This window comes from Mus caroli, unplaced genomic scaffold (genome assembly GCF_978045245.1).
Source record: "Mus caroli unplaced genomic scaffold, Mus_caroli_1 scaffold_2, whole genome shotgun sequence".
NCBI lineage: Eukaryota > Metazoa > Chordata > Mammalia > Rodentia > Muridae > Mus > Mus caroli.
The window spans coordinates 77,915,855-78,037,750 of NW_028227257.1; the positions used below are offsets into that span (position 1 = coordinate 77,915,855).

Here is a 121,896-nt window from a genome sequence, read left to right on the forward strand (position 1 = left end):
ACTTGCTACAGATAAAGTGCCAGTCAGATGGGCAGGCTGATCTGAGTGATATTGGTCTCTCTTTTAGTACATATGCTACTGTAGTGAGAACACTAGACAAGTCTTTTTTCAGCTAACCTTGTACTTGATCTATGTATGGTTCCAGAAACAAGGATAAAGTTTGTACTTCTGTTTGAGAAAAAAGGCACCCCCGCACCAAGGCCGGACTGGCTATCATCATTACCAAGACTGTCCTGGAAAAAATAGCCAATACAAACCTCTAATGGAGGATTATTCCTTAAAAGATCATCAACTATCTGATGGCAGTATGCTTCCAATGGTCCTTTCCTGTTATGGAAAAGGAAAGGTTTGTCTTCATAGGGAAAGATGCCTATTTTGTTCATTGAATCTTTTTTCTTACACTGCTCCAATCAATACTATCATTTGGGGCTATATGGACAAAATTACCTAGTCTCCTGCTGTTTTATGCCTCACTGGCTGTAATTTGTCATTTTGTAACAACAACAGAAGCATGGTACAGGGCTCAAGGCTAAAGAATTTTCTAGTGTGCTCTCATTCAGAAGGAGCTGTCTGGAAGCACTGCTGTATAACCAATACCCCCAAAACTTAGAATTTTAACACAATAGTCAGTATCTGCAGGTTTCTGTGAGCCAGGTGTCTGAACATGGCTCCACTGAGAACTTTTACTTAGGATCTTCCACAAGGCCTCTAGCTAGACATTGGCCAAGGCTACAAACATCTCAAGACTTGTCTCCCAGGAATAACTACTCCCACTCATATGGCTATTGGCAGAAGATGACAGCTTTTTGCCATGCAGATCTCCCCTGAGAGCAACTCACAACAAAGCAGTCGGATTCCATGAGAGCAAGCAAACAAAAGAGTGAAAGAAAACAAACAAGACACAACTTTTCTTTAGCCCAGACACAGACAGAGACATCAGCTCATTGTGCCATGTGCTATTCATTAACATCAAGTCACTAGGTCTAGCACATATTCAAGGGGAAAGAATACACAGAACCAAGAATGTCTGGAAGCAGGGTCATTGGGAGCTATTATAACTCTAGAAACAACAGTAAGATGATCTACTGAAGCATCAGGTTAGCTACACTTCTATCCAGAAGGCAGCAGCCTGTGAGGGCAGAGTGCTATTCTGGAGTATGCAGAATATGGTTAGAAGTACTGTGTCCACCATGCAGAGAAGAAATAGTTCTAAAAAAGTTAGTAGAGGTAATAGTACCCACATATATACACCTCACTAGTCAAGAAACAACCTGATTTGGAGATTGTTCCTCTCTTCCTCTATTGTTCCTCTCTTCCTCTATTGTTCCTCTATTCTCAAGATCAGCAGGTTTGGAGGTTCTAATACCCAAGGATGGAATGGCTCCCCTAGGTATCATAGCTATGGGGATAAACACAAAAGAGAAAAAGGAATGTGTCATTTTCTAAGGTACAATGGGAATACCCACCATACAATGGAGGCAAGAAGATCTGTGTTTGACACTGAGGCGATTTCAAAGCAAGGGTGAAAGATCAGTACAGTGGTGATTCAGGTTAATTGTCAACTTGACTGGAATTTTAAATAATATATGAGTTTGGTGAGGCATCCTTATGGCTGTGTCTATGGGGCATTTTCAGTGAGGATTGACTAGGAGTGACTTATCCTGAATGTGGAAGCAACATCCTATGAGATGAAGGCTCAGATAGATAATAAAAGGAGGGAAGGAGAAAGCTGGTGGTGAGTAACCATTTCCCTTGATGGCACATCATGACATGAGCTGCTCTGTTCTGCCTTGTCCTCCCTACCCAGATGGACTGACACCTCTGAAACTGAGCAAAGGGAACCTTTCTCCATTAAGTTGCTTTCGTCAAGTATTGTGTCAGAGAAATACAACAGTGACTAGGATGGGGCCCTGACCAAAGAATACTCTTTGTTTTGGTGTCCTGATCATGTGGTCAGTCTCCAAATGGAGGAAGATATTGCCAGTGAAGATATTGGCAAAGGGAGACACAGGATTGGGTAACAGAAGATAACAATAGTTATCATTTTAGGCCAAAGGACTAGGTAGAGAATTAGGGTCTGCAGAAGCTGTAATTTAGGATAGTTGTGTCTTGGGCTGTTTTTCTCCCACTGCTTTCTAAGAAGAGCACATGTTGTGACTAAATGCTATTTCAAGTGAGAGTATAAGCCCCCTCCCTGACAAAGTAGTGAAGAGACTGCCCCAAGGCAAAGAGGTAAAAAGGGCAGGCAGGAATGCGAGTCTGCCACTTGCTCATGCCCATCACCCCCTGCCCTTCCCCTACCTCTATGCTCTGATATTTACTGGCCCCTTGAAATGGGTATCCAAGCGGACCTGGCAAGACGCCAGGTGGTGAAGATAGAGTTGTTCAGTCTCCTCTTCCTTCCATGTCAACAGATATTAGAAGTTACTGTTTTTCTGTCAAAGGCTGGCATCTGTGACTAAGTGTGGCTTCTTTCGAAGGCAGTTTCTGAGAAAAAAAATATTGAAGCTGGGGAGCTAATTTGGAAACTGACTCTATGAAGCAGGAGGAGAGAAAAACCAATAGAAGGTTTATTGACAGTCCTGTTGCGTTCATGGGCACCTGGGGTGTAACCACCTTGGGGACTCTCTGAGGAAAGTTTAGTTGTACCCCAGAACAGTTTGACAGAGTCTAAAAAAAATGGTGCATTTATCCATGGTCTTCTTATCCATAATCCAGTGAGTCTATTTCTGGGGGAAACCAACTCAATTCATTTTTCTGCTATACCTCTAACATGTCTTTCTACAGCTTTAGAGAAAGCCTGAAGCAACAGGGTTGAGAGGCATTGTGAATTGTCTCCCTGGGTCCTTGATACAAGACAAAGGAAAAGTGCAAGGACCCATCCATCGGTATTATCTTAAGGCCAGAGGGACCATGGGTCCATAAGGATGCATAGGAATAACCAGATGGGCTTCAGAAGCATCTGCTCACTCATAGACACAGGAGTCCCGGACTGCTTTTCCCATTTGACCCATAGCACAGGCTTCTGTTCTTATTGGCCACATAGCACCTTGCTATTTCTTGCTTATGTACATTAAGGAGATGGACATCTTTGTAAACAGCTTCTCCCTCAACTCTTGGATCTTTCTGTTTAGTCTTGTGCCTAAACTCTAACAGATAATGAGCATGTCTGTGAAAAAAGTACACGTGCACTCAAATCTAGACTATGTTTACAATTAATAGAATGGGCAGCTTTCTTGATAACTGGCTTCTTGGAATCAAGACTTCTTTCTTCTGTACTTCCCATTTGATAGCACTTATTTTTGAGATTCTGGGGAGTAAATCCAGAGCTTTGTGCATGTTCAGCAAGTGTTTATCACTGGCCCATATCCCCAACCCCTACCTATGACTCTAAATGAAGGAAAGACCACTTCCCAGGCTCCCTTGCAACAAAGTCATTCACATGTGATCTGGACTCTGCCAATCAGATATATCCCAGAGACTGACCATGAGAGTAGGGAAGCAAACACAAGAATTCTGGTAGCAAAAGAGTGGCAGCTGGGACACCTTCATTTACATCTAAAGCTACCAAATCACAGTTACAGCAGTAATATTCCACGCCCAGGAAAACACTCATCTTGGCACTGGAAATATCAAGGTATCAAGGTATGATTTTGGGTGTCATCCTTGGCTGTGTAGATTCCAATCTGAGTTCAGCCGCTCTTGCAGTTTTGTGAGAGATTCGATGTCTTTCAAGAGAAAACCATTCTCATGTTTTCTGCTATAATAGCAAGAGTATGTCTCTGTATTTTTAAAGCATCTAATAAATAGGGGAAAGTGCTTTCTAAGTGTGCAGTATCAAATTAATTGGTGGATTTAGAAGTGGAATCAATGAAAGAAATAAAGTCACATAAACAATGCTAAGTATAAAGTACTAAATTTGAATGGACTTATTGCCAAGGGAATCCTCTCTCTCTCTCTCTCTCTCTCTCTCTCTCTCTCTCTCTCTCTCTCTCCTGGGTACAGTACAGAGCCTGTCTGTTTGGGGGATGGGGAAGCTATATGCTATGGAAAGTGAAAGTTACATGCCAAGGTTTACTCAGAGCTCCAATTGGAGCTGTATTCTGCTTGGGAGATAGAGGTGGTCCAGTTGATCAGATGGCTACAAAAGTGTTTATAGCTGCTCTGAGCCTCCATCTAACATGAACCCATGCTTCCTTAAGGTGCCAAACTCAACTCTAGTTTCTTTATAAATCTCTCTCTCTCTCTCTCTCTCTCTCTCTCTCTGTGTGTGTGTGTGTGTGTGTGTGTGTGTGTGTTTGTGTGCATGTGCGTGTGCGTGTGCGTGCTAGCTTATTTATTATTTTTTCTAAAACTTTCCCTTCACTTCCATGTCACTAAGTTTTACTGGTCAGAGTATCAGGTATCTGCAATTCTCATTTTCTTTGGGAACTTCCCCTTAGCTGGAAGTAAAAACAGAGACTGGCTATATGGTGCTATGTCTATACAGAGCGCTCAGTAAATATTTACTTCCACATGTCAGCTCAAAGTAATACATTTTTTCTTGCCTATTGTCCCTTCTTCCTGTTCTTCTAGAATGTCTTGGCTAGACAGCCCAGCTAAGTAAACTCAAATTGAATTTGTACCTTATTCGGTATATATCCCTTTATGTATTTATCTTTAGCCCAGTTATCCACTGAATTATTGTGACTTATGCTGTAATTGTTTTTTGTCATTGTAATGGATACAAAGATTTAGAAAATTTTGGCTCCCGAATTAACAGCATAGCACTCAAGTGGGAATGAAGAAATTCTCAAGCTGTGTCATAGCTGCACAGAGCATGTAGGGACAAGACCAAAAGGCTGGCACAATGAGCCCCCTCAAATGCTCTCAATGTGCACTGAGTTCAATGAGCCCTGAGTTCAATGAGCCCTGCTTGAGACAAATGGTCCTTAACCTTGGCAGTCCTCTGCAGAAATCAGCTGTGGAGTCCAGTTTTTTAAATGTTTTATTATGATGATGTTGTTGTTGATGATGATGATTATGATGATGATGATGCATAAAGATGTTTTGCCTCAAAGTATGTCGTTGTAGCACACACATGCCTTGAGCTCACAATGGCCAGAAGAAGAACTGAACCTACGTCCTCTGAAAGAGCAACTGATGTTCTTAAGTTCTGACCCATCTCTCCAGCCTCTAGCATTTCCTTTTAATTAGCCAAGATGAAGTTTCCTCATCACCCAACTGAACCAGATGCTCCAAGAACAAAGTCCAAGGATTTCGAGTTTCTCAAGGCTCCCAGATGTGCACTAACCAAAGTAAACATACTTAATAGTCATGAAATTCAGTAGCTGTAGTAGGAAGCAAATTGTTGCAACATTCTAGAACAGAACATGAACAAATAAGGAGTGACCTGTCAATAATGCTACGTGATGTCACAAACTTCCAAAACACTGGGAAATAAAACCCTAAAGTTAATTCTGGCTCCAGTAACACCTCAGTACAGCCACAGACCACTACTTCATGCAGTCACTCTGAAGACCCAAGTCCCTTCCTCTATATGCTGGACATCTTCCTTGTACATCTGGTAGATGAGAAGACAGCAAAGATTTGACCATACATGGGTTCACCTAACACCAGGAAAAGCTAGGAGTGTAGTTCTAATCTGAACCCTGAAGAAAGAGAATGTGAGACTTCATCAGGGGTCCCTAGCATACCATTTGTGATTTCCCCCAAATGACTGCCAACAGTCAGTCACCTTGACAGACGAACTCTGAGTTTGTGTTATTCACAGCCTGGGCATTCTTGTTAGTAATATGTTGAGTCCCCATGATTTTTTTAAATGAATATAAATGAAGTTACACTGGAAAATGATTCTGGAATAGTATAAAGACTACACGTTTTGAGGGAAAAGTCCCAAAAAGGAAGAAAGAAGAGGAGGTTTATTTGGAACCATCCAGAAGCTATGATAGAGGAAGTAATTTATAAGTCTGATTAAGATAGGGAAATGACCAGACAAATATGGACACGAATGCTCATTTATGCACTTATGCATGATCAACTGAAGTCTCCCTGTGTGGGATGTGCCATACCTCAGTGCACCTGGCATCGGAATCTGCCAAGTGTTTGCCTGCATGTTGCCAGTAGCAAGTTGGAGGGAATAATTGACTGTAGCGTTCTGTGGGAGATCAGCAAAGCTTGTGCACCCCAAGTTTCATGTGTCTTAGGCGACTCTCTTTAGTTGTTGGTCTTTTCCTGTATTTAACAATCGTTTCAAAAATCGCCAAATGATGGTCCCTAAAATCAGAGTGCAGAGTCTTTTATTGGTGGTTTCAAGAAAAGCAGTGAGAGGAGCCAGCGTTTACCAGAAAGAGTGCTGCCTCTGAGGATGCAATGGGAATCACACAGGATGTGTAGTTGGTGTAGACTCAGCTTACAGCTGGGTGGGAATATGGACCGGTGATTGGCTTTTACGGTGTAGAGTGCCAAGCTCTTTCGTGAGCATAGAGCCCAAGATGAAGATAAGGAAGCCTTTGCAGGGAAGGGGCTGTTGTTTATAGTTGTGCTTATCTACATATAACAGATTCTACCTTAGTCTTCACCCCCGCTTAGGACATGTCTTTCACTGTTAATGTGGTATCTGGTAAGGTCCTAGGAAAACTGCAGGCTTGCAACTAGGAAGGGAAAGGAGAAAAACTGTACTTAGGTCTTAAGGATAGTTTAAGTTTCTGTTAAAACCATGTTATTTGAAATGCCTTTCTAAAAAATATTTCTAAAAAAATATTGCCTTTGTGTTATTGTCTTTACAGTAGGTATCAGAATTATTATTTTATTAATCTTATTTGGTTGTGTGGGTGGTTTGCCTGAATGGATGTCTGTGAGCCACATGCATGCCTGATGCCAGCAGAGGACAGGAGAAAGAATCAGATCTCCTGGAACTGGAGCTACAATGAGCTGCCATGTGGGTGGGAATCTAACTCCAGTCCTCTGGAAGAGCAATCTGTACTCTTAAATGCTAAGCTGTCTCTCCAATCCTGTGTTAGAATTCTTGGGTCTCATCTACTGGTCAAGCCCACTCTGGGCTGTGAGGTATTCGTTTCCTTCCTTCCAGAACTTTCCCTTTCTATCTGCTTTACTCTCACTCCACAGTTTTAGGCAAACCATCTGCAAACTTCCTAAGGATGCATGCTAGATGCTGACATGCGATGGTGAACTACACCCAAGAGTCCTCAGCCCAGACAACTCAGATTTAGTGGGGGAGCCACGAGTGCCACCCTGCCCACATCATAGCTTCCCCTCTGAGGCAGCGATTAGGGAGAGCAGGTTTGAGGTTCCATTGTACAGACAGGGATATGGAGACCCGGAGAGAGTGAAACATGTCTAATTCATGTTGCTAGTCATAGAACAAGAGTCACTGAGGACCCCTTGTTTTCTCTTCCTAAGGCTCGGTTTGTTTTCCTTTGTTTTCAGCTCCAGGTGCTCTCCAAAGAGGAAACAGCCACAGCATTGGGAAGAACTGGGTTGAAAATCCAGTGCTGTAATCTCCATAATAGCCATCATTAGCTTTGCCTCCCAGGTCTGTCTGAGTGCTTGTGGTCCTGGGTGTGTGCTGAAAGAGGAAATCATGGCTCTTTCTTACAATCAGAGATGAGGAGGAAAATGTTTACCCTACAACACTCCCTTGAAGTACTACTCTTTTTTTTTTAAGATATTTTCTTTATTTACATTTCAAATGCTATCCCCTTTCCTGGTTTCCCCTCCAAAAATCTCCTATCCCCTCCCCCTCCCCCTGCTCCCCAACCCTCCCATTCCTGGTCTTGGCATTTCCCTATACTGGTACATAGATCCTTCACAGGTCCTAGGGCCTCTCCTCCCATTGATGACCGACTAGGCCATCCTCTGCTACATATACAGCTAGAGCCACAAGTTCCACCATATTTTGTTTTTGTTTTTTTGTTTTGTTTTTTGTTTTGTTTTGTTTTTTTATTAGTGGTTTAGTTCCAAGGAGCTCTGGAGGTACTGATTAGTTCATATTGATGTTCCTTCTGTGAGACTTTAAACTCCTTCAGCTCCTTGGGTACTTTCTCTAGCTTCCTCATTGGGGACCCTGTGCTCTGTCCAATGGATGATTGTGAGCATCCACTTCTGTATTTTCCAGGCACTGGCAGAGCCCCTCAGGAGACAGCTATATCAGGCTCCTGTCCGTAAGCTCTTGTTGGCATCTGCCATAGTGTCTGGGTGTGGTGGTTGTTTATGAGATGGATCCCCAAGTGGGGCAGTCTCTGGATGGTTGTTCCTTCAGTCTCTACTCCAAACTTTGTCTCTGTAACTCCTTCCATGGGTATTTTGTTCCCTCCTTCTAAGAAGGATTCTGAGCTTCTGGACTAGAAATGCTACTCTTTCTTCTCCAGGCTAGTCTTGACTACTGTTCTTCCTCCACACAGGGATTGGAAAGGTTGGTTATATGCCAGACCCTTTTTGCTCTTCATTCACACAGGGCTTTACATGGGAGAGGGGTGGGGCATTTTTTGGCAGACTCTGATCTGCGCTATTTCAGATAGGCCCTATGCCCTGCCCAGTCATCTAGTTCTTTTCCTTCCCCATGCACTCCTTCCTAACATTTTCCTAGCTTCCTTTCTTCCCTGTTCTGTGCAACCATTACCCTTAATGTTCAGTGCTAAACAAATTTGCATGCTTCCCCCATCCATAGTGCCAGGGCATGAGCTCATTAAGTAATGTTAATTTTGGACTTCATGATGAACAATGACTATAGAGATATTCTGTTCTGTGGTTTACCATGCCCTTTATGTTCTGGCTTGACCAAGAAGCCCTAAAGAAGATTGAGGTCTCCGTGCAGGCTTATCTCTGCTTCCTATCTCCCCCCAGTCTCCCAGGGATGGAGGGTTTCCTCCTGTGATGCATAGGTTCCCAAGCACTCAATCCCTGGCTCTGGGCTCCACACCTTCTGATATACTTTTCTCCTCTCTCCTGTCTGTGAGGTCCTTGCACACTCACAGTATCTGAACTTAAACCCCTTGGTTCATGTTGGGCAAAGTGAGTTACTGATTTTCTTCAGTATTAATTGCTTTCTTCATTGTTGCCACAAAATATGTGTCAAGAACAACTTACAGAAGGATGAGTTTATTTGGCTCACAGTTCCAGGGTGAGGGAGTTGTGACAGAGGAAGGCATGACACCAGCACATTACTTATCTTGGTGTAGGACATTAGATAAAGCTGTGGAGAAAGCTCTGCCACATTCTTGAAACCCTCTAAGAGGAGATACTCGTTCAAAGGTATAGAAGTAATAATAGCTTGTCTGTGTTAGACATATATTATGTTTAAACACGGGCCAGGCACTGTTATAGGTTCTTTGTGTACTATCTCTCTGGATGCTCAGAACTGCATAGAGAAACATGCTCTCTCCAGAGGACGAGAAGACTTAACTCATTTTCTCAAGGTCCTGCAGTTATTTCAGAGGGCAAGCTAGTAATCAAATGTCACACACCTCCCAGCTTTCCCATCCGCTTAGGAGCTCATAGCATAGACACAGTACTGCTTTGTGGATCAATTAGACAAAAGGGCAAGACGGTGCCTGCCCCAACCCTTAACATTCAATTATCACCCAAGTGTGAGCATGGGAATGAGAAGCTGGGAAAAAGTGCTGAGCCTGATGCAGGTACAGAAAGGACTTACCAGGGAAACTGGGTCTTTTCTAGCCTGAGAGATGCAGGACCAGGACCTACAAATGGTGTGAAGGTTAGTCAGTGGAAAGGGAAGGGATAGAGTGGAAAACTTTTGTCAAGTTTCTTCTAGGATGTCTAGAGTGTCCTGCCTGGACTTAACTACCATTTCAGGACAATTTAGAAAGGAAACTACCAGAGGAATTTGGTCCTAATTAAGGTAGGAGGCACAGAGCTGACACCATAGAGTGGAAGAGAAGAAGCTATTCTTTAGCCATCTCTCCAGGAGAGAGCAGGAAACAGTGAAAGGAGAGTCTACAAGAGAGAAGGCAGCCATTAGCTTCCAATCAGTGGAGAGAGAGATAATTAAAAGGCCACTGAGGAGAGGACATAAGAGGGTTCCTGTGGCTTTGTCAATGGACAGAGATTTCTTCTTTACGGAAGAAAACAGGGAAGTGGAAATAATCCAGGTAAGGCTGGATGTTGCCCTGTGAGTGTCGTCTCCCCACTTAGGTCCTGCTGCTGCTGTAAGAGCATTATCCCAAAAGACTCAGATACCTTATACCTCCCTCTTCCTCACAATGAACTTACATAGAGTATCAAATTGAATAGGGGTCCAAAAAAAGGTTATTTCAACACTGTTTTGACATTTCAAGTCTGAAATATGGAATGGAGATTTTCCTTAAAATGAAATAGTAAATCTATCATGTGAGCCAGCAACCTTGCCGTTGGGTGTATACCTAAATCACATGAAGTGAGTATGTCGAAAGAAATATCTACAGTCTATGGTCACTGCCATGTTAATTACAATAGCCAAATTCTAGAATCAAGCTGTGTCAGTGAGTCAAATGAAAAGAGAAAATAACACACACACACACACACACACACACACACACACACACACACAAGGGGGGGAAAGTATAACTTAGCTTTGAAACAGACAATGACCTGGTTATATCAAAAGATATGTTATGATGAGCAAAGTAAACCAATAATCTAGGCCCTGGAAAAGTAAATACTGTGTGATTTCACTTATCCTGAAAAGCCAAGTCACCCAGTAGAGATAAGAAACCACATGTTCTCTCAGCTCCTAGTTATGATTCTTTGGACAATTTTTAGTAAGCTTAGATTACACAAACTGATTCTGGCTAATTCTCGATGTACTTTCTCCCATAACAACTGTGACAAATTGGAAACATACTCATAGAAACAAACTCAATTGATCTTTGCCAGAAATGAGAAGTCAAAGGCCTGGGCCAACATTGGTGAAATGATACAAATTTCTGTCAAGAAGAACAACATTAAGACAGATATTTTACAATATCATGGCTATCAATAATAAAATTTTTATATAATTGAAAATTGCTGCTAAAGATAACTTAAGTCTTCTTACCTCAAAAAAACCCACATTAGGTAATGCATATGGTAAATAGCTTAATTTAGCCACTCTATAAAGTATGCATATATCAAAACATAATTGAAGCTGGGTATGGTGGTGCACACTATAATCCCAGCACTCAGTAGGTTAATGCGAGAGGAGCATGTGTTTGAGGCTAGCCTGGGCCTTGGCTTCTGGTGTCTTGTCAGAAGCAGAGTGATGGAATAGTTTCCTCACAGTACCGCAGAGCTCAAGTAGGTTACAGGTGTGACTGGAACACTGTCTAGCTTCAACATGTGGGACATAAACATTAGCTATGATCACAATCCCATTTTAGAGGTGAGGAACATGGAGACTTAGAGAGGCTACACAGTTCTCCCCAGGCCACAGGACCAGTGGGCAGCTGGGTGACTTTCTCTCTACAACTTAATCCCACTTCAAAGGATAAAGGTTGCTCCTGGGCACACACACTCCTCCCTGCTCCCCACAGCAGGGATAATCTTTGTCACTATTCTGTGCATTAGGCAGGATTAAAAGGCATCCAGAGGGCAGAACTTGAGAAGAGATGATCAGAGCTGTAGGAAAAGAGGAAGAAACCCTTAACACTTCTATTGTGACCCATAATAGGTCGGGACTCAGCATCTCTTTTGGATAAAGGGTTACACGGTAAATATCTCGCACTCTGTAGGACACAGCAACCATTCAGCTGTGCTAGCATTAAAGCAGCCATAGGCAATAAGCAATCAAATGGTCACTGCTACATTCAATATAACTTTATTGTGGACTCTGAAATTTGAATAACACAAGATTATACTTTCTATATTGCAAACTATTGCTCTTGTCTTATTTTTTTTCCAGCCATTTGAAAATGTAAAATCTAAGAATGAGGATGTGGCATAGTGTCTAAACACTTACCTAACATACATGAGGCCCTGGGCTTGACCCCTAGAACCCTATCTCACCCCCTACCACACACACACACACAGCATAGCTTGAGGACTCTACAAAAAAGTAGCAAGAGGGCTTCAGGTCACTGATCCTATTGTAGAGGCTTAAATTCATTGACTTTCTGTCAGAATCCTTAAAACTCATTTTACATGCAAGGATATGGAGGTACAAGGGTTCTCACTGGCTTGAGAACACAGCCTACTGAGAATGGGAGCTATGATTTAGGTCCTCTGCCTACCTGCCCCATGATGCTCTTGGATCTAGCTGCACTAGTTCTCTCTGCAGCTGTCCTCTCACGAGAAGAAGCTCTGTGGGATAAGGCAAGCTGCTCTAATGGACATGCCCCATTCTGTTGTGACCTTGGTTGTTTCCGTGTGCAGGTCTATAGGGAGCAACATCTCTTGCCCTGGACTCCTAGCTCCAGGAAATAATAGATCCCAGATGGAGCTGGAGGCAGGCATCACCGCAGGAAAGACTTGGTCTGTGGCTTGGGGAGATAGTCCTGTCTAAACAAACTTCCAGTCTCCATGGCAATTTGGCAAGATCCGCCATTCCTCAGTATGTTCTTCAGCTTTCCATTACAGTCACACAAACTCAGGGAAATCAACTCAAGGAGAGGAAAGGTTTATTTTGGATTATGGTTTTGGAGATTCTGCTTGATGATTGGTTCTGGGTTTATTACTGCTTTTAGGCTTTTGGGGCACAGGTGGCCGAATACATCATCAAGAAAGTACATTGTGAAACTAAACTGTTCTGTTCATGTCCAGGACACATATAGAGAGACAGCAAAGAAAACAAGCAGTGGCCTCATTACCCCATCAAGGCTATGCCCTCAGCAAGTTGAAGACCTCCTCCAAGACCTCCTCTTAATGTTCTCACCACTTCTTCATAGTGCCAACCTGAGACTGGACCTTTAACACATGGACCTTTAAGTAACATTTAAGACCCAAACTCTAGCACCTCATCTTTGGTCAGGAAGGAGTGAAAGGCTCCCACAGAGGAGTAACTTCCTTGGGATAGGCAGAAAGGGCCAGTCTTGAGGGTCTTGGCATTGTATTGGGCCAGTGGCAAGGAAATATGAATAAGGTGTGTGTGTGTGTGTGTGTGTGTGTGAATGATCACATTTGGCCATGACATTTCCTAGATGGCACAGCTGGGGACTTGGAGAGGCTTTTCTCCTTCCTCCCACCTCCTGCCTTGCTCTCAGAACTCTCTCTGCCTTGGCTCTTGCTTCTAACTCACACATTCTCAGATGAGCAGGTGTTGACACCAGGACCCGGGATGCAGCCTTTTCCTGCCCTAGAGGACACTATAGACCCAGGAGTGCCCAGAACTAGAACCACAGCTCTGAGGCTTTGGCAGAATCAATGTGGCTTCCTGAGCTCAGGTCTGAGCTTGTTCACACTGCACTGGAAAGGAAAACACTCCCATGTCCTGCAATGGGTACTGGGTCATGCAAGCTGCAGCAAGCCAAGCCCGTCTTAGTGGTTAAGAGGATGACAATGGGGGCACTTGCCTCCTTATTATGTATTCTTTTAAAATTGTTTCCAATCAAGTGAGCTCAAAGTGGAAAATACATGTAAGAAAGGATGAGGGGAAGACTTCTCATAATCCTGACTTCTAGTAACAACTGCTATTCCTCCCAATCTATTTGTCCTTTGCACGGGCATAGTCCTATCGAAGTGGGGCTACAGGATGACTTCTGTCTAGGGCATTTACTTCTCCTTTCACAGTTGGGCATGCATCTCTCTACATCAGCACACATTTTTCTTGGCCACCCTTTTGCCCATCTGATTGCTGACAGGTCCTCTGTCAAGGGGGCACAGCACTGGAAAATCTCTGCTGTGTACTAGGCTCTCAGGCTTCCAGGGGATCATGGAGTATTCCCATACTAGGAAGACTTTTGGGGTGGGCTCTGGTTTTGCCAAATACAACAGCCCCAGGCTAATTGTGTACAATAAGATGTTCCTACCCAGCCCTCTCTGACTCATGGACTATCCTTAACTAGTCACCCCATCCCTCCAGGCCTCAGTTTCTTTACCTGTGAAACGGAATGTTTTGATTAATGTCTTTGCCAGCTCCATGTTCCATGACTAAGCACCTGTAGACTCACAGGCAGATTCTAGGAGCAGGTAAGAGCCCTCCTGACTGCCGAGGGGAGTCTCTGGTTCCAGCTGGGGTCAGGTGAACGATGGTATATCTTGATGTGGAAATTTGAACATCACCTGGGCAGTCAGCACCCGCGAGAGCTGTGGTTCCCTGGGCTCTGCAGATGGCTAAGCTGTTTCCAGCTTCCTGTCCCCCTAACTCGGAGAGGGAGGTGGTTGTTTCAGTGCCAGCCCTGAGCTCACTGGCCTTCTACTTCTCAGTCACGGTATTAATAGTCAGGACCAGTGGCCAACAGCTGCCGGGTTCAGCCTCAGATGGAGAGCACATGACTCACTGGTGCCTAGGGCAAGAGATGGGGTGTAGGGGTGAGGATGTGGGGAGGCTAGTTCAGGCTCTGTGAAAGGCCTGAGTAATACTTCCTTCCCTGCCTCCCTTCTTCCTTTCTCCTTTAGTTCAGAGACTATAGCAGCAGGCTATGGTCAAGGTGCTTCGAACAGCCCATGGTGAAACTTGGAGGCTAAGGCAGCTGCTGCAGGAGGCTTTATGGAGGGAGGGATGCCAGAAGCATGAGCAACCCATGTCTGTCCCAGAACTGGATGGCTGGCCTCTTACTTTCTGCTGTGCAAACAGCGATGATAACAGCAACAGCAAGAGCAATAAAGCCACCAGGCTACCAGGCCACCAGCACTGAAACTACACTAGACAATGAGCCAGAACCTGACTTGTTCTACTGGAAAGAGCTCAGAAAGGTGGGCTGGAATCAAATCAGCCTGGTGTCACAGATAAGGGAACTGAAACTTAAGTAGGCGGAGCTACTTGTTCAAAATCCTCCACCCGAGGATCTGCAGGACTACAGCAAGCACTCAGGACTGTCAGACCCTGAGCTTGCTCTTGTGAACAAGCTCCTTGAATCTCCGCTTCCCAGTTGCTCGGGAATGGAGTGTCCCCCACTGCAGCAGCACACAGGTAATGTACATAAATAATCCCAGCAGCCTTGCCGCTCTGTCAGTTCCCAGGCATCTATGTACTTTATGGATCATTCTCAACAACACATGCAAAATGTTGCCCTGGTCCCCCAAACAGAAATTTAATATTTCAGGGATGAGACAAATGACACAGATCCTGTGGGCTTGGCATACATGAATTATGGCCTCTGGGAAAGAATGAATGTTTTTGGACCATGCCCACTACAGTGTGAGCCCCCACCTCTACCACTTACCAGCTGTATGACAGTTGTCTTACTGTTCCCGTGTCTCAATCCTCAGCTTCAACAAAAAGAGTACTATCTCTTTCATAGAGTAACTTTTAAAGGTTGAAGAGCTAGTTGGTAAAATGCTATGGCAGAGTATATGCTTAATCATTTTGGCAATTATTTTGAAATCTGGTCAATGAAGCACTGGCCAAATGGTTTGAATTTTATTCTATTTTCTCTAGCAACCAGCTGTATGACTGCAAATGGCGTGTGTATGCATATATGTGCATGTATGTTTATGTGTGTGTGTGTCTGCATGCATGCATACCTGTGTGTATACCAGTTAGCTCAGTGGTAGCAGAAGGGTAACTGTGTATGTGAGGGAGGCTTGTTAGGATTTGGACACAGCTCAGCCTCATCAGACTTGCAGATCTTAGCCTGATTTTCAAGAAGTCTGAACTCTAGCCACCTTCTCCTCATCTCTCCTCTGCTTTCCTCTCTTGGACCAGCTCACGTTTCAACTTGAATCAGATAGTGTAGCCCTGAGTACAGGTTCCCATAGCATCACAGAAAGGGAAATCCTGACCCTGACTCTGGATCACTTAGATCCCGGAGTTTCCAGAAGGGTTTCTGTAGCTTGACAGGGCTATTGTCAGCATCCCGAGGTGCAGGCAGAGACATGCATGAGACAGGATAAAGAAGAGGCACAGGCACACACCAAGAACACCTCTCTAGAGGAAGTGAAGTACAATTGAGTAAAGTACAGGAAGAGAGGCAAACATCAAGAGGTGAGAAGGGGAAAACTTCTCAGATGATGAAGAAGGTGTCACAGCTACTTTGTCTTCTCCTGTCCTTCATCCATAGGGGCTAGCATCACAGTGTCATGACTGAGGTTGTCAGCTGAGATCACATTTTATGGCTTTCTGTCTACATATGTATGGGCAATTGAGTAAATTTTTCTGATCCTCTGATTCTTTAAGTGGCACTAGCCATCCTCCAGCACAGAATTAATTGAGATATCCTGTGAGAGCTCTTCTCTGGGTGTCTGGTTGATGACATCAATAATGAAATCCATGTTCCGTTTTGCTTGGGGCCCAAAACCACTCATGGTGTAGCCTGTTCCAGAATGCAAGGCATTACCAGAATTTTTTCTTAACCCTGTCATTATTTCTCCCTGATCAGCAAGGGGGCCAAGAGAAGCTTGCTTATTTTCCCCAAGGGAGTGGTGTGAAGGGGCTGTCCTATACCTGCACCGGAGCCACTCACCCAGTCACCAGATTGTGTGTAGTGAGAGTAGAGACACATCTGGGGCCTAAATGAGGCCACCAGGAGCTGACACACTGTGGGTGGGGGAAGAGAAAGGGACAAACCCGGACTGATGAGGTAGCAAGCTGTGCAGCAAGAACTAAGGTGCAGAAGAAAGGGCGAGTTTCAAGCTCCCCCAAACAGGCACATGTAGCCTGTATCTCATAGAAACCCATCCTGAAATATTTATAGATTAAAAGATGGGATGTTTGTGAAGCATTTCAAAATAATTCAGAAGTGGTGACGAGCATAAGGTGAGCCCAACCTAAAATACCCACTTGCTAAAGCCATTGTAAATTTTTGGATAAAACTTCATTAATACCAAAATTAGATCTACTGCACAAAAGAGAAATCCACCTGGAAGTGAGATGAGAGGTGGGACAGGGAAGTACCTAGGAAGTCACAAAAAGATCAAATTTGGAGAAAGAATGCATCAGAAATACCCACTATTTTTTGGACCCTGTTGTAGTAGATAGAATACACACATTGCTACATTGTGCACTTTGACTCTCACAATGGGCATAAAAAGCCTTACATATGGAACTTAAGCTTGAATGCAGAGAGTAAACAGCCAAGGTCACTAAGTAAGTGATGTTTGGAGTTAGTTGACATGTTGAGAATAATGAGTCTTAAGAGACAGTTAGGAGTTACTGAATGAGGATGGAGTTAGGCCAGGAAAGGGGGAAGGGGAAAAGAAAGAGGGAGATAAAGGATGACTAGTCAAACTATTTGGCCATCAGGATCTGGATCCAGTGCCCAAGTGCTAAAACACCTTTCTGACCTACAGTGCTAAGACCTATCCTCTCTTCCTCTTCCTTTTCCTCTTCTTCCTCTTCTTCTTCTTCTTCTTCTTCTTCTTCTTCTTCTTCTTCTTCTTCTTCTTCTTCTTCTTCTTCTTCTTCTTCACATGTGTGTGTGATGTATATGTGTGCGTATGGGGTGTGTGTATGAGGTGTCTGAGTGTGGTGTGTGGAATGAATGTGTGATATATGTGTATGTGGTATGTGTAAGTATGATGTGTGTGTATGTGGTGTGTAAGTGTATTTATGTGCATGTGTGTGATATATATGTGTGTGATATGTATGTGTTTATATGTGTGTATGAGGTGTTTGTATAAATGTATACGTGTGTGTGGTGTGTACGTGTTGGTGTGTTTGTGTATGTCTGTATGTATGTGTGTTTGTATGTGTTACACATACCACAGTAACTATGGGGAGGTCAGAGGACAACTTGAAGGAGACTGTCCTCTCCTTCCACCGTTAGGGTCCTGGAGATTGAACTCAGGCTGTTAGGCTTGGTGACAAGTGCCCTTTCCCACTGAGTCATCTTGGCCCTATACCCAGCTTCTCATCCAGTACATTGCAAACTGCCTTGAAATATTGTTGGACTTTCCTAATGTGCTATGGTTTTGCCCCTTGCTTGCTTTAGGTTCTTGAGTACTTTAGGCTAATGAAATGCTTATGATTTCCAAGTCCACACATAAGTCACAATTACCATAACATGGCGGGAATCATCCTTGGTCACGGTGTTAATCACTGAAATTTTATTGTTGTTATTCAGGCATTAACCAGACCTTCTTCCCTCCCTCCCTCCCTCCCTCCCTCCCTCCCTCCCTCCCTCCCTCCCTCCCTCCCTCCCTCCCTCCTTTCTTTCTTTCTTTCTTTCTTTCTTTCTTTCTTTCTTTCTTTCTTTCTTTCTCTCTCTCTCTCTTTTTCGAGACACAGTTTCTCTGTGTGGCCCTGGCTGTCCCGGGACTCACTCTGTAGACCAGGCTGGCCTGCCTCTGCCTCCTAAGTGCTGGGATTAAGGTGTGTGCCACCACTGCCCGGCTAAGACCATTCTACCTAATACAATTTAATACTCTCTCATGATCAGATTATTCACTGTGCTCAGGATTTTTAGCTCATGTCATCGTGCATGCCAGGCAGTGGCTACACCACTGAGCTACCCACCTAGTACTTGTGTTACTGTTTTTGCATCCTGTAAACCTAATGTACATTATTAATCCACCAAGGAACTTTTACCCATTGTATGATAAAGTCTCAATGCCCTTCTTGTAACTGTGACCTAAGAAGTCACCATGAGCATTTAGGTTTCACCCATTTAAAAGTCTTTCCATTGCAACCATCATTGAATCCAAACCTCCCCCCATGGCCTGCAAAGCTAGCTAATGTTTGTTTCTTCTCTCTGCTACAGCCACATGAGTTGTGTCTGCCTCCAAACCAACCAGAACCCTCACAGCAACCTTTGCATTTGCAGTGAACTTTGACAAAATTCTCTCTCATCTTTGTGCAAATGTGACTCAAGCATCACCCCTTCAGACCAACCTTCCCCAGACTATTATACCCTAGGTCCATTTCCTCAACGATAAAGAGAAACTAGCCTGTCTTTGAGCTGTTGGAGCACTAGTATCGAGAGTACGGCCTAGAATATAGAGGCGATTATGAAATACTCTTGACCTAATGAAAGTCCCGACATGCTAGCATGGATCTCAGCCACTTTCTTGGAGGAGAGAAGGCAGGCTTCCTTCATCTTTGTCTCTCAGTGCTTAGTCTGTGCACTGCACACCGATGCACTCCAGTTGCTGACGAGATCTGTCACATTCCTATTTGATGATTGAAAAGATTTATTTTCCTTCAGATCTTGGTGGTTTTATCCCTGCCCTTTATCCCCTACCTTCTTATACAATCACCACCACATTCAACCTAGTTATCTTTCTTCCTTTCTCCTCCCCCCTCCCTGCCCACATCCTTTCTTGATTGAGTTTAGTTCAACAAATCTCTTTGTCAGCCATGTAGCAACATCTAGATTCAGGCTTCTGAGGTCAAGGAATGGTATCCAGCAATGATACAGGCTTTGGCATGGCTTCTCCTAGTCCTGTAAACCCTTCCTTTTTCATAAGTATTGATGTTAAACCCCATCAGGACTTGGCTGGAGGCTCACGCCTCTGCATCGGAGCCCAGAAGTTCTACCCTTTGGGTGTTTCGAAGAGAAGCTGTTACTGTCTGCCAGGTGGAAGGTTTTGCCTTTGAAATAGATTATTAGGCATGTCCAGGCAGAAAGGGGCTCTCTGACAAAGGCTTTGGAAGACAGAAGATCTGCTACTCATTTGGATCAGCTTGCAACTGTAGGCAAATCTCTTTGGAATCTAGTTTCTGTCACAGTACAGGAGAGACAATGAAGTTCTTTGGGTAGAATGTGACTAAGTTAGGAGAGCTGAGAGGGAGCCAAGTCACAAAAGGAGCAAGAGAAGACCTATGCCATACAGTCCAATCCTGAGGTTCAGACCCAGCAATGGGAGTCTTGATGACAAACTTGAGCCTTTTTACCATTCAGTAGGTGGAGTTATAGTCTCATATTCATTAAGTCTGTCTGGTTGTAGGTAACAGAAACTAGTGTGGGCTAACAGAGGCAGAATGAAGGGAATTAGTGAGAAGGGTTTGGGTGCCCCCACAGCAGCCAAGAAATCTGCAAGGTGTCAGATCAGAACTGAGGGAATATTTTCTGTTTGTCTCTGACTCTCTGCCTTACTTTCTCTCCTGCTTCTCCATAAACATGGGTGGAGGTATATAGCTTTCCTGTAGCCTTTAAGCTTGTGTTATGTATGATCAGCTACACTGTGCTTCCAATTTTCGTGAACAGTTCTAACATGGCTAGACTTGGATCAGGCTGTGCCACTGGGATCATTCGGCCATGCTCAGGAAAATGGGGAGTCACATCGTAAAGTTACAGAGTCAGGGGAAGGAACTGTGTCTTATGGATTGAACAACAGTAACAACAGCAATGAAAAGAAAAGACCCCAAAATTGTCCTGCAATAGGGTGGTGTTCATGTCTAGTTTGACCACACAGCTACCTGGTGATGATTCTATAGGGAAAAAGAGATAGCACTCCACGACTTCAGATTGGCTAATGAGCAGTCAACATCTGAGTCTCTGCTATGAAATAAGCCTTTCCACGTTTTATGAAAGCTGTGAGAATCAGCATGTTTTGCCCTCCATGTAACTAAAACCAGTCCATCTCCCCATGTGATATTTTAAAATCAGGATTCCCCTCCCCACATCTATCCCACATCCCTACTGACCCAACTCCATGCCTTTATTTCTCTTTTCGATCACTCTTTAGAAAACAAACAAGCAAACAAAAACAACAAACAAGTGATAGCAAGAAAGAAAGAGAGGGAGAGGTCACAGAGCAATATGAGACAAAATTATACAGCAACACCATTGAGCTAGTTTTGTGTTGGCCATCAACTGCTGGGCATGGTGCCTACTTTTCAGTGTGGTTAATACATCTAGTGTGACTGACTCTATTAGAGAGAACTAGCTTTTATCTTTCTTAAATGAAACTGAGTAGAATAAAAGTAAAGTAAATACTAATCTGGACACCATTGGTTTAGTGGTTTTGCCAGATCAATAATTAGGAGGGAACAGAAGATTTCTGTCTTTATATTTCTTAATGACTGGATATTTTGTTAAGTAAAATAAAGGTGTGATTTTTGAAACAGTTATCTGACCTTTCAAGATTCAGGGATGTTTGTTTGTTTGTTTAAATCTGTAAAGTCATGAGCAACTGTCAATAGGGTTTCTGTAACAATTTGATAACTTTGGACTGACTGTGGTAAGACTAACTTTTACAAGCCTGACAATACAGGTGTTTGTGATGACAGAAAGTGGTGCTAATGGTAGTGGTGATATTGACAGTGATGTTGTCAATGACAGTAATGACAATGTATATGGTGGTATGATGGTAGCTTTGTCAAATTGACACAACCTAGAATCACCCAAGAAGAGTCTCAAATAGGAGTTGTCTACACTATGTCTATGGCATGCCTATAGAGGATTGTCTTCATAAGCTAGTTGATATGAGAAGACCCAGCCCATTGTGAGTGACACCACTCCCTAGTCAGGGAGAACTGAACTTCGTAAGAGTGGAGAAATCAAGCTAAGTGGGATAGAGAGAAATGCAAGCAAGAAGGCAAATGAACATGTCCACGTTCGTTTCCCTCTGCTCCAACTGTGGATATGCTGTAACTAGCTGACTAGAGTCTCTGCCTTCTCCACGACGATGGACTATGACTTAGAAATGTAAGTGGAAATGAATCCCTTCCTCCCCTAGTTGTTTTTTTGTCAAGTTACTTTATCACAGCCACAGAGACAAAAGCAGGACAATGGGAATGATTTAATGATGCTCATGATAGTAGTGAAGTTGATGATAGAATGGTGGTGGTGGTGGCGATGGCAATTGTAGTGGTGATGGTGGAATTGTTATGGCTAATTACTTAAAAAACAAGAATGTGTATAATGTGCCCACGGTTTAGTAGTTGTACAATGCACACATCCATGCATGCATGAATGAAGATGACAAACAATTTAAATCCTATACTCAAATATTCACATTTCTAAGTTGGTTACTGAACAACTCTGGGGTCGGGTGCTCTTTTCTTAGCCCCAAATGGTTTACATGAAAGCCACTTTGTGACTGACATGGCCAATTTAGAATTTAGGCTCCTCTGTTCCCATGGCATTCCCAGAGTGCTGCAGTCACAGCAACTACTTAGTTTGTCATAATTTGAAAGCTTTATTAATCCTAAAGGCCCAACTCTGTGATCTCTTCTAGCTGAATAATAGCCATTCGAAGTTATTTATTTATAATAAAGATTCACACCCCCCCCCCCAGTTACCGGTTTGTTAGACTCTACTAATGATTATTTCATGAGAGTTTCTCACTATTGCTCATTTGTGTGCAGAGAATTCACCCTGGGACAGTGAACTGAGACTGGGTTGCATTAAGAGTTCAACATTAACCGGAACGGTACGTTTACCTTTACCTGGACTGACCAATTCTTGTCTCTGAGACAGTGTTCAATGTTTGTACCATTCCACAATCCATCTCTGGGTCTCCTAGCCTTGCCCTTCATACTTTCACATTTGGTCTGATTTTTTATTTTTCTTTGCTTAAGAAGAGGAGATACATTATCATTCATCAGAAGCCATCAGGCCCTCGTGTTTCTATAAGAACATCTAATCTGCTCATGTGAACAGGCTCCTCTGCAGGCCGCTAAACTGGCCACTTTACAGAGAGTGCTGTCTGAATGAGTTCAGCAATCCTCAAGTTGCCTAAATGGATCTACCTATGAGCTCATGTGGCTTCTGAAACACCCCCTAAGCTGTGATGGGAAAAAAGAAGGCAGCAATTGCACATGCATTTATACAGTGCTTATTTATGGATCATGATAGATAAAGCCAGAGACTGGAATACGTCAGCTACTGAAATTGATATATAATCATGTCCCTGAACACAGGCAGTTCATAAGATGGTAAGTGATTGCTCTCTCCACCAAGCAAGACCCCAGAGGCGGGTCCTTATATCTTATTTTTCTCAGTATTCCTAAGCTATGAAAATGGTCTCCTCTCCCTCATTTTGAACCCAAATTTCCCAGAGGTAAAGTCACTGATGTTCAGACTTGGGGCTTTCTCAGCCCAAGGCTGATGACTGCATTCTGGCTTCTTTCCAAATCCTGTGATCTCATGACAAGCCCCACCAATTCAAGCTCTCAGTTTCAGTTTCCCATATCCATGTTTTGGCATATAAAAGATGACCGATGCAATGCACAACTGATAGCAAATTCCTGAAGTAAATTATTTTAAGGATTATTGCTTTTATAGAGGTGCAAAGGAGAAAGAAGATGGACAAGACCCGGTGGCCTATGGTGTGAGTGAGGTGTTTAAAAAGGGGATAACAAGAGACCCAGAGATAATCCAGGAATTCCCAAGGACTAGCCTGACTTAGTCTATTATTGAAAATGAGTCATTTGTGGCACCAGGGCAAGCTGTCTCAACCCCTCACTGAACTATCGGGAAGAGACAGCCAGCCCTTCCCCTATGGGAGAAAAATCCTAATAATAATTTCTACAGAATTTGCATGTCTCTCTGCAGCTTGCAGCGCACTTTCAGTCAGCTCCCCCTCATCTTCTACCACACACCTTTGGGCAGTATTGTTTACTGAACAAGTGCAAAGCACACCAACAAAGCAGGGTCTGTGGTTGTTTTTTTTTTTTTTTCTGTTTTGTTTGTTTGTTTTTCAGAATCTTTTGTCAAAATGAACTGTCTCATGGTATTCTGATATAAAAAACTGATAGACCATGTCATACAGGCTGAGGGACAAGGGAAGAACATAGATCACCGTGAATCTTCAGTTCTGGCCTCTATGTCCTTTTCTGAAGGGCTCCCAAAGGAACCCCTGGGTTCCACAAAACATCCTTCCTAGTAACTACCTATTTCCCTCCTTTCCTCCAAAGAAAGTATGACAAAAATCTTGAACACGAATGTTCAAGATTATTCCTCATTCATTATTCCCTACACCCACTAGGATGTTTACCCCAAGAGGTGGAGGCCTTTATAATTTGAAATAAATGGTCTCTAGGTCTCAAACAACAGAAAGGCCAGATCTTTCCACCCACTGACAAATTCTAAAGTGCTTTCTCTTCAGATGAGGCTGAGAGGTGTCTTCTCCATCTCAGAAAGGCAGACCGTTGAGTCACTCTGCCCTGCCAGGCACACACTGGCTAGATAGTGGTCCAGTGATTTTTGTAGCCCGATCACTGCTATCAATGTCTTTAAACATGCTACCGTAAGGCTCTCCCTTATTGAAAAACCCACAGTGAAGTTGTGAAGAGGCATAGCACTGTGAATTAACTAAATGCCACTTTCCTGCACTTGCATGTAGATAAGACAGTAAACTTAAGTGTGTTTCACATAAAAATCATTTTCAAAACATTAAATGGCTCTCGGCTTTCTATAAGACTAAGTTCAAAGTTCCTTGAAGTTTACAACCTGGCCCCTTCAGAGTTCTCTAGTCATTGTTCTTGCCGCGTGCATTCAGACTGATATAATATTCAAGCCATATATATATATACATATATATATGTATATATATCATACAAAATACACATGTGTACAAACATACATGCATAGACACATCCAGTGTTTAAGAGATGCAAGGCTTTCAAAGCTGTTCCTTCATTGTCAGTCCTATGAAGTGAATACTACTATTGAACCCGTTTTTGTATTTGGGGAAATGGAGGCATATAAAAGCTCTTTGCCTATCTTGAGGCCATAAAGTAGTAAGCAGCCAGAACAGGATTGAGAGATAGGTACTCTAGTTTTGAATGCCTGTTACTCCTCAACAAGAGAACTCCCTGCAGGTGACCTGTCCCTGCACCGTCTCAAGGATTCATTTTCTTTCCACACCTTGGCCCAAAGTATCATCTTTCTTGAGATGTCACATTAGTGTTTCCAAGAAAATATTGTGACTTCTTTCCTCGGACTGCAGGATTGGTGGCATCCTAAACACACACACACACACACACACACACACACACACACACACACACACACAGAGGGAGAGAGAGAGAGAGAGAGAGAGAGAGAGAGAGAGAGAGAGAGAGAGAGAGAGAGACAGGGACAGAGATAGACACAGAGGTTCCTTAGCAGCAGATCACTTTCAGAAAACCCAAGCTTCATATGAAAACTTCAGAAGATGAATTCTCTTATGTAAAATGGCTCAGTATTTACATATAACCTACACATATTCTTCTAATCGCTGCTGCATACTTGTAGTACCTAACAAAGTGGAATGTAGTGTATTATATATGTGATACATAGCAGTTAAGCTGTGTGGTTCACAAAATAATCAAAAGCTTGTAGATACTCGGAACAAATGCAATTCTTATGAATATTTTTAATCTATACACAGAAAAAGCTGGCTGAAAAATAAAATGATTATTTTTAAATCATTTTAACAGTTATTAATTGTGTGTATGTGGTAGTCCTGTGACAGGTAGAGGACAACTTGCCTAAGGCACCATGTGGGTTCCAAGGATCTAACTTGTCCCATGCTTGGCAGCAAGCACTTTATCGCTGCGCCATCTTCCAGTCCTAGCTGTAGTTTGCAGTATATTTTATACTGTAGCAGCCACTGGCTTGTGTGGGAGCTAGTGCCTGGACCAAACCAGGATTGCTTCTCTTGAAACCCTCTGGCACTCATTACGTGCTTGATGAATAAATGGATGGACAGGTGGCTGGGTACATTTCTCTCACTTTCTCAGTTTCTTTCAGTAAATCCCAAAATATCATTTTTCTTCAGAAATTCTGTCATGATTCATTCCGGGTCCTGCCATGGCCATGCCTTCTGTGTTTCTCATTCGGCAAGAAGTCCACTCAGATTTAGTTCACATTAAAAATAAGCAGAGCTTTTAATATCCAAATTGCAACTTGCAGGGTGTTAGAGAAGATAGGGAATTGCAATTTTAAATACGATTTCCCCCGATTTTCAGCCTTGAGATTTCTCCCTTGAAGACTATGGCAAATGTGCATCCCTCTTTGAAATGTATCAAGATGTAAAGGGGAATTTGAATGTATTAAAGTTTGCAGCAAAGAGAATATAAAATGTAAACAAGAAAGAACAGTTAAATGTGTAAGTGGATATGGGGATGGGTAGAATGAGAGATGGGAAACATGTATGTGCGTCAGGATGGATGGGAAATATGATGAACAGATATGAGCTGAGGAGGGGTGTGAAAATGATTGAAAGGTTGTGCAGGTGGGCGAATACAAGAACTGGTGGGCAGGTGTAGTATGGCTAGATTAGCGCATTTGCAGGAGGAAGATGGGTGGACAGAGGAATGAATGGTTGAATGTGTGAGTCCTAGAAGGATTTAAGAAATTGGTAGATATTTTGAGAGCATGAATGAAATGTGTTGGGCACCCTTGGGTTTTCCCGGATCAAAGATCTGATGAGCTGTTTGGACTTCTCTCAGAGGGAAAGAGGAAAGAACACTCCCACAAGTTCCCCACTTTTCAGTCCCCACCCTGGCAAGGAAAGCACTCTCCACTAGGATCTCTCTCTCTCTCTCTCTCTCTCTCTCTCTCTCTCTCTCTCTCTCTCTCTCTCTCTCTCTCTCTCTCTCTCTCTCTCTCTCTCTCTCCAGCATCTCCCTAAGATAAGTCCAGCTTCCTCAGCTTCCTGGGAAACCCAGTCTTTCCCTAGCCAGGTTCCCAGAAGTTTAGTGGCAAAGGAGAAACTGGAAGATTTAACTGAGAGGGGCGAGGTCATAGAACTCAGTCATTCTCCTTGTCCCAGGCAGCGCTTCTCATAGGTCGGCAGGCTGGGCCAGGGTAGGAAGCCTGTGGAGTGGCCCTGGGGAACGTGGGCTCACGGGGGGGGGGGGGGGGGGAGTGCGGGGGGCGGCAGCAGCCATTCTCTTCTGTCCAGGAGAGCAGGGCAGGGGTGCAGGGGCAGCAGCGAAAGCGGGCTGGTGTGTCTTTAAACTTCCGTTGGCTGCTTAGTCACAGCCCCCTCGCTTTGGGTGTGTCCTTCGCGCGCTCCCTCCCTCTTAGGTCACTCACTCTTTCAAAGCCTGGAATAAAAACCACAGCCAACTTCCGAGGCGGTCTCATTGCCCAGCGGCCCCCAGCCAGTGACAGGTTCCATTCACCCTCGTTGCCCTTCTCCCCGCGACCCTTTTCCAGAGGCGACTAGATCCCTCCGTTTCATCCCGCACACCATGGACAAGTTTTGGTGGCACACAGCTTGGGGACTTTGCCTCTTGCAGTTGAGCCTGGCACAGCAGCAGATCGGTGAGTGGCCCGCCGCCGCGCCTGAGGACTCCAGCTGGATGCCTCTGGTTTGAATCGCCCCGGGGAGGGACTGTAGTGAATTGGGCTAGCAAAGCAAAGCTGGGATCTGGGGCTACGCTATTGGAAAGAGTTTACGCCTGGGAAGTGCTGCTTTGGTGAAAGAAAAAGAGAAAGGGAGAAGACAGTTTGCTGGGCAGGTTGCCCGCAGATTTTGGGCGAGGTCCCCATGCTTGCTGGAGCACATGGCTCAAAAGTAACTGTACTCTTGGATGCGCGCATCCTCTGTCCCAACTAACAGGCTCTGGTGCTCAAGGGCTCCCCAAGCCCGGCTAGCTGTGGCTAGGCAGGTAGAGGCAGACACTGGGACAGAGGTAGAGCGGGGACCTGTAGAGCACTCCCCAAGGTGTGCACATAGCTACAGGCCAGAGATTGGGCAATGAGCTTTTCAGAAAGGAGCCTCGAAAAGCTGAAGACAGTGGGTCCCAGCTTAGACTAGTTTTCGGGGCTCTTAAAGTCCGCTTTGGTCACCAACGGCTTTATTTTAGCTTGTGGGAGTTTGAACTGGTTTGTGTGAGGCTCTGAGTGGCCAAAAGGTTCCAGCATGGACCAAGGAGGACACATAACTGGAGCAATAATTCGACCAGCCATGCAGTGCTTGCAGCTCCCTGGTTTTACCAATCTAGGCAAAGTCAAACAGCAACAGGGTCCATATTTGCTGCCTGGCAGCCTCAGAGCAGGAGGGGACTTGTATCAGGGTAACCTGTAAACTTTAGCGCAGTCCCTAATATCCCATCTAAATGTGGTTGGTGACTTTGGTGGCTGTGGAGGGGAGGAACTGGGGCCAAATATCCAGTATGGCTCATTTTCAAGTGTCCCCCCTCCTTTATCTTTATATGAACAGATAATTCCACGAAGGCTTTGGTTATCATCAGCATAGTTAAATTTTCTTTGAAGAAGTGCCAGCTAGGTCATTAAGTCAGCTCAGACTTCAGTGAGTTCCTCTCAACAAGAATTACTAAATCCAGTTCTGGGGGTAAGGGGTGCCAAACTGGTTTTTTTTCTTTTTAGACATGGTAGGTTGGGACTAGGAAATCGCACCTCCATTTTTGAATGTTAAATTTTGAATACTGATGCAGAAGTAATGCAAATAATAATAGCAGCAGGACACTATTGACCGTTCGTGTGTGTCCTTTGCTGTGCTATGTTAGGTAATTCACATAAGCTATCTCATTTTATCCTCATGGTGATTTGGTGACAAATGATCCCCCCAACACCTTACCAGTAGGGAAACAGAGGCTCAGAGAGGTTAGGTGACTTCTCCTATTCACACAGCAAGGAGTGGGGCTGGGTGTGAACTTGGGTTCATTAAGTTCCCTAGCTTAGACTGCCATGGGATATCTAAAAGCAAGTGCTAGACAAAGTTGAAAAGACCTTCAGGGACAGTAACAGCCTAGCCAGCAGAGGCTGCAGTGGAGGCTCCCATAGGGAGCCAGCTCCTAGAACCCATTGGAAGGCAGAAACATTCAGGATGGATGAGGGAAGGACAGAGAGAGCCTGGACCTGACCTCAGAGGACAGGAGGAAGGTTGGTATACTGCTCCCACCTTTGTTGGGGCTGAGGAGCCGAACTCCCACATTTTCCTGGCCTGTCTCCCGGCTATTCTAAAAGTTCTACTCCCAGATACCTGTTGCCCTTCCAAACCCCCTGGAGTCAGGTTCTGATGCCAGCAGGCTCTCTTCTGCCTTGGGGTTTCTACCTTCTTGTTGTACAGTGTGGCTCCAGGACAAATAGAGCTGGTGCCAGTAGCAGCAGCACCATGGGCCCTGGCTTTCACGCCCTCATAAAGCTGATGAAGGAAGTGAGACTCTGAAATGAGATGCGACTTAGTACAGGATGTGTGTGAAAGAGAAAGGGGAGGGAGAAGAGAGGCATCATGGTTGCCCCATTCTGGGAGTGACTGGTTTGGGAAGATGATGAGGAAGCACTGAGACCAGCAAAGTTGCTGGTGGTGGGGCTGAGGGTGGTGAGGGTGGGGAATGGAGGTGGAGGGGCGTTGGGGAAGGGTAGAGTAAGAGGAGAAACCATTCATTGCTGTGCCCAGTGCTGTGCTGGAAGTCAAACGGTAGAGAAGTGGTGGAGGCCGCCAAGCAACTTCTCCCCCAAGGGAAGAAAGTGGCCCTAGACCAAAGGCAGAGGGGACAAGTGTCCACTTGCATCTCTCCTCTCCCTTTCCAAAAATCGTGGCTAGGAAATTGCACTTCTATTGTTGAGAAAGATGGGGTTCATCTGGGAGTCTTGGGACTTGGGGGCAGCAGGCACCATTCTCCTTCCTCTGAGCATTGGCAGTTAGAGTGTAGGCTAAGCCTTCCCAGGTGAAGAAGTAAGGAAGCAAGCCCTGTCCTTGCTGAAGTATCTCCATTCATTCAGTTACTCCCGGGCACACACAGAACATCTACTTCCTTCTAAAATACAGTGAGGAGTTAATGTGTTGGGAGACTCTGGCAGCTGAGGAGAAAAAAAATTCTATTTTCTGCCAACTTCCCCTTACGCAGGAGGGGATACTGGACCACACAAAATTCCTGGTCTATGACAGATCTCCTTCCATTCATTCCCTAAAAATTTCCTGATTCACTGTCATAGACTCAAAAATGGGAACTTTAAAGATCACTAAGGGAAAAAAAAAAAACCCTTCTATTCCCCCAGAGGAAGCAGACGATGGGAGACAGGGATTGGTGAGTTGCCTGCTCCGTTAGGGTGTGAGGACATCTTTGAAATACTGAAGGCTCTGGAGTAATGTGGGGGCCCCAGTGTTTCACCTGAAATGGTGAGGAGGAAGGTGTGGTCAATCTGGGGTGTGGCATAACATTTTTAACACCTTCAGCGCTACCTACACACTCATCACAGTTTTGTATTTTATGGCTCAATATATTCAGTTTGAGTTTAAGAATAATGATCACCATATCTTACCCTAAAGAAAAATGGTACCCAAGGCAAACCTTTCTTGTTTCATATGACTCTTGAGCATTACTGAAAAATTAGAAGTACCCTATTTTTCATTTATTTATCTGTTTGTTTATTTATATTCATTCATTCATTCATTCACTTTATATCCGTATTGCAGCATCCTCTCTCCTCCCAGTCTCCCCTCACATACTTCCTCCCCTATACCCCTTCCCCCTTCTCTGAGAAGGGGGAGGTCCCCCTGGGTACCAACTTACCCTAGCACATCAAGTTACTGCAGTACTAGGCACATCCTTTCCCACTGAGGCCAGATAAGGCTGCCCAGTTAGGGGAATGGGATCCACAGGCAGACAGCAGATTCAGGGATTGCCCCTGCTCCAGGTGTTTTGGGACCCACATGAAGACTATGTGGAAGTCCAGCCCATATTTTCTGGTTGGTGGTTCAGTCTCTGGGAGCCTCCAGAGGTACAGGTTAGCTGACTCTGTTGGTCTTCTTTTGGAGTCCCTATCCCAGAAGGACCATAATTTTAAAATCCTGGCATGTTGCTAATGCCACCCAGCATCCAAAACCCTTAAGAAGTGCCACCCACTGCTCAAATTCAGTCAACAGTAGGTGTTTGGTTTTTGGTACATAGCTTTGCAGTGGTCTCACACATTGAGATTCTCCTAGCACCATTTTCTCGATAATGAAATCAAGGATGCAAGGACACAGGAGTAGAGTTGAGGTGCCCCATCATCTACCATCACCCCATCGCTACCTTTGGAGGATTCTGGAAGTAGCCTGTGGTCTCTCACTGTTCCTGCCCGCTGTACTTAGCAAAGTGATCAAGAATAGCCTCTCTCTCTTGCCTCCCTCCAGAAGACTGTAGGCTCCTGGCTGCCCTGCCTTGCCCTCCTCTGTCCCATCTTTCCCAGGGCTCAGCCACAGCTGTTAGAGATGCCAACCTAGATATTTATTGCTAAAATAAGTCCATTTCCTTATCAGAGTCCAGTTGCCCTTTTAGACATGCTCTCATTTCTAGGCTTGGCAAAAAGGGAGAGGCTGCTCTTTACCTAAGAGACAAGTCAGGGCAATACCCCTTGCCTGCAAATTAAGAAAGGTCCCACAGACACTCCTGTGCTGCTCTCGGAGGCATTTTGGATACAGTGACCCATAGAGAACTGCTGTTATATACTCTTTAGATGGTTAAATATACTCACCCCATTTGAGGGGAAGTCTTGAAACCCTAGGCAGTGGGTTGACAGGGCTTTCTAGAGAAGTCACAGCTCTTGAACCAAAATCCACTGAGAACCTCTAGAAGCATGTGGCTACCCAACCAGATAGACTCAGTGTCACTAAAAGAACAGGAGGCACGTGTGTGTGTGTGTGTGTGTGTGGCAGGGCTGGGGGATGCCCTGGGGTCACTTGACGACAAGGCAGGAGTTACATTAGTGTCTCATGAGGACCTCCATTTGAGCAACGCTAATCAGAACATGCGTGGGAGATGACTCTTGTGAAAGTGTGAGCTAAAGCAGCTGGCAGCTGTGTCTTGGCCCCGCGGAGTTTTCAAAGGGGCTCTTCTCTACTTCAGAGAGAGATTCTTGGGGTTTGTACCAGAAGCTGATGACTAGGTTTACTTTGTGCCTCTGCTCGAATGAGGACACAAGCAGTTTTTTTGAGGAGGGCCTTACATTTGAGCCCAAATTTTCATTCACTTAGTGGTCTCACATTTCTGTTAAACATAATACTTCACTGAAACTCAGTGACAGTGTTTACCTAGCATGCATGAAGTCCTGACTTTAACCTTCATCACTGGGGAAACAAACAAGTAAACCAAAACCTAAAAGCAAACAACCACAAGAAGAACAAAAACCAAAAGCAAACCAAACAAAACCAAAAAGCCCATCCTAGCTCCAAACGGGCCAGTAAGGATTTGGGGAGCCAGGACCGTCAGTGAGAAATGGAAAAGGTGCTTCTGCTACCTGCCCTCTGCAGCCTCATGGGATACCCTGAGGGATTCCATCTAATCAAGGATTAGATCTCACTCACTTTTATGGTCCCAGATCCCAGTGCAGATCCACAATGAGGACCAGAAATGTTGGACTGAAAAGAGTGTCTGAAATAGAGAAATAAGAATTTTCATGTATAAAGGCAGGCTGGCTGATACGCTAAGTGTGCAAATATGCTTGTGTATGACAGCATGCTGAGAGTGGTGACATTCTCCACAGTATGTGGAGAAGGTTTGGCCGGCTAACTGCTTATACAGGGGCTTCTATGTCCTCTTCCCAAGCAGAGAGTTTGTCTCTCTGTGCTTCTGGTGGCTGCTGGCTACGGGGCGGGTCTAAGGAGAGGGTTAGTGGATGGCTGGGAATGGGTTGATGACACCAAACTCACACTTAAACCTCAAAATGAATCACTGTCCAGCATCGGTTGGCTCTGAGAGCTGCTGGTCTGACACTAGGAGTCCTTGAATCAGAGGCTCACAGACCCTCTGACTCACACTTGGTTCTGGCAGGTGGAATCAGCAGGGAGTGATGCAGAAACACTTCCCAGAACACTCTTATATCTTCTATGGCCTGCTATCAAAATGACACTACTGTATCCCAATAGTGCCTATTCTGCAGGAAGCCTGGCAGCTAACAGGGCACCCAGTGGCTTCCTCTGCAATGAGCTTGCCCAGTACAAAGTTGCTCAAGCCTGGAGTAGGTCCTGGATTCCCTAGGATCACTTGTCTACCAGTGCTCAGAGACAGCCAAACACAGGATTTGGGGATACAGTTATGGGGGCTAGACTCACAGAGCCAGAACTCCATGAGGTTGGGGTGCCCCAGCTGCCTGGGTGTGCCCGCCTGGTGCAAGTGTCCCTCCTTTGTGCAAGTGTGGGCAGACAGACTCACAGTGGGTGGGGAGGGCTTGAGTCACCAAGGATATGATTTGCAAAACTCAGGTCCCAAGAACCTTCCTCAAGTCTTCAGCTTTTGAAAGTAAAGGTTAATTGCAAAACCCCAGGGCGGAAGGAAAAGGTCATATGAGCAGTGATTCTGAGCATCTGTACCTTCGGCAATGGCTGGAAGTTAAGGCACTTTGAGAGTTCTTACACCATTTGTATTTGCTTTTTGGTGCCGAACTGTAGATTTCTGAGCTACCATTACCAATGTTAATAATCATAACAAACAGAACAGACCCTTTCCTTGTTTTCTATAAACTAACTTGTTCAAACTATGCACCAAACTTACAAAAACAGTGCTTTTAATACTCTCTTTCCACATATGAGGGAACCAAGGCACAGAATTTAAGGAAATGGGCCAGGGCCACATAGTTGCAAAAATGAGGGGACCGAGATTTAAATCCAGGTCCTCCTGTGAGTGCAGGTCCTGAAAGGGTCCAGAAGAAGGTGTCAGATACCCTGGATCTGGGGTTACAGGCAACTGTGAGCCACCTCGTATGGTGCTGGGAACTGAACTCTGAGCCTCTGCAAGAACAGCAAGCACTCTTAGCCACTAAGCTATCTATCTCTCCAGCTCCTTGCCTTTCATTTTAAAACCTGGCATCAGAGGAGAGTACAGAACTTGCAAATAAAAAGGGCAAAGATCATGTCCTCAGAGCTGCTCTCTTATCACTTGATCAGGAGTGTAGCTCCTACTTTGTGGTGAGGTTTGGGAGTTAAGTTAATGGGGGGGTGATATGTGGTTTTGTTCATGGTTGCTTCAGTTTTTATTTCTCTCCTTGGTAAAGGTGGACTTTAATGACTGATCTTTTTCTGTCATCTAAGACTGTGACTTGTAGTTAAAGAAAGCAGAAGGAGGCATGGGACAAATAAACAGTAACCAAGTACTTCCGATTTGTTGATAAGCCCTGCATCCAGTGTCTTCATGCTACAAACAGGAATTGATGGGAAGAAAGGGAAACTGAGACAGGAGTTGGGTTTTACATCCAGGGCAAAGAGGACTTAGTTCATGGTAGCTTTTCTTCTCAGCTCTATGGCAAACCAGGTGACCTGGAATTGGCTTGGTGTACAGCAGGTAAATGTCACTTGGGCAATAAGATCCTTTTCTTTGGGCATCCCTGGCTGAGAAACAAGTCATTCAGGAAGAGAGGAGGTGAAGCACTTGGACACATGTGACTCAGTCTGTAAAAAGACTGCAGACCTTTAGTCTGGAGACAGGAACTCATTCAGGATTTCCCATCTGCTTCAATGTCATGCATATCTTTACTACTAATTGAGTCTGCAGTGCCTTCCAAAAGCATCGCACACCAGCCATGAATGAGACAACACTGTTCCTTATTTCATTTTTTTAAAGGATACTAGTGAAACCTCTTTGCAAGGGCTCACCACCATTGGAACTAAGACGCAAGAGAAAAAAGAGTGGGTGCACACACCTGGCCCTTGCCTTTGCCCTTGACAGTCATTTCACTATAATCCTGACCCCATCTCTGCAGTTTCCAGAAGCACCAAATAAGTATGTCAGGCACAAACACTGCCAGTGATGACTGTACCCTGCCTAAAAAGCTGAGTCTAACAGAGATGAGTTCTAACTTGAAGCCTCAAGAGAACTACTTGCTTCTTTTCTATAGCTACCAGAAAGCTGTAGGGGCTCCACACTGGCAAAGGGGGGGCATGGACTGAGGGAAGCCCAAAGAACAGAGGCCATGCATGCATGGGGAGGTTTGGAGAGGAAATCCTCTGGCAGCTTGTCTTGTGTTGGATCCTCTGTTTTTCATGATACCTTAGAGGTTATGCTCACTTAGAGATTACGTTCACTTATTTATTCCTAGATCCAATTACTCTCCTCTACTGTTCACTAGTTAGTTGTTCATGCTATTGTTGCATTGCCTGACCCCTCGTGAGAACTTCACTTAGGGTGACGCCTCAGTTGGTAAAGTGCTTGCCTTGAAACTCGAGGCTCTAAATTTGGTCCTCAGCACCCATGTAAAAACCCAGGAATGACAGTGTGCACTTGAAAGTCCCAACTCCAGGGAGGTGGAGATAGGAAGACTGGGCAGCCAGCCAAGCTATTTGACAAGTTCTAGGCCAATGAGAGATCCTGCCTCCCCCAATGGAAAACCCATGCATTATGAACATTTTTGCATCCACCATAGTTCCAGCTACTGGCACGTTTCCCTAACTATAGTAAGCTCTCATTAAAGATTTAGATGGTTAACCGAATTAAATTTCTGGACTTAATCTAGAAGAAATCACCATCATTAACTATTTGAGATATTTTGGGTATGTTCTGGTTGTCTTGTCTTCAGTGCTACCTTTTCTTTCTGGTCTCTAGAAAACATTTTCTTCCCTCGTGCTCCCTGAAGCAAATCTCAAACTCCTTGTAGTTTCTTTTCTGGGCAAGCTCTTCAGCTTAAGTGGATCTTTGTTAAGGTTTGACAGGTCAGGCAAGACAAGGAGGTGAAAAAGCCCATTAGATTTTGTCCAATAGAGTAGGCCTCTTGATTTCCTTTAGGTCTGGCTATATGTATGACTCAGTCATCTTAAAATCTGACCTTGAATATAGTGACCCCCCCCATCAAAATCCTGTTCTCAGCAACATTCTGAGACACAGTGTTGGCTTTTTGTTCCCTATGTTAAAAAATGTGTGATGAGGTGGAAAGAGGGAGTGTCATTTCTTCCCATCAGTGGTTTGCAGGTCTAGGAGCTGCTCCATGTAAACAGACAGTTGGTGCAGGGGGGAAGGGGAGGGGGAGTTTAGGGTAGGGTGGTGCTGAAGACTCCATGGTTGTGAAACAAGAAAGGTTCTAGTTTACTCTCTCTGTCACCCATGAGCAGGGTGAGCTCAGGCATTTATGCTAGACCAAGATTCAGCTCAAGCTTTCTAAAGTTCCGCAGCATACAGAAGTGATCCTCTGTTTTGTTTCTCTCTGTCACGAATTCACTATACAGTTCCTCACCACACCACTGTCCTCTATTTTGTCCCTGTGTAAAAGGAGAGAGCAAGGCCCTAGGTGATCTCTATGGTCCTGTCCAGGCCTCCTGTTCTGTAAATTCACCACTCTGAGCTCACTAATAACCATGCTTCATAAAACTTAGTGGAGAAAATAACACTACTATAATATTGTAATAGAACCGTACCAAAAATGTGATGTTCAGTGTGGATTTAATGTCATCAGTGAGTTATTAATCTATGCCAGAAACAAGCACAAAGACCCAGTTATACTCCATAAACAGCAGCAGGCAAAAGTGATTTCTAGGGACAAGTCCTTTCCCTCCTCGTACACTATCAAATTTTCCCTCCTTCTTGGAAGGGGATAGATGTACCCCAGTCCTGACAGAGAAGCGAACAATGTGTCTCAACCACACAGCTTCCACTGCAGGGAGCTAGGCCTGGAATGATGGGCAGAATCCAAATGAAACACTGCTTGTTTCAATGATAATTCAAACAATATTGTCCCAGGAGGTCTGAAAATACAGCTTCTATGAGAAGAAACTATGTCCTTCATTCTTAAAGTTTCATGAGCATCCTGGATTTCTCAACCTCCTTCAAGGAGCCTTTACAGCGTGTTAGTACAAAATGATCCATGTATTCAACCAAACCACCCACTATAATATATGTACACCTTGGCTGCAGCAATGGCTCACTGGTTAAGAGCACTGGCTGCTCTTCCAGAGGACTCAGGTTCTATGCCCAGCACCTATATGCTAGCTTACAACTGTCTGTAGTTTCACTTCCAAAGGATCTGACACATTTTTCTGGCCTCTGAGCCTACCAAACTCAGGCATGGGCCATAGACATTCAGGCAAATCACTCATACACATAAAATAAAATGATAATGACACATATGTACATATGATGTATATTATACATGAATATAAAACATGTTATATACATATAAAACTTTAGTAGGGTACTGTACTAAAGGCCAGTGAGATGAGTTTACTCCTTCTACCAAGAGACTTCCAGATTCTTGTTAAATTTTCTCCTATAAAACCAGAGAAATTCTTTCTCAGTGGGAGAAAAAAAATCATAAATACTGTGATACTCAGGAGGTTTTGGAAGGGGGTCAGAGGCTGAATATCCTGTCTACTTCCAGCCCTCACAGTCAGTGAATGGAGGTCTTCGGTCAGGTTGTAATCCTTTCTGCTTGTTCCCACATCATAGTCACCTGGAATCCACCAACCTTTGATCGAAATAAAATTCCAGATAGTTTCACTTATTGTGTCATAATTATGCCCTTAGTAGTTGTGTATGGTTCTGCTGTCTGTATTTCCAACCAGTTATACAGACATTGTGTTACTCTGAGAAAAGTGAGAATCCCCACACTGCCAGAAAACAGCCCTTTGTCTTGGTCACAGATTGACTGTGGCCATGGTCCCTCTTTTATCATTGCTCCTGTTTCCTCGGATATAAGTTGGTGACAAGCTGACCAGTTTATTATACTGAATTGTATGATTGACAGGTGGAAGGAAGTGAGGGATGCTGTTGAGCTATTCTCAGGTATGTGATAGGTTCGTAAAAGCTTGGTAGCTAGAAGCTACTAACTTAGTAGAAGTCACCAGGCTTCTAAGTAGAAGCTATCAAGCTACCAAGTAAAAGACAGGGTATAACTGAGTGGAGATCAGAAAAAGCAAGACATGCCCCTGAGCTGCTGGTGTGTAGGAAGATCTCAGGGAACTAGAAGATTATACTGAGTGTGGGGAAAAAAAAAGAACACCGGAGAAGGGGAACAAAGAGGGTACGTCATGAGCAAAACATTTAAAGGAGTGGATAAAAGTATGGCATCATTGAACTTAAAGGCTATCTACATAAGACAGCTCATGTGGAAGAGATGGTTGCAACAGATTCCAGGTGACAGAATAATAATGACATTGTCTATAGGGTCCAATTCTCCCTTAGAGGCTCAGAGGAAGCCCTCAATCCTGTCAGGTAGTGCTAACAGAATCTGGAACAATGTGAACGCCAATGCAGTGGTGAGAACTTTAAAACTTTTACCTTTTTTGGAGAGTGACAATTCAGATGACTCCCAAACAAGTCATGTGACATCAGTGAACAGGTTCATTTCTGCTCATGTGGCATTTATTGCTGATCAACAGAGGCTTTTTGGGGTGCTGTGTTAAAAAGCTTAATCTTTATACAAAGACTGCTGTGATCCATTCGTGATGTCTGCCATGGACAAAATATTTTTGAGCATTTGGCTCCCTCCTGTCACACCAATGACACCATACCGGAGCACCAAACTTCTCTGTGTTATGTTTCTGAAAGTCATCTGTAGAATCCTCTGGAAGTTTAACCATCCTTGAATCTAGATAAGGAGCCATCCTCTACACCCCACCCAGCATCCAGCACAGTATAAAAATAGTCTTTTACCCAGAGGACAGGTTCAGTCACTTGTTCCTTCTCTTCTGATTCATGCTTGTTCTGTTTTCCCATCACCTCATGTCAAGTTAGTTTCTTGGAGCCAGGAATCTCCTGTTTGAACCAAGGCCAGACATACTGGCAAAGGGCCCCTTCTTCACATCACTTCATCTGCAAACTGAGAAGACAAAAAAAGAAAGAAAGAAAGAAAGAAAGAAAGAAAGAAAGAAAGAAAGAAAGAAAGAAAGAAAGAAGGAAGGAAGGAAGAAAGAAAGGAAGGAAGAAAGAAAGGAAGGAAGGAAGAAAGAAAGGAAGAAAGAAAAGAAGAAGAAGAAAAAGAAGAAGAAGAAGAAGAAGAAGAAGAAGAAGAAGAAGAAGAAGAAGAAGAAGAAGAAGAAGAAGAAGAAGAAGAAGAAGAAGAAGAAGAAGAAGGGAGCCTCACCCACTAGGGTGATGGGAGAAAGAACTGGCTAATGGGAAGAAAGCCTTTGAAGATGAAAGGGTTGTACTTGCATGTTAATTACAAGTTTTATCAGCCCCTAGAGCCTTTGCATTCTCAGCTGCCACTGGGCTCTCTTCTAGGCTTCTCAAATGTAAAACAGCAACAACATTCCACAGACTGGCTCAGCTCAGAGCATCCAAGTCCAGAAAGCTGAATTCTAAGCTCAAGCTAGCCAGCCACTCTGAGCCACTCAAATTTCCCTACTTGTCCCCAAGGGAAAAAGTAGGCTCACTACCTAGGAAGGTAAGATAAGATAGAACTGAAGTATAAACAAAAGGCTCCATGGAGAGTCTACTAGAAATAGCCCCTGGGTAAGATTAGGACATTCTGCTCTAATTCCCAACCTGTGAAAGCCTAATTGTGTGACCTTGGGCTATTGGCTTTATCTGTCTAATGCTTCCATATACTGTGTGAACCACCTAGGATAATAATCCCTCTGCCTCCTCTTGACCTCTGCACCTTGGCTTGCTGGTGTGAAAGTGAGTTTGTTTTGTCACCCCCCACCCCTTCCCTGGTCAGGCTGAAGCACGTGAATAAAACTACAAGGTGCTATTATTACCTGAGCTAACTTTCACCTTTATCTGTGTCTCCTGTTGCTGGTTGACCCCAATCGTTGAAACCATATTCTTTGGAATGCTCACCAATCTTCTCAGAGCTTCCAAACCCCTTCTTATCTAGGAGGGCTTCATATTGGCCCAGGCTTCTTTTTGGTTGTGCCATTTCCTGAAGCGTGTGAATGTATTCAGGCTGGCAGGGGACTGAGGTGTTCTGCACAGGTGGGTCTCGATACTTTTGGTGGGATAACTCAACCACAACGCTGGAGACAGGAAGGTTATCTAGTGCCGAAAGCTTGAAACTTGCAAGCTGAACTGGATATCCACAGCAGCACCATAATATGGCTCATAAAATGGAGGAAAAAAAGAAAGAGCCTAAGAGAGAAGTTACAATGGCCTTGACACTACAATTTAAAGAGGCTACCAAGTCAGAAAGAAGAGTTGGAAAGTATATAGCACACTTGTCCTTATTGGACATCCTATTGAAACTTCAAGGCTTCAAGTGACTGCCCAAGGTCACACAACGTGGGCTATATACCCAGGTCTTCTGACTCCTAGACAAACCTTTTTCCATTTTCCCTCTTTGAAATAGTAGAGGATAAATCACTAAGCACTGAATTACCACTCTAAGAAGACCTTGAATATAAAAAGGGATGGAGCTAAAGGAGCAGTGTATTAGTGGCACAATGCAGAATGTATAGGTAATTACATCCTTTAAGGACATTGCTGCACTAGAGCTGTTCATTTTCTTGCATGTCTTATTTGGTGTTCTTTGGATCATTTTTGCCTTATGGGGCAACTGGAACAAAAGGCCCAGAGCAACCTAGACTGGCCTTTGAGATTCTGAGTGGCATCAATGGTCATGTGCTTCATGGATTGAGTCAACAAGATGTGTACAATGATAAATAGTGTCTGCTAGACACTGATGATGTAACTTGAGATGTGAAGCACAGTCTCATTGGTACTTCCTGACATCAACAGCATGTCTGGGAGATAGACACTAAACAAAAAGTGATCCCTTATTTGAATACACATGTCCTGTAACATGAAAGAGACACCCACAATCTTATGAAGGCACAGAGTAAGGGGATTCCCATCGTTCTAAGCCTCTTGAGCCCCAGAAGGTGACCAGCATCACCTGTATGTGTACCTGTTCTTTGAGGTACTTTTTTTTGTTGGATTTCTCAGAACCCCATCAGCTTTATGTGAAAAATACAGTCTAGTGGCTATGGCCCCATACCCATAGAAATATTAACCAAATCTAGACCCCCTTTGACTGCCTCACTCTTGGGTTCTGTAAAAGAGGAAGTAATTTAAGTTCTCCAGATATTGAAGTTAGTTGACAGTCATATCTGCTTCATAGTTGATAGTGGTAGATGAGAATCATGGGATCTATGAAGTTACTAGAGCTTTGTGGAGCATTGTTGGAGTGGCAAAAGAAGGCAAATTCTGGAGAAACAGAAGATGCCACAGGGAGCAGCACTGGGGAAAATTTATAGTGTATTCTCAGGTTGTGATATTAAGCCTCTGTGTGGGATTAAAACTTTCAGCTTGGATCTAGGGTTTGATAGCATCTATGTTTGAAGTAGCTTGTGGAATGACTTCCTGTGGTCATGCAGGTACATCTTTTGGGTTCAGACAAGATGAGCAGCTATGCACTCTGGGATATGAATGTCAATCCACTTGGCTTCAGGGGCTTCACTGCTTTATCTTTAAGATAATTGCTGACTCTGAAGATGATGAAAGTAGATTCTTTAAGACTAGTGCTACGGATGTGGTGAGAAAACAAACATTCAAAGTCAAATGCAGGAGATGATAAAAAAAAATGTTTACCAAATGGTATAGGCAGAGACTGTCCCACATGATCTATTGTCGGCAACTGTGTCTGATACAAGAGAGAAAAGTGAAGGATGTCTGCTCCATCATGGTGATAGCATCCTTCTCATCTTCTTGTACTTCCTTGGGTAGGTGAGATAGGGATGGAGTTACAACTATTACATCCCACCAGAAGATACAACCCTTTGAGGCAGCAAACCACATGCTTGCTATCCATCACCTGCATCTGGGCTCACACTTGTCATGTCATCCAGCTGAGTATCTCTAAGCAATAGAGCAATCAACTCCCTCGAAATAACTCCTCCCACAGTAAGAAATGTGAGGGTAGCGGAGTTTTAGTATCTCAGTGATATTGCCAAGACGCATGGTTCTCTTTTTCTAACTTTGCACCCTGCTATTCTCATTATCTCCCAACAAGTCTTCCTCATGTTGGCAGTTTGGCATCCACAGCTCCATGCATGAAAACTCTGCCAGTAACAATCAGCAGGAAGGATGCTTTATTCATAAGCACATCTTTTAAAATGGAGAGGAGGCTTTCTCGGGGTCTTTGATTGATTTTTCTTTCATGGGACCGATAGGATCACATGACTGGCAAGGAGAACTCAGGCCACAGTGGTAGATTTAAGCCAAGCATGATCTACCCATTGGAGATGGAAGTGTGGTCCTCTCCTCTCCAGAACAGGTTCTAGATTTCTGTGCAAATTTAAGTTCAGTTAGATCTATATTGCCATAGTAACAATGTCTGCTATGATGTATAAGGTCATAGAAAGTACCAATCGATCTGGTAGAACTACAATTTAAGACTCAGTATGTGGCAAAGCCAAAAAGGCAAAGGTAATTTCCAATTTCTCTGAGACACACCCTCCAGCTTTTTCTGAGAAGCTGCCCTTCATGGCCAGGCTATTTGAAAGACTCATTACAATTTGAGGCTCCCTTGGTCTATCTATGTCTTTTCTTGGTTCCAGTAGCTATAAACATATCTTTTCTTTTCTTCCAGAAAAGGGACTAAAACATTGAGAAACAACCTTAAACTTGTATTAATTTATATGAGATAGCTCCTGGGCTCCTCTTTCGCTTGCTTGAGCACTTTATTACTGGAAACTCATGGCTTGCAGTCCATCTCCACACAGCTGGAGCTGCCCCATACATGAGGACCACTTCTCTGCAGTGATCCATTAAAAAGGAATTACCCTGACCTTGGATGAGCATCTCTTCCTGTAAGTTCTGAGATGATGACCCCCAAGGGAGATGGCCAGCTTCCCCTTTCTATTACATTTTTCCACTGGAGTGTTTTAATGTGTGTGAAGTGTTTTCAGCTCCATTATCTAATCCAGTATTCACATTAACTTCGTGGTTAGCATTATTATACTCTTTTTTTTTCTAACCATAGTGAAGTTTTAATGATTTTTTTTCTCCCAAGTTCACTTCAAGTCAAGGTCAGAGCTAATTAGTGTACTCTGAGGATTTGACTCCTAGATGATAGCTTCAGAACCCATGTCTGTACCTTCATACTACATTAGCTCCTTGGGGGCTGATTTAGCTTTAGGGAGTCTGGAATTGACTACTGAATCGTATACTAATATTGTCTGTCACAGGTGGGAAGAGCCCTCCCTTCTAGTTCCTTTGAGTTCAAAGTTCAAGTGTTCAATATATTAGCCTTTTGATAAATCTGAGGACAGATGGGGGTTTTGTTTTGTCTTGTCTTGTCTTGTCTTGTCTTGTCTTGTCTTGTCTTGTCTTGTCTTGTCTTGTCTTGTCTTGTGGTCTAATCCCCTGCCCCAGCGCATTTAGCTCAGCAGTCTAACATCCTGAGAGAGGGAGAGGCCTTCAGGATTTACAAAAAAATCATTGGCCATTTCATACATGCATATTAAGATTTTGAGTCATTCCTCCCCACCCCCTAGTCTCTTCTTTAATTCCCATTCTGTCTTTAGCCAAAGCCTTTCTTCTTCCCCATGGGTCCGCTTCTTGCCCTCAAGTCTGTTTTTGTGTGTGAGTGACTGGCTTTAGCTATAGTTGCTCCCATGAGCATGGTGGGGAAGCTATTTCCTGAGACACCAGCCCCTTATCAGTGGCTACACCACTGAAGAAAGGGACTGTCTCCCAGCAACCACTGACTGCTGCTAGTTCCTTAGGGAGGGGTGAGGCCTCATTATCGTCTCCTCTATTCACGATGAAACGTTGGCAGGTCCAATCTTGTGCAGGTTACCACAGCCACAGAGAGTTAATGAGTGTTGCAGTCACGTCATGTCCAGGATGTCTTTTTGGAGCCCAGATCCCCATCCCCCAGCTCTTACATTCTTTCCTTCTTGTGGTGATTTTCCATTCCTCTTTGGTTGCCTAAATACAGTTTAAGGATTTTTGACACTATCCAAGGATGTTAAAAGACGGGTCTCACAGATGTGATTATTTAGGAGAGAAGAAGGAAGCCAGGCTTTTCTCTATCTAATGATGAAGGAGCTAGAGGCAACAGATTCTCTTGAGCTAACATCACTGTATTTTGAGATAAATTTCATGACCGTGCACCTTGCTGGATTTCAGCTTGTTGAATCAGTTCCTAACTCATCCTTCAGTTCCCAGCTGGGACCTTGCAGAGCAAAAGCTTGCTGCTAGAACGAGCTCTTGGGTCCCACCACACCTTGTGCTCCTACCATGACTCACTGTGCTGTATAGTTGACTTGTCTAATGTCTGGCTTCTCCACTGGGCGGTAACTTCTATGGAATAGTGACCCTGTGAGCCTTATTTAATGTCCTGACCCCAGGAGCATTGTACCCTGCACATAGAATCATTGGAAGAATCCTTAATGAATAAACGAGGTTGGAACTGGAATTCTTTTCTCTGAAAGCTTGTGATCTACTTTAGGATTAGAAAGGTTTAGGTGAGATTATGGTTAGACATGGTGAGTTTAGACTAAGTTTGAAATTGAATTTTTTGAAAAAGAAAAAAAAACCAATGTCTCTCTATTGTCTATCTGGCAATGAATCTAACACTCTGTCTCTATCTATCTATCTATCTATCTATCTATCTATCTATCTATCTATCTATCCTATCTATCATCTATCTATCTGCCATATATGTACTTGCATTATTTAAATTTAGCTTCTAAGCCTATCATTTATCAATTTATACTATCTCTTGAAAACTATTTTCATATTCTCTCTCCTGCACACACACACACACAAGCACACATGAAAGATCTCTCATCAAGCAGGCTGCATCTCCTTCCATCCTTCCTTTGTCTGGCGCCTATCATTGCACTGTCCTCAGTCCCTCCACAAGTGACATCATCCAGGAGATTCTCTTCTGTGTTTTTCCCAAATGCTGCCACACAGAAGCTGAATGTGTGCAGCATCTGACCACTCGGAATACATGTGAAAGGCAGAGAAGAAGTGTTCTTCTTCTAAACCCAGCACTGTGCGGGTCAGGTTCGTGGAAGCAAGCCGTGGCTACTCCAGGCCCTTTTTGATGGAGCACAAAGTGAAGTTCCCAAAGTTCTTCAGAGATGTGTTTGAAAGAGTTCTCTCTTCTTTCAAACAAGCACCATTAGGTAAACTCCAGGCTTCCTTTAGCTGCTGACTCTTCATAGGGGGAAAAATGCCCCTTTATTAAGTGTGTGAGCTTCCTGTTTCTGTTTTTGGAGTGTTACAGTCATCAGCCACTTCTGGATTCCGAATTGTTTGCATTGTTAAAAACCTTGGAAAACTCATCTGGTTTCTTCTCCAAACAAGTTTCCCAGACACCCCCACCCCCCACCCCCGGGAAGGCATTCAGAAACAGGCCCCAGTTTCAAACAGACGACCAAGAAACAATGTCTCCTAGAGCCAGGCAGTTTATTTTTTTCTAAAGTCTGGAACAAAAAATGTTTACTCCAGACCACATAGTTAAGTCCTGACTGTCAGAGTCGTCTGTGTCCTGTATGCTCAGGATGTAATGTGGGTCCTGGCATCACGGCTGGATTCTAGTCCTGCTGCTTGCCAGTTACACTGCCTTAAGTGATGCACTTAGCCTCTCCGTGTCTAATTTGTCTCTTCTCTGAAACGGAGGCTTAATTCCCATGGCTTAAGCACTGCTGGGATGCTGTACATGAAGCCCTTGATAGAAAGTCTGGCATGGAACAAGCATTCAAGACTAATAATTATGATCATTGTTACAATCCTAAGGCTCTAAGGCCTCTCTCTTCCCCATTCAGTCCTAACTATGCTCCTGGTACATTTGAGGAACGCTTCCAACTGCCTTGGGAAAATTTTCATTTCATTTCTGAGCATAGTTAGCTGATGAATTCTCATTTCATTTGGCGGGGTCAGCATCCTAGAGTTGTGACTCCCGCACAGGCTTACTGGAACGCTTTCGGAGCAGATGAAGCAGGCTGTGAAGTTCCGGGAACCTTGGCTGTAGCTGGTGAAAGCAAACTGGGAAGCACGCTTTGGGGCCTGTCTTTACTTGCACAATTACAGTCAATCTCTCAGGCTGCCTGTGTCAGCAGGATCAGCCTTTCCTGCCTCCCGTTCTTCCAGTTACTGAGGGCAAGGGGAGGAGGGGCTTTTGCCTCTGTGTGTGTGTGTGTGTGTGTGTGTGTGTGTGTGTGTGTGTGTGTGTATGAGGTATAAGCATGGATTGTGAGCATGACTGTATACAGGTGTGCATGATAAGGCCAGATGATGCCTGGATGTCTTTATCTTTCTCTACCTCATTGTTTGGAGCCAAGGGCTCTTCCTAAACCTGGATCTTACCTGTTCAGTGAGATTAGCTGACCAGTGATTTCCAGAGACTCCCCCATTTCTCCTTCCCCAACATTGGGATTATAGGCACAGCTCCCTCCCTTACATTATAGATAGAGGCTAGAAGTCTGATCTCAGTTTCTCATGTTTGTGTGGCAACCATATTGCCTACTGAGCCACGCCCCCCGTCCCCCCACCCCAAGCTGTAGCAACACTTCTTTACAGTGTTGTTCTGTGGCCTCGGAGCACAGAGGAGCCTTTAGGGGGTTAGTTCAATGCAATAGCTTCTTTCTGCTAGAGTTTCTCAGGGCCCACACCCTTCCCACAAGTCCCAGCTTGGGGGCCAGTTTCTGAGTGCATAAAGTAAATGCCTCCCTGCCTGTCATTGGGATGTTCAATTCTTTCACCTCCAAAAATACCTGTAATTGCCTTTAACTGCTTAGTTCTGCTGTCCTCCAAAAGCCACTCCCAGCTACACCCCCACAATGAGCAAGGCTTTTTACACCTTTTAATAGGAGTATTTGCATCTGAGTCAGCTTTCCATCTTCCTTCTATTTCATGAGAGTTTGGCTTAATGTTGTTTGGAATGAAACTGCAGATTATCAAAGCAAGGATGACTTTTCATTGCATAAAGACATAATAGATTCAAAACTCAAAGGATTCCTTGGTATCAGGGGGAGTCAAGGCCAGTTGCCTATGGAGAAGAGCATTACTGAGCATGTACTATGGTCTACTTCCTTGATGGCAATTTACATGCATTTATACTGTCTTACACTCGTCTATTCTTCTGAGTAAATATGTATTGAATAAACGAGGGACACTTCTTCAGTGTCACGGGAGTCTGAGAAATGGAGGCTCATGAATTGGAAACATTGCTTCTTTAAGATGCCTCAGATCCTATGTGCTGGGATAGCATTTAACTCAGAGTCACCTCCCCTCCCTCCCATGATCCCACCAGTTCACCTTTGTCTGGTTAATTTTATTCTTCTGCTCTCTGGACTCAGGCCTAGAAAAGTCAAGGTCTCTTTTGTGTCTTTGTAGAATTTAGATTAAATAAATCTTTTTTTTTTCCCCTGGATTGTTGAGTAAAAAGACCCAGTTGTAACAACTCAGAAGGCTGCTAAGCAGGAAAGGGAGGGTGAGAGTTTTTCTCTTTTCTCAGGGACAATGGGCCCTTAAAGACCACCAGTGGCCAGGGATCCAGCTAGGGGGCAGTTCTCCACTGTCCCCACTGAGCAGCTTCTCAGGCAAGGACCATCCCAGGACTGTAGAATGGTTTGAATTGGTCCCAAATACTGAAATTCACTGCAGGGCACACTGGGGATGTTTGTGGTAATTTAGGAAGATTCTCTCTAAGGAAATTAGCAACTCTGTTGTGTTTTACTTAATTGAAACCATTCTTTGCCTAGAGCTCCATTGATGGGTGGACTCACTGCAATTCGAGAACAGGATGCTATCCACACTTTTTGTTTTGTCTGCTCTTTCACTCTGCTGGCCAGTCCACCCTGCTTGAAATATTCATTACATCCTAGCTGTCCAGATAACAGAGCAAAATGCCACTACCCAGTCCCTGGATCACTGGGAAAGTTAATCAGCTTTCTCACAGACCTCTTCTAGCTGCAGAGGGCTGGGTTGGGAACTAGAGATTCTCAAATTCCACTTCTTTGATGAGAATGCTGGGATCTAGAGAGCTGAAGTGATTCTTTAAGTACTCATAACTTACTAGTAAGGAGATGAGCACAGATATCCATGTCAAATAAGTGCTTTCATTACTACATCAGAGATATTTTGTGTCACACTCTCTGACACCATGGATAAAAAGACGAATAAGGTTGGGTCTAATGGGACCCTTACTGGTTGGATGGGGCAGATTTCTTCCTAGTATAGTGTTCTTTATAAAAACAAAATGGATCTGTCTAATCTGCCAGATCAATTTAGTCCCATTATCTATCTATCTATCTATCTATCTATCTATCTATCTATCTATCTATCTATCTATCTCTACCCTCTATCTATGTATTTTCCTATTCATCACCCATAATCTCTTACTCACTATATGAGTTGTAAGAAGCCACATAACTGGGTAGCCAGGGCTGATCCCTAAACGTCTTGAAGGCTGGAGGTCTTTGGCATTACTTAAGGATATAATAACTGATCATTAATTAAGTTATCACAAGAGGTGCTTTATCTGCAGTCCTTCATTTCATCCTTAAAAGCACTCCATGAAGAAAGCATGACCTTTGCTTCACCAGTGAAGAACCTGAGGCTCAAAAGTTAAAAATGACAAGCCCCACATAGCCTCACTGAGAGTAGGGCCCCACGTGTGGACAATGATCCAGATGATCTTGTCGGGTTAAAGCCCTAACATTTCCAAGTAATGGAATTAAAGTAATACTAGCACAGATGATCAGAGTCACAGTTAGGCTACTCCTGAATACTGGATTGCCTTGAGTTCATGGCTAAGATCTGGAAGGGATAGATACAGCTCTACTATTCCCCAATACTGAAACCAGCTTGTAATCCAAATGGAGCCCTTGTCCTCAAAGCCAGGACATTCAGTAGCCATGCGCTTACCTTCTAGTTCTCTCTTGTCTATCTTACTGAGTCCAAATGCTAGAGGCATCTAGAGGACATCAAAAGGAGACATTTTGATCCCTGGAAGATGAATATGAATCCTAATTTATTTTAATCTGGAGATGGGTAGAGGAGAAATTTCATTTTGTCCAATGTATTGCTTTTTTTTTTTTCCATGCCTGTGAGCAAATACCTGGCAGAAAGGGGGCTGAAGGAACAAAAGTTTCTTTGGGCTTATGGTTAAAGAGAGTACAGTCACTGTGGTGGGAAAAGCGTGACAGAGTTCATGGTAGCTGGGGCATTTCACACCAGGAGACAGGGGACAGGGATTCTGTCATTCCCTTCACCCCTTTTATATTTAGTCCAGAACCCCAGCCCAAGGGATGGTGCCAGCTAGACCCAGGGTGGGCCTTCCTTCCTTCCTTTGGAAAGCTTCTCTGAAAAAAAATCACTCCAAGGCATACCAAGGAGTGTGTCCCCCAGGCCATTCCAAATCCAGTCAAGTTGACAACTGCGATGAGTCACCACACCAAGAGTCAGATCCCACCCAAGCCCAGTAAACAAACAAACAAACAAACAAATAAAAGAAGGGCACACTTTCCTAGGAGAGCGAGCTTGAGATCACCCAGGTCACCTGCCAGTGCAGCTCCAGCCATGGTAACAGACAATGCCTTCTTTTGTTTTCTGTCTGGCATTGTTGGTCTCAGAAACGGCCTCATTCATAGGTTAGTGGCTTCCCTGTGTGCTCTTTGTTTCTTCATACACTCTTTGATGGCAGGGATTTGTCCTTATCGCTTGTACCCAGGATCACAGCTGGCTTACACTTCCATATTTTATGGATGACCCTGTGAGTCAACACCTTTCACCATGTCCTTATTCTAGGCTGGTGATTGTTTGGCATGAACATGGTGTGTGTGTGTGTGTGTGTGTGTGTGTGTGTGTGTGTCTGTCAGATTTTATCCCACGTGGCCATTGTTCTCACCCAAAATTTTCTAGAGGTCTCTCTAGCAAAAGAAGAGCCTTTTGGCAGGTTTGCTCCCTTGTCATTTTGAATGGCCATTTATTTTAAGGGAAATTAACACCTTATTTTCTTTTGGCATCTTGATAGAGGGGTCATTTGTATCTTCCTGTATTTCCAGACTTCTGGGTCTTCAAATAAGCTGTCTTCCCTAATAACGGGAAGTTATATTTGGCCCACTCCGTGTGAGAATGTAACACATGCTAAAGACTCTTGTCCAAACCCTGTGGCTTTACTTGGATGTAAGAGCTTGTTAAAAATGAGTTCTGGGAGCTTGCCATTTGAGACCGGCATCACTGTTACAGATGTAGTTGCACAGGTTGAAAGCACAAAGAGGCATGGATCACAATCACTAGGTGGTTGGAAAAGTTCTAACCCTGGACATCCTTTGGCCCAGATTTTTAAAATCCCCACCCACACAGCCCAGCCTCTGATGGATCTGTTTTACCCTGTTTGTATGTTCAAAGTGTCTGCAGAGCGAACAAGAGTCAGGCTCACGGAGGAGACAGGCACCTCCGTGGCATCCCTACCTGCTCAATTTAGCACACAACATGCAAAGAGAAAATGAGAAACAAGAGATGGCAGTGTTGCAATGAGGCCCGATGGTTTTGGTGCCCCGATTTGGGAAGTGGTGGGAACCTAGAACTCGGTCTAGTTGCAATGCTTTGTCATTGCAAATACAGCTATGTCACCTCACTATGTTCTGATAAACTGGAAGATGGTGAGGAAGTAATCTAAAGGCATAACTCTAGTTTGGCTTTTTTGTTTATTTGAGACAGGGGTCTTTTTTTATGTAGCCCAAATGACCCAGAACTCATGATAATTCCTATCTATGCTGGATAGTTTCATGTCAATTTGACACAAGCTAGAGTTATTTGAGAGGAGTGAACTCCAATCAAGAAAAAGCCTCCATAATACCAGAATGTAGAAACGACTGTAGAGCACTTTCTTAATTAGTGATTGATGGGGGAAGACCCAACCCAGTGTGGGTGGTGCCACCCGTGGACTGGTGGTCCTGTATTCTATAAGAAAGTAGGCTGAGTAAGCCATACAGAGCAAACAAAACAGTGAGCAGCAGACCTCTAGGGCCTTTAAATCTACTTATGCCTCCAGGTACCCATAGGATTTGGGTTCCTGCCTTGGTACCAATCAGTGGATCCTGGCTCAGTATATGTAAGCCAAATAAACCCTTTTCTCCACAAGTTGCTTTGGGTCATGATGTTTTATCACAATAATAGTAACCCTGATTAAGACACCAACTTAGCCTCTGGAGTTGTTCCATCCTAATCCACCTAAGTCAGTATTGGTTACAAGGTGAGCTACAGATAAGTGTTAAGTCTTATGGGCAACTTAATTTATTACTAAACTCATAGCTATCCGGATAAGGCTTTTTGAGTAATGCCAGGAAGAGGCCACTGGGGGTAGAAAACTATCTAGTGCTACTAGACTATGAGTGTCACCATTCGACCCAGGAACTGAAGTGATAACATGGAAGGAGGGGCTACAAAGATCAATCTAAATAGTATTTGAACTAGATTTTGTTTGTCATGGCAGAGCAGAGGTATTGTCCTGCCTACTACTCTAGCCAAGCAGAAATCCAATCTTTTCGTTAGGATTTTTCTTTTCATCTAGGTCCCCAAACGGTCCACCCTGTTAGACACAGAGCTCTTAAGTCCCAGTGCAGTGCAGATTTCTGTATGAAATTCTCCACCCTAAACAGAGAAAGAAATAATCATCTCCCATCAATATTCTAATTCCAACTCAATTTGCATGGAATTAGAATATTGAGTCCCTTGTCTTGAAACTGTCTAGGAAGAGGCCTGACTTCCCTTCTCTTGTGGAATTTCTGGAAGCCAAGGCAAGAGGCTGCCACTTGTGCTTCCATGAGAAAACAGGAAGGCCTTTGCTTGACACCTAACCCTTGGGTAGGTTGTTAAACTTCTCAGTCTCAGTGTTGTCATCTGCTCTCTGCATAAAGGCTTGTGATGGTTACCACACTTATCTCAGATGACTGTTGTTAGATGAGGAAATCGCTGTGCAGGGACTAGCAGATGCAAACCATGTGCCCCCTTTGTGTTAACCCAGCTCAGAAGCCCAGACAAGGGCTCAGAGGCTGAAATAACCAAAGCCAGTGTTTCCCAGCCTGCTGTGCCCCACAATTGGCTTACATGTTAAGTATCCCAAGCAGGCAGCCATGGCTTTCATGAGCTGAGTCTCTGCTTACTACCTCTGCCTCTATCTTTTGCCACTTTCATGATAAGTGGGCTCAATGGCTGGGCTCGATGGGCTTCCTCTCAGATGAGGAAAGTCACTTATTCAACCTCTGGATGTTGTGCAGAGAGTCCCAGGATGCAGAATCTTCAGGACACTTGGGCTGCCATCCCACACAGAGTAGCAGCTCCGAACATGCTGCAATCTTTTCACTTCCACTCAAAAAAAGGCTAAAAGAGACAGATAGAAGGAAAGGAAAATCAATAGGTCCTACCTTGGACTTTAGGTGGTAAATGAGCTTTGTAGGAATTGGAGGTGGCCTTTCGCGTTCCTCCTCTAAGTGACCCCGTCTTGAAGGACAATAAGCCGTACTTCAGTGACTGAGTCTTGATATTTCATCAGGTCCACTGTTTAGCCAGTAGTCACAGTAATATATCAGTCACAGAAATGTACCCAGCCATGGCAGAATGTACAAAAAGTTCGAACTTTTCTATTTTCCTTTCTGCAAGTTCAGATAATAGTGATCTTCAAGGAGGTCTCTTTTGCAAGGTACTTTTATGTTTGAAACAAGGAGAGAAATACGAAGGTTATACTAGGCAAATTAGTTCTAAAACATTTTCGCATGATGTATCTTATATGTGACACTCTTAGAGCTTCAGGGCCCTGTGCTAATTGTTCCTTGTCTGTTTCCATAGACATCAGTGGGGTGACCCATTTTCCTGGCACTTTCAAGTTAAGACTGACCAAATGATGAGTATCATGTCATGACTGGCCTCTGCCTCAGAGTTTTCCAGACTGGTTTAGATATTCCCATAGGGGAGTTTGAGAGGGCCAGGGTCACTGAAGGGGTAGGCTAGGTACTGAGGTGAGAATAAACAAGGTGGATTCAGGCTCTAGGTCTATCTCAAAGCCCTCATTTCTGGCTTCACCTCAGATAACTATACTCTTACTTGTCTTAGCCATCCTGAATCTTTCCAGTGCACCATGGCAGCAAAAGAAAGATAGAGCACCACTGTGCTCTATAAATGCTGCTGTTGCCCCCTCCTTATCCTGGTATCAACCCAAGAAGATCTAGGTAGACTCAGAAGATCTGAGGCAACATCTGTGTTCATCAAACTCTCCCTGCATCTCTTGTTCCTTAAATTCTCCATCTGTAAAGTGGGTGCATAGCACCCACCCTTAAGGCTTCAAAGGACTGTTTTGGTATGCATGTGTTGCATATTTCATGCGATAAAGTCCTACTTAACAAGGTGATCCAGGTCTAAAGTACATGATGCATTCTGTTCTGCAGAGAGTGACACCAAAACATGTCTTTATTCCTGTGGGAATTTTAAGGTCCTTTCTGATATTTGACTGCAAAACCATACTCTGAACCCTTTTATCTCACGAGTCCTGAAGAAGTCCTAGCTTTGATGCTATCAATTAGTTTTATTTAGATTTGAGATTACCCGTGACTAGTGATTATACTATTTAGTTAGTATTATGATTTCTATTCTCTTAAAAATGATTTTCCAGGTGACATGCGCGTGATTGCATAAGGCTATTTCCATAAAAAAAACCATATAAAGCCCTTTGAGCATATTCTCATTTTACTGAAGGAGAGAGAAAGGCTAGCCGTGTCACGGATCTTACTGCAAGTAGTTCAAGGTCGCATAGCTTATAGTGAATAGGATTTGGGTGTGACCCGTGCATCCTCCTTCTAGATGGAGACTGGCTCACCAGCATGTGGGGACTCACTGATCGCTTCTCAAGTGCAGATAATAACAAGTAACAGCTTCTTATTCCGCCTTGTCTCTCACGAGGTCCCTCTCTTGATCTGCTAGTCTTTCAAAGTGCTGCCTCTAGACTTGTGCAGAAGATGTACTCTAATTAGATGATGTCAAAGTAGTTACAGCTGCCCAGAAAAAAAAAGTAACTGCAAGACAAAGTGGAGCTGACGTTCTTGCCTCTCCGAACTGCAGCAGGGAAAACCATATGTGGCCTTCTGCTGCTTTGTCAGTCCACTTAACCACATCCTGGGTTTATGCTAGTCAATCTGCTAAATCAATAAGATCCAAAAATGAAAACAAAACAAAACAAAGGTGTCAAGGCCAGTGGATTTCCTGGTTGCCATGGCAACACACAAGGGTACACACTGTGGTTTTTGGTTTCATCTGTCTTCCTGGAGGCTTGTTTTCCATGGAGGACTTGGACTTACAGAACTCCGATGTAGTGAGGTAAAACTAGGGGCAAGCAAGCACCTTGATAGATCCAGAAGAAGGGGGGAAATCCTCAGCAGGGTCTTACTGCCCATGTCCCCAACACAGAAGCAAAAGGCAGGAAGAAGGCTTCTTCTCACATTCTAAAAACAACTCAAGGCATCTCTAGACTATGCAATGGGTTGGCTATTTGGAGGACTTGGCAGAATGGCCCGGGTGACAGCTTCTAAGGGGGTTGCTCTTTCATAGAGTTCTGTTGGCTCATGATGGACTCCTTGTTCCTTAAACTAGAGACTGAGAGGTCAGGGTGTCCAGCCAGGCCCCCAGACATTGAAGTGCCTTTCCCCTTTGAGTGCCAAGAGATGAATAGCTCAATTAAAAGCACCCCACGACAAATTTTGAAGGAAATTCCCTCCATATGACTGTGCATGACTATCTTCTCTGCTCATTAAAACTTCACCCGCCTTGGGGGTGATTCCGGGAGAGACTGAGTCACTAGGTACTCATGGTCTGCAGTGGGCAGCCAAAGGCTATCTAGCACCAAGAATGATTTTGGCCTCATTCAAAAGTAGATGCTGAACAATGTACTCTTTCATTAGGCACCCATCACATGGGAGTCAGACGATGGCACAAGTGGTGTGGGGGCAATGGAAAAGCTGCCAGCCTTCTTCTGTACTGGCAGGCTTGGTGGAAGCAGGGGCTATACAGCTTGAATGGCTCCCAAATGGAAACTTCTGAGCTGCAAAGACATCGCACAAGTGGAAAAAGAGTGACTTGCCCATGATGTACTTCGGAATGATGCTCCCTGGCCATGAGTTGTGGATTTATTGGGAACAGCATGCTCAAACATCTTATAAAATATACTTTGTTAGGAGCATTGTACCAGGAGTCAGGATGCTGCAATTAAAGTCCCCTGGGATTGTGCTTTCTTCATAATGGTCTAGGGGACCAAGCTCAGTCCCTCTCAATTTTATTTTCTTGTTTCTCACAGCTAATTTGTTTAAGGCCCTTTATTGTCCTACCTTTAATCATGGATGATCTAATTACCAATATGTTTTTGTTTTTTGTTTTTTTAAAGAAAATTGGCACATTCCCTCCATGCTTCTAATCAGAATCAGCAGAGCTAGGCTCATGAATTGTGTCATCTTCTGTATAAGATGTAAGCTCTGCAAGTCAGAGGGCAGTAACAGAGTCTTGGATTTAAAAGCCAAACACTGTGAAAGTAAAAACCACATGTGCACTGGTTGCCACTCACTGCCCACGCAATTAGGGTGGCAGTCTCATAGGGGGCTCTATTCTGTTAAAGACCAAGCAAGGGTGTCAGGTTCCAGCTCGATCAGCCTAGCACATTTACTTGGTAAGTCTAGACCTTTGGGATTGCCAATAGACTTTCGGAAAGTCACAAATGAACCCAGCTGTGAATCACAGCAGAATGCCAGCTCTTCTTCTCATTAGCTCTGCCTGAGCATTGGCTGGAGCACTTGGGATATAAAGAACAGAAGGCTGAAACTGCAGCCAGGACTGAACCATTCCAATTCTCAAAAATGTCTTGAGAAGAAACAGGATAAGATCAGAGAGAATCACGGTTGGATAAAGCCAGTGAACAAGTTGCAGTTCAGGAATTCTTCCCTGAGAGAGGATAACAGATCCAATAGTATGGTGATTTTTCCACTGAAGCAACTCAGACCTGTTGGGTGAAGACCTTCCGCCTTTCAGGCAGAGTAAAGGAAATTGGGTAACAAATGGGATTCTGATAATGTTCAGATCTGTTCCATGTCTAAGCTACCACTTAACCCTGGGACTCAAACAGCCGGACTGTTCAGTCTGTACCTGGCTCTACCAGTTGCTTAAGACTTCTCAATGAATTAATCAACACATGTGAGGTGTGGTTAATAAAAGAACACACTGCATAGGATTGTCGTGAGAATAAAATGAATTATTAGGTGCAAAACTATTGAAAACTGTAACATCACTCAGAAAAGGCGCTGTCTTTGCTTGCTGGTGTTCCTACAACCCATGATAAGTAAACTGTGGTAATTAGTCAAGTCACGGAACACAGGAACTGGTCTGGCTTCTATGTCTACTATCTCTAAGACAGCAACTTTTCTCCACCACAGTCTACTGTGAGCCAAATCAACAGAAAAATACTTAATTCTGCCTGTAACTCTTGGGGAGAGAGCAGAAAAGACCAGGCATATGGTTAGTTCATGCTAGCAAGCATCAATTCTTTTGGGGTCATCTAAAGAAGGGAGAGTTGGAGAGCTATCCACCTCTCTTGGGCACAGTGTGTTCGTAAGTGTCTCCTGGTGGTCTGCGTGTGTGATATATTGCTGTCTATTTTCAGGAGGTCTAACTTCATAAATGATCGCCAAAGTTGTGCAAATGTGTTGTATCCATTACAGAGATGATGTCTTCAAAAGCCAGTTACAAAAACACAAGCGGTCTTCAGGAACATTTTCTTTTATGGAAAATAGCAAGTGTTCAGAAACAGCTTCAGGCTTAGACATTTTTAGTGGCCAATAGAGAATCCTTAAAGAAGCCCGGTTGGTGACTCTTGGTAGATATCAGGAGGGCACAGGAAAGCGGATCTATTTGTGGCCAGAAGTCTATCTTCCTTCTTCTAGAGCAGGCTCTACTCTCACTCACCTCTCAAGCAACTTTGGGAAAATGCAGATAATGGAAACCTGAGTGGAAATTACATAGTGGCTCCTTCTCTGATGAGGTTATGATTTTCTTCCAGTTGGGAAATGACTGGGTGTATGAAGAATCCATTTCTCTCTGACTCCACAATGTAAGCAAAGTGTTGAAGTGGGTGATTTCCCTAGTGAAATCGTATTTTTCTTGATCAGAGATAAGGTGGATGGTGCCATAAAATAGTTATGCCTTTTCTGAGAGTGATTTTTAACCATAGCCCACAACAGGTTAGAAATCTGACCCTTCTATTTGGATGAGTTTAGTCATGACTTAGTGCCTCAGATTCTTCGTCTCTAAAATGGGCGTTCCATACTCTTCCCCAAGAATGAGCGCTTTAATTGGTTATCTAACATTAAGTGGGCAGACCTGAAGTCCTAGACATAAAAGTAACATTACAGGGGTTGGACATTGAAACTCTCTCTCAAGTGGTCTTGAGAGGGAGCAAGGATGCTATGGGAGAGTTTGGAGAGAGGAAGGGGAAAATTAGGCAATTATATTTTAATTTCAAAACTAGTATTTTTAGAAAAATGACTTTGCCAATGTGCTGACCTCATAAGACTCAGATGAGAATTAAGTTAGATGACGTTCATAAGGCAGTTGGCAAATCTCCAATACTCACAGCCTCAATTACTATAAGCTCCATTTTTACCAGTTTCATTTAGTGAGTCCCCACAGACTCTAGCAGGTTGGTAGTGTGGTCCCTCTAGCAAGGCTGAGCACCAGAGATGTTAAGCAGCTCCCTGGCTGTGCCATCTCTTGGGAGTGGCAGAGTCTGGGAGGATCTGAACTCAGTTAAGCTATTTCCTTCTCAGGTATTATGGACACTCTCAGATGTCTTGATCTTGGGGAATCTTGGATAATGAACCTAGAGATGACCCTGCCCTGCTCATAGCCTGTCATAATGCGCACTCTAAGGGAGTGGCATGTCCCTGGAGGCTTCTCTCTCAATCAGAAAGTAGCCCCAGTCTACATCTTTCATTGAGCCCATTCTGTCTCTCTAAGGGAGGGGCTTCGAACAGTTCAATTCATTGCAAGATAAAGGAGATTTATTGGAAACCAGAGGGTTCCGAAGAAAACATTTTTGATGTATCTTCATATGGAAAGGCTTGTTTAAGAGATACAATTGCCATTTAATATAAGCCTACTTGTGTGTGTGTGTGTGTGTGTGTGTGTGTGTGTGTTATACCCACACATGTACATGCCTGTATATGAGTGCACATGTGTGGGTGTTTAGGTGTTTGCACACATACAGAGAGGTCAGAGGACAGCATATCTCTCACTCCTTAGAAGCTGTTTATTTTTTTCTTCAATACAGTGTCTCTCACTGTCCTGGAGATCACCATGAAAGCTAAGGCTAGTAGCTGTCCTGTAAGTCCTGGACATCAGTCTGTCTCTGTTTCCCCAGCACTGGATTCTAAGAGTGTACCACCAAACCAGCTTTCTTATAGGACCTAGTGCTTGTTCAGCAAGCTTTTTGTGGACTGAGTTATCTTTCCCAGCCTTAGTATTTGTCACCCAAGTCAGAGGACTCCTAGATGGCAGAGGTGTTGTTTCTGAAGAAACAACTGTAGACGGACAGACAGCTCATCCTCCATACTCGAAGCTTGGTCCATCGCCTCCATGGATACTCGCGCCCTGCTGGAGATGATCTTTGGTTTATGCTGCTCCCCTCTCACCCTTCCCTTCATGATGGGAACAATGTTGGCTATGCACTGGTGGGATAAGGAAGCAGGAGAGTTACCCATCCTGGGGTTAGGAGAAGAAGGTAGTGGTGAAGCTTGCGGGTTCCAGGAGCCCGGTCCAGGTGGGTTTGAAGGTCTGCTTCACCATTACAGCTCAGTGATCTCGGGCATGTTTCTATAGTCTCTCCTCTCTGTGCCTCACTTTCTCTATCTGGAAAGTGGTAATTAATATTACCTTCCTCTTAAAGGTGTTTTAAGGAGCAGGTTAGTTAGCATGTGTAAAATGCTTTAAGAGTGCCTGACATCTGCACAAGCACTCACTTCTGCTATCGTTCTTGGAGAGTCTGAATGCCTTCATAAATTGCCAGGACTTAAATGACACACAGAGTTCAAGGTTTGGCCCATTTTAATGCAAGAGTGATCCAGAGGGGATGGATGGCTTATCAGCATGATAGTTGATCTTGATGTCTGGGGCACCATCATTGCAATTCCTAAGTGTCCAAATGCCATGAGGGTTAAGATCTGGATTCTGTCTCACGAGATTAAAATAAGCACAAGCATGTACTTAATATTTTCTGAGAATTTCTTATTGACCCAGCAGCCATTTTCAGATGCGGGCAGTGTGTCAGGCCCCTGGCTGAGGTAGCAAGGTGAAGACTGAGTTTGTCTGTCTTATTCTGCCCTTGGTTGTTCATGCACACACAGAGTCAATTACAGGGACACTTAGCAAATAACCACCACGTGTCCACACACTGTCCTAAAAGGCACATTGGTTGTTGCACATGGAACATGAGGGGTTTTACTCAAAAGTCAACAGCTTGCATTGGGTTCTCTTGCATTTGCATATCCAATCTGCCAGGTGGCAAGCTAGAATTGATTTTCATAGGAAAGAAACTGCCTCTCATCTCCCAACCATTGTCCAAGCCTCTGCCTTTATTTTCAAACTAGGAGTTGACAGCAACCACCTGGGTCAGGAGCCTGCAGGTGGTATCTGACTGAAGTCACCTTAGCAGCTCTACTTACAAGAAGCTGACTCAAACATTTCTTTCTTTTTTTCTTTTTCTCTTTCTTTCTCTCTTTTTCTCTTTCTTTCTCTCTTTCTCTCTTTTTCTCTTTCTTTCTTTCTTTCTTTCTTTCTTTCTTTCTTTCTTTCTTTCTTTCTTTCTTTCTTTCTTTCTTTCTTTCTTTCCTCCCTCCCTCCCTCTCTCTCTCCCTCTCTCTCTCTTTCTCTCTCTTTCTTTCTTTCTTTCTTTCTTTCTTTCTTTCTTTCTTTCTTTCTTTCTTTCTTTCTTTCTTTCTTTTCTTATGTATGCTGGAGCAGGGAGAGGCCCTAGAAGGGCTGTCTCTCTGAGTGACAGCTTCCCTTTGTGAAACTGGTCAACTGAGACCTAAGCTGCAAATGTCAGTAAAAATAAATAGCGTTTCAAAGGGACTTTGTGCATTTCCTTCCTCTGTGTGCTGTTGCTTCACCCGCCAAGAACTGCACGAGTGCCTGCAGAGAGCACACTGGGCCCCGGAGATAAGGAATTAACTGCACAAAACCTCCTTTCTTCATTCGTCTGCTTCCAGTGTTTCATGTTGTTTTTTGTTGTTGTTGTTGTCGTTGTTGGTTTTTGTTTTGTTTTGTTTGTTTGTTTTTATGGTACCTGCTTGCTGACAACAGCAACCAAGGAAAAGAAGTCAACTGATATTGGCTTACATGCCTTCTTAAGGGCGCCTTCTTTCTTGGTTTTCCATCTGTCTGACGCTGTTCGGAATCTGCTTCCTGCTTTAGAAGAGAGCAGCTGTCACCTGCACAGTTTCAGAATAATGGGCCCACTTTTGTCATCATGAAACAGTTGTTTGGGTGTGGCTCTCCCCTGTTCTAAGCATGAAGGATCTTCTCAGCTCATGGGAAGCTGGTTCAAAACACTGTGTGGGGGGATTGAACACACTGAGAGGAGTTCCCACCTCAGCCATCTAAAAGCTGGGGACTTGTACACGTTGCTTTATTTTCCCCCAGCTTCTGTTTCTTGACATTTAAATATATATATATATATATATATATATATATATATATATATATATATAAAGCTTTTTTTTTTTGAGTACAGATGACAGAATCCCAAGAGTGCAGGACATCAAGGAACAATTTAGGGAAAAAACCCTCCTCTCCCACTACGATCCACTCTGAAATGAAATGTAGAACAAAGCAGGGTCCAGGTGGAGCATGTGGCTCTAGATAGAAATGGTCATTTCCTTCGGCAACTCCTTTCTTTACCTTGTAAATGCTGAGCTTTGGAGGGTCCAGAGTCTGGGTTAAAGCCACTTCTTTCTGTCTCTAGGCCCAGAGTCAGGCACCTCCGTCACTGCTGAGAGAAAATGTCGTGGGGTGACAATTCAGAATATAATGGAACCATCCCTGCCACTATGAGGACAGAGCATTTCATGTAGAAGAGAATTCAGGGCTGTGTTCTCAGGCCCGAGGAGTTCAGAATGGCTGATGGCATCAAGGGAAAATTGTAGTTGGAAGAGAGCCAGCAACTCCCAGGCTAGAGAGGGAGAGAGACTATAGCCAGATCACATTGTTCTTGACCAGAAGGAAGTTTATTCTGGGTGCAGCTGAATGTATGGTGCTAGAAGTGATAAGGTAAGGGGTAATACCAGTTGATTGTGGAAACATACTCATAATATAAGAATAGGTGGGAAACAGTGTGGGTATGCATGTGTGTGTGTCTGTGTGTGTCTGTGTGTGTGTGTCTCTGTGTGTAGCTTTCTTAGAAGTTGGTTTGTGTTTCTTTATTATTTTGTCTGTTTCCTATGACTTTATATTAATTTGAAGAATGGGCCTAAAAAAGTCTTTATTAATGAAGATACTTTAAGGATGGGGTCCATTATGATATCATACCTCAGATCTGAGGGTCCTTTATAATGTCACATCTCAGATTTAAGCTTGATGTATCTTTGGAAAGCCAAAGTGAATTTTGAAGGCCATGTCAGTAGTGCTGTTTATTTGCATTTTTGTTGTTCTGAGACAAGGTCTTACACTGTAGTTGACCCCGATTCACCATGTAGCCCAGGCTGGTCTTGAACTCAGGTGATCCTCCTGCCTCAGCCTCCCGAGTGTGGGATTTCAAGTGTGAGAGACCATGTGCAGTTACTTGGTTTTCATGTGTGTGCATGTGTGTGTAGGTTCTCATTTGTGTGCCTGTTCATACAAGCATGTTCAGGCAAGAGAAAAACATTGGCTTTCATTCCTCAGGTGTCATCTACCTTGTTTTTAGACACAAGGCCACTTATTGGGCTGGAACGCACCAAGAAGGCTAAGCTGGTTGAGCTGCAAGCCCATGGGATTCACCTGTCAATCCAACCCTACTATTGCAAGTGCTGGCCACCATACCCAGCTTTTTATAGGTGGATTTTGAGAGATTAAACTCAGGTTCCCATGCTCACAAGGCAAGCACTTCACTGCACTGGGTGAGCCATCACCCCAGCTGGATGTTTGGCTTCTCCCAATGCCCCATTTGGCATTTGGTATTTGGTGTTTTTTTTTTTATAAGTCTTCACTTACAAGCACTTCTTACCATTGATCTACTTTCATGCAAATTATTTATGCAAAAGCCTCTAACATCTCTGTTTCCTCTCACAGATTTGAATGTAACCTGCCGCTACGCAGGTGTATTCCATGTGGAGAAAAATGGCCGCTACAGTATCTCCCGGACTGAGGCAGCTGACCTCTGCCAGGCTTTCAACAGCACCTTACCCACCATGGACCAAATGAAGTTGGCCCTGAACAAGGGTTTTGAAACATGCAGGTAAGAGAGCAGCACCTTCACTGGGAAAAGCTCACTGGACAGCGGCGGCGCTTATGCCTGGAAGGTTCCTCCCTGACAGTTGAATGAGTTCTTGCCTAAAGAGGCAGCCCTACCTATTAATTTGGCCAAGTCAAACTGAAACCGGTATGACAACTGGAATTTAAAGTCGGCTAAAGACACCTTTGTGAATCATAGGGAGGGAGGCCAGAGGAAGCCATTAGGGTCATATCAGTTGCAACCCTCTGGCCTAATGTGCTCCTGTAGCACTCTCCTGGCTTTGAAGAGGCATTCAGTATCACTGTAGGAACCACAAGAAAATGCAAGCCAAATAACAGTGTTTAAGATAAATAGGTAGCTGCTGCCAGAGTCTTGACTGTGCAGACTTGACTCAAAGCACGTTCTTTAAACCTCTCTCTCTCTCTCCCCCACCTCTCTCTGAGCTTTTATGTTGAGCTTCTATGCTGCCATGGTTTGACAAATTAAGTAAAATGATGTGGAAGTTTTAAAGCTGTATTACATTAAAGTTATTATCAGAAGCCTGAGGAGTCTTTTACAAGGTACACAGGGCCCCAGAGGGCCTTCCTCAAATCATTTCTGATAGAGGATAATTGATAGAGGCAGAGAACATTTTATATATATATATAATTTATATTATTTATTATTATAATGAATATTATATATAATACTATATATTATGCCAATATATTATATAGACTATATATAATATAAATACATATAATATATAAAGTAATACATATTATATGTTATACATATACATATTTTGTTTCCTGTCACTACTGCGTTAGTGTGTATGTGTGTGTACATTTTTGTGGCCAGTGGTATGCATGAAGAGGGGCTTAGTGACAACTTCAATTGAGTAATTAGTGTGGTTTGAGTTCCCCAGAAGAATTAGATAGTTTTCATAAGTGCTCTGAATGCCCACCCAAGCCCATAGCTTAGGCACTGTAGCTCCCTTCCTGCGGCTAAGCCCACATGTGTTCCCACATGCATGCAAACAATGCTTTTAGAAAGTCTAGTGCAGCCCCCTTCATGGAAGCTATTAAAGGCAAGTTAATTGCATCTGTCCCCAGACTCAGGCACCTACCACTTGAGTGGCAACTGAGACTCTTGCTCTGCCCAATATAGTAACCATGAGCCACACATGGTGCATTATATTTAAGTTAATTAAAAGTAGGTTATATGAAAATGAGTTCTTTGATGGCACTAGCTGAGTTTCAATTGCCTGGTAGCTGCCATATCAAACGGCATGGCTTAGGGTAGAGTCTATTTCCATTGTTTAAGAGTGTTCTCTTGAGTAGCGCTAGCTAGGCATCTGTCTGTAACTGTCCAGAGCTAAGTCTGAGGGATGTTAATGAAGGTGTGATGGCTCTGCAGCTATAGGTCCTGACTCATTACCTTCATGAAAGATGGCCAGTTAGCAAAACCTACTCCTAAGGCTATGCTTTACAATGTGGTCTGACTAGGTCGCTGTGTTAAGAAAGTGGTTTTAGGAAGCTGGTCGATGGTTGTGAAATGCAGTTAAGACATACTTTTGAAATAGAGGGTTGTTTTGTTTTGTTTTTGGATTGTTTGTTTGTTTTACCCGTTGAGAGCTAGAGGAAAAAAAAATACAGAATGTTAAGCTGCCAGGATAATGCCAAAGGCATCCTTTACCTTAATCCTTAAACTGCCCTGTTTATTTCTAAGACATTTTGTAGAGGAAGCAGCCGAGCCCCACAACTTGTCATGGATACACTGCTTATACTTAGACGAGTCACAGTCTGCTTGTGATCAGTCTGAACATAATGACCAAGTCCTCCCAAGGGACAGAGGATAAAGGGAGAGGATGCAAGGACTTGTCTTTCCTCCTGTTGACAGTCACTCACTAAGGCCATATATACTTATAGGAATTTTAATCTCCCCAACTCATGTATAGAACATGCACATATAAGTGACAGGTAGAATGATATAGTGAAAAAATCACAATAATACACACACACAAATATATATATATATATATACAATTTGCCAACATGATGTGGAAGGGCAAGGTAAAGGGTAGTTTCACTGTTGAGTATTATTTAGAAAATAAGCAGAAAAAAAACCTCTGCTGCAGAAATCTGTCATCGCACCCATAACTGGTATTAAGTGTTTCAAAACTCACTTTCATAATTTCCCTGAGGTAGCTAAGGAATCGGATATCTGCCAAAAACCAGAAGGGATCGTCTCACAGGTTCGGCCAAAGCCTCAGCAACGACTTCTGTCTTGTCTGCCCCACCCTGTTTAGTGGCAACTCTCAGGTCCATGAGAACTTATTAACGTTTAATTGTGTGCCCTCCCACCACCGAGCTAAAGAGACTCTGGGGAAATCAGTCTGTCCGTTTGGACGGGGAATTAGTCATTCAGCTTCCATTGCAACACCCACATAATAAAGGCTTTATGCTTAGGAGCTTCCAAGTCATGCTCATGCCACGGGTCTTGCAGGGTGCTGGGGTCTGTTCTGTTGTCCCTGCAGAAGAGGGTAAAAGAAGGAAAAGATGCTGCGTTTGAGCTTGCACCACATGTCTCAGACCCTGCTAATTTAGTATCTCCCGCTTTGCTCTCTTGATGTCATACACCCTTTTCCCTTCACATAACCTTGTCTCAGTCCATATCCATGTCTTGAGACATTTTATATTTCTGTTATATGGCCACTAGGGTGCCTCTGAGGTTGGTGGTAATATGCATTGTATCTGAAAAGGCCCCCAGACCTAAATGGCTCTCAGAATCACCTAGATGGGTGTGGGAGTGGATAGTGTGTTACTCTCTTGAGAGCTTTGTTAAGTGAGCCACTGCCATCCACTTCTGTAGTTGCTGATGCTCTCAGCTCAAGGATAGCAAATTTATCTCCATGGATCTCAGATGGTCACAAAGCCAGACACGCCATGTACTCAGCACAGGAGCAAGGCTTCATGCTGGCGGTTAGTGGGGTAAAAAAAATGAGTCTCCAGGGAGAAGGTAAGGACAGGAAAGAAGAGGAGAATGGGCAATAAGACAGGTCTGGAGTCTTAGACTGAACGGAAGGCCAATTCACTTGTTATCTTGGGAGATTGGGTCATTTTATGTCATTTTTGAAAAATATAAAGCTAATTTGGTGTCAAGTCTTATAGTGTAACCTTTTTCTTCTGTAACTCAGGCTTCTTGATGCCTTTAAGAACATTGCTGACCTTACATTTTATATGGGACTATTGTTTTGTATTTGTGTACCTTTAAAAAAAATTATCTAAAAACAACAAAAATCTCCAGCCTTTAAAGAAACTAAATTTGCCTCTGTCCATCTTCATCTCTCTCATCCTCCAATGCTGCTGTTATTGGATGTTACATAATTCAGTTGTTGGAACCCCTAACATTTCCAGAGAAGTGTTATGCCATATTAAATGTCATTTGATGGGGTTTTATGAAATGGGATCCCAGACGTTCACGTCTATTGCTTCTTGTTTTTCCTTGGCAGGTATGGGTTCATAGAAGGAAACGTGGTAATTCCGAGGATTCATCCCAATGCTATCTGTGCAGCCAACCACACAGGAGTATATGTCCTCAACACGTCCAACACCTCCCACTATGACACATATTGCTTCAATGCCTCAGGTTGGTTCCAAGTGCATGGTTTTGGGGTTGCCTGTGGGAGCATTGGCTGACAACAGTTCTGTTGAAGCATGGGTGGAACTTTCTGAAGCTCCTACTCAAAATGAGTCCTGAAGGTTTCTACAATAGAAGAAACAACCATGAACAGCCTGTGTTCATGGTACTAATGTGCCAGGCATACAGAGCAGATGATAAATAATTAAATATCAACTATTTTACATGAGGATGGAGAGTGCACAGGAAGGCACAAGCTTTAGGGATGCTTTTTATTTGAGAGGTGAACAGGGAGGGTATATCTGAGGAGTTATTTAGGAGAGCCATGATCAGAGTAAAGGAGTTAGCTAATGGCAGATGGGAAGGCCTGTGAAGCCAGCATCAGGAGCATCTTAATTCTATCCTACAAACACCAGGACATTCAACAGAGCAAAAGCCTAGTGGTCAGAGGACAGGGTTTCAGGCAATGAAGTTAGAGAGGTATAAGGGAAGAGTAGCTAGAGCCTTTGTTGTGTTGGGAAATCGAAGCATTTTTTTTTAAAGGAACGTAGTACTCATCTATTTATAATTTGAGGGTACAAACCAAACAGCTAAGAGTATTCTTATAAATGGAGTTAGGGAAATGGCAAGAAGGATATGATAGACTCTTGACCTTCTTGAAGGTCTCCTACCCAAAGCCGAGATCACTAGGAATAAGAAAGCTAAAGGGAGATAGACATGCTGGGCTCCCTCCTTTGCCTACAAAACCATTTCCAACCATGAGCTTAGAAGTTGTGCCTACAAGTCTAATTCAACCCAATACACACACACACACACACACACACACACACACACACAAAGAATTCTATGAACTGTAAATTTCCAGTCATCTGAAAATAATTAAAACCATAAATGTCAAAGTTTTAAATGCCAACATTCAAACGTCTTAGTTTGCAAACTGTATCTTCTGTTCCCCCGAAGGGTTGAAACTATGTGGCTAGAATGGAAAAGCTTTGAGATGAACTTGTCACATCCTCCAGGACTGAAATTTTTCCTTAAAAATGGAAGGAAGATGTTAAATAGATTGGAAACTGGCTTAAGACTTTATCTCCATGAAACCACAGAGAGTATAATATGGTGGTAGGATATAAAAACTGTGTGGGCTTTTAAGGTAACATGGGACATCAAGGGCACTGGGAGAGATTATATCAGTGTCTTCAGGCTGTGTCAGTATCACCCACTCATCATTTCACAAGCACTGAGGATCAGAGTGGGAATTCAGAGGGGAAATCAAGAGTTTTCGGGAAGAGAATGTATGCATTGAGGCTGAGTAGCTGAAATATAGCACATGAACCCAGTGATTTATTTCGAGGATGTATGGGGAATGGAGAGACACAAACACAAAACAAGGGAAAATATCACAGAAAGTTTACCCATCCCTATCATATGAACCAAAACCACATGGAGTTTGATCAAAATGGGGAACGTCCACCCGAAACTATACAGGACACTTTCCATACTCGGTAACATGACCCAAAGCTCAAATGGGTAAACAGGAAGTAGGCAAAGAGTAACCTGGGTCTAACTTCTTCCATCTTGGTGCCCAGGGTCAGGAAAGAAGGGGTTGGACAGGTGGCAAAGGCTTATCTTGATGTAATCCTTCCTGCTGCTCATAGTCTTGGGTCTTGCTTTGCTTCTCCTGCTGACTCTTGTCCAGTGAACGTATGCAATAAATGGCACTGCTGTGTTCCCACACACTCTCGGGAGTTTTACAAGTTGGTGTCACTTTGAGTTAAGGTTCTGAGAAATGTAATTGAAGCAGGCAAAAGCACATACTGTTTTATGGCCAAGAGTTGAAGTGATCCAGGCAAACAGCCACTGCAGCTCTTCTTCCTGTCCTTCCTGTTGCCCGTGAGTTTAGGTAGGTCCCTAGCCCAGGGGTCCTTGATGAATGCTCTTCTCCTTAGGGAGGCCGGTGTTAGTTCAGTTGAAAACTAAGAGAAGTACTAGAGATCTGCCTCACACCCAAATGACTGTTAAAAGTAGTAACATTTAAAAATGTATCATTTTCCCTTTTTTTCTATTTCCCACATATTGATAAGCTTTTATAATTTCCCTTTAAGTTCAAAGTTATTTATCAGTAGTATCTTCACACTACTGGGCTAATTATATTGGGGGTAGGAAAGAACCAGAAACTATGTTTCTTGTCTTAAAGGAATTAACAATCTTCTTGAATCTATAATATAGAAAATACAGAAAGGAGAGAGGGGAATAAGTATGGCTAGGGATAAGCATATTGCATATCCTGGATGCCAGAGCATGAAGTGAGCTAAAGATGCTGGCAGTGTCTAGCTCCCTGCCAAGAATGTCTTGGAAAGAGTCTTAGTTTTGACCTAACCCAAGGACTGCAAACACAAGATCCCAGGGAAAGATATACCCATAAACCTGCAGCAGGGAGAGAAAGCAGCAATGCATACCATAGCAGATAACTTCGACAAGCTAAAACCCTGCTCGTATTTCCACGGCTTCCCAATGAAAAATATGGTAGCTTGAAGAAAAGGCTTTGTGATTTTTTTTCCTGCCTCATCTCTCAGTATCTAAGACTTGACTTGAATGAGCCTGGTGACTTCTGGTGAATTGACACAAATGACTGATAAATTCATGATCATGTTTTAAAGCTTGCTTTCATTAAGATGTCACATTCTCTTCTTACAGTAGAATTAAGGAGCAGACTTTACATTTGTGACTTGTCCATTCACTCATTTATTTGAGAATTGTTGGAAAAAGTATTCACGGAACACCTACAGTGTATCAACCCTGGAGGAAGCGCCTTTCTAGCTGGCACCCAGAGCTTGGCACCTAAACTGAATAATTATCATCTTAGCCCTTTGGAGCCAGAGGAGCCAACCATTCTGAGAATACAGCCCCAGGGAAGCCCAGTTTAGTATTTAGTCAACAAACCCCTGTATTCAGGGATACTCACAGCCCTGCCTTGCTTAAGAGACTGAAGTTCCAAAATGAGGTCATTTGAGTGGACACGAGCATGAATGAATATGGTAACTACATATTTGGGTCACTGTGCATCTCGGCATCCTGGCCAGATTTAACTAGTGTATGAAATTATAGGTGAAATGGAGCATGAGGAGGCTCTGTGTGAGCACTTATCATTGACAGACAAGCCTCAGTGTTGTTGACATGCAGCATCCACCGCAACTTTGTTCCAGGAAATTTCCCAGGCCCATTTCTGGGGATGCTCCTCATTCGGATACTAGAAACATCGCACAGATTGGCTCAGCCCCAAGAAAAAGATTAATACCTCCAAATCTCTCCAGTAGCTTACGTTGTCCTTACTCTTTAATAAGGAGATTTGAAGAGGGAATAAAGAGTTAGAGAAGTATTATTTTCTAAGACCTTGTGAATTCCTTAGAATCAGGGATAGGAGCAGGTTCATCTTTTGGCTGTCCTTTTTCTTCTATGACCTGGCCTGTATGTGTTGAGTGGCCTTTAGAAAGAGGGGATGAACCTGGATCCTCTAGTCACTACTCAGAGCATCTCTTTCCAGGCTTATCCACAGGCCTCTGTTGATATTTGTGGACCGTTTTAGGAGTTACCATGTTAGATGGGCTTTCTTGGAGAATTGAGATCTTTCCTCTCTTTTCTTCTCATTTGACAATGAGAAGAATCTCTCAACAATATTTTGGCCCAAGCAGATGAACTTAGTACTCATTTTGTAGAGTCCACACATCTTTGTGGTGGGTTGGCAAGCAGGAGGTGGGGGGTAGGAGAATCATATGAATCACCACAAAGTAAAACGGGCAAGAGAAGATCATGGTGTACATGAAGAAGAAATGCAAAGCTGGTATGTACTGGTCTGGAAGGGATGGAATTCTCACCTTGCCGGTGGTGACTTGTTCATTTACAGGTTCTCTTAATGAATTTTCACATAGCAACTTTTGCAAGAGTGTTTTTCCTAAAGCCCACTCTTTACGATTAGATGCCTACAGCTGGCACATCCTTTGTTTTCAAATAACTGATTTGATTTAAAAAAAAAAAAACTACCTCTTTATATTTGGCTGCTAGTGATAAGCAACCACTACTTCTTTGCCCAACTACTTGTTTCTGCCTGAGTTCTGAGTGTGCAACAGTTTATGACAGGGAACTTAAAAATGCTTGTGACCGGCCTTCCTTGTGACAGTTGTCTGACAGTTGCCTGCCTCTGTCCCTCCAAACCTCCATGCATGTCTGTATGTATCCACCCACCAATTAATTTCTTTCTTCTTTCATCCTTGTCAGAAAGCAACTCTAGAGGAAACCAACCTAACAAATTCTCTTTTAAAATTTTAGTGGAAATGCACACCCTAAAAGCTGTTATGCAGTTGAGTCTGATGGCAACACTTTCGTAACCCCAGCCCTCAAGAGGCTGAGGCAGGATAACTATAAGAGTAAGAGCAGCCTGTGTTTCAGAAAAACAAACAAGGGGGGAGCCCTATAGCACACAAATGGAACCAACCCTCACATTAAAACAAAGTCACCTTGTAGCTCTCTGGGTTTGTAAGCTCTCTAGGTACTGATGGGCACCAAGCACCGGGGCATGAGTAGTTACGTCACATTGTCTGCTTTTAGGATTTAGGAAATAACATGAAAGGTAGTATACAGGTTCTGGCTTCTGATGGTATCAGGCAGCACTGGCCATAAGGCTACAAAAAACACGTGTGGGTGACCAGCTAGCCCAAATCATAGCGAAGGGATCGGGGTAGAAGATAAATAGAAGACAAGAAAAAAGGAGCCAAATGATATATGTTAAGACAGCATGAGTAGCCATGTCAAAGGTGGCCAGCCCTAACTGGACACTGAGAAGCCCTGCACATTGAGAAGGCACTCATAAATATTAGCCAAACTAATGAAGCTATTAATCTTTTAATATAAGACTAGGAATTTGTTACTTACTAAATATTTTGATTGTCAGGTAAATCCATTGGCAATGTTTTAATCTTCAGAGTCTTTCAATGTTCATGTCAATTCTATGTGTTCACCAGCTTCTCATCACCCAAGTTTATATCTGGGATTATAAATTATTTTTCATGATCGTCTATACATGCCTTCATTTTAACTTATTTTCACAATGATTATACATTTCTTTTTTAATTGAAAAGAGTTTTAGAATTCTCTCTAATGATATCCTTAATTAGAGAATGGCCTATGTCTATCTTATTTCTAATTAAACATGAAACCTCAGACTTGCTACAGTGCAGACACAGAATGCCTGCCTCCCGCAGTCCTGGGATAGCCCAGTGTTTTTTGCCAGCTCCGGGCTTGCAAGTGTCAACACACCTGACCTAGAATGCACGCCTTTCTTAATGAATGGAGTTGCTGGGTTGGGAATAGTAAGCTTATTGAAACTTTTGAAGTTAAATAAGATTGTAAAAGCACATTACAAAGGTGTGTCCCTTTTGGATTTACCAAATTTCAGGGAAGAAAGTTATTTAGGACAATTAGAGTAAATGTTAGTTTAACTGACTTAATAGGACATAATGTGTGAAGATTTTTAAAATTATGTATTTTTATTTCATATCTTTGTTTTCCTTCCTCACAGCCCCTCCTGGAGAAGACTGTACGTCAGTCACAGACCTACCCAATTCCTTCGATGGACCCGTTACCATAAGTACGCACCTCTTCTTGTTTCTGGTGATCTGTCTTGTTCTTGAAGAAGGCATATGACCTGTTCTCTATTGTTAATATTTGCATAGGCTATTAAGTTGTATCCTTAAGGGAAGAACAGCTGTGATTCCACAACCCATTCCCCTTTCTGATTCTGGCTTGAAACTGTACTCTGATTTACCCTACACCCCATTTCTAAAACATCAGTCATTTGAAACCCACATCCACAGTTTGCAAACCCATCCATGTATTCCACAGCACTATCATTTACTTGATTTTTTTTCTTGTGGTTTCCTCTCTCCTACTTAAAATACATTTGTTTTTCAAAAGAGACTACAAATGGACAACCAACATCACTTGTTATAAATTGAGGGCAACCTTAAAAATCAATTTAAAGGGCAAGAAAAAATAAATAATATTTTCAATTTATAACTGTAGAAGACCATGTGCCTGAGCTGTGCTCTGTCTAAGAGAGAGTAAAGCAGTCTAATAGGTGGAGACTTCCACTTGGGAATTCCCTGCATTTATAACTGATGTACATGCTATGAAGGACACAGGCTTCCCTGATGTGTGTTTCAATAACATTTGTGGCACACCCACCTCAGATCATCTGTAGAAAATTACATGTGCTAACTTAGAAGATGGGAAACCCTCCTCAGAGCTTTCCAGCAGGTAACCTTATAAAACCTTAGAGATTTTTGCTTCTGTGCCCCATCTCGTTGGGAAGAAGAACAATGTTAGAAAAGGCTGATTTCTGCTTCTGCTTCCTTGGAGCCAGCCCCCAACAGAGGGTGTGGACATAGGGGCGGCAGTAGTGGGATGCCTTCCCAGACTGTGTAAATCCAGCCTTTCACTTGGCCTGTGCCTGTGGCAGCCACAGAATGCTTCGCATCCCAACAACTACCATGTGATATTAGAGCATCAACTTTCCCTAAGCTTCGCTCTTCTCTTATGTATAAGGATAAAACATGTGAGAATCATCATACAACTCTAATGTGCCTCATGCATGCCTGGCCCATATCAGATGCTTAAGGAATGCTCAGTTTCCATGGTTTCTAAAAATTCCCTCCAAAGTCCAGATTTACGGAAGTTTTATCAATAACATGGTTTGAATATGTCACTTCCACTCCTCCGCCTTGCACCCACCAAGAATTCATGTGTCAGAAACCTAACTCCCAATGTCACACATTAAGAGTAAATGGAATTGAGGTCCTTGAGAAGTAGTTAGGACTGGATGGAGTAAAGAGGATGAAGCCTGATGATATCAGTAGCTTTTATAGGGCAAGGAAGAGAGGCCTGAGCTGGCTCACTTGCTGAGTCTCCATGTGATGCCCTTGGCCACAGGATGCAGCGAGTGGGACCCACAGACACTGTTCTTGGCTTCTCAGCCTAGACTCCAGGGCCATAATCCAAACAAACCTCCATTCTTTATAAATTGTCTGGGGGTTGGAAAGATGTCGTAGTTTTAAAAGTATTAGTTGTGTTTGCATACAGCCTGGGTTCAATTCCCAGCACCAACACAGATGCCCACAACTGCCTATAACTCCAGTTCAAGAAAATCGAGCACACTCTTCTGGCCTCTGTGGGTTCCTACACACACATGGCACATAGAAACTCATATAGAATATACCCACAAACATTAAGTACATATTTTTTTAAATGGTAAGACAATATAAATTGCCTTGGCTAGATGTTCAGAGTAGCTGAGATGTTGAAATTTTTCTAACTGAAAGTTTCATTTAAGCTAGGTAAGTGAAACAAAGGATCCTTGGTACCACACATGCAATTCAGCAAAAAACAGTTTCCAGCAAAGTACACATAAGTAGCTGTGTGCAGCAAATGGCTGAGGATCAAGGCAGAAAATGTGTTTTAAGGATGGATAATGAATTGATTTCATTTTTACTTTCTCTCCTCTGGTTCATTCTGGTCACTTTCTTATTAAACTAAAGATTCATATATATATATATATATATATATATATATATATATATACACATATATATATATATTCATGTTTGCTAATTTTAAGGTTGAATTCCCCTGAGGATGGTTGAAGCTCTGTCAATATTTAGACAAACCAGTTTTCTAGCCAGAAATTGGGGTTTGATTAAACTGACAAAAGTTACCTTTTAAAAAGAATCTTTCTAAAGGATTGCAAATATATGCTTTTTTTGTGGAGGCTGTGTGGCTACTATTTCAAATCCTTCCTGGGTTTGGATGGAATCAAGAGTAACAAAATGTACACATATTTCAGGGACTATATAGGGTGGGAGAAGCATCACTTATTGAGCCTCTTCTTATTTTGACCACTTACTATGTTGAGTGCTAATAACAGTGAATCATGTGCAGCACATGACAATCCCATCTAGAAGGCTGGGCCATTCCTTTACTAAGGAAGAAACTGAAGCTCACAGGCTTACCTTGTCTAAAGCTATTCGAAACTCAGATTCAAATGTAGGGACTTCCCAGCACTTCAATTTTCTCTTCATTTCTAGAGTATGTGGGAGAAGGGGGTGGACTATCTCAACATCTCACACACTCTATATGAGCACTAGACAGACAGATTTTTTTTAAAGCAAAAAGAAAGTAGCTTTAATGTCATGTTATAGGACAATCCATTATCTTTCCTATACTCAAGATATATCAGCTATGAATTTCTAAAGGTGTGTCTGTATCTCCTTCAGCTATTGTCAACCGTGATGGTACCCGCTACAGCAAGAAGGGCGAGTATAGAACACACCAAGAAGACATCGATGCTTCACACATTATAGATGATGATGTCAGCAGCGGCTCCACCATAGAGAAGAGCACCCCAGAAGGCTACATTATGCACACCTACCTTCCTACTGAAGAGCCTACTGGAGATCAGGATGACTCCTTCTTTATCCAGAGCACCTTGGCCACCAGTAAGGAGAATGGCATCCTGGGTTTTCCTCTAGCAGTTCTTTGACAGAATGCCAACGGCCCTTCTGAGTAACTCAAACCCCAGGGTCTGTTTTTTGCCATCTCTAGACATCTAGCTGTGGGTGAGATCATTTAGGGAGTCCAGTTCCTGTTCCTGTCAGTGTTCCTGGTCATTATGCCATGGCTTCTACTCCCCTTCACATCCCCTCCATCTTCACCTCTGAACCTCTTACCTTGGGATAAGGAATGCCATGTTGGAAGGGTTTCCTCAGGAAGGTGCCGATTTTCTCTTGCTCCTAAGGATTTAACAGTGCCTCCGACCTGTTACAGAAATCATTTGTGGTGTTGCTTGTTTTATTCTTGTCATTTTCCACTATAGAGAAAACTGTTCTCTTAAAGTCAGGACTGTAGAGTGTATGCTCCATTAGTGCCTTAAAGGATCCATTCTTAGGGATTCTGATTGTGTAATATCCATATTCTTAACCCTAATTTTCAAACCATGCTCCCCCCCCCCCAGCCAAGGAACCAAGAGTGAGGGGTTTTCTGATCACCCTCTGTCAGCTGTATAGTTCTGGATTGCAGTCTGTGGGGGAAGACCCTAGTGCTCTTTGGGTATTTGTGGGTAATGGCAGGGGAGGTGGCCCATGCAGCACTGAGTGGCTGCAGGTTTGTGCAGATGAGCTCTGTTAGGAAGGTGCTCAGAGATTTTTATCTCCTCCACTTCCCTCTCTGCACTTCCTCTATGGTTTGTTTTAGAATGAGGTTTTAGATAGCCAGGCTCCTTCTGCGGAAGATTATTCAGACCCAAAAAAGGGCAGCTAAGCCTTCACTGGGCCTCCTAGTATGGTGTGGATTTTCACATTTCCTGGCTGAAACTCAGAGGGGTGGAACTCTGGCTTTTTCACCGTTTGGCAGGAACGTACTGGCTTGGGAATATACAAGATAGGGCCCTGTTTAATTCCCTTGTCACCCAGAAGCCAGGAAGCCTCCAGAGCACTCTGAAGCAAGCTGAACTCACTTAACAGTGTTTTAGATTTCTGTTATCAGGTTGCTGAGTGAGGGGGAAGGTTGATATGAACGGGTGCAGGATTCCAGTCATTCTCGGAAATTTCTTTGAAGCCTTTCCAAAAAATAAAAAAGAATCCCCCATCAGATTCCGGGGGTTCGGGGATAGCTCAATGGGTAAAGTGCTTGCCGGGCAAGCACATGAGGACCTGAGTGTTTTGATCTTCAGCATCTACATAAGAAGTTGAGCATGACAGTGTGCATCTGCACTCATAATACTGGACAGAGACGGGGAAGACCTGGAGCTCACTGGCTAGCCAGCCCGGGCAAGTCAGTGAGCTCTAGATTCAGTGAGGGTTCCTAGCTCAAAAACTAAGGTGGACAGCAAGCAGGATAACATCTTGATGTCAACCCCTGGCCTCTGCACATGCCTAAGTACACAGACTCCATCTATCCACATGAGGCAACGCTCACAAGCTTCTCATGCCCTCCCAAGTCACTTCCTCTCTGATGATTTGTCACCTTGTTGTCTGTAGTGACCTGGGAAATACCTCTCCACAGAGGCCTCTGCAGAGCAGGCAGGTGACATTGCGAGCTATGTGCAGCTACTTGGGTCCCCTGTCCTTTTGATGCAACTGTGTCTGATGTGCTTCTCATTGGAATGTGCAGTTTTGACAGATGTTGGCAAATACAGTAATTAGTGGTCTGATAAGGAAGCAGAACTGGTCTAACCTAAAGTCCTATTTCCCACCCCAAAAGAACATCCTCGAACAAAATCTGTCATGTGGAGATTGAATACAGCTGGAGTCCCAACCTGTGTGGGGTGGGAGTTTCACATGTGCTTGAAGAGGGGTAATTGGCCAAATATATTAGCATCCTTAACCCATTCCCTAAGCACTGCTCCTTCCCCATTCAATCTGGCCAGTCAGTGAATCCATCTTAAGGTGCTAATTTTGTACCAGATCCATTCTAATACTCAGAGTCTCAGGGTTGAGCATGGCAGCACGCATCTGTATCCTAGTAACAAGGGTAATGGAGACAGGAGGTACCCTGCAGCTTGCTGCCTAACTAGTCTAGCCAAATTCAGGTGCAGTGAGAGATCCTAGCTCAAAACATAAGGTAGACAGCAATCGAGGAAAACATCTTTAATGTCAACCTGTAGCCTCCACACATGCACAAGTACACAGACACCATCCATCCACAAGGTATATCAGTTCAAGCTTCCGTGCCCTCCCAGGTCATTTCCTCTATGAATATCAAAAAAGAAACCAGGGTCAGTGAGGTTTTCATCCATTCACTCCATATCATGTGTCTTCTCTGCTCCAGACACTGCTGAAGTTTATGAGGGTCAGAGGCAGATCGCCCTTCACGGATACAGCATCCTAGCCCAGAAATCAAAGAAAAGGAGTGACCGAAGGGTAACTAAAACACAGCTCAGGATCGAGGGAAAAGGAGCTTTTGCCTTCCTATTTTTTAGAGAGCATGTGGCTTACTCAGTTCTTTTTAATGGGTGTGGAGGAGAGGCCAGTTTGCCCACCAGTTTAAGTTTACTTGAATGTAGCAGGTAGCAAGAGAGCTGTGCTATCTAAGCTTCTGAATAGAATCCTACCTTTTAAGTCCCATAAGGAGCTTCCGGAGGGCTTACTTATCACTGTTGGGTGGAGGGCTGAGACACAGTGAGAGGGAGTGGATGCAGATTAGCATGCAGGGGAACAGAGGTCAAGGGCTGGGCTGGCTGAGGACATGGAAGAAGCTGTGCCTGGCTTAACCAGCTCATTCCTCCCTTTAGGGTGCTCAGTGGGTGGCACCAGGGAAAACTAGCAAGAACAACAGGCTCAGTAGGCTTGGGTTATCCCACTGGCTGCTTATTATAAATGTTATTTTTGGAAGAATCTGCCTGGAGGTGTGTCATCAGTTCCTTCTTATTGGTCATCTGGAATTCTCTGGAATCAAGAAGCCTAAACTAATTTAGGAACGAGGCTCCTGCCTTGGACAGCACTACTTCCTGTCCTCTGGGTGTAAAGTGAATAATTTGTTTTCCATCTTACATGACCTTACATGGGTGGGGCAAATTGAAAACTCACGCCTAGGCTGACACTTCTTTCACTGTCTCCTCTCACACAGCTCCACTTAGGAAGGTGACATCATGCTCATTTTGTCTTCTGTATGTCCATTTTTTTCTTAGCTCATTCTCTGGGGTACTTCCAGGTGGGGGTCAGAAACTGTGCATCTTCAGTGCAGTTTTCCACAGGAGGCAGTCTGTAGCCTCTTGTGGGTGCCTTCCTGGGAGCCTTGTAATTACCTTCTTTCACTGCTTTCACTAACGTGATCTTTGACATTTGTTATGTGTGATGCTCCCATTCTAAACTGGAGTTCGCATGGAATCCAGTAGGTTCTTCATGGTATGCAAGAATCACCTTGCAGTATGTGGAGACCATAACCTAGATTTTCAGGGAAGCATTTAAACTAAAACATTTTCTTTCTTAAAGCCCCAGCTGATTCAGACAATTATCCCAATAGCATTTGCTATTTTGTTACTATGGGGGAACATTCTGGAAACCAATCCAACCTAAAAATCAAATGAAATGTTTTTTTTTTTAATTACAAAATGTTCTTATCATCTTCTCTCTAACTGGAATAGAGTTCAATAGTTCTTTGCTTTTGTCATCTCGATATGGGGAAGTGATAGACAGACCCTGGAGAAAGTTTTATCTACCGACAGCATTTTAGGTGCACACCCTCTACAAAATTCTTGTCCAACTATAAAGTTTAAAGTTGTGCTTATGAGTGTGGGTGGAGCCTTGAAATGCCAGCTGTCACAGACTACCTGGGTCTAATGCTGAACAGACAGGAAAGATGCAAGCATCCTCAAAGAATCTCTGAAGATAAATTAGCGGAAGCCACTGTCAGCTCTGCTGCACTGAAGACCTCCGGGTCGTGGCTGAATGACGCCATCAAGAGAAAAGGAAGTCTCTCTCCATCAGAGTTACTTTGCTGATTGAGTTGGCTCTGGATATGATTGAGGGGGGTTGAGTAGAAGACCAAGAAGCACTGACTTCATGCCCTAATCTGCCTTGTTGATGATGTCCCGAGATTCTGCTAGATAGTAGGAGTCTGGAAATATAAAAGTGGCCTCAACTTCCCTTTTGAAATCCTCATTCTATAATAAATAGAGATATTCTATTAGGACAGAGAACACAGGTTTCATATAGGTGAATCTCACTAAACACTATTTTCATAATTAATCTAGTTGCCTCAACTGTGCACTCAAAAAGCCATGCAGCAGCTCAGAAACAAAATAATTGGATATGGTCTTGGTTTGGTAATTCACAGTCCACAACTCAGACTCAGGAGCCCACAACGAGAGCAACTACAGGTAAACTCTCATATTTTTTGCTGATCATCTGTCTTCAGTGAGGTGTTAAGGAGGATAGATGTTCATATACAGACAGCATCCTGGCTGACATCAGGTTCTGATATCTTCAGTGGCCACAGAGGGCTGTGGACCAAGTGTCTCCTACATGCCTTACTTTCACTTCAAATTAGTTTTCCTGTGTTTAGGAATGTCATTGAAGAGATGACCTCATAAAAGGCATCTACTGACCAAATGATCATACCAATAAAAGAAAGAAGTAATGATTAATGAATAAAAAACATAGACTTTAAAAAAATATTTTGACACTGAAAACCTTTTCTGAAAACATCAAGAAATGACATAACCTGTTGCTTTATATCAGTGTCTAGGAGCTACAAATAAGCTCTGGGGATATGTGGTCATTAGCTCTCAAGTATTTTGACCTGGTAGCTTTGCCCTAGGGGGTTGGGGAAGACAATCAGCCTATAACATCAGTTCTCAACCTGTGAATTGAAACTTATTTGGAGATAAGACCCTTTCACAAGGGTCACCTAAAACCACCAGAAAGTACAGATATTCACATTATGGTTCATAACAGTAGCAAAACTACAGTTGTAAAGTAGTAACAATGAAAATAATTTTATGGTTAGGGATCACCACAACATGAGGAACTGTATTAAAGAGTTGTAACTAGGAAGATTGATAACCACTGGTTTCTAATAATAGGAGGTAATAGGGAATTCTTCATTTATTAACCTATATTGACAGATATCTCTTAATAGGCATTGTCTTTACAGAAATGGGGAAATGGATGTGTGTTTGTGTGTGTGTGTGTGTGTGTGTGTGTGTGCGTCCTTGTAATCAGCTAAGGAAACCCTGCTGATGTTCTTCTGGTTGCTCCATCACAATGATTAATATCATGCTGAGGTGGGTGGCTGTGGGGGAGTAATGTCAGAATAAGAAAAATGCTGATTGTATCTGTGGACTTCATAGGACAAGCCATGGGAAAGAAAGGGGCTTTGCAGCTGTGTTTCTTCTTGAATTGTTACTGGGCTTTTTTGATAACGGGCAAAACGAATCTCATTGATCATTGCATTTGGAATTTTATTGGTGGCTTCAGCTTTCTCTGCTTTAACTTATCCTGGTATTTTGGGTTCCTATTATTTCATATTCCCATGTGCATTAAGACGACATAATTGGCAATCTTTGAGAGTATTCGAATCAAGTCTGTTGCTTTGGTCTTGGTGGAGTCATTGTATTTCTTCATTTCTCCCTGATATTCTTGGTTTCTTACACTATTTTTTAAAATGGACTGCTCTTCCTTGCAAAGAACAATTTGACATGAAAATGATTATGGGGCATGTCTCTATGATATATGAGTCCTCTTTGGAGAGAGTTGGAAAGACCTCTTCTATGTCTCTCTTCCTGTCCCATTCTTGCTTGCATTTGGGATTCATGGGGTCACATGCCTGTGGTGACATGACTGCTGGCAGAGATATCATACTCTGAACTCCTAGGGAATGATATTGGTTGGTCACCTTCAATTGTGAAGAATATCACAGAGCTTGAGTTCCTAAGAGCTGGCCATTAAAGTCACAAATGGTTAGATTTGGAGAGGATCTTAAATGATTTAGTTCAACCAACTTTTCTAATCATCTGATACTTTAATTCTAGTTTTTTAGAAGAACATTCTATTTCTGAAATTCTCACCATGGGTCTTAACTTGGCCTCATGGGAAAGGAGACAAATAAAGAATCTTTGTTCTATTTTATAGACTGGGACTTCGGATAGTTCTCATGCAGTCTTTGAGGCATCTCTTCTGACAATTGGACTTCACACAAGTGTCCAGCACAGGTTTTTCATCTTAAGATGAAAGAACGGACCACTTGTTATTTAAGGTTCCTCCACCTCTGACATTTTGTGAACTACAGTTTGGGCTCCTGAAAGAAACAGAACTTTTCTTTTAATTTCCTTTTTTCTGCTTTTTACCACCCATGTCAAGAAGAGGTGATTTTCTATATAGGGAGAGAGTGAAAACATTTACGGTGCTATTACTTAGGAACTGATAATTAACATTTCAACAATCAATTCAATCATGGTTACAACAGCCTTGATGACCACCCCTGAAACACCACCCAAGAGGCAAGAAGCCCAGAACTGGTTTTCATGGTTATTTCAACCATCAGAGTCCAAGAGTCATCTTCATACAACAACGAAGATGCCTGGTAATGAGTTATAGATACCATATAACATATGCCTGCTTGACAGCCTTTAATAATTCTCATTAACCTATGGGATGTGGTTAAAGTCTAAACACCATTCTGTCTCACAAATTTAGGAAGGATCTTGAACTCTGTGTTCTCTATGTTTGATTTAATATTACTAATACATGATTTTCTTCTCTATACTTTATAGGGGTCTTAGGAAACTATGAAGTAGGGGCAATTCTTTGGTGATAACAGAACATTTCAACTTTTTTTGAACAATTTTGGATGGTTAATAAATGGCAAAAACATTTCTGTTAATTTATCTTTTTCTCTTTTGTGGTAAATTTTATTGAGAATGGGCAAAATCTTAAGAACTCCTTGCTTTTACTCACATTAGAGACTCAGGGTCTGATGCTAAAGATGGATAAAGTCCATGCGCCTTTTTAGAAATGTCAGAATGAAAACCCTTGCTTCTAGTGAAACCCTTTACTTCATACAATGAACCCCGATAAAAAGTAAGAATAAAAGAAAACAAATGAATTTTTAAAATATGAATGTAACTATAAGATTTTAGAAATGTGACATCGGGTGTTACTGTGTCTTGAAACAGCAAATAAGGAGATGTGAAACCTTCCTATTCTTGTCCTGACATCCTAGCTTCAATATAAAATGCTAATGATGTAATAAGAAAGATATCTGAAAGCAAGGGGGATTTGCATGGGCCTGTGCTTCGTTGTGTTCTGCTCTAACTCCTTTGGCTGGCTCTACTGATGGTTATTCTTTAGCCTCCTTAAAGAGAATGTTATGTTGCAAAGATTATAACCAGTCATTTTAAGGTTCACACATTAGCTTCAGTGATGAGGGTTTACAGATATACAAACCTACTCTCTCATTTTCTTCTTAAAATCTTGGGGACTCCGTGATATCTCCCATGCCTGACTTTCTTCCTTGGTGAAATGGGTTGCTTGACAGCCAGCTCAACTACTAATGTAAGTCACCACAACAGGTACGGAGTCAAATACCAACCCAACAGGCTGGGAGCCAAATGAGGAAAATGAAGATGAAACAGACAAATACCCCAGTTTTTCTGGATCAGGCATTGATGATGATGAAGATTTTATCTCCAGTACCAGTAAGAATACTCAATTACAGTAGAACCATTTATGCAAGGCTTGCTGAGGGACCTAAATGATATAGTATCTCTCTTTGGAAACAGATGATGTGAACAGTGACTAAACCTGTGATTTTTACCTTAATTTCATTCTGATGAGACTTTTGGAGGATGAAATAAAATTTCATGAATGGGAACCAAAAAATATTGTTGGGAAAAATAGCTCATGCCGTTTCAGACACCCTGAGTTCTTTCTGTTCCGTTCATTAATGTTTGCTCTTATAGAAATACCTACATTATCAAGTGTGGCTGTGGGGGTGGCATATTAAAGCACCACAACTAATATTCATTGTGTCCATGCTGTGCCAGAGATAGGAACAAAGGGATGGAAAGGCCAGAACGTTTGCCTACAAGAGGCTCATGGACTGCTGGGACAGATGCTCATGTGATTAGGAGGATGGTCATTTAAAGTTTCACATGACCCAAATTGAAAGCTTGGGAGGCACAAGAATGGCTTAAAACCTAGAAGCCCAAACTCAAGAACTACCTTATTAATCAAAAAATGGTTATGATTAAAGGAAAAAACTCAAAATATTTCAACAAACTTGCTGGACACCAATGTAACAGAATGGCACTGGAAGGAAGAATAGATGCTACCACAACCTTAAAACCTTTTAGTGTTAACTACTAAAAGCAAAGAGTGACACCACTGTGTAAACAAGTCCAAACCTGTGAGCTCTATATAACTTCCTATGGACACTGAGGTGGAGATTGTAGAGAAAACATCCCATCCTGCTAGATGATGGATTCCTCTATACCTGTCCTAGGTGAAGATTTTGCTGGAAAGAGATGAAAATCATAAAGTGGACACAATTAACCTTTGGATACAGGGTTTTGGGTGCTGTATCAGCTACCTTAGGCAATAAGAGTTCTATCTATCCTATTAAAATTGGAGGATTTCATTCCCAAGTGAATAGTACCTATGGAGGGCAGGATCTAAAAGTTAGCTTGTGGCTTGAAGGCCTCGGAGTGTGTGGCAATGATATAGCAAATACTAGAGAGAAACCAGATTTTCTATATGTAGACTTAAGTTGTGTATTTCTTGAGCTGGATGCCTCTGCAGAGCTTAGAACTTAAGAAAAGAACCCAAGGAACTCCACACATTGAGCATTACTGTGACAGTGTCTTCTAGGTCCAGGATGTAGCTTCCTTGCAAATATGGTCAGGTTCTGGGAGGTAAAGTTCCTGTGCCCCCCCCCACCTTTAGAGAGTGTATTCAATTTCAGTTCAATTTTCTACATAACACATAGGCCCTTTAATTCAACAAGATGCCCTTTTTCTTTGGGAGACTTGGGCTAACTAAAACTTCTTTCAAAATTATTAGAAATGTGGTTAATGACTCTAAATTATTTTCTTAACTTGTGAAATGATTTTGTGTTATTTGGGTATCAAGATAGAATTTGAAGGAAGTTGAACTTGCAAATAGCCTTTTCACAAAATACATTATTTCAGATTTTGTTAAAATGGATCTTTTTGCATCTTGTGTTCCAGGCTTCCTATTTTGCATGCTATTATTGCGGCATTGGTGAACTGACATGTCTTTCTTTTCCAATGTGTTGTGCTGATGGTGGATGGTTACTTGTGGCTCTTTTCTATAAATGTATGCATATTGATCCTCTTTCATTAGCTGTGAATGGCTTGCTTATATCATGCTCTGTATTCAATGGAACTCTCATGGATAACCATGTTCAGTCTATATTCAGAAAAAAAGTAGCTGAGCTAAATGGCTCTATGAAGCAGACATTCCTTCTAAAAACCACCTACAGGAAAGCTTTGGCTCTTGTGGTTATTTCTGTCCCCAGTAAAGCCACTAACACAATAGTGATTCCTATGTTGTAACTCAGCTATCAACTTCTTCAGCTCAAGGAGCTACAGTTAGCACACCTGCCAGTGATACCAATGAATGACTTGGACTTTCAGGTGCAGAGGGTTCCTGCAATGTGCATGGATGGGCAAAACTCTTCACAGCTTTGGTCATAATTGGTGGAGGGTTAGTGCTTTCAACACTGTTCTTCCTACTCCTACAACATCCTTCACTATTATATTCAGAAGATCTCATGTTCTAAATCCAAAGACATTCTATGTTAGAATTCAAAGGACATTGAGATACAAAACACCGTGGTGGATGAAGCTAAGACTCTCTCCTCCTCCGTCATTTCCACTCAACCATCTATACAGCCCTGTATAGATGAGCTGCTGCGTAGTCTACAGAAGAGACAAATGTACAAAGGAAGCAGTGAAGGCTCAAGAAATAACATTTTCCTAATTGCCTCAATCATCATTATGACAGTTGCAACTACTCCACGGGTTTCTGCCCACACAGAAGACAACCAGGACTGGACCCAGTGGAAGCCAAACCATTCAAACCCAGAAGTACTACTTCAGACAACCACCAGGATGGCTGGTAATGAGCTATGCACATATCATTTAACGATACTTTCTCTCAAAGCTTATGATGTTGTGAAGGTCAAACCTTTGTATCTGATGGGAAAATTAATTAACGTCTCATCACAAATTCTTAGTGAACTTTCCACACAGGAGTCATTTATCAATCATACTTCTTGGACATAAGGTATTTTATGTCACTTTGTTGTAAAAATGAATATATCTTAATGGTTTATGGTACTCTCTCTGGCAAAGTGGCTATTTGGGAATAATAAGTAATATCAAAGAAATTTGTACCTGTTCATTTTCTCTTGGGGCAGATTAGTGAAATCACTCAGATTTATTGAGAGTAAGTACTCAGAGATAATGCTTAGGCATAGAACCAGTAGATAGATAACCTGTACTTTAGTGGAAGGAGAGGATTATTAAAGACTATTTGATTAGAAGTCACAGTGTACTTAACCATCATTGCAACAGATATAGACAGAATCAGCACCAGTGCTCATGGAGAAAACTGGACCCCGGAACCACAGCCTCCTTTCAATAACCATGAGTATCAGGATGAAGAGGAGACCCCACATGCTACAAGCACAAGTAAGAAGGATGATGCACTGAAGTTCTGGTACCCAAGTTATCAGAGATGTTGTTTAGCTGTTAGTGTCTGCACAGTAAATTTATCTGCAGAGCCTGAAAGAGGACATTTTTAAAAATAAGGAAGAAAGATGCAAGTTGTCAGATTTTCCAACAGACAAGAATGCCTGCAAAGTAGATGTGAGACACTGGTTTTGTGTTAATGGTTCCTAAGGGTTCTGTTTTTGGTAGCTGCTGTGTGTTTTTGGAAATGTGTGATTCGAGTGTGCACTTCAGGTATTTAGTGTGGGATCTGGGAAGAAAGCTTCATTGAGTGGGCAGTTCTTCAGAGTCTTCATCTTCCATGAAGCTCTGTGATACATGTTCTTTTATCATACTATTTTCCTTACTCTGTGGTAGAATTGAACCCCTTCTGTCCTTGGTGAGAAGGCAGTGGCTCCTATGTTCTATTTTTTAATTATAAGCTACCCTTCTTTTGTTTAAAACAACCAGGGCAAGTTGGGAAAGGTTCTGATGCTCCTACCGTTCTTCTACTTATAGACAAATATATCAAGTTTTTCAAAAAGCAATCTCATGTTTCACCAATGGATTGTGAACCTAAGACAAGAAAAGAAAGAAAAGAAAAGAGGGGAAAGTACTCATCTTTCATCTGTATCTCAGAGAAATGCCTAATAATTTGGAATACAACTGATCCTTGAGATGACATCTTATAGCACCTTTAAAGTTATGACTCAGACACAAGTTTTATACACTTGAAAAATCCTTAAAGGGGAATGTAAGAAACAGCTACTTAGAAACCAAAGAAGCTTAGGATTTCCTGTTTTGATGGGTGTGTTCACAGAGAGTCAAGGAAACAGTTGAGATCTGAGAGGTAATAAGTCCTGGGCATTGTACTGAATGTCTGACAGACATCTATTCTTTATCCCAGTAAAGTTGATATATGCATAAATCTTAAGGGTTGAGAAAAAAGAATAAAGAGGAAACAGATGTCTCTTAGGAATCAGACCCATTCCAGTCTCCTCTGGGGTCTATCAGAAATCTTGTCAATTACTGTAAAACATTTGCTCTTTTAGAAGAATGCTAATTGAGAAATTTGGAATTAACATATCTAATGTCAAAATATGATGGTCAAGGAACATGCTTACTAAGAAAATTTGAGAATCCAGATACAATTAACAAAAAGAAGTTACCATCAGTGTTTGCAAAAAATCCACATGACTTCATTGAGGGGACATTACAACTTCTAGAAAAGAGTCAGCGCTTATGGTATACAGTGGAAGTACTCTGTTTTACTAACACATTCCTGCCTATTCTGAAATTGACAGGGCATGGTTGGGCACTTGAAGGATCATTGTATTTATATGAGAGATGATAATGTGAATGTAGACATATGTGTAAGCTTGTGAGCACACGTGTGTGCTTAATGACTTAAAATAATAGAAAATAACTTAAGATTTTGTATCTTTCTCCCTTTGGACAATCAGTTAATCCCCAAAATGGATTGGAAAATATAAAAGCAAAATTAGCATGAATCCCATTTAAAAACCATATTGCCATTACAAAGTCACACACATCATTTTCTAAAATAGGCTTTAGTTTTCATGATGAATCAGAAGTTGGCTATGAGCTTTTATAAATAAAAATGTCAGTGGCTATCTGATTTTCCAGGAAGCACCCTGATGGGATTTGATCCCAGTCATTTCGACTTTTAAAAACAATGCTTGAAAGGTTAAGCCTGTCTGATACTGTTATTATTTATATAATTCCCCAACTGGCTAGAATCGGTTTTTCTTCCACTTAATTAGCTTTGTTAAGAAGAGAGTTTAGCAATTAAAAATGTCCCTAGACAATCACATAGTAGATCAGTGTAGTAACATCCCAGGCATCCCGACAGCGTGCGCACCAGCCATTTCTGCTGAGTGTTATTATAGGTTATGCAGTCTGTTTGCAAAAGTCTATTACAATAGTGTTGTGAGTTGTTATATAACATGTTTTCTCCTGCAAAATTACCCAAACACAAAGATTATTCTTCCAACAGAAGCTCTCTTTGTCAGAATATATAAAGCCATAGACAATATTAAATCAGGAATAATACTGAGAGTTCATAATTCACAGGTTAGCATCTAGTTCTGACTTTGTGCTACTCTGAGTACATGATTTTCAGAAAATAAAACTTGTTTTCCCATCTGAAAAATTAACAGGTTGTGCGTTGTAGTTCTAGAATCTACCTTTCAGAATATTAGTAACTGGTTACTATTATCTTTCTCTCTGTCTATCTATATATCTGTGAATGTATGTATGTATGTATGTATTGCCCATTCATCTACCATCTATGTGTGTATATATTTATATATCAATCAATCATCTATGTGAGTATATATCTATCAACAATTTATTATCATCTATGTATGTATGTATGAATCATCTATCTGTCCTCCATCATCATCTATGCATGTATGCATCTATCTATCTTTTATCTATCATCTATGTATTTTGTATCTATCATCTATGTATGTTTATTTGTAGTATCATGTACATATATATATGTATGTATGTATATGTCTATCTATCTATCTATCTATCTATCTATCTATCTATCTATCTACCATCTATCTTTTGATTTCTACCTGTAATGTAGAAAGACATATCAGAGGGTTTGTTAAGAAAATGGACAGCACGGCTCATCATCATCATTCTCCTCTCGCCTGGGCAGCTCCTAATAGTACAGCAGAAGAAGCAGCTACCCAGCAGGAGACGTGGTTTGAGAATGGATGGCAGGGGAAGAACCCCCCTACCCCAAGTGAAGACTTCCATGTGACAGAAGGGACAACTGGTAATGGAGGGTTTCACAATGTGGGTGGAAACTACCTTCTGAGTTCAATGCTAGACATTGAAGATATTGCACAAAAAGACACTGAAGGAAGTGGTCTATTTCTTAATACATCATGTTGAAGTAAACACAGATCCAGAATCTAAAAGCTCCTAAAAAGCTACCTAGCCAGGCATAGATAGAAGCACACAAAAGAAATAGTCTATACGAGTGTCTTTCATATCTCATTTGAGGTATCAGTGAGATAATGACAGAACTCCTATCCAATTAAAATCCTCTTTCTGCTTTGTAAAACCCATTCACTAAATAACAAGACTATGCCTTTTCCTTATATTTATGTGAAACAATAGGCTTATAAAAATGTTATAAAAAATCTAGAATTGGGGGATTAGATCCATACATTACAATAAAAAAGACACCTATGTGATGTCATCAAATCTTTTGTTCTTACCTGTCTCTTACTTATCTCCTCAAATGTACTACTGTTTAATCACATTTACAAATAAGCCATCTTCTCTATTCTGCAACTGTGGGGTAGTGGGAATCAGCCTTAAATCTTATCATCTCTGAAAGATGCTGGATGATAACATGTCTCTGCAGGCTCCAGTGCATGATTCCTTTGTCTGGATGATTAAGCATTGGGATTCACCCTGCTCTGCAAAGCGTGTGAATTCCATGTTATCACTTGGTATCAGTGGGAAGTGTCTCCATGTTTCTGTCTGCAATATAGAATCTGATGCATAATTTCTTTGCAGTGCATGGCAACTTATAAATGAATCACTAGTAGAACAGCAGGTGTGGTGACTAGCTCCCTGGTGTGTTTAATTCTAAGGGATTCTATTGTAATCTTTCTTCCTATACTTCTACAGTGGCACAGAATGGAACAAAGGCATAAACCATGTGCCCACATGCCATTTGTCATTGTTAGAAGACAATGCTTCTAATGGATTCCATCTGTGCTTTTGTGATGCTTTTTTGAGTACCACTTTCATGCTCATCACTTGGGAAGCTATTACCTTATGTCGTCTGTATATCACCGCCCGCTCATTGTGCCTTTCGCTGTGGGATGTGCTTGTCTCAGAGTGACATCATGCACTTGAGTTCTTACACCTCCTTCTTTAGGAGACTGTGGCAGCATGTGTCGACAATTACTTCATCTTCCCTTGATGCCTATAACTCATCCTCTATCCATCACAGCACTTGTTAATGATATGCTATGTTGTGACCAAGAAAACAAGCACAAATGAAGTCAAACCTGGGAACCATCCTAAACGGATGCAGCTCCTGGTTCTCAGAATTAGCAAGCTGTTCCTATTATCATCTTTAGAGAATGAAGTCTTTTTTTAAAAAGTCAGTTTATATATCCCTGACCAAATGCCAAATAACATTTTGATAATTGTTTGAACTGCATGGTCACAACAGCCTCGGCCCACAACAACCATCCAAGTCAAAGAATAACAACACAGAGTCAAGAGGATGTTTCCTGGACAGATTTCTTGGACCCAATCTCACATCCAATGGGACAAGGTCATCAAACAGAAAGCAAGGGTAATAGCCTCTGAGACTTTTTAATGTATTGTGTTTCTTGTAATCCACTAAGTGCCTTTTCCTTTTGAAATGTGCCATTGGTTTTTAGTTCAGTCCACTTTCGTAAGCATCCTCATGTGTCTTCAACAATGTTTGTTGATACAAGTTGGTAAGGAGTGGATATGTGCATCCATCTACATGCAAAGTTTTATTTGGAGAGTGAAGAATTTGGCAGGGAGATTAAAAGAAAGTCAATCTTAGGCTGACAAGAGTAGAAGTTCTTTCTGCTAAGGGAGAGGTGGGTCATTTCTTACTTTAAGATGGTCTTACTACATAGACCAAGCTGGTCTTCAATTCTTGATGAACCTCCTGCCTCAATCTCCTGAGTGCTGGCTGGGATTGCACATACTATCATGTCTTTGAAGTTCAAAGATTTCAAAATAAACAACAAATAATGGATTTAGTGACAGTCTCCATTATAGATTCAAAGATAAATTTTGGTTTTGGTAGAGAAATCCAAGTGATTAAAAAGCTGGTGAGTAGTTAATGTGAATAAAGAACTTAATGACTCAGAAAACCCTAAAGCTCTTGCTTCTTGCCTCATTCAGAGAAAATGTGGTATTGAAGGATTTAGGATTTAGATCATTCATGGCTCTTCTAGAATAGCTGTGAATTGTGAATAGAGAACTCACATACAAGACAAGCACAATTAAGCAATTTAAAAAGAGCAAAAAAAATTATAAGTTCTAGTTTTGCAAGAAAGAAAGATTGTAAATTATTTAACTATTTTTTTATATTTAAGAGCAAATTTCATGTATTGTAACAGCAGTAGCGTGTTTGACAGAAATATCAAGAATTGATAGGCTCTGCCCTCTCAGTATTCAACAAATGGAAGACTCTGTTTCTCCTACTCATGACAAAATATCCTTCTCACAGAAATGTAACATTTCAAAAATAACCAATAGAGGGGTAAATTTTTTTCAGAGAAGTATATGATCAAATATATGCTCTACGTATATTTGAACTGAAATACATCCTAATAGTTCAGTGAATATATATCTCCACATTGGATAACTACAAAACTACTTTGGAGATATCCAAAGTAAAGCAAAAACTTCATAGTTTTCTTTTTTACGAATACTATCTGGTCTCAATATTAGTGAGCAGACACTGTGAACAACCATGTATGGAGACAGACAATTCAATTTATAAGGCATCATGGAGACACAAGGATGTGTTGTCTTAATTTACACTTGAGAAACACTTAAAAGTTAGCTGACAAAATAAAACATTTAATAGCACAATACATCTGACACCATGAGTCATTAATAAACAGAAAAATTCATAGTGTCAATAATGAAATGAACACTAAAAACACTTAGAAGAGCCCATACTTCCTGGAGACTATTAAAGAACAAAGGATTTAATGATTGGCGGGGGGGGGGGAGGGTAAAAACCTGGGTAGTCAGTAAAAGGAAGTAAGGTGGAGAACTTTTTGAAATGGAGACTCCCGTGAGCTGATCCATAGAGAAAGAAAAGCCAAGGGATGCACATACATCACTATGCCTGGATGAAAGTGTTTCAATGGCCAGGCTGGGACGAGTACATTAGGTTACTAAAGCACCACAGGCAGACTGAGCACACAGTTCTAAGTGCTTAGCTTCCAGGGTTGGGGCTCCAAAGAGACCCCTGGTTAAACAAACAAATAAACAAAAAAGAGTAAAAGAACTCCAGAGTCATTATTAAGTTTCCAACATGATTGCATTCCATGAGTAAATATATCAAAAAGAAAAGGATGTTAGGTCTCTAGGTAGTCCAAATCTCCAGAAATGAGTTCAAGCTGAATGACAGAGGTTTTCTGGCAGTTAAATAAAAGCCAGCATTCCTTGGGAACTTTTGAGTTACCATTCGACAACAGGAGTCATTTCCCTTAACTCCTGGCAGAAGGGACATATGACTTTCCACTGACATACGCCTGTGTCTACATGTCAAAGCCCATGATGGCTTCCAAGTACCTCTTACAACATTTCAAAGTCCACATCTCAGTCCCCTGGCCCTTCCCTCCCCCAGCTACTCACCTTCCTAATTCCATGCTATTCTCTACTGTTCCCACACTTACTTACTCTGGCACTTCTGTTCCATTCTCTATCTCTTGCTACCTCGCTATCTCCACCATTCTCTCCCACTCTCCCTCTTTCCTAGCCTTGATCATACCCAATTTGATGGCCATGCTCTGGACTCTTCCAGATGCCTCTGGATGTTCTCTCTCTCTCTCTCTCTCTCTCTCTCTCTCTCTCTCTCTCTCTCTCTCTCTCTCTCTCTCTCTCTTTCTCTCTCTCTCTCCCTCCCTCCCTCCCTCCTTTCCTCCCTCCCTCCCTCCCTCTCTCTCTGCTACAAGACAAATCTTAACCATATCATGGATCTGTCATGTCAGCAGATTCTTTACTGTGCTTCCACCATGCATGATAGTTCTCTAAGAATTTTACTTATAAAAGGAAAAATGAACAAGAGTAACTGCAGATTCTCTGTAGACAAGGTCTTTTTCTGGCTAGACATCCATTTAAAATTTTGATTGTGGGTCATTGGTCTTTGTTCTTTGAAATCTGGATAACAGAATCAGCCACACATTTTTCTCTAACAGAGATCTTGCATGTCTTTGCTTTTAGCAAGTAAAGACTGCTGGGCACCAACCAAGGTAGGTGCCATATCCCAGTGATTTCTTTCCACTGGAGTCAGTCAGCCAGAGGCTGTGGCGTGGGTGGATTGAGTAAATTGTAGAGTTAGCTGTATTGATGCTCTTTATGGGGTTCTTGGTCCCTATTTCACTCTGAACTTGTTATTTCAGTCCAAGAAATCTGTGATAACCATCAGAAAAAGCAGCCTTTTTAATTACTCCAGGGAGATTCTCACACCACTCAACACTATAATCAGGATTCCCAGGATGCTTCTTGCTTGTATTTATGGGGAGAATGAATCCTATTTGTCCACGGGCACTCTCTGTTTTCTCCACCTAGCTATATTGGGTAATATGTTATCTATTTTCTGTGTTTATTTTGTGAAACAAAAACAAAGAGACAAGAAAGGTAACCACTGTCCATTTGAAAAATTTTATTACTATTGTTTTGTTTTGTTTGGCCTGATGAGCAGATGACAAAATGATGCTCATGTGTGTTATTTGTCTCCACGTGTCTGACAGTACTTGTCTATCTTAGAATGAAGCAAGTCACACATGGATTGTGTTTCTGCCCCTTTGTAAAGACCATAAGCCCCATTGTGTGCTCCTGTAACTTCCTTTCAGACTAAGCAAAACAAACCAACAAATAAATGTGATAGTTATCATCTAACTCTGCCCTGAAATGACAACCGTGTATATCCTGTGATTATTCTATAAAGAATAATTTATCCCAATTCTGGACATGTGTACCTATTCTTTCTTCTCACTGGGCTGAATGTAAGCATTAGTTGGCTATATGACATAAATGACCCGCAGGTCATTTCCTAGCATTAGGAATATTGCAATAACATCAAATTGATTCCTTCAGATACAGACTCCAGTCATAGTACAACCCTTCAGCCTACTGCAGCTCCAAATACCCATTTGGTGGAAGACTTGAACAGGACAGGACCACTTTCAGTGACAACTCGTAAGGATAATGATACACAGCCCCTTTGTTAACCTATCTATCTACTTCCCATCTGGTCAAGATGTTGCATTTGGTGGTGGAATGGTGGCAGTCTTTGCTAGGGGGCTTAGCTCAGCCAAGGTCTGAATCTGTCTTCATTGTCGGCCTTTCTTGTAGAGTATCTTCTAATCCACATTGATATTCAACCAAGTCTACTCCAGTGTCAATGATTTTTTTATTAACAAAGATATGGAAATGTCATTCATCTCTATTTTCCAGCTCTAACTAGTCATGTGACGATGAAGACCATCACGTCATGTCTTCATGTCTTAACGGACTCTTTTTGATTCCTACCCTTCTTCCAGGCCAGGCAGAAGAAATACTGTTTTCATGATTGTGTGAAGACATATGAGGGCCAGATCATTATAGTAAATAGGGAAATCACATTTAGCTTTCAGAGGAGGACCAAGGCACGTTGTTGATAATTGACTAAGGCGGCAGAGTTCCTGGAATCAAAAAGAACCATTTGCTAACATCTTTTTCTATCACTAAATATCTACAAGGAAGAAATATGAAAATTTTAGTTCCCTTAATTTTCAATACATCTATAAGGATAGCCCAAGGATCAGCCTAAAGCCATTCATAAATTCTTGGCAGAATATCAAAGAAATCCCAAATTAAGAAGGGATTTCACTGCTTGCTACACATAATGAGCTGAGCCCTTCATAGGAGCCCTTTAGACATAAGAAAAAAGCCAGCAGGCATGTGTTGATTGTCATCAATGTAAATAGCATGGTGTTGGGCATCAAAGGAAACATAAGGAAGCCTATACATGGCCCTTGCCAGTGCACAGCTTCTATTTCCATTTTATGTTACTGTTGGTTTTTTTTTTTTTTTTTTTTCTGATGTTGGCTTTGGGATTTAGTGAATGTCTCTCTCCTGGTTATATTTGTTTGGTGGTGGACATGGCTGATGGGTATGTTTTATGGGGCTTTTGCACCTGCACCTCAGAGGTCAGTGCCTTTCTTGGAAGAACACAAAAGAAGAGAACTCAAAACAGTCAAAGTGGTTTCAGATATGGGCAATGATTCAATCTCAATTTGATACAAATCACTGGAGGCCCTGTGTTTGACCAGGCATGCATTTCCTTGGTGCAGTGAAGAGAAACCCTGCTACAGGGGAGACCACAGCCCTACTAAAAAAAGTTGTAACTCAAATGTAATGCTCTCTATAAGGGAATTGTGTATTCTGTATAAAGTTACTCTGACTTCATTGATAAAGATGAGCCTTTTCTTTTGTGTTCACAGACACTACATAGCAATATTTTCCTTATAGTCTAACATCTCGGCAATCTTTATGGTTGAGGGAAAACTGAAATTACAGCTCCACTTTCCATGTCTCTGTGATCTTTGTTTCTGGGATCCTTGTTGCTGCTGGGTCAAGGTGGTTCAGGGAGGGCAGTGTTTTGGCTTTAGCTTCAGATCGGAGCTTCACTGAGAGACAAAGAAGCAAACTAGGGACAAAATATAATTGGACAAAATATAATTGTTCTGTATCTTTGCATCAGCAAGCAGACGATGAAAGGCACAAATATCATTCTCCCATTGTATCTGTCCATCTGATATTCTATAGCTAGTCTCTCCATGAAGGTCCATGTGTTATGGTTTCTAATTAACAATGGCTTCATCCCTCGTTGAAACAGCACAGAGTCATTCTCAGAACTTCTCTACATTACATGGAGAGCCGGAAGAAGACGAAAACCATCCAACAACTTCTATTCTGCCATCTAGCAGTAAGGATCATAAAGTCCAACTGGCTTTTAAGCAGAAATCAAGACGTTATGGGTACTTTGTGGTATCTTTGGTGGTGGTGCTTTGTGGTATCTTTGTTAGTGGTGCTTTGTAGATTCTTTTGTGGTGGTGCTTTTGTGGTATGTTTGGTGGTGGTACATCTGTTGCCTATTATACATTATTTTTTTGATCAACAGGTGTGTCTGGTGGTGGTCACTGCTTTATAGATCTTTTAGAAGCCATTGTACACTAGGTACAAACTTTTCTGCTGAATTTTAAAGGTATTGCTTTAGTAACTTGGTTTAATAATGATTGTTTCTGTAAGATTTCTTTGATATCCGTTGAACTAATATTATTTCTGATTTGTCTTCTGGACCATAGCTCTGTGGTATTGGTGACTATGAAGAATGCCCTCCTAGCACAGAAAAGAAAATTTATGTCAATAGACTCAGGGTTTGTTTTTTGTTTTTTGTTTTTGTTTTTGTTTTTGTTTTTTTTTTTTTTGATCTTGAACATAAAATTCCAGTTGCAGGCAGAATGGTTTCATCTTTCTATCCAATGGTTTGTTTTCACCCCTTCCTCAGAGGTAGAACCACAAAAAAGATAAAAATCCTGTAGTACCTGGGGTGACTTCAAAGTCACAATGAGATCACCACATACTCTTGATGACTCAGACAATCTTGTAGCAAGTACCTCTTCTGTGTAGTCAGTAGTCACCAAAATCTCTTCAGTTGAGTGCTATCTGGCTGGTGTCTTGCAAAACATAGTTTTCACTCAGTACCACTTGCTTTTGGTCTTGGAGAACAAATAGAAAGATGTCTCAGCTACTTTACCTTCTGAAGACAAGCACATGGTGGGTGGTGACCTTACAGGTGTGGGCTTATCATTGACTCCACCTCCATGCAGCTAAGAGTGGCGCTAAAGATGCAAGAAGAGGTGGAAGTCTTCCCACAGATACAACTACTTCTGTAGAAGGCTACACCTTTCAATACCCAGACACAATGGAAAATGGGACTCTCTTCCCAGTGACCCCTGCTAAAACTGAGGTCTTTGGAGAAACTGAAGTGACTCTTGCTACTGACTCCAACTTTAATGTTGATGGCTCCTTACCAGGTAATTTAACCATTTGTCATCTAGCTTGCTTCTCTGGAGAAACAATATATTTATTTTCCTATTGTAGGGGATATTTTCTGTGCAGGCTGTGATTAGATTACTTTGCTCTATAGGGATGGTTTTCATCATTGGTCATCAATTATAGTGTCAGCAAACTAGAATTTGAGGTAAAATAATGTCTCCATTTCCTGATGTAGCATCCTTTTTTCTTGTGTAATGGTTCATATGGTAGATTTTCTTGCTTTGTATTTTCTTCATTCTGTGATATATTAACTTATCATGTGAAATTAATATTTTGATGGATGAAAATAGTTGAATATTAGCAATTTCACTTGATTCAGATAATATATTCTGCCTATTTAACAATGCTTTACTAGACATTCAAATTATTTTCATATGCTGGTATCTTTGCTCTGAAATTACCTTTAATTGGTGATGGACTGATTGGTTTTATTTTTGGTGATGAGTTGGTATATAAACATTTTCTATTTGTGGTATGCTTCAAAGTTTATGATTTACTATTAATAAACTAAGACCCTCAGTTTTATTGTAATGGTAAATATATGACTTACTCAATTAAGTCTGACATGGACCCAGAACAAAACTTTTATCTCAAGGAAGCAATCCTCTCTACTTCTTTATTTCTTTGTTTGTGTTAAGAAACTAACACTATAGAAAGGGAAATTGGAAAGGGATTTCTGTGGCTAAGAAACTAGACACCTCCTCCCACTAGTACCTGTAATCTGAGTACCTCTTACCATTCAATCACTGACACAGTAAAGATGAGTAACTTTAAGTATAAATATATACGTACATGCACATATACCTAATTTGTAGAAAGACCCTAACTCCTCCGCTCTCCCAAAAGACAAAGATAAGAAAATGACCTCACGGAAATCCCATATGCAAAGCAAATGGCAGCGGTGACATTCTGATTGATGGAGGGAGGGAAAATCCAAGGTGTTACATGCTTAGCACATTCCCTCTGGCTTCTCACTCTAGGTGCTTTAAAAATAGCATCTTCAGCAGTAATGGCAAGCCCAAACCCCCTTACACTCTGAAGGCTTTTGGTTATTGTCCTTATTAATAATCTTCTTTTCCTCATCAGAACCTCCAAATGTTGTTAGATTCATGCAGCATGAATGAAAGTGAAACAAACATTCTCATGCTAGAATGGCCCCATCATGCTACTTAGTGGATTTGTATTTAAAATGACAATCTTGGGTCTAGTTTCTTAGGTGGTTTGCAGGGTCTAACTTCTATCAAGTAAAACACTTTCTACCAGATTAGTATCCCCATGTGCTGATCTCTTCTGATCAATGTAAGAAAGGCAATGGTGCTGAGGGGTGTCCTTCAGTTCTTTGTGAATTCAGTGATCAGTAAATGGTCTGATTCCCATTCCCTGTTTTAAGTCAGAAGAACCACAGAGTGTATTTTTCTGATCATAAGTATTTCTGTACACTGAATATAAAACACCGAAACATGCGATGGCAGTTGTGGTGATGGGCCTGGTGAAGGCGCTGGCTTTGGAAATGGTGATTTTGGTGGTGGGACTCTTGGTGTGGCATTTCATCAAATGCTGTGGTCTTTTCTCCAAGGAACAAAGTGGTCTCTCTGCAATAGTTATGCGCAACTACAAGCAAGTTTGCCTCTCCTAAGCAGGGAATCACATACCGTGCATTTCACTGTATTCTTTTTCTAGGCACCCTTGTAATGATCTGTACCAACTTTTGGAACCCCTGTTGTCTGTGTATATTGGTTCCCATATGATTTGATCATATAATTTGGACTTAAAATTAGTCACTTGAGTTTGTCTCTACCTAGAGCTTTCTGGTGATGGGTATTTGAGAAGAAGGGATCATTATCAATGGTTGCTGATCCTGTGGGCTTAACTTTTTTTTTTTTTTTTTTTTAAATATGAACTGAGACTTCTGATGCCCAGCTGCCTGTCATTCACACCATTTCACTGGTTCTTATTACACTTAGGGTTGACCTTTCTCCTCTCGGGATAAATAGTTTGATTTTCCCTTTGAGCTTTTGCCTCGTTCATTCCTAAGATTCTTTTGTTTCAGATTCAGAAAAATCTCTTTTTATGCTGGATGGTCTGAGCCACATTTCATCCATTTAAGTGATCACATTCCAGTATCACAATCCTTATCCAAGCTATGAAGTATCTCATTCAAAACTCAGCCCTGTGAAAGCATCATCATGGTTTTCTCAGAATAGTCTTTAGCTCTGTTCTTGGATTTCTACCTGCATGGTATTTTTAGTGCTCATCTGGGATGGCCTGTGCTGCCTTAGTTTCCTTCATTTTGATTAAGGATCTAGCCTGTTCAACAATGTCTCAAAGAATGAGCAGTGCCTTCTTCCTTGTTGTTAGCAGATGATGGCTTTCCGAAAACGCAACCAACAGAAAGGCAGATGACAGTGTGAATGGAGATACAGTGCTGACTGGTTTTCATTGCTTATTATTCTAGGCGATCGAGACTCATCCATGGACTCCAGGGGGGGTTCCCGCTCTGTGACTCATGGATCCGAATTAGCTGGTGAGTTTAAAATGTTTAGTCACTGTTATACTCTCCCGATGATTGCTAATGAAACATGCATCACTGTCCCTAGAGAATTATTTCACACTTTTTTTTTAAACATATATTTTCAGTCTCAGGGAAGGCTTATTAAGTCACTTTGCTGGACCCCACCCCAAAGTTTCTGATTCAATAAGTCTGGGGTGGAGCCCAAACACTTGTATTCTTAATAAATTCCCAGTCATCCTGATTCTGCTGGGATGGGCACTATACTTAGTCAACTGACACTGTAGCAAAAGAGCATCCATGTGAAAGGGTCTGGAAGAATTCAAGCAATTCTTCTCTGCTGGCTAGTTTTATGGCACAAACAAGCTAGAGTCATCTCAGAGAAGGGACCCTCAATTGAGAAAATGCCTCTATATGACTGGGCTGTAGGCAAACTTGTAGGACATTTTATAGTTAATGATTTACATGGGGTAGCCCAACTCTGTTGTAGGTGCGACCACTGCTTGGTTGGTGATCCTTCATTCTATAAGGAAGCAAAATGAGCCACCAAGGGCAAGCTAGTGAGCAGTACTTTCCCCCATGGCCTCTGCATCACCCTGCAGCCATGTTTGAGTTCCTCTTGCCTTGACTTCCCTCAATGGACTGTAACACATAAGCCAAATAAACCCCTTTCATCCCCAAGTGGCTTTTAGTCATGGTGTTTATCACACTATGTGACCCTAACAAGGACAACTCCATTTTACACTGCCCCATTATGGAGTCAAAAAGAGAGCTCTTTAGGCATGAAATAGCTTGGCTTTGATCCTCATTCCTTTACCTCTAAATTGAGCAAGATGATGACAGGGTCTGAGATTCAATGTTCTAGGTGATAAACTGGAGATATTGTCACAGGGCACCCTTTACAAACCAAATGACAGAATAAATACCTAGAAAACGTTTAGCATAAATCTCATAATGTAGCCAGCATTTCAGAATTTACTGTGTGCCAGAAAGATTAAGCAAAGCATTTCATTTCTACATTGAACTACGTGAAACTGATATTTCCATAGGGCAAGTGATCCCAATACCAGGGAATTTAGAGCTCATTTACTGTTAACATATCTAATTACCTTGCAAACCCTATAATATATGAAAACACTATTATCATCACCTTATTATGGATGAGGAGACTGAGGTAAGAGGTAAGAAAGGTAAGAGGAGGGAAGCAACTTGCCAAGTTGATATGACCAGAGAGTGGTGGAGCCAGGTTTCAAGCCTGGGTCTCATATTGCCTCGCCTAAGCCCAGTCTGGAAGAAAATTCCATAATGACCATAATTACTGCCAGACATGCATTATTAAATAGACTGCTGTTGGCCACGACTCAGATGAACCCCTGGAAACATTACTCCAGGCAGCAAAGTCTGACAGGAGGCAAACTTACTTCTAATCCCTAATGTTGGGATTACAGAGACGTTCTCTTAGCACTTCCTCTATGAGCTCCTAATTATTACAAATCTATGTGGTCCATAAGATCCAGAAAATCCATACAAATTAGCAGCCTCTGCTGCATGAGTTTGATGCAAGTGCCACCTCTAGGGTTCTAATGAATCTGGGGATGAATATTTACATGGTGGCTTTGGTGACAACCCTTAAATGTAGGAGCTCTGGGGTGTAGGGATCTTTGGAAATTATCCTAAAATAGAAAGTAATGGTTCAAACTCACCAGGGTCTTTAGCACACTTGGCATTCCCCAGCTTTAGTTTCCTTGTTAGTAAAAGTAAACCCCCAGTCACCTACTTCAGTAATAGAGATTTTGTGTAAAAGTCAGGGTACTGAGAAAGTAAGAGATTACTGTTTGAAGGCACAGTTTCCAAAGCCAAGTGATCCCTACAACTATGAGTGTAGCCTGTGGAGCAGCAGAGATTGCATATAGAAGCTTGCTGGAAGTGCCTAATTTTGTCCCCTCCAGGTAGATACACACTGGGTGAGGGTCTCGGTTATCCAAGCCCCTCCCCTTCAGCTGATTTGTGTGCTCCACTCTCTCTGCCTTTCTCACAGTTGAAGCCAACGGAATGATCTCTGTGCCCATGTCTGGGGTTGGGCCACATTTCCAAACTGGTGTGTCCAGTGCCCTGCTTTGCAGAACTTGTTCTCCAGGCCTGTTCTACCCTGGTTAGATTTATGGATCTCTTGGGCTGTCTGTGGCCCATCCTTTTTGCTTGAAGTGAGAATCAGGTGGGTGGGAACTGGTCTTTTTCCTTTGGCTCCTGTGCAGATGTCTATTGTTCAAACAGGAGGTTTCATCTTGTGCACACACCTAGATCTTTCCTTGCTGGGAGCACTTCTTTGGAAAAGGAAAATAAATAGATTATAATCTATTAATGGCCTCCTTTTCAAATATCAAAGGCTGCTATGAGTCAGACCAGAGAGACCAGTGGGAGTGACTATACCTTTACAGTGGTTTTCAAGGCCAAAGTTCTCCAGTTTGGAGGGCTGATATGCCATGACTTGTGCATGCAAACCCTGCCAGTTGCTCAGGACACTGACAGGTGGGTAGAAAAATTGCCTTGGCCTCTTTTGAGATTTGTGAAAGACAGACCACTCTCAGAACTTCTGTGTTGAAAACAACACAGAAGTTACTTGGCTCTGTTTTGTTTGATCTTTAGCAAATGCACAAACTATACAAACCAAGTTGTCCTATGTAGTTAGATTTTACCATTTACTCTGCAGAGTCTAAAGTGTGACCCTCTCAGCTATCCTGGCCAGTGGGCTAACCAAACAGTCTTGTTTAGGCTTCTCTCTCCTTGGTGGCCTTTGCGATTCCAGAACAGGTCGCTGTTTAGTGGCAAGGAGTAAAGGAAGAAAAGAAACAGAAAACCAAGATGTTTCTTTTTAGATGTGGAAAAGATATCATTTTCTTTGTTTTGAAAAGGCACCTGGGCTCTGACACAGTGATTGTCTTCTCACAATGCTTCTTTACAAGTAGGGAGTTTTGTTCCTTTCTTTATTTTGTCGTTTGACAGTAGAAAGCATTCATCTTTCTATTATGTTTCACTGTATTAGCATAGACTCTACGAACCACTTATTTATAAACAGAAAAAGTGCCACCCCCCCCCCACACACACACACTTACACACCATGGCAAAAACAAAATTGGCGTTCACACCGTACCTACAATCAATGTTCATCCTAGTTTGCTTTCCATTGCTGTGATAAAGGCCTTCACCAAAGTAACTTGGGGTGGGGGAGGTCTATTTCACATGTCTATCCTGCGTCATGGTAGACTGAAGAAAGTCAGGGCAGGCAGCTGGAGGCAGACACTGAAGCAAAAGCCATGTAGGAATGTTACTTATAGCTTGCTCTCCATGGACTGCTCAACTCGAATTCTTATACTACCCAGGACCACTTGTCTGGGGTGGCACTACCCTGGTGAGCTGGGCTCTCCCATATCAATAATCAAGAAAGTCCCCCCACAGATTTACTTATCAGATGGAGGCATTTCCTCATTTGAAATTACTTCTCCACAGATGACTTGGGCTTGCATGTATCAAGTTGATAAAAACTGACCAGCACAATTTGTATGTGATTGTTTTAGACTTACTTTGGACTTTCCAAAGCACATACATATACTAGGGATATTAATAAAATGAAGACATTGTTTCTGGAGGTTTCCAGTGTTGCTTGAGATTTTTGAATTCCTAGCCAACTCCCTAACATGGGGGTCCATCTTGGCCGATGGGACCACCTTTTGTAGAACTAATAAATGCATTCAACTACTACCATCATATAGTTCTTTAGGCTTCTGTGAGTTAACAATGAAGTGGTTTCTGTTATGATCCTCACTTTCAAAGTGAGAAAATAGAGAGTTAAAGATAAGGACTTGGCCAGGCACATGTTGCTAATAAGAGGCAGAGTTAGGCCCTAAGCCCAGGGTTGACTAGCTCTGGAGCTCCAGTTCAAACACTGCCCATCACTGTTCCTTGCCACAGAAATAACATTTGTAAGCTTTAGCTTAGTCACACTGAACTTTCTTGGGAGGTGAGGGGAGATTATATCTTTTGCCCAATACTTTATAACCCTCCGCATCTTGAATCTACTTATAGTTTCTAGTAAGGCAGCAGCTGGAGGGTAGCCCGGCACCATGCTGTGGAAGGAACTCCTGAGTATATATTCCAAACATGGGCTGAAAGAGCTTGTTGCTTCTCCCCTTAGGACACTCAAGTGGGAACCAGGACAGTGGAGTGACCACAACTTCTGGTCCTATGAGGAGACCTCAGATTCCAGGTGAGTTTTCCATCATGAAGCAAACATCAGATAATTACAGCAAGATTCTCTGAATATCCTAGATGAGACTTCATCAAATGCACATCTGGCTTCCCTCTGTAAGATTAAGTATAAATAAAAATGCTACAGCCTCCTTGTAGTCCTCTGTTTCCCCCTCTAGGTATCCATTAGATGGATGAGCTCACATTGAGGCCTACCTCAAAGAACTGATGCATCAGTTACTAAGGCACTCTTCCCTCATGAATGATGATGGATCACCCAAGTTCTTCCTAGATCAACCCAGTTTCCCCTATATTTCTGGGACTGAGATGAAGAGTGTCATTCTCTTGCATTGGCAGGCAGGGAGAAGACACCAAATCATCTGTGTTGGCTGGAGTGAAAACCATTCCTCTGGTCCTCAAACGACTTTTCCTTGAGGGACAGTCAGCTAACACAGCCAGAAGAAACTTTTTATAAGGTCTCATACACACAGGGAGGGAGCTTTGACATCTGGCTGTCCCATGCTACAGGATTTAGCATTTGATGCAGTTTCTTCTTTTACCTTGGGGGTTGAAAATGAGCATGTGCAAAGGGGGAGATTCCACAAAGGAAGTTTCCCTTAATGCTGTAAATTACTCTTTTAACCCTTTCTTTAGAGGCCTCCAAAACAGCTTCCCTTGTGGACCTTGGTCCTTTATCTCAACTCATTGGCCACCTGGATACAAGGATAGAGTGGACATTCAGGGAGGAGTGGGCAGGGGAGAGAAGGCTGAATTCAAGCACGAGGATTCATCCCAATCTAGTTAGAAGGAATATGGACTCCTCAGTGCTGAAGGCCAGGCAGCGTAGAGGAAGGAAGAACAGAAGTGACATCTTCCTGAAAGTGTCCTTGCTTCCTTAAAGTAAACCAAAGTGGCTGCACAGTCTGAAGTAAGAGGAAATCAAGACTCCCACGGAGAACTGTGGCTGACAAATCCCTGTCTTTCTTCTTTCTCAAGCCTTCATTTACCGCACACATCTGCAACTGCATCGATTCAACTTGTCAATCCTTTTGAAGCCCAAGTTTAAAACAAATGCATAATATTACATCAATCCACAAGTAGTACATAGTTATCTAGTAAATTTTAGAAACTATAGCTTAGAAAATAGATGGAAATATCAATTGCTTATTGTATCTCAATACCCACAAGTGTTAAAGCTATAGTCTTAATTAATGTTCTTCCTAATATTTTTTAAATTAATTTATTTCAAAACTGCCACATGTGCTATTTGACTAATATTTTCTGCCTGTCAGTTCCACTTTCCACGTCATTAAGCACCTTTCTCTTGAATTATGTAGCACATAACAAAATGTATAACTCCTGATCTATTTATTTAATCCATCACCATTGGACATTAAGTTGGTTTCAACTTTTATTGGTATAAACAGCATAACATCTTTAAAGATAATTTTGAGATTCTATAGCATTTTAGAAGTATAACTGCTAAATCAAAAAGCTTGAGTAATTTAGAGTCTGTCATCAGTGGAGCCGAATGATTGAAAGAAGTAGAAGATGTCTCCTTTTTTTTTTTTTTTCTTCCTTTATCGTAGGAACATTCTTTGCCCACTAGCTTATGAACTCCATCTTGTTTTTGAGCGAAATGCAAGGCAGATGCTCTTACACAGGCATGGGCTGTTTCTGTCAAGAGAAATATAAATTTCCTTTAATCTACTTAGAAGTTCACAAAAACCATGTACAAACTTCAACAGGTTGCTTGATATCTTTTTTTTGAAACACTTTTATTCTGGAAGAACTATTGATGAAAGGTTAATAAGAGAAGTCTGTTGGATGAACATCCACAGCAGAATCTGTCTTAGGATGTTTTAGCTGAGCTGTTAGTCAGACCTCTCTGCAGAGCTGACTGGGGGTTTTATTTGGAGTGGATCAATTTTGAAATTGCATATTTTTTATTTCATAAAGCATGCTTGTGAAGCTCACGTATGTCCTTTTCCTCACCACAGAATGGCTCATCATCTTGGCATCTCTCCTGGCACTGGCTCTGATTCTTGCCGTCTGCATTGCGGTCAATAGTAGGAGAAGGTAAGAGAGAGTGGCCCTGGCAGCTTTCCACTTCAAAGGGCATTGTGGAACTTGGGTTTTATATCCGTGTTGCTCAGACTATAGTCCTTGTGACTCTCAGCCTTGGTACCCTGGAGCTTGTTAGACATGTAGGGCTTCTTGCCTGACAGCAGATTTCCTGCACTAGAGCCTACCCTTTACCAAGATCCCAGGGAACCCTGCTCATAACATAGTTTAAGGAGCTCTTCTCTGCCCAATTCTTTAGAAAAATAAGACATCTATGACTTGGAACCCCTCCTCTAAACAGTGCTTGAGTTTTACTGTTTCTAAAATTTTCATGGTTAAACCATATGCTGACTATCAGATAGAGGTTATGAAATAGTTCGCTGGAAAGACACTTAAAGTACATACCCAACCACTGGCTCATTAAACAAATATTAACTGAGTTTTTCCAATGCTGAAAATGTTGTATGACAAGTCAAGAATTGGTCATCTTCCTTTGACCATTGGAAGCATATGGAACCTTCTGGAATCTTTGCCCAAAATTGGCATGGGCAGATGGTCATCTTCACATCCTTGAAACCCCTCTCTCCCACAGTAACAAAGGCTCTGTATTCTGAAAGTCATTTATATAATATGCATATTTAATTAATTTATAAGCAGCCTCTCAGTAGAGTGCTACCCCAAGGTGAAATGCAGGAGGAATAGTAACTCTAGCACCAGGAGATGGGAACTTTAAGCCAGGGCACTAAAAAATAAAAGTCTAAATTCCTACCCAGACGTTTTAAAGATTCATTGTTTTTTCCTAAATGTCTGCTGCAGACATGAAGCTTTTAGTAAATATCCCTTGGGATTGCCCCTTGGAAGGTTGGAGTCTTCCTGCTTAACTGGGCTGCCTTTGCTGCGCCTCTAAATCACCTCACAGTCCCCAAATGATTCAGATTCTGAGAAGTCAGGAGAGAAATAAACACTTTGTTCTTACTGTTCAGAAAGAATAAGAAACTATTTCCAGTGGCCTGCACAGTCTCTGGAGGGTTTCTCATCATCTGCAGAAACCAAATAACACTGTTCTACAGTTCTTAGAATTCGTGACAGTGCTCACTCAAATCATGGTGCTGCTACCTATACCTTTGAGGGAATAAGAAAACTATTAGTCATGAGTGCTGACCACCCATGGAGCAAAGGCTGGGGAAAATAGGAGAGACCTCCTATGGGCTCCCACGATTACATGAAAACAAATCTGGGAGCTGCAGAAGCACTTCGAAGAGCTTTTATTCTTCCCCTTGGCGTCCCTGTTTTCTCTTGGATTATTTTTGCTCAATTAAATATGAACTTCCTTTTGTTTGGAATCAGCCTTTGATTTCAGGCCCTAGAGTGTGTCACATGTACAGTCCATAAGCTTTGCAGATGTCACCATGGGGATGTCCCAGATGCTGTTGGCATGGAGGCCCCTCCTTCAGCATCTCAGCTGTCCTGGAGAGCAGTTGGAATCTGCATGTTGTAGCATCTTAGCCCTCATGGCTCCCTGTCTCCTCAGCAGCAGAGAAAGGACCTCATGGCCTCCTCTCCCCTTGTCCCCAGGCCAGCCATCACCCTAGCAACCCACAAACAGGGGCAGGCAGAAGCTGGCTGAGCCAGCCTCTCACCGGGAAAGCAGCTTCGTGGACTTCATAAATTATTGTGTCCTGATTTGATAATTGAAAACAGATTTGCCACACTGCTGAAAAGTGGTTAAGGACTGCATGGGCCCCTTAATGTGTGTTGTGTTCCTAAAACTAATAGCCCATGGGCCTCTTAATGTGTGCTGCATTCCTAAGGCTAATAGCCCATCTCTAATTCCGCTAGAAGGCAGGAGTCTTTCTGCTTTGAGTACTCCGTTTATGAAAGATATGGAACTCCATTTTCATCAAAGAAAGTTTGGCCCAAAGGGGATTCATTTATTCAACAAGCATCTTTTGCGGGCATCTCCGGTTGTTAGCTTTAATGAGGAAGGAGAGAAAATAGAGAGCGTGTTCTTCTCTAAAACAGTTTTGAGGTTTAGATGTATGGAGTTCTAAGACTGGCTGACTGCCTGGAAGATGGTTCTGTTAGTAACGTATTGCTGTGCACAAAGGAGGGCCTGATTCATGCCCCCAGGACCCATGTAAAAGGCTGGTCATGATGGTGTGACCTCATAATTCCAGCACTGGGGAGTCAGAAACAAGAGTCTTTCCCTGGAGCCTGCTAGCCAGTCTAGTGAAATTGCTGAGCACCAGGTTCAGTGAGGAAAAACCTGTCTCAATAAAGTAGGTGGAGAGTGACTCAGAAAGACACCCAACATTGACCTGTGGCCTCCATGCTTACATATGCCCAGGAGCCAATAAACCTAAATGCATGAACAAGTATACACACACACACATACACACACACACACAGACACACACACACATACACACACACACACACACACACACACACACACACACACAGAGCTATCATTGAGGACACCCTTTGTGCTCATTGAACCAGAGGTGGCATTAGGCAGAGACACTAACTCCCAGCATTTGTATTGCAAAGTTCTCCAGGAGTCACAGCATTTGAATGGTCCTGATGGGATGGGCATCCGAGAGATGGCTTAGCTAGAGGAGGACACATGTCCAGTTCCTAGCACCCACATGGTGGCTCATAACCACCTGCAACCCTAGATCCATGGATCTGCCACCCGCCTCTGGGCTCTGAAGGCACCTGGAAAACATATGGTATACATGCATGCATGCAGGCAAAGCACCCATGCATATAAAATAAAAATAAGCAATCATTTTTTGGAAAGACACTGATGGTGGGGGTGCTCCATGGTTTCCTCAACTTTTCTCACCCTTGGCATGATCACACCAGCTTTCCCTGCTGCCTTCATGAAACCAGGAGCCTGAATTAGAGCTTTGTGTGCTCCCCAGAAGAGCAAGTTGCATCAGGAGCCAGTTGTGTTGGTAGATATTGGATGAGGCACAACAGTAGCAGTCCTTGGGCGCCTTCCCCTTGAAGAATTTATCTGATGTGTCTGGAAAGGAGAAAACTCTCCAGGGCCTTACCAAAGAAAGCTTCTGAAACTCAGGTCTGGTCTCAAAAGATTCTATGCTGGCTGTGTAGAGCACACCCCGTCAGCCTTCCCTTTCATGAGAATGATGGTATTTTTAGGGAACCTTTGCCTAGTCATAAATCTCCATGATTTGGTAAGATTTTCCTTCTGTTGTGTAGTAGTCAGGCTTCGTCTGATTGGTGCTTGCCTGAACTGGGTCTGCATCCTAGAACAGTGCTATCCATGAGGGATAATCATGGTCCATGTTTACTCTCTAAGCTACCATCATAGTGACTTTAGACTCATTCTATCACAGAAGTAAGATGTTTCCCCCTCAGGAAAAGTTTTTATTTAGAAATAATATGAGCTGAAGGGTGGGCATGTAATAGCACAGGTTTGGAGACGTCCAGGCTGCACATCAATAGAGAAAAGAGCAGCATAGCAAAGCGTTCTTTTGGGTGCTTGGAGGTAGCTAGAGTGTTAATCACAAGGATGCGTTTGTTAAAGCAAATTCTAAGAAGTGGATTTTAAATTGTTCTTTGTTTTAACTTAACTGCATGTAAGACTGGGCATGGCAGCACACACCTGTAATCCTAGCAAGCTAAATCTGGAGAATCATGGGTGTGAAACCAGGTGTATAGCAAGACCCTGTCTCAAAGTAAATAGGTCAAACAAACAAACAAAGAAACAAACATGTGGCTGGTGGCTACTATATTGGATAGCACATCTTTAGTATCTGCAAAAATGAATGCATAAACATCTGAAGGGGCTTGGGGATAGAAAAGCCATAAAATCAATTGCCAAGTTATTTGTCTAAGTAGAGATCAACTCCAGGATGCTCTAAAAGTATGTTATCTGAATCCAGTGCCCACCTTGTCTGCCCACCCCTTCTAGGATAAGTCCAGGGCTGGCTCATTTCCCTTCCTGTGTTTGTTGTATGTTCTGTAGTGCTTGCAGTTCAAGGGAAGAAAAGACAAAGATGAGATGAATTTTTGTAAGGACATTGGGTCGCTAAGACGCAGCTGTAAAGATACCAGATGTAGTGTGGCATCAGACACCACTCTTGGATTCAACCTCTGGTTTACAAACACCTCTTCAGCATTCATCTTCTGTGCTGAAAACCATTACTAAGAAAAAGGAAAAATATCAGAATAGTCTTAAAAATAGTCTTAAAAGTGCTTATTAATGCCCAGAGCACTTGATATTCCAGTTTCTTAGAATAATCTTAAGTAACCTTCCTGAAAGAACATAGACTGATAATAGGGACAGAAATCTAGAGGTCAGTGGGTCAACACAGTGGACATGTCTACCTGTCTGCTGTGACACACTTCCAAATCAGTTCCTTCTTGGTTCTCAATCTGGGTTGTGACCTCTTCAGAGGTCGAATGACCCTTTCACAGGGGTTGCCTAAGACTATCCTGCATATTAGATATTTGTATGGCGATTCATAATAGTAGCAAAATTACATTATGAAGAAATGAAGTAGTAACAGAAATAACTTTATGATTGGAGGTCACTACAACATGGGGGAACTGTATTAAAGGGTATTATAGTCTTAGGAAGGTTGAGAACAACGGACTTAGAGGAATAGCGTCAATCTGGTCCTGCCTGCATGAATTCACGTATTTTTATACTTACAAGCACTTTGCTGTTTTTCATCCTACCTCTCAACAATCTGGTTGATAAGCAAATGGGACTTAGTTAGGCATTAGGCGAGGCATGTTTCCTCTAAGAACACAGACTATGTCACCTGAGAGTTTGGAATAATACAGGCAGTGTTCGCCTCCAGCTTTTGAGTTATCTTGCCAATGCGTAGAGGAAGGCAGGTGGAGTGCTGGGGTTGTTAGCCTGATCTCTGGCAGCTTTAACAAGCAGGCTTTGCCACTCATTCTCAGTAGGCCAGTTAAACAGGTAAGTCGATTCAAAGCAGAGAAAGAAAAGGTAGACAATGTGACCATTGGGAAGAGGAACAAATAAAGATATACCTTGACAATCCTTTCCCCAAATCCAGCTCCAGAGTCCAGACATGAAGTATAAATAGAGGATAAGATGTTTGGGCAGCTAAGCAATTTCAGTGATGGCAAGACCCCACCTATCATTGACCCAGTATTGTGTGGGCTCCAGGCTGTCTGGCACAGCAGTTGTTAAAGCTGTGGGAAAGATGTGAAATCTCTTTCCCAAAGACAAGGTCCCCTCTGGCTTGCACCAAGATTCAACTTTGCTTTTCCCAAGTATGATATTAGGAAATTCTAATTTCTTGGTGACCCTTATTACAATGGTCTGATAGCCCAAAGGAGGGGAACAAAGTTCTCTATAGGGTGCCATCATTCCTGTGAGGACAGTTACAGTGACAGCAGCCAAAGAAACCATTCGAGTTCATGTCACATGACTTCCATTCTATTAACAACTACAGCCTGCACTTGAATGCTTGCTATATCCTAGGTTCTCTTCTGATTATCCAAGGCCTTAGTTTGTTCAACCTACAATATTCATAAAAGCAATAAATAGCAGCAGTAGACTATTGATTTCCCACCATCCTGTGAGGCTGACAGTCCTAACAGTCTGATTTCACAAGCACATAAGCTGAGGCTCAGAGAAGTCAAGTGCGTTGCTTCAGGGTACACAGCTGCATTAAGCATTCGAAAGCTCTTTGCTACGCATCCTGCTGTCTGTATGGACCTTATCGGTGGTGTTCCCAGCCCTCATCCACGGTTGAAGTATCTTCCCTTCTACCCTTCCCCACCCACACCTATGCTAAATGATACAGGATCTACTTCCGGTTGAGGCAGTATATATATATATATATATATATATATATATATATATATATATTCCCCAAACAAGAGATTAAAGTTTATGGTCTTGGCAGTCTTACAGGGAAGAGCCTATGATCACACATAATAGACATTTTTGTCTCTAGAGTTCAAAATATCCAGCAGCAAAGAGAACCGTTCCAGCTTCATACTGTTTCCAAACCTCCAGCATGGACAGAACCAGGCAGAGCACAGCCACCTAATCTTGAAACTTGAGGTCTGAGTATGGTCTCAGTCATTCTTACTTTTGTCACCTCAAACAAGCCTTAAAAGTGCCCTGGCCCTCATTTCTCACTGCTGTAAAATGGAAGTGATTGTCGCTTTAATGAGGGTGATAGCAACTTCTTGTGCTTTGCCTAGAGCTAACCATGCATTTAATAAATGTTCGTCCATTTTCCCCTCATCATAGCTGTGAAGCTGTAAGACTTGGCTTCCATTAGCCTAACCCAACTGCTACAGGCACAGCAACAATCAGGTTACAGCAAAGAGGAAGCTTTGAATCAGGCTGGGGGGGTGGGGCAGGCAGTGTCATCAGAATCACAAGGACAAGGTCAGAGTCATACTTTACCATAGAAGCCCTTCTCCTGCCTTAAAATCTTGAATCACATTGCTAAGAAACCTTAAAGTGGCATGAATGGTTTATCTTCTGTTGGTATCAAATGTCCTATTGAAGGACTTTGTGGAAGTTAACCGACCGTGAGGAGAGTCAATATGGCCTCACCCTTCTGGAGCACTGATGCTCTCTTATTCCCCACACAAGCTGCAACAATACTGACAAAGCAACACAGTGTTGACTGAAAGAGGAAGTAGCGGAACTTTCTTGAGTACACAGATCAAAATGATTTACGATCACAGTCCTCATGGTTTATCTGAGGCTGCAGAGCTATAATGCTCCAGAAACAAACATTTGCACTGCACAGGGAAGGAGAGCCGGGGCTCCAGAGTCAGATGAATCAGTGTCTGAATCCTTCCTCTTTCATTGTGTGTTGACTTAGAAAGTCTGTTGGATTTTCATGCCCCTGGGAGTTTCTTCAACTCTAAAGGGTCTAGGGTGTAATAATAGCGTTGGGTTCTACACTCCTGACTCTCAAAGGCTGGAGCAGACGCCTCTGCAGTATGGTGGTTTATTGTTCGGTTGTTTTCTATTTAAGAAACCAGAGACTGACTTTAGAGCAGCGGTTCTCTATATGTGAGTCTCGACTCCTTTGGGAGGGGGGTTGAATGACTCACAGTGGTCACATGTCAGTATCCGACATATATGATATTCACATTACAATTCATAACAGTAACAAAATTACAGTTATGAAGTAGCAATGAAAATAATTTAATAGTTGAGTCACCTTGACATGGTAGGCTGTTATTAAAGGGTTGCAGCATTAAGAAGATTGGGAACCACTGACCTAGAGCATTATCCATACTAGGCAAGTACTCTACCACTGAGCTCTATCCTCAGTCTTCTTTGCCTTCTTTGAGACTGGGTTTCATTGCGTTATCCAGGCTGGTCTTGAACTTAATTGTTGTAGTCCAGGAAGGCCTTGAACTTGTGATTTTCCTGTCTCAGCCCCCAGAGTAGCTGCAAATATAGACTGTTAAACTTCAGATTCTGGAGCCCAGCTCTTGATCTTCCTGATTTCTTCTTCAATAGATTAGATAGATAATTTTCACACCTGAGAGTTCCCTTTTGATGCTAGACTAGAGAATCTCACTTTAAGAAGTTCTGGAGTCAGGAAGATGAAGTAGAGAAAGCACCATGCTTGGTTCTGGCCACATAGGAAGACCACACTAAACTGTGGTGATGATCATGATGCTATCCCCAGCAGTACTGGTCATGATGACGATTGTTGGTTGGTTGATTGACTTCTGCACCCTTTCTCAGATGATGTTTTTAAAACTTACCAGGTGTGGGCAGAAGAAAAAGCTGGTGATCAACGGTGGCAATGGAACAGTGGAAGACAGGAAACCCAGTGAGCTCAACGGGGAGGCCAGCAAGTCTCAGGAAATGGTGCATTTGGTGAACAAGGAACCATCAGAGACCCCGGACCAGTGTATGACAGCTGACGAGACCCGGAATCTGCAGAGTGTGGACATGAAGATTGGGGTGTAGTGCCTACGCCATTAACTTGAACAGACACCGTTACTTGTCATTACTGGGAGCTGGGACCCTTAACAGATGTGCTACTGATTATTTTTATTGGGGATTATTTTTAACATAAAATTTTCTATTCCTTTTTTATTTTATTTCATTTTTTCTAGAGTCTGTTCCAATTTATGAAAATAGCATTGCTTTCTGAAATGAGGTCCCAAAGAATACTCCATTAAGAATTTGACTCTTCCAGTTCCTTCCTAGGGGCCTTGCATTACCAGGGTATGCTACCATAGGCTTCTACCAAATGCACATTCTTGGTCCCTATTGAACCTTATCCCTACCCAAAGTCCCAGGGAACATCCACCAGTTAAGGATTTTCCCCAGAACTTAGATTGGTCTCTGAGAGGAAATTTGAATGGGTCCATATTGCCTCTCCAGCAGTCCAATCCTTAGGCATTGCTTTCCAGTGGAGTGGGAGATCAGGTGTACTGGTTACACACTCTCTTTATAGACTCCCTTCTGCTGGAAAATTTTCAGATGCTTCTGAGAGATCCCCAAAGGGTGACGCTATTTATCTTTAGTAAGCTATTTATCTTTGTTTTTGAAATATCAAACCCTGGAGGTCCTTTGTTCAGTATGACTTTTTTTATTTTATTTTGTTTTGTTTTGTTTTGTTTTTAGGTTAGTTTGTCAGAAGCATAACAGGGTATAAATTGATTAATAATAAATACCTGTCCATCTTCCATCTTGACCCGTTGTGCTGTGATCCTTCAGTTTCTAAACAAGCAAAGTCTGTGTCTTTGTAGCACATTAGTGTGGCCTTAGTATGGTCCTCCTAAACGCACGTTAGAGCATCTGTGCCTGCTGGGTTCACCCAGCTCAATCTTATTAAAGATCAGGGACAGGAGCACTGTTTTCATTCTAGGCTCTCAAAGGGGTTTCTCTCCTGTTCAAGACTCTGAAGTGAGAGTAGGCAAGCTTCAGTCCCTTTTGTGCTTTGGTGACTACCCTTTTCTATTTCTTAAAGAACACATTAAGTTTTTATATCTTACAACGTTTGTGGTCCTGTGTCGTAGAGAATGATCTTATTAGTGATTTCACAAAACATTGTGGTGGGGACTTGTGGCACCTTCTCATAAAAGGAGAAGCCAACAGAAATGAAAGTGTAAATATCGAGCAGTAGCTTGCCACGAGGCGGTGTGATGTACAACCCCCATCTCACTCTAGCCATGGCTGTGTTTGTTGGTGCTTTCACAAGCGAGTTGGTACTTAGAATCAGTTCCCTGGGGAACCCCTCAAAAAGCCACAGGACTGCCCACCACTCTAATCTTATCACCAGATAAGCAGGTTTATGGTTTAGCAAAAGGAGAATGCTGTTACCCTCATAGTTTTCACATACTGGGCAAGTGTTCATTCATCTGCCAGGATGTCCCATTGCTCCTGGATCTTCCTAGGTATTTTGTAGAATATATTAACTATAAAATAAGGCTTTCTCTAAAATGGAACTTCCTTTCTAAGGGTCCCACTTTTCCTGTTGACTAAATTTATATGTTTAGTAGGGTTTTTTTTTCCAAATAAAAACAAACAAAAAAAAGGAGAAAAGTTTTTCACCTGAGTCAGGTTTGAGTTTATATCAAAAGTGGATGTGAAGGTGTTCTTTAAAGGAGATACACGGACTTTCTGGCACTCATTGTGAGCCTCAGCTCTCCTTACTTCATATTCTCAGCCTCCCTCCTTCCCTGCCCAGCTCTCCCCCAGAGCCATGACTTTCATGGACTTTCTCTTTCTCTGTGAATACTATTAGTCAGTTCCATATTTAGACACCTGGTTTTCTTGTTCAAATAGACACTAGATGATTCTTGGCTATTCTCCACTGGTATTAGAATGTCCCCTGTCCTTAGAGCTGTCCTGGCCTACCACACCCACAACAGTTTCCCCGGGGCTCTTTAACCTGTATGCAGCAAGCCACTCTGGGATTGGTCATAAAAGGGCTCTGTCAAGCTCTCCATGACCCCTTGATGCCTTTTGAGGGCACAAGAAGTGTCATGCAAGACTCAGAGCTAAAGATAATTCTCTACCCATTCTAAAAAAAGTCCACTAGTTGGGTTGTGGTAGGACATTGTTTGCCATAGTGGTGGTGATTCTGGTAGCACAATTTGACTTTGAGTTACTCCATGATTTTGTAAAGTATTAGGAGCCCTTAAAGTGTTCTTTTGCCATCAACTATAAATTTCTCATATATCCTGAAGGCTTTCCTTCTCTTTGCCTTGGGTAAAAATCAAATGAGGTGAAAAATACCTTCATGTCCATATTTTGTATGTTCTAGCTAGTTAAAATGGATGTTCCAGAAAAGCCTTTTAAAATCTTTATATTGACATCCATAATACCAAGAACTGTCTTTTTAGCAAGACTGTCACAGCAAAGTAGAAGAAACAGCCATCTTCTTTGGAAAAGTAAAATGTTCATAAGAACAGGGATTGCCCACTATGATGTACTGTGTCTTTGAGTAAGTCCTATGTGTTGACTTTTCAAATATAGCCAATTGCGTAGGTATGTACAATAAGTTTTTCTATTGTTCCTTTGATTTTTCAGAGACCATCCTTTCTTTTTCCAGTTTTTGTATATTTATTGATTGACTAATAATAATGAGGAAAACCTGTTGTGTACATTACCCAATTGAAAGTGTGTATTGGAAAATATTAAACGGTCGTAAAAATGGAACCTAGGGTCTCTGGTGTGAAGGGTCTGGGAAGTGGAGAGGGGCAGAAGGTGATTGTCTGGATGTCTGAATAATATGGAAGAAGTCAGAAGCAGCTGGTATCCTTTGTTTTGTTTTGTTTTCTTCTTTTCTAGCCCCCCCCCATTTTTCTTTGGTGTTTTTGTTTTTGTTTTGTTTGTTTGATTTTTGAAACAGGATCTCATAGAGCTCAGACTGGTAATAAATTCAGTGTGTAGCTGAAAATGACCTTGCCATTTGTGTGTGTGTGCGCGCGCGCGTGTGTGCGGTACATATGTGTGAGTGCATGTTTGCATGCATATAAAAAACATATAGGAGTAGACGTGCATGTTGAAGCCTGAAGTTGCTATCAGAAGTCATCCTTGATGGCTTTTTTCACCTTGTTCTTTGAGACAGGGTCTTTAAATCAAACTCAAGGCTCTTCCAATATGGCTGCTCTTGCTAGCCAGCTTGCTCTGAGGTTTCAGGTGAATCACCATGCTCACCCAACATTTTACATGGGTTCTGGGAACCTGTTCTCCACACAGAACAGTTGCATTTTAACCACTGAGTCACTGCCCCAGCCCTAGACCCTCATCACCCTGCTTCTACCTCCCAAGTGCTGGGACTCCAGGTGTGTATCATCACTACCAAGTGCTGGGACGCCAGGTGTGTATCACCACCAAGTGCTGGGACTCCAGGTGTGTGTCACTACCAAGTGCTGGGACTCCAGGTGTGTATCACCACCAAGTGCTGGGACTCCAGGTGTGTATCACCACCAAGTGCTGGGACTCCAGGTGTGTATCACCACCAAGTGCTGGGACTCCAGGTGTGTATCACCACCAAGTGCTGGGACTCCAGGTGTGTATCACTACCAAGTGCTGGGACTCCAGGTGTGTATCACTACCAAGTGCTGGGACTCCAGGTGTGTATCACTACCAAGTGCTGGGACTCCAGGTGTGTATCACCACCTGAGTTGCATCTTTTTTCCCCCTTAAGAAACAAAACAACAAACAAACATCTGCACAAGCTTCCATACTTGAGGCCAGTGTTGAGGGAGTTTGACTTTCCCGCAGGAGATCTGTGGTTCAGAGCCATCTAAAGTGAGTTAGATGCTGTAAAGTGTGACTTCCTGAGCTGCCCTAGGTCCCTCAGTTTAAGAGAGCAGGAAACATACCTTCATTCCATCAGGAAAGCTTCTTAACCACTCTGAAGAGGCACTAGGGCTGGAGCTTACAGAGAGAGCATGCCTGGAATACACAAGGGCCTAGGACCCATTCCCAGCACTATACAGATTGGTTTGGTTGTGCACGTTAATCCCAGCATTTGAAAGGTAGTAGCGGGGATCAGAATTTCAAGGTCATTCTCAGACACATTGTGACATAGGTCCAGCTAAGATACACCAGACTCCCTCTTAAACAGAAAGACACTACAGAAATAGAGAGCTATTCTCAAAGGGAGCTTGGGAGAAGAAACAAAGCAAACAACAGCAGCGGCTTTGAAGCTGAAGCATCATGGTTAATTGGTAACTGGTTGAAAAATTTGCAAGTGTTCAATCCTGAATCTGTTGTGGGGGAGTTGAAAAATAACCAAACGTACCAGTTGGGTGCCACAGAGACTCTGGAATCAGCTATCCTTCAAAAGATGAGGGAGTGGAGGAGCTTAGAGTCTTTGTAAGAGGCAGTTGGAACCCCAGCCCCTGCCCCTGCTCAATGCAGCCTAGTTTATGGTCTTTTCACAAACTCCACAGAGAAGCAGAATGCTACCTGTCATCTGGAGAAGGTGAGGTAGTTAAGGGCAACAGTTAACAGTATAAATCTCTCTCTCTTTCTCTCTCTCTCTCTCTCTCTCACACACACACACACACACACACACACAGAGAGAGGGAGAGAGAGAGAGAGAGAGAGAGAGAGAGAGAGAGAGAAGCTGTACATATGGAAATGCTCAAATCCCCTGGCCTTCTTTTCTCTCTTTCCTTGGCTCAGAACACTGGCAGAGTCCTGCTTCCTTCAAGAAGTTCAGCCTTTCTAGGGAATTTTATAAGCCTGGAAAAATGTCTGAAGATATTCATATGATGGCCCCCAGGGAAACTGTCAGGGACTGTTCAGTAAGAATCACCTCTCAGACCCCATCAGGCACCCGCTCTCTATGCCTCACTTTGTACATTAACAAGAGACAGGGGTACTAAGCCCTTGCAGAAAGCACCTAGCATCAAAATACAAGGACTAAAGCAAATACGATAAAGCCACTTGGAAGAGACAGAAACAATTCATGGAGAAGGAATAAAGCAAATAAACAAAAACCATCATTAGCAACCTCCATCAGAGAACAGGCAAAGCACGAAGCAAGGACAGAACACTCCGGGACGAAAGGACACTCACTATCTCAAGATGGACCTTTCACATACTCAAATGTGAAAGGACAGATTTTAAAAATCAGCCCAGGAGGAGGTTTATAAGATAAAGTTGAAGAAATGTTATTACAAAGATAGTGACAGACAAATGGAAACAGAGAGATGGGTATCCTCAAGACTGAGTTCTGGTAGGAAATCTCACATGCAAATCACAAGAAAACACAGAAAGAGACAACTATGGTGGTAGAGAGGGGAGATTATGTAAGAGACAAAACACAAAATGTCTTGGAGTTTATGAATATGAATATTTGACTAAGAACCAGGTACGTGTTAATAAAAGACAAAACCACACAAAAAGACAAGTTCTATTGCCTTTAACTTTTTTAAAAAGACAAAAGATCTTTAAAAAGATCATCTTTCTGGGGCAAAAGATGATCCTGTATTTTCTAGAAAGCAAAAGCATTATTTATAGAACCAAGCGTCAAACTAGGGCCTGCATAAAAAAGCTGTAGAGCTGGATAAGGTACTTTGTACTCATTATCCCAGCTCACAAGATTCAAAACAGCTAGGACAATCGTAAGTCTGATAGGGCAGCCTTGGCTAAAAGAAAGACACTATCTCAAAAATAAAACCAAGCCAAAAAAAAAATCACAAAAGACTAAGACTTCTCACTTGTCATCTTTGAAGAAAGAAGGCCAAGAGACAAGGGAGAATGAAAGTTTCCAGCCTAGAGGAAGCTTGCCAAATGGAATGTACCCTCAAAAGAGCTTCCCAGAGACTTGGGTATTTCCAAGAAAAATAACTTGTAACCCACAGACCACACTAAGCCTGGCTGAGTAGTAAACTCTGTGCACCTGTAGAACCCTTCAAAAACCAAGGGCCCCTAGAACTCTAACAGGAAATAGTAGGCCTTCAAGAATACACCGCTGGAAGTTTTAGCTTGAACTAAATGAACCTCAGGAAGGTGTTTTGTTTAGCCTGTGTTAAATTAAACTCATTTAACTATACTTAAAGAAAATGTGGAGGGAAATATTTCCAGGCTAGACTCTTGACTGAGCTATGATACAAAGTATGGGTAAGAGGAGAATTTCAGATATGCACAGTATCTAAGCCCATTCAGTCATTCTCAGGCAACCCCCAGTGAATGCATTCTACCTAAAATAAATGCTATCAAGAAAAGGAAGATGTGAGGGTGAAGAAATAAAGAGGATTCTTAAAATGGCGGAAGGAGATCCCAGGGGATGATGGTCCATCCAATCTAGGGGGAAATCAATCCAAATTAGAGAACAGACTAAAAATGGAACAAATGCATGGTTTGCCTCTGTTGACTCCTAATTAAAAAGGGATTCACATTTTGCTTGTATCAGCTAACTGCTGATGCAGTAAGATGAGCTCTAAAATTAGATGCTTAAAATAACAAACATTATCGTATTTCTCCCAAGTCTGAGGGTTGATTCAGTTCCTCTGCTGATCTGGGCTGGCTCAGTTGACTCATTCATGTTTATGTTGTTGATAAACTGCTTAGAGAAACGCTGCCTGATCTAGGATGGTTTCATCTTGGATGCCAAGATTGTTTCCATATGTATCTCACGTGCTACCAGCTGGCTTGTATAGGCCTGGCAGGGACCTAAGAAGAAAATGAATGCTTACATAGCTCCTAGTGGTCAAAGCCCAAAACTAGCTTTCTATGATTCCACCATATTGTTTTGGCCAAGCCCAAACCCAAGTGCAACTCAGGTTTAAAGGAGACAGAGAGAGAGAGAGAGAGAGAGAAAGAGAGAGAGACAGAGACAGAGACAGAGACAGAGAGACAGAGAGGGACAGAGACAAACAGAGAGACAGAGACAGAGAGAGAGATTGATTGATTCTGTCTTCCAGTGGGAAGAGCTATAAAGATACCTTCCAAAGAATGAGGCAGGAGGAGACCAATTACAAAGGCTTTTAGTACAAACAGTTTATAGTGGGTGTGTTGAAAGATTTTCATGGCTTAAGGTTACCTCTGATATTTATGTTTATGTTCATGTTTATGTTTCAGAAACACCATTTAGGCCATGTTGGCAGTAACATAGCATGGAAAACCATGAACAAATTCATAAATGCCATTCTATTGGAGAAGAAGGAGCAGACACACGCAAGTATGTATGTTTGGGAGTATCCAGAGCATTATAAAGATCATGAGCACTGGTGTCAGGACTAAAAGCTGGGTTTTTAAATTTTGGTTCTTTCACCTACTTAGCAGTCGGGTCCTGCTCACATTTCTTAAATAACTGGAGTTGTAGTTTATCACTCGCAATAAAGAGTGGACAGGAAAAGTGTCCACGGCTAGGGTATTAGGTAAGGTTCTTAGTGTTATCTGGTGTGTTATAGGCTCTCAAAATGTTAATTTCAGGGCTGGGGAGATGGGTCATTCAATAAACCATCTGCTGTCCAGGCACGAGGGCCTACCTGAGTCCACATCTCCAATATCCAAGTAAAAAGCCACATGTCGTGGTACCCCAACCTCTGTGACCCCAGTATAGGCAGATCTCTGGGGCTCACTGGTCAGACAGCCTGGCTTAATGAACTTCCATGTTCAGTAAAAGACCCTGTCTCAAAATCAAGGTGGAGAATGATCAGAGATGTCAAGAACCTTTGAAATCAATCTCTGGTCTTCCCATAGGTGCATACCGCCATAGGAACACATTCATACAATATAAACACACAGACATATAGACGCACACACATACGCACACACATGCATGAGTACACAACACCCACTGACACAGACACACAAACAAACATACACACATGCACACATGAATTCCTACCTGCCATGTCAACATTTATACAGTAGGTCTTTAGTTTCTTCCTTCCCCATCCCTTCTTGTTTCCTGAACTCTGACCCTAATTGTGTGGTTATTAACTTAGGGTGACTATATCCAGATTATTTAAAGATCTAAGGCACCTTGTGAGGCAAGCTCATTGATTTTCACAGAAGAGCTTTTGTTTCCAAAGCAAGACCTAAGAGCAAGGAGTCACCAAAGCAAACATCTGGTATCCTTGATGAAATATCAGCCTATCCAAGATGTGGCTACACATTAACCAAATTGGGTACCAACCCGTGGCTTTTGATGTCATCCTCAGGAAGTGTCTTACCCCACCTTTACTCAGATTGAACACACTCCCCCTTCCTAGTACCGCTTTGACCGAATCCACCTGTCACTAACATAGTTCAATCTTATCAGTTTCCCCATTGTCCTTTCTCTTCCACTTTGGCAAACTTATTGAGAACAGGCTTTGTGCTTGTACCTCCAAATGGGGACAAACTTCCCAGCTCAATTATGGCCTCCAAAGTTACTATCTAGTACTGATCACTTATGAATGTCTGTGTTTATACATTCAACTAGTGATGAAGAAATCCTTATCCCATTTTTAATGGATGAGTCAGCTAGGAACACAGAGAAGCATATTGTAGTCTCCAAACCACCCAAGTAGAAAGTGGTAGAGTTATGCTGGAGTTCTGACTTCCCCTGTCTTATTGCCTATTGTCCTAAGTTTGTTAACTTGAATTTGTTGACATTAAGAGATCGTTTTCAAACCTTGTAAGCCAGGCCAACACTCCAGAGCTCTCTGTGGGAGTCAAAGAGTCTTCCAGAAGCATAAGTGAAGATATGCACCATGTAGGCTATATTGACGAAGGAGTTTATTTAGAAACCTATAAACACCTCGTAGATGCTGCATTTATTGGAAGAAGGAGGATCAGGTCATGCGGAAGTGTGGGGAGTTGTGCCATGGTGGCCTACGCAAAGGGTCATAGAGTTAGAAAGTCTGATCCAGCACCCTGGCCTCGGGCCCCACTTCTTGCCTCTGCTGACATCTAGTCTTCAACACCAGTAGTTTGTTTGCTTGTTAGGGCTCCCCATCTCTCGCCCCTTCCATCCTACCCTCCTCAGGCTTCCAGACTGCTGACCTCATCACGTGGTGACTGCTGTTTTCCAGCAGCTTCCATCCAAACCACTTCCTCCATCCTCACCCACGGAGGAGAA

The 121,896-nt window shown here is 42.5% G+C and overlaps 1 protein-coding gene across 3 annotated transcripts; it reads left to right on the forward strand.

Moving 5' to 3' along the window:
- The first annotated feature begins 26,900 nt into the window (after positions 1 to 26,900).
- Positions 26,901 to 115,723, forward strand: Cd44 (CD44 molecule (IN blood group)). 3 transcript variants are annotated; one of them, XM_021183489.3, is made up of 19 exons: positions 26,901 to 27,230; positions 62,093 to 62,258; positions 65,749 to 65,885; positions 71,449 to 71,517; positions 74,198 to 74,419; positions 78,673 to 78,798; positions 80,886 to 81,002; positions 81,991 to 82,116; positions 84,446 to 84,559; positions 85,018 to 85,134; positions 87,845 to 87,964; positions 89,384 to 89,509; positions 93,031 to 93,132; positions 94,814 to 94,903; positions 95,808 to 96,014; positions 98,492 to 98,560; positions 102,738 to 102,809; positions 104,791 to 104,869; positions 112,616 to 115,723. In XM_021183489.3, the coding sequence occupies exons 1-19, from the start codon at positions 27,158 to 27,160 to the stop codon at positions 112,818 to 112,820; spliced, it is 2,337 nt and encodes a 778-aa protein (XP_021039148.1). In that variant the 5' UTR covers positions 26,901 to 27,157; the 3' UTR covers positions 112,821 to 115,723. The 3 variants fall into 3 exon arrangements, with proteins under 3 accessions (XP_021039148.1, XP_021039157.1, XP_021039191.1); XM_021183498.3 differs by lacking the exons at positions 78,673 to 78,798; positions 80,886 to 81,002; positions 81,991 to 82,116; XM_021183532.2 differs by lacking the exons at positions 78,673 to 78,798; positions 80,886 to 81,002; positions 81,991 to 82,116; ... (5 more) ...; positions 94,814 to 94,903; positions 95,808 to 96,014 and having other exon boundaries at positions 26,911 to 27,230.
- The last annotated feature ends 6,173 nt before the right edge of the window (positions 115,724 to 121,896 follow it).

Excerpts from the sequence above, each read along its gene's own strand:
- Cd44 (XM_021183489.3), top strand. The coding sequence starts at position 27,158 with ATGGACAAGTTTTGGTGGCACACAGCTTGGGGACTTTGCCTCTTGCAG. Across the intron at positions 84,560-85,017 it reads GACAACCACCAGGATGGCTG|ATATAGACAGAATCAGCACC; the intron begins GTAATGAGCTAT and ends TCATTGCAACAG. Across the intron at positions 104,870-112,615 it reads GCGGTCAATAGTAGGAGAAG|GTGTGGGCAGAAGAAAAAGC; the intron begins GTAAGAGAGAGT and ends AAAACTTACCAG.